General features: G+C 37.8%; 1 protein-coding gene across 6 annotated transcripts; it reads left to right on the forward strand.

Moving 5' to 3' along the window:
- Positions 1-7,273: 7,273 nt before the first annotated feature.
- pax3b (paired box 3b) lies at positions 7,274-96,640 on the forward strand. Of its 6 annotated transcripts, none has more exons than XM_072572786.1 (9): positions 7,280-8,336; positions 9,182-9,414; positions 10,969-11,098; positions 11,733-11,867; positions 59,935-60,134; positions 63,913-64,078; positions 68,601-68,815; positions 92,645-92,891; positions 93,097-96,640. In XM_072572786.1, exons 1-9 carry the CDS (start codon positions 8,249-8,251, stop codon positions 93,288-93,290), a joined length of 1,608 nt encoding a protein of 535 aa, XP_072428887.1. In that variant the 5' UTR covers positions 7,280-8,248; the 3' UTR covers positions 93,291-96,640. The 6 variants fall into 6 exon arrangements, 5 of the variants coding, with proteins under 5 accessions (XP_072428887.1, XP_072428891.1, XP_072428889.1 ...); XM_072572788.1 differs by having other exon boundaries at positions 7,287-8,336; positions 94,713-96,640; XM_072572787.1 differs by lacking the exon at positions 7,280-8,336 and adding an exon at positions 8,379-8,580.
- The last annotated feature ends 47,539 nt before the right edge of the window (positions 96,641-144,179 follow it).

The following is a 144,179-nucleotide window of genomic DNA, read 5'->3' on the forward strand; positions in this document are numbered from 1 at the left end:
GTCATTTTTATTCAATTGGTTTATTCACGGTTTTACAGAGACAATTTTAAAGTAAACTGATAAATTAATTTATTGAAATAATAGACTCAAGAACTTTATATAATTTGTACTTATGTGGCATTTTTAACACAATAAAACATCCCAAGGTCCTTCTCAGAAGCGTTCTCAAATAAAAATGTCCACCAAACCACAATTAGGGTGGATGAGCAAAGGACATAAGTATTAAGGAGCTTCTTAAAAGAGGAATGAGAGATGACAGAAGAAAAATGTCTAGGGAGAGAATTCCAGAGGCAGCTGAAAGTGTGCCTATCAAAGTGGACAAGCAAAAGCCTGGAAGAACACAGCAAGCCAGGCAGCATCATGAGGTGGAGAAGTCAACATTGTGGGTGTAACCCTTCTTCAGGGTTAGGGGGATGGGAGTAAGGGGACCTGCTCAAAGTGAAGGCAAGAATGAAAGATCCAGAAAGGATAATCATAGAAAGAAAAAACGGAGAGGAAAAATAGAAATGAAAGTGATATGATAAAATTCAGATTTAATATTGTTACAGCATAATTTTTAGTGCTATGACCTGAAGTGAAGAAATGCAAGAAGGGCTAAAGTGTATGGTTGAGAGTGGGAGTAAATGAGAACAGAGTTTAGAAAACAGAGATAAGGTATCTAAATATAATTTGAATACTTTAAAGAGATACTGGTAATTGGAACCTTCACTACCATGTTCCTTTAGACTAAATAATTCATTAAAGTTGGTGGTAAAGTGAATTATAATACTCATGTGACAAATAGCATCTTTCTCTCTACACTACAGTTATTCTGCTAACAGTCGCTTCATATTTGCAAATCTCTTTTTGGTTGCACTGTTCAGGATTCCACTTTGGAGTCTCAATTGAAAATAGATTAAAGGGAGATGTGATCCAGTTAAGATTGTACATGGAGACAATGCAAATGTTTGGAGAAACAGCACAGAAGGAGAACATTTGGCTCATTGTGTCTATAACAGCTCTTAATTGGAGTAATCTAATACTAATCCTATTGCTTTAATACTGCAGGTCTGTATCTTCCTCCGCTTCAAATATTTATCTACTAATCTTGTAAACGCTTCAACCATTCCCTATGGCAGAGAATTCCATGCTTCAATAATCTTCTAAGAAATTTCTCCTCACAATTCTAATGACAATTCCATACTGATGACTCTTCAACACTCAACCTTCAATCAGGGAAAAACTTTCTCTAATCATATAATCCAAAGCTTAATGAAGCTTTAACAAATGTTCTTGTCGCCTGATCTCTGCATCAGTGGAAAAGAAAACTCCACATAACTGCATTTATTTATTCATTCATGGCATTTGGGCTTCATTGGTCAGACAAGCATTTATTGTCCATTCTGAATGCCCTTGAGAAGGTGATGGTAGGCTGTTTTCTTGAACTGCTACAGAGCACATTGCGAATTTGCACCCCTCATTCTTTTTGAGAGGGAATTCCAAGGTTTTTTACTTGGTGCCAGTAAAAGAATAGTGATATAGTTCCACATCAGAATAGTCAGTAACTGGAAGGGAACTTGCAGGTGATGGAGTTCTCTTTCATCTGCTACCCATGTCCCTTGAGATGATAGCAGTGATATGTTTGGAAGATGGTGACCAAGGAGAATTGGTGAGTTTTTACAGTGCATCTTGTAGAAGATACACACAGCTGTGACTGTGCATTGGTGGTAAAGTGAGTGATTCTGGAAGGTAGAGAATATGATGCCAATCAAGTGGGCTGGCCTGCCTTGAATGATATTGAGCTTCTTGATTGTTGTTGGAGCTGTACTTAATCAGGCAAAGGGAGAGTATTTTGCACCTGACTTTTCTCTTGTAGAAGTTAGACAGACACTGGGGAGTCAAGAAGTGAGTTATCTGCCACAAAATTCCTAGCCTCTGACCTGCTCTTGCAGTCACAGTATTTTCATTCCCAGTATCACCCCGATCAGTATATATTGCACTGTCTCCAGAGCTTTAATTTCCTTTCAATAGTAAAATGCTCAAAACTATACAAAGAATGATAACTGTGCCCTAACCACAACCTTGTACAGGTTTTTAAAAATTACTTCTTTACTCTTGCACTGTTTTGTTACTTTTAAAAGTATACATGACTTTTTGTCCATTATGTCTTTGGCTCATTCATGTTCATCCTTTGGTGTTCCTCCTTCAGAAGCCTACTTGCATTCCTTTTTGTTCCTCCAAGAATAAATAATTGAACATGTCTTCACAATAAATTTGACTTGCCACCTCTAAGTTCATTCTGCTAACCTGTCTATTCCCTCTTGAAACCTCTATCAGTTCTTCCTGTTGTTTTAAAAATCTCTATTTTTATAGCATTGCTAAATTTGAAATCATGCTCCCTGTGCATAAATCGAAATTATCTAAATGTACCAAGATGAAAATAGACATAGCACTGAAACTTAAGGGTGCATGTCTTCCATGTTTTTTTAAATAGAAGCAATACACGTTTCGTGTCCATAGGCTAAATTTATATCCATGTAGCTCATCTTTTATACAATGCACCAGTATTTTTCTGATAAGACTCCCTTGAGACATTTTATTGAGTTCTCTCAAAAACGTATCTAAAACCTACTGCATCTCCTATATCAATTAACAAAATTAATTTGCCAAATATGACCTCACTGTTGCTATCCTTGTTTATCGTATAGTTCTGCAAATATAAATTGATATCACAGTAAAACTTTTAAGCACTTACCTACACATATTACGTTAACAACTGTTCTATAATTACCCATCATATCTTTTTCTCCCTTCTTGAACCGGGGTCTACCCTTCAGGACATCTGCACTATTTATATATCTATGGATAATTTTATAAAGTGGTCAGAACTTTTCTATTCCATCTCAACTCCCTTCTACTGCTCTATGTAATTAGAGCCCAGTGAATTAACCATTTGAGATATTCTCAGTTCTGAATTCTTTCTCATTCATGATGTTCCACCTCAGTCTCTAATACACCAATAGTCTCTATTTACTATTGCTAAAGTTGTCTCGCAGTTAGTTTTCATTATGTTGATACAATATTTCTAGCCACTACAAGTACATTTGTCCATTTATTTCTCAGCAGCCCTATATTCTTTTCCAATGTTCCTTTACTCCCATTATATTTATAAGAATCTTTTTAATTTCCTTTTTCTATAATCAAAGAGCCCTTTATAGTTTTCATAATTTGGCAATGTGAACCTTAGTTTTATCATCTGGCTTTTTATAATAGTTTGAACTTGTAATTTTCTTCTTTACCTTAATATCCTACAATATGGCTTTCTGTTTTTATCATATAACCATGTTGTATTCTTATCACTTCATATTTGAAGATTCTCCACTGCTCATCAGTTGTTGCATTTGCTAATTTACCTGTTCAGTGAATTTGGACAATACTCATTTTATCTCATTTCTCGACCAGTCCTGCACCCTTTCTAAATGCTGCATATTCCTTTCTGTTTTCACATTGAATATCATGGTGCTGTATTTGCTATTTCTCACATGTTCTGCTGGCTATCCAGTTACTTATTTTACTTTAAATGTTGACATGGTAATGGGAAATGTTTTCTTATTGTGTTAGAAATATAATTAGATTGGACAGCAACATGTACATGTATGTTTAAACGTGAAATCAAATTGATAAACTAACCACTGATACAATTAGTAATATTTTATGATACTTGTTGCAAACCACAAAATGTTTTGTATCCACATAAATAGTATCCAAGTATTCAATATATTTTTTATTAGCAATATACAATAAAGACAATATTTTTAATACTTGGATGAACCATCCAGCTAGTTAGATGATATGGATTCTTATTGAATCCAACAGTTGTCTGCTTTCTTGAAGCCAATGCTGATAATTGCTGCTGAATGACTTGATGTCACATTGTACTCCATTATGCAGGGAGAACCTCCCTAGCACTTCATGGTATCTCCACCAGAGATTCACACATTACCAAAAACTGGAGTTGGCCTAGACCCTGATTTGAGATTCGTAGTCTGGCGTATTGCAATTATAATATAATCAAACTATAGACACACCTTTCTTTGTCAGAAACTGATGTTCATAATTCATTGCTACAATGTTTACTTGACGATAATACCTAGGGGCTCACTTGATTTTCTTATCAGAAGGGGGTACTTGAAGAGAGGGAATCAAATTAGCTGAGTAAACCCTTGAAGGTAAAATGAATGGGATGAAAATCTTGAAAGAAAGAATTGTATATGGTCTATAGAAACAATGGACATGAATCAAATGAGACTTCCTTGTTTCATACATTATTTTATTCTTAGTTTACCTTGCTACAAAAGCTTTCATCCATTTGGTTTTGAAATTTGCAGAGCCAATTCCCGAAACTAAATTGGATCTACACACAATTGCATTGTTAATTTGCATTAGAAATTCATTTTAGTAAAACTGGATACAACAGCACATAAAGACTAGCCTTTCCCAAATGGAGTTTCTTTCAACGCACACTGTTGGAATAAATATATTTTCTGCCTCCTGGTTGGTAGTATCCTTAATCCAGTTGCAAAAGAGCATTGATTTATTGACAGAAAACTATCCCTAGTTTAATTTTAATTGACAAACTCAACAAGGGAGCCCCAAAAATGATTGCAGTGGGAAACTGATATAGTGCCTTCCCGGTAGAATAACGAACACTATCTGAGTTTGGAATTAAGGTATATTCTCAAAGCAGAGTAGAGGGAGTTTTATTCTGCATTTGGCTGCACTCTATATACTCTCGGGTAGTGTGTTGCTGTCATTGGATTTTTCGAGATAGATCAAGTTTCATTTTGTGACACCGAAACCCCTTACCTTGTTGAATATAAACATTGTCCATAATCCCCAATTCACTCTCAGATAGAAATATACAATCACAACAATATGGTAAAGTTTGCTGTCTTTATTTTTCTACCATGCTGAGTGGGGGAACACATTAGGAATCTGTTGGGATGGAAATATACAGTGTCAAAAATAGCCTAGGAACTTTAAAAGAAATGCTGTCTTAAGGTTCTGGTGACAGCATCATTAAAACATATTGATTGAACTGTTAATATGTTATCATTTGCTATCAATAGTGGTAATCATTTTCTTTTCGTTTATAAATAAAATTCCATAATAAAAAAGTTAATCTTGAGTTCCAAAAGATTCAATATGCTAAGTCTGTTAATATTTATTATCTATTATTTTGATGGAGTTTTTAAAAAAAATGCTATTTGTGAATTTTGTCTCAAATTGATTTCTTGAATTCCATAAAATTGCTGTTTGTCTATATTAGTTTTCAAGTGATTATTCCTTTATTGCTATTATTGCACAAATATATTACATAAATATGAATTTAAAATACTCATACTGTATCATGTATTAATTGGTAATTAATAAATTATTCTGATTATTCATAGCAATGACGCATGAATGGTTTCATAATAGTTTCGAGGGTTAGAATTCTGAGTAATTGTAATAATTTCTTACAATCTAAACTTAATAGAGTTTTAAAAGATCATCGTGCATTTTGCATAACAATAGTTTGGATCATAATTGGATGACAGCGAATAATTATAATTATGCTCGAAATTAATCGTTAATGGGTAACTGAGACAATTGCTATGTTAAACGAAAACAAGGCAAAGGCGTTTGTAAAATGCGACTAAAGGGACAAATTGCTAATATTTCCAAGGGTTAAGATAAATGAACTATAACAGTTCCAACGTTTTATTTTTAAATTAAAATTATAATCCTACATTAGAACGGATGGATAGCTAAACTAGATATTCGATTTATTTGTAACCCTCTATTGGAAGAGGCAAAAGCATCTTATTCATGAACTGTTCCCCCTTCCAAACCCAAAACATCCATATAACAATCAAATATCGCGAAATGCACTGAACATCGAAGATTTGCTTAACTTCAAGTACAACTCCTAAAATTCCGGCAATTCACATTTGAGACTGACTTTGTTTTAAAATATTTCAGTTTTAACTAATCGTCACATATTTGCGACAAAGTATCCTGAATGGAACGAAAAACATAATGTTATTTCAAGTTCTACTTAAAGACCCCATTTGCTTGATTGGTATAACTCGCAAGGTTCGTATTTACGCCAGTTCCAGCACCAGTTAAAGGGTACCTGGCCTGGAAGGTCTCCTTAATTATTGAGATTTATTCCGCTGTCAGTTTTATAATTCATATTTTCCTGTTCACATTAATGATATTTCTGGCATTCGTTTTTGCTTAAATTCCTAAACGTTTTCTATATCATTGATTTCAGCCCCTAAACTTAACGCGTTTATTATATGCAAAAACCGTCGTATGATTTATGGATACAACTTTCCATTCTTGAATATTTTGCGAACTCATGCAGATAAAGATCCACACCCTGACCGTGTACAATCAAACCTCTGATTTTGCCTCCGATGTACTTTTGTAAAGTTAAGGATAGGCAGCGTGCACATTCATGTAATCCACTTACGGAGTCAAAAACAGCTAATTTAAGAGAAAAAAAATCTAATTGCTTGCCATGAAATGAAGAATTGAGAACATTTTCTTAGTAAAATGTGGTTACAGTAATAGGTTTCTGATTCAATCTCCCAACTGCAGGGACCATTCTTTATCTGCACTGCGGGTTAACTCTGGTCCTGGCCAGGGTGATCACTAAACAGGATGATGCTGCTTCAAGTGCTTTTTTTAACAACGTAAAAAGGGAGAATTAATATAATAGCCAGTGACTCTTTTAAATCTTTTATGTTACGTCACTTGATAATCATTGTGTCCTGGTATAAGAGAACAATTGTTGAGATTAAGAATCACTAAATGAAAGCGATGACTTTTTGGCAAAAGGAGGTTGTTGTAACCGCCTGCCAAACAAAGCCTAGTCTTAACTATCTCATCGTTTGATTGATTAAGGCTTTGGATAAAGTTCCGCGCCAGACTGACAGGGTTTTTTTGAATAGCCACTTCCAAATAAAGCCCACTTGGATGGCTGTGCTTGAAGATCAGAGTGTAAAGGATGAGTTTACCGGCAGTTACCAAGTGATAAATAGAGGACTCAGACAATAGTACCTTCTCTGAGGACAGACGGGCTTTACAACAGTCCTGGCGTCATATCCTGCTGTGGCGCTTCTGCTCTCAGCCAGAGCACTTCTTTCTCTTTTTTTTGCTTCTTAATAGTACATATATAAACCCCAGAATATGTGAAGGCTTGATTAGTCTGTGATCATCACAGTGTCCTGCCTTTTACCTGAGAGCCTTTTGTTTTGCAGCCCTCATCCTGCAGTGGGACTGTCCCACAACGCGCCCCCATACAGCAACTTGATCCTGCCAAAGTCCAGCTTGGTTTTAAGAGACCTGTAAGCAAATAATTGTTGGTGAATTGCATTACTAATAATCACTTAGGATATCTAGGAATGATGTGCTGCCTTCAGAGGCGTTCTTCATTTGACTCCGAACGCAGAGTTTAGCCCTGAAGGCATCCTACTTTATTTCATACAGAACAGTTAAAGGACGCATTTGTAGATCTGTGGCCGATAATGAATGAAAGCTGTCGTGTGTTAGAAAGGCAACAGGACAGATTGCTCTAACTGCGGCAGGCGCACGTTCACTTTTGTATTTAAAAACCATATTTTTCCAGTGATGGGGAAGGAAGATTGCGGGGATTGGCCAATGAAAACACACGTCTCCACAGAGAAGACTCTCGCCTATTCGCCAATCAGAAAGCAGGGGACTCGATGGAGCCAGGGGTGGAAGAACTGATAAATTCTCCAGGTCACCGTCCCAGCGACTCCTGGCTGTGACTCCAACTCCTAACCCTTGGAGCACAGTAGAACCTGTCACACATACGCAGAGCAACAAAAACCAACCATCAGCACCGACTTCCGAAACTTCAGGAGAAAAAACTCAGCCAACTTTCTTCAACACCCACCTCCCCCCCCCCCCCTTCCTCCCCTTCCCTCACTTCCGTCGGAGTGTTTGGGGTATCACATCTGCTCAGAAACAACTGTACAACTTGCCTGAAGTCGGCTGGCCTACGTGGATTTACCTAGAAGTGGTCACACATTTTCTTTTTAAAAAATAGATTTTGATTTCCCCCTCCTCTTCCTCCCATCCCCTCCGCCCCCCCCCCCCACTCACACACACACACACATCCCCCTACCCTTTCCCTCGCACCCCCGCCCCGGTCGGCAAACCCACAGAAAAATCTGGGAGTTGAACGCCTTTAAAAATGAGCACGTTGGCTGGACCCGTCCCAAGGATGATGCGGCCAGCCCCAGGACAGAATTACCCTCGCAGCAGCGGGTTCCCATTGGAAGGTGAGCCGCACATGCTTTAACTGACTGAGCACATTCTGGGCTTTCTTAGTCCAGTTCTAAAGACGCCGTGAATCGCGCAACCGCAGAACCTTAACTCTGCAAAGGGCGATATGAGGCATTGCCCTCTCAAGATTGTTGTAGATGTAGCTGTAATTGTCTTGGCCTTTTTCCGGGAGAAACCCTTTCTAAAGTTTCTCAGTACTCGATAAAGGACGTTCTCCGATGATCATGTTCAATGTATCCCGTGAGTAGAATCCGACTGCGATTTGAACTCTCCGTTAGCGCAATCACGCAATAGGTGCACCTTAAAGTTAACGGAGGCGATCTGAAATCAATCGGAAACAAAACTCCTTCGTCGTTTCAAGTATCTTTAAAGTTTTCTTTTTAAAACTTGATCACATGTACGAAGCGCTGGGTCCAATTCCTGGGCTAGACAGTTCATTGTAAACACGGACTGCGCCCGATTAGTGAATCTTCAAACCAGATTTTTGCAAAAGTGTTGAGATTTTCGGTTCCTTCATAAAAGGGGTGTGTGGGATGGGGGAGGTAGTTAAATATATATTTTAACTATTGCCCTGATAGAGGTTGAAGAGCGTCCGCTCAAAATCATATGATGCCATTTAATGTTAAAGATTATTGCAAAGTGACATCCAGGAACAGGGACAAATTCTACACCAAGAATCTACCTTGTTCTAGCATGTCTCGAGTAAGGTTTATAAATCCATCTGTCGACTGGTGTGCTCTTAACAACGTTGTGATGTATTTTGATTTCCTCTCCACTTCTCTGTGTGTGTTCGGTAACATTTCAACGCATCTATTAATGCTGCCGTTTTCACTGCAAATAGTGTCAACGCCTTTAGGTCAAGGGAGAGTGAACCAGCTCGGAGGAGTTTTTATAAATGGCCGGCCTCTGCCAAATCACATCAGGCACAAGATAGTAGAAATGGCCCATCACGGCATCAGACCGTGTGTCATCTCCCGGCAGTTGAGGGTCTCCCACGGTTGTGTCTCTAAAATCCTCTGCAGATACCAGGAGACGGGCTCCATCAGGCCGGGGGCCACTGGGAGCAAACCCAGGGTAAGTCAGTTCTAAACTCTTCAGTTATTTGATCAAATGCTTGATGAAGTATTGGAATTCCAGTTGGTGTGAAAAGCGCTGTGTTGGTTCACCTACAAAGGTGTGTCCGAATGGCGCTGCTGTCTCTGCCAACGTTTTGAAGGCGCTTTAAACACAGACAAGCGAGACCCACTGAAACCACCTGAGGAGTGGTGTATCATCTTTAGAACTGAAAATCAAATCCCGCATTTTGCAGAGCGCGCCCTAAACGATAGCACTGCTAATGTGTGTAAGTGTACCATTCGTGAGCGACTGTCATTATCAAGGCGGTGCAAATAACATGAGATGTATTAATCCAAATGTCGCTGTTTCAATATAGCTGGACGTTCCTGCAAAAAAATGATTTGACAGACCTGTACTTAAGGCCCACATCGTTAAAACCCATTTATTCAACGTGGTTTGTTGAAAGATGCAATAACATTTGATCATCTGAAACTGGAAACACATTAGGCAATCTGAGGGACCAAAAAACACAAAACCTCTTTAAAACAAACGGAAAGCACGTGTAGCAATGAAAATGCCATAACTAAGGCGGTGGGATTGCAAGGATGTTTTCTTTTTAATTACTGGATACACAAAAAAGACTAACTCTCAAGTCAAGGTTCATTACTGTAATGTACTTAGCCTGGATTTATTACATATCAGAACATCCAGTCTTTTTTTCATTCTCGCTTGATATATAATAGAAACGTGCAAGTCGTTTAATATCTTCGTTGTGAATGTCCATTAAATTAAAATTTCACTTAACCCTTTGAATGAAAATGTTATATTAGATCACATGAAATTAAGGGAACTCGAATAATTTAAATGTCTTTCAGCATTTTCCTTATAGGGTAAACCATGCTTGTTCACAGTCCAGTGGGATGGTCAGACTGTTCAGTGCTTGTTTATAATGCCAAAAAAAGCACACACGTTATTACTTGATTCGTAGTTTAATTCATAATATGGATGGTTTTGTCACAGACAATTAAGCACGCAGGTTGTAATGACCAACGATTATCATAATATAGCCCATTAAACACAGAACTTGTACAACAGCTAACCGCATTTTCAATAACGCGCCTGCAAAGTTCAAGTGCTGACCTACAGTTGTTAACAATCAGTAAAGCGTTTGTGCCTAATTTTGTTTGTCCTTTTTGCCTTTTCGTTCATTGCAAGCCAACTATGTTAAATAAATAGCTCTAGATCAGCAACCAAATGCCTGAGAGAGGGGAACTGCGTCCAATAAAAGCAACTGATGTGAACGCTCAAAAGTTTATTGTGATTTTAGCTTTGTTTTAAATCATGTTGCGTGCAACATAATTTTTTCTAGGGCTTGAATGAGAAATTATTAGAGCAGTAACTTTTTGTCGGGGATTATTGGAACTTGAAAATACAGTACATTGCTGCTGATTTCACATTTGCATATCCCTATAATCCCATACAAGAACCAGGCCATCTTTCCCAACTGCTCATGAAACCCAATTGTAAATCACGTTTTATTTCTTTCTTTGCAAAAAAACATAATTCATAAAGCAAATGGCAATACCAGACGTGGAAAAAAAGATCGAGGAGTACAAGAAAGAGAATCCTGGAATGTTTAGTTGGGAAATCCGGGATAAGTTATTGAAAGACGGCATGTGTGATCGGAACACCATTCCCTCAGGTTGGTATAATATTTGTGATTTTTTTCCGATGGGGGGGGGGGGGGAGCGGGTAGAAGGAATCTAATACGAATTTAACTAACATAGAGAAATAACTCTTCTGGCTTCATCTAAGTCTGGAACTGACCGTAAAACATGTAAAATGTGTCCAGCTGCGCAGGCCAATAAAGAAAGCTTAAATTGCTCATGGTCTTAACGAATTGCTTCAAATAGGTTCCGGACTTCTAATGCCTCCAATTTAAAAGAAATACTTTACGAATTCATTTCAAGTGAAATGTTATTATTTGTCAGGATTACCAGAGAGCAATGCTATACAGTTGTGATAAGTTGCCATTTTGCAGACTGGAATTATAGTCTACATATGCAGAGAGAGAAAAAAAATCATGGCAAGAAACTGAATGTACCATAGAAGTTGACGCTGAAATGTTAAGAAATCTTTCTATCTTAAGTTCATCCTTTTAAGAATAATATTGTCGAAAATTATAAAATAGAACAGTTCAATTCGAAATTCTAAACCAATGACTGAATCCTAAATTATCTGACGTTTAACTATATAAATGTAATATTGCGTCACCCTTTTAAATTGAGAATAAATTTGATGGCTTTTAACAAAAACAAAAATTTCTTCCAAACAAGTGAGTTCAATAAGCCGCATTCTGAGGAGTAGATTCGGAAAGAAAGAGGAGGAAGAGGAAGACTGTGAAAGGAAGGAATATGAAGACAGCGATAAAAAGACCAAACACAGTATAGACGGCATTCTGGCAAGCAAGGGTAAGAGGTGGAATACGTCTAATTACTGGTGCACTTTAGCAATTCACAAGTATTAATTAATTAAATATTTATTATCAGTTTTATTTTTATGGAGATGCATGAGGGAATCCCAGGACGATTATTGCTTCACATGTTTTGCTGGGTGGGTGGGGGGCGGGGGAGGGGAGAGTGTTAGTATCTTTTAGTTTAACATTGCACCAAAAGGGAAAGGCTTTAACTAATGCGAAATACATGGATGAAAGTTCATACACCCCTGACTGGGGTAGTAGCAATCACGCTGCCCCCGAGACGGATGCGACAGAATGACCACGAGCACAGTTGCCTTCTATAGTAAATGCCTTGATGCCCTTAGCTTTGTTTTGTTGTTCTGGTATTTTCCGAAATCAGAGAAAATGGACGGAAGTACTGCTTTCGTTCTGTCTTGTGAGTTTTATTGAGCTGGTTTCGAGTGATAAAGTTTACGCCAAGGTGTTAAAACAATTTAACAAGTTTAGCAAAGGGCGGCGATATCAAAGTTGGATACACAGCCTGGACAAGCCTTATCAGCACTGCAACCTGTTGAGAGTTTGCCGCTTCACTTGTGCGCCAAGATAAAGAGACCATTTGTAACCTTTATCATCTGACTGTAATTTCATTTACAGTTCGGGAATGTTGTCAGGAGAGATGGGTTCATTTCTGTACGGTCAGTTTTCAGTGATTATTTGAAAGCAGTAGAACTATTTACAGTGAGTAAACGGGACCGAGAATGTTAGCAGTTCGCCAGTGCGTGTTTTATTGTTACCGATTTCTTGTTAAATTCGAAGATATTTTCAGTATCAGACCGCAGGTATCGTATGTTTACTTTGTGTGACCAGCCTGTAGATAGACTCTGTTAAATAACGATATTAATAACGACCATATGTAATTCTGAAGAATGGAAAATGATTTCAGTATCAACTTCAAAAGTCTAATAATTAACTTTTGAAACAACTCTTTAAACTTCAGCTATCATAACATTTTGTGAAATCCGCGGTTTTAAAACTTCCGTCCGATTTTGAATTCGATTACCAGCTTTTAAAGTCCCGCACCGATAATGAACATAGATACAAACATCACAGAACCTTTATCAAAATGTAAATGAACCTGTCCTAGCTTCTATTATTTGAAGTGGACAATCATGTCGGTTTTATGTTACTGCATGATTCCAGAAGGTTACAAGAAGTGCGTCAGGTCCTCACTGATTTGCCATCCACGAATTGGGTTACTGTCATCGCTCCCTTGCAGTAAGAGTTTTGAGCAGATCAGATCTGGGTCAAATTAATTGATTCCGTTTTGACTAAACCTTATCAAGTCAAGTTGATCCAGTACAACTGGAATCGAATGGTGTCTTTAATGTTGTAATGTTAGGAAAACATAAAATTATAAATTGTGACAAAAGGGTTTCCGATAGTAAATCGCACTCTAAAGATGAATTATGCTTTAAATGCATCTGTTATAAACAGTCGCCCGAAAGGAAGAAACCTTCTGATGTAATTACGTAAATCTATCAATCCATTAAAAATTACCTGAAATATTCTATTCAGCTAACATGCAATTGAAATTGGAAATTCACAGCGTTTGGGTCGTTTCCATAGATTGAATTTCATGGTGATCTGTTGAGTCCACCAACCTTCTGTTTATCTTTCGACATCGATCTCATTGAGAAGTACCAGAGGTACTTTACGAAACAAGGGACACTGCCAACTAAACTCAGAATTTTGTTTTGTGGGAAGTTAGGGGGTTAACCGTTTGCGAACTAACTGTTCTGTCAAATTCTTCACCACATCTCTGGGGAACTCCGGGCTGTGTTTAATATGATGCCACAAGCAATAAAAAGGGACATCTGTGGATATAAAACGTGACTGTATCTAATAAAAACGAAAAGATGGCTCAGTTCTCTAAGGTTAACGAATATACGTCGGCGATATACATGTGTTTTAGCTGCCTTTAAAGTCCAACATTCCTTTTAACGGTTTCAACTTTAATTGTAGTTGAAGGGTTGTCAAAAGATGTCTAACACTTGAAAGTCAATGACATTTCGCAGATTTGACTGTGGGCCTTTTGCCTAAGCAACAGTGCAAGCCTAAGTTGCTAACATCAAACAGAATCCAACATACTTCACAAATCCTCCAGTTATATATTTGTAACAAACTTAGAGTATCAAATATCAGGCATTAACCACTATTTAAGAAAGCAAACTGTCCCTTAGTTTTTAAAAATATAATAATAATTCCCTGCGTATCCCCTGGATGTCGTCAGGAAAGTGGCTCCGAATGAATGGCGCAGTCTGCTTAGCCTGGTACGGAACTGGAAGTGAAGCAGCGTGTGAGCAGGTTCATGAAGCGTGAGAGCTAGTTTGTAGTCCGCACTGTTTATTGATCTGATTAATATGCCATATTTGCCAGTTGAATTGTCCGGGTGTGTATTGAGTGAGCCCCTTTCTGGATCTAACACCAAGAAAAAAGTATCCCAGCGTCTCGTTTTAACTTGTTGGGCATTGTTGTGATTTGATTATCTTCTTTTCCCCGCTAACAAAGTACCTTTTCGCAAAGACATGTTTTGTTAATCAAAACATCGAATCTGTTTAAAAAAAAAGGCTGGAAAACTCTTGGAAAGAGTGTATAAATTTAAGTCCCTTTTAACGAAAGCTTGCGCACAAGCTTTGACACAAAGTGTCTCTTGTTGCTGGAGTCCATAGACCTGCCCGAATTTCGCTGCAAATAGGATCTTGAGTAGACAAAAACGACCAAATGAGCTGGTCAAACATTTGTACAACTTTTCCAGCTATACAAAGAGGTCCTTGAATACACAATCCACACTTGGAGATGAACTTGGAAAACAAAGAACCCTGAGTCCATTGAAAGTTACACTTTAGGCTTGGCGGGACAAAGCCTATGCCAGTGACAGCTTGGTCGCCACAAAAGAAGGAAACCTTTTTGTAATTCAAGGAAAAAAAAAGAACAGAAACCGTCCAAACAAAAGGCTGAGAAAAGACATTATGGGCTTGCAATGAGGGATGAATTATTCAGTGATCGCCAGTAGCAGCCAGTCCTTACAGTTTTATGGACTCTCTCTTCACCGTGGATAAACTAGCCATTTTCACCTACAAAATGTTTCTTTTGCCATCTTTTAGACGGCGTAAGATGCCGACTGTCATTCAAAAAAATACAATTGGCATCATTCGATTGAGCGAAGGCTTTGATTTAGGGGCTGGCGTTAGGTTGGAAGGCGGGGGGGGGGGGTGGGGGGGAGGTGGTGGTGGCAGTGCTCAGAAAGGCGGCGATTTCCTGCAGCAAATAGGCGAGAACTCAACCTTTACAAACGGCTATATTTTATGTGAGCGGCGCATTGCGGATCGGGGATGTGTAAAAGAGCAGTGTTTTTATTCTAAGGTAGTCTCTTCATCACAGTGTCATTAGTTTAAAGGGGGAGAAAACGGGGGTGGGGTGGTGGTGGAGGGAGAATGTCACCCTTCCACTCTAATCATTTCAGCAAACAGTTTATGCTGTAATTAACCCTAACCTAAACACGTTGTCCACCTTCTGGAGGGTTCCGTCTCTCGCCACCGCCTCGCGAACATTGCACCGTGTGGAGTGCCGTTTGGGACACTCACTTATGGGCCGCGCCAATTAATGGTCACAACTTCGAAATAGTTCGAGGAGGAACATAAACACAATGTCTTGTACCGACGTAAAGTGGCTGACACATCACTCAAAAGATCGGGACGAAAGATATTTCATTAAAAAGGCATTTACACATCAACGTTGTAAAGACTTGCCCATATCTACGAGAGTTGGGTGAATGTTGCAAAGTGTCCAAAGCCAAGATTTAGCTGCGTTGTGAAATCTATAAAATTGTATCTTTTGAAGTTTTTATTTCTTAAAAGAGAGTGACCATTTAAGAAGTATTTACGAACAAGACATTCTTGCTGGAAGTGGTAGTTTTATTTTTGGAAAATTATAGATGGGGCGCTATAAATGTTTCTGTTATATTGAGTGATTGAAGTGTCCGAGGCTGCGCGGCAGCTTGGTTTGAATGGGACGCAGTGTTTGCGAGGAGCTCCAGGCGTGGTCAGGCTCGATTTATCCGCAATCATGCGCAGGTCCAAAATTCAATCAGAAACCCGGACCGAAGCCCTTTCAAGCTGATTAAATCGAGCCTTTTATTTCTTCTCACTTTCATCTTTTCCCGACCCGCCCCCAATTCGCCCGGGGCACAAATTCGTGAAATTTCTGTCCCCTCTTTCTCTCTCTGGCTGGGACGGCGGTTCGGTTCAGCTAACAAGCAAAGCTGTGAGAGGGGACCAGATGAAATAAGTTTTGCGGAATGTGGGAAGTTTTGAACGCGCCGAAGCCTTTTCGCTTCGTGCAGTAATGGAATTCCTGACAGCTCAGAACTGTGTCCTGCAGACACGCGACTCCCGCGCCCTATCTTAATATTTAGATGTAAAGTTTACAATTACAGTTGTGTTCATTGACTCTGGCTGGTTGCGAGAGGCGCATGGGAGAGGGCAATTAGATCGAAAGTGTGATAGCGTGCAGATAAGGCATTTTCTTGTAAGAGTATATTCTAGATGACGAGACAAGCTAAGTGTGGCGAGTTACGTGTTTTGAGGAGCGATAATCGGTGATTTGGACCGATGTGGAGACAGGCGTTTGTGACTATCGCTTCTCCTAACACAAGATATAACGTGCAGCACTTTAATGACTCATATCGGACAATTCGTGAAACACAAGCTGACCAGAGTTGCAAACCGGCTTATTAATAATCGGAGGATCCCATATGCATTTGGGCTTTACTAACTGAAGTCCTGCGCTGACCCTGTTCTCCACTGTACACAATTCTAATTTTCATCCGCAACTTCTTCCAAACAAACGGGGTCTATTTTTTGAAAGTAAAGTCGATTTCATCGACGACAAACGACACCTGGGGGCAGTTTTCCTTCCGGTCAATCACATCTGGCTGCTGATCAGTTAATCACAAAAATCACAGCATTAATCAAACGAACCATTTCTGTCGTGGTAAGATAAAATATATATAAACAACCCCAACACCTTCTCATTTAATTCTCTTCCCTAAATGTCCCCAGCATCCTGATGGCATTTTTACGAAAAAAAAACGTGCTGCAAAACCACAAGTGCATGGACATTAAACTTCTTTTTGACAGAAACGTTGACTGTTTAAAGCAGTCACGATAATGGCACTGGTGATATACACTTTCCCCCTTAAGACCTTACTCTGGGAGATTGTTGCAAAGTCAGGGAGGGAACAGCGGAAGAGTTGATTCCGTTCTGGCTGCGTAACTCGGTTGCAGTGCCGGGGCAGCGCTTCATTGCTGCAGTTGCTGTCTTTCACGGAGATGCTTCGCAATGAGCCAGTTGCATTTGTCATTTCGGAGAAAAATTATCGGAATCGGTCGGCGGAATCCCCGGGGAGATTGTTAGTTTCTTGGGTACACAACCAAACCTCAAAACTAGATGGCCATTTCTCACCTTGTACTGAGCAAGTTGGCTGTTTGTCTTATTCCCCCCACCCCCGACAAGCAAACGCTATATAAATGCAGGCTTTCAATAGAAATGAGGATTCATTTTAATCAATAACTGCTCCGTGCACCACCTAGTTTCAGGATCATTGGAACTATAGGAGAAAGGAAAATTGGGCTGCTTGTTGTCAAACTAAGACGTTGAAATTATTTATAATATTGAAGGAGAAAATCACGAAGATCCAGCCCAGCCAATAAGAATAAAACAAGGTTTATTGATGATTCAGTGGAGAAAAGGGGGCTTGTGACGTGTTTAAGAACAGGTTTCAGCGGCCCGGTTTTATATAGCGAGCTCGCGTTCCCCACCTTGGTGGCTTATCAGAAGCAATAGACAATAGGCGATAGGTGCAGGAGTAGGCCATTCAGCCCTTCGAGCCTGTACCGCCATTCAGTATGATCATGTCTAATCATTCCTAATCAGTATCCTCTTCCTGCCTTATCTCCATAACCCTTGATTCCACTATCTTTGAGAGCTCTATCCAACTCTTTCTTAAATGAATCCAGAGACTGGGCCTCCACTGCCCTCTGGGGCAGAGCATTCCACACAGCCACCACTCTCTGGGTGAAGAAGTTTCTCCTCATCTCTGTCCTAAATGGTCTACCCTGTATTTTTAAGCTGTGTCCTCTGGTTCGGCACTCACCCATCAGCGGAAACATGTTTCCTGCTGCCAGAGTGTATCTTATATGTCTCAATCAGATCCCCTCTCAGTCTCCTAAACTCAAGGGTATACAAGCCCAGTTGCTTCAGTCTTTCAGTGTAAGGTAATCCCGCCATTGACCTCGTGAACCTACGCTGCACTCCCTCAATAGCCAGAATGTCTTTCCTCCAATTTGGAGACCAGAACTTAATGCAGAGTCAATAAGGCTAGCCTTGAATGAAATGGTCCAGACAGTTGCCAACATTCATTGTCTCCCCTCCCACATAACGGTCTTGTGGTACAGCAGTACTGTCCCGATCTCTAGTCCACGAGGTGCTGACTCAAATCCCACCTTCACCAGAGAATAGATAGATTAAAAAAAAGCTCGGCATAAATGACAAAAGGACACGTGCGTGAGTTGTAGTTGGGGATCAAAACTCATGTAGAAATTCACATTTTCAGGAGAGGTAGATATTAAGTAGGGGTGAATGTGCATCAATTTGTTCCAGGCCCTAGTTTGACTGCTGGAAAGGATTCCTCTCCACGCTAGATTTTGAAAGTAGATTTAATTTGAGTTTTGACTGTCCATTCATGTACACAAGGAACTGAAACATTTTCGTGAAGATTCTGGCACAATGATAATTTATCAAATATTCTGAAATTGTCGGGGGGAAGAAAACCCTCCAGCAATTGTTTTGCTTGTCCACATCAAGTAGGACAGGACCTGATGTCGATTCTGTTCTGGAGTGCAATTGTCTTAATTACCAGCGTGAAATCTCACCCCTCCACAGGTAGATTTCATGATACTATAATTCAAGAGGCACCACAGTGTAATGCCACATTGTGATGGCATCAGTATCCTGATGCCAGAGGGTATTTAAACTGCTAGAGAACATTAGTAGGCAAGGCTTTGTAAACCAGCTTCTGTAGCTCAGAATACCATGTTTCAAATCAGATATTTTGAATGCACAAAATGTATATTCAACTTCCTTACCTATTTATTGCAGTTGAAATAAAAACTTTGAAAGAAGGAAAGGTATTATATACATGTGCTTTAAAATAAATTTTGAAACAGTGCCATTTGTGTAAATTTCTTTAAAGTAACAGTTTTAATAGATTACAAATCTTTAATAATGACACACAAACCTTGTAACAAAGCAACACATTATGTTAAATCTTGATTTTCTTCACCTAAATCAACGCAAGATACAAAATTTTCCTTTTAAATTTCATGAATGTTACATGCAACATTTAAATATTACAATGTTTGGCTTACTGAAGTGAATGGCATATGCATATAAATTGATACATTACACCTGCAGCTAGACTTATCATTAAAGGCATCGACCAATTGCAAGAAGCAATAAATCAAATATTTTATTTTCAGGTGGAGACATAAGGACATGCAAAATGACAATTATTGAGGGATTATAGTATTGAAAAGAAAATTATGTTAATGGGTTTACTGTTTAGAGTTACAGCCAGACATGTTGTAGAGACCGAAGGATTTAGAATATTTTACAGGGTAGAGATAAATTAATTGTCAGCTTTTGCTACCTTTTAAATGTTGCACCATTGATAAATAAGCCAGTAGTAATTATTTTCTTGAGATATTTTAGCAAAACAATGAATATCATCAAAACCAACTAAATTGAGATGATTCCAAAGAACATACAATACTACCTCAATGCTAAGACCACTTTTGTATAGGACCATGAGTTACACACTGAAATGTAGCAAACTAAGTTACTTAGAAGGAATAACAGTTTATGCTATGCCTGTTCAATAAGATACAGCATTAAGACAGCAAGTTTTGATTGGAAAGGATAGAGTTATAGTATTGCACATGCTGGAAATCTGAAATCTGAATGCTGGAGAAACTCAGCAGGTCTGGCAGAATCTGCAGAGATACAAACAGAGTTAAAGTTTGAATCTGATGTGACTTTGCTTCAGAATCTGAAGAAGCATCATATAAGATTTGTGACTTTAATTATATTTCTCTTTCCACAGATGCCTCCAAATATCCTGGGTTTCTCCAGCATTTTCTGTGTTTGATTAGAAAGGAACCTTGAACTAAAAATATCAATATTTCTCTGATCTACAATATACCTTGATTCTTATCATAAATATTGAATAAATGCATTGAATCTCATTAAGATATTAAATGCAAAAGTTTATTCATTGATTTAAACTTGATTTAGCGTAATTATATTCACTTTACCAACCACAAGTTCACTTCAGTTGAATTTGAGTAAATGAATGACAACAAGAGGTAAGATTTTATCTGAAAGAACAACTCTTGAACATAAATCCAATTAACAATGTACCATGATGGAAAGCCTTGTTGCTTTCATTTGCAGTACTCATAGAATATGGTATGGTTTTGATAAAGTGACTCATTGAAAAATGTTAATTCTTTTTGTCAAACCACACTATATTTATGAAATTTGCATGAATAGGGACAATGTGCAATAAAATGCAGAAGTATGGTCACTGGTTATGCTCTCAGTGACTTCCTGCAGAGCAGAATATGCTGATGATGGCTGTGGTCATGCAACTAGTCCATGCAGATATTTACAGCTAAGGAGGCATGAAAGGTGCTTCACAACTGAATTCATTGGAGTTTTATGTCCCTCTTTGCCTTAGAGCTGTTTTACAACCTGGAATTAAAATCTGAAAGGAAACTTTTCAGTTGCCCTGGCCAAATATTGATCAAGTACTTGTTTGTTGTTGCTATTGTTGTATGACGAGGGGCCAGCAGCTCTGCCCCTTCTTGCACAACTTCTATTGTCATCGTCTTTTAACAACAGGGATCAAAGCTCTCTTTTTGGCTTACTTGATTACTGAGAAGGAATCTTTATTGTGGCTAATGTAAGATATTTTAAATGGAAAACATTATTAACATAAGTCTTCTCAATTTAATAATTAACTTAATTGAACAGTGAAATAGTTGAGTGAAAATAGCAAAATAGAAATAAATACATTGCATGAAGTATTTCATTAATTTCTTACTGTGATCATAACTGTATTTGAATAGTAACTTCAAAAATAGTACAATTTATAGTTTCCTATGATTTTGTTTCATTTAACTTCATTATTGAAATGCTTTGTTTATATTTTAAAGTAAATCTCTGATTCAAACTTGTTCTCAACAAATTCATCGTGATCTAAATTGTTTTGCATAAATACCATCTGTGGGGCACTTTCTCTTTCTTCGCTTTTTCTAAACCTTCTACCTTAAATCAACACCAGATTTGGGAAATTACTAAGAAGGCTTTCACGACCATGCATTTAAACCATTCCTGAACTGTCTTTGAACCAAGAGAAAATCCAGAAAATAATTATAAAGGAGCAAGAAGCCTTTTCAGCTTTAATTATTCTCATGATTCCCCTTGTAAAATGATATGGTAAAAGGGTAAAGGGAATGAAAGATCAATGTACTTAAGTACACTATACACTAATAACAAGTTAGGCGAATGATTGGGATAAATCACCAGTTTAACGTAAAGGTAGGTTGTTGTGTTCTAGTTTGAATAACTTCACACCACAACAAATGACTTCTTCTGGACTTTTTGACTATTACTCCTTCTTGGTAATATTCACTACCAATTGTTCTCTCAATTCAAAATGGCCCATTGCAAAAGTGTCTGGAAAAATCTGCCAATTATGCTCTATGACATGTAAGCAACTTTGCTTTAGATTTCACATGAAATAACACTGTGGTTCAATTTTTTATGTATGGGTTTGATTATTTTCTCATGGAACTTGAGAGATTTTTTTTGTGATAAGTAAAACTTACTGCCACAACCATCAAAACTTTCACCTTTCTAATTTTGGAATGCATGTCTAGTTTCCAAAAGCATGTAGCCCTACTGTACTGTTTGTCATAGTTTTGTTAATGTAAAACTTATAGTTACAATTGTTTTTCCACTATATTCATTAAAAAAAACAATTATTACAAGTGTATAATTGCCCAACATAACTTCTGGAAGTAATTTAGTTCCTTTGTGTGATTTTCAAAGCCTTCAATGGCTATTGATCATCATTTTTTGAGAAAAATAGTTGCATTTCTTAATTTTCATGAATTGAGTGGAAAAGCAGATATATTTAATGACTTCAGTATTGAGACTTTACTAATACTTGAGATTTGTTGTTATTCTTGTAAAGGAGCTGTCATTCACTTCAGGTTCTTGTTTTCTATGGTTATGTTTTCTTTGATTCATCGTGCAGGGTTATAGGTTGCTTGCTGAGATTTGACGTTAATGTAGATTTAGTTCAGGAAGACAGCAGAATATCCATGACAAAATGCATAAAATCTGTTATATTTTGATAACCATTTCCTTATGTTTTATATTCAGTAGATATGAAAAAATACCATGCAACAGAGTATCAGAACAACCAATTTTAAGTATGAATCAATAACATATCACAAAGCATTTTACAAAGTTAAAATATAAAAGTAGTACACTAATCAATGTTCAGTAGTGATGTGGCGAAACAAAAGTTTTAATTGCTAGAATATTTCATATATATTACGGTATATGTTTTGATAAGTAGTGAATCTAGCATCTGAAGGAGTAACATAGAAATAATTTGTTGTGCTATGAATTTGGATGGGTGTAGGTTTGCTGCTGGATTCTACTTTAGCTTATTTATCAAAAGTTAAAAGCATAACTTTTGTTCCATTTTCTATGATAGATTACAGCTACACGCAACACTTTAGCATCTGACTGCAGCAAATATAAACTTACAATTTACATAGCAGGGCTAATTAGTCCACCAGAACAGTGTGCAATTTTGAAAACATCTATAGAAGTCAGTTTAAATTGTGTTTACAGAGCAAAATTTTGAAAGCAGGTCCTTGCATTTTCAATTTGGTTTTCAGTGGCTCATATACTTTAATTAGCTTTGCAATAATTGTCTATTTCATAGTGACTTATTCCATATTTTGGAAATGATTGCACTAGAGGATGGTTTTAGATTCTAATTAAATAACTACTGAAGACAGTGGCACTTGAGGTGAAGTAACAGTTTGCACCATGTGTTATTGCACAATGAGCTAAAGTTTTGTTGTAGGGCACAGGTGCTTCTTATAAATATCAAGTGCATGGTGTTTCTGCTTAATGTAGACCATTATAGGTTAACCCTTTGCCTAGAAATTAAGCTATGCCCAGCCAGAATTCAGAAAAATAAAAAGGATTAGTCATTCCCAATGAATGAGATCACCAGTCCTGGTTAAATGGTAATATTTTTGTATTACCATTTATATTTAAGAATTATATTTTATGAGCAATTTTAAAGTTGATAATCCATGGAAAAATCAGGATTGAAATACTTGTTTGGGCAGTTATAACGTACTAAGTTAAATAGTATGAAACTGCTTTTACCAGAATAATGTAAGGCCTTAACATCAAAATACAATAGTGGCATGCAGTTTTGCAAAAAAAAAGTCTCCCTGATGATTTTCAAATGGTTAACCTTTCTCCTCCCTGATACTTGAATTCAGATTAATTTGTCTAAAATTTACAAGCTTCTTTTAAAAGAAGGAGTCAGAGGAATGTTATACAATTGCAATAAATAGATTTCATAATGTTTGCAAAGCATGATTTTAAGGTCAATGTTTCTTCTGCCATTAAAGAACTTCTTAAACATTCTGTCGCTAAATTCCTCCCCAACTCCCGTAAGTGCAATGTGCTGAGAAGATGAGCAAGTGTCTTTTTTCTGGCCTTTTCACATTTAATCATTCGAAGGATGTATGCCTCAGATTGACTTTGCGTCAGGTTTCCTGTGGAGATTTTGTTCCATCTCTGGTTGCCATCATTGTCACAACAATAATAATGAGTATTGATATAATACTTTGCAGTGGATTAAAAATGATGGAGGCGAATATACTTCAGCCAAGTTTGCAGTCAAAACAAAAATAGGTGGGAATGCAAGTATGGAGGATGACACAAGGAGTCCACAAATCTGTATGGACAGGTTAAAAACCTGACAGATGAATGATAATGAGGGAACACGCAAGACTGTGCATTTTGGCAGGAAGAGTAGAAGAGCTGAATATTATTTAAATGGGGAAAGACTGCAGAAAGCTACAGCAGAGAGACATGAATCACAAGAACTAGCATCTAAGTTCAGTGGGCAACAAGGAGAACAAATGGAATGTTGACCTCTAATTTGAAGGGAATGGAGTATAAAAATAAGGAGGACTTGTTAAAATTATAGAAGGCACTAATCAGACCACAGTTGGAATACTGTGAACACTTTTTGCTCCCCTTATCTAAGGAAATATATAACAACATTTGTTGCAGTCCAGAGAAGGATCACTAGGTTGATGCTGAGTATAGAGGAATTCTCTGATGAAGAGAAGTTGAGAAGTTTGGGCTTGTACCTGTTTCAGTTTTAAAAAATGAGAGGAGGTTTTATTGAAATATATAAGATTCTCCAGGGGCTTGCCATGGATATATGTGAAAGGCTATTTTTCTTTGTAGGCGAGTCTAGGAACAGAGGGCATAAACGCAGAGTAAGTGGCCACTCATTTAATTCAGAAATGTGGAGAATATTTTTCTTTGAGGGTCATGAATCTGGGGAATTCTTTACTGCAGAGGGCTGTGGAAGTTGGATCGTAAAGTATATTCAGTGCTGAGATAGACAGATTTTGAATCAATAAAGGCTTCAAGGATTATGGGGACAAGGCAAAAAAAATGGAGTTGAGAATTCTTAAATGAGCTATGATCTCATTGAATGATAGAGCAGATTCTATGGACTAATTGCCCAACCTCTGCTCCTCAGTCTTATTTTCCATGATCTGAAAATTCAATCGTTGTTCAAAATTTGACACTGAGCTACCTAAGGTAATGTTTGGTCAAAGAAATGGGCTTAAGGAATGTTTTAAAGAAGGAAAGAGAGATAGAGAGGTAGAAAGGGAGGGAACTGCACAGGTTAAGGCTTAACCAGCTCTAGATTTATTTCCAAATCCTGGAAGCAATTAAAATAAGGGTGAATCCAGAATTGAAGAGCACAGAAATTTTGGAAAGTGTTTGTGACTGGAGAAGAGTACAGATAGGGAAGGACAAGGCAATGGAGGGACTTGAAAACAATGATGTAAACATCATTGAATAGAGGTGTCGCTCAATTGGGAATCAACAGAGGTTAGTGAGCACAGGAGTATCGAGCAAATAGAATTAGCTACAAGTAGGGATCTGAGTTTAGGTGCCCTCAGGTTTGTGAAATGCAGAAGATGAAAACCTTGCAGAATAGTAGTCAGCAGGGTTGTCAGTCTTTAGAAATCCCATCCACTAAAGGCAATGGATGCAGAATCTTGAATTATTTTTATGGCAAGAGAGATAGATTTTTGATTACCAAGGGGATGAAAGATTATCAATACTGTGCAGGGATGTAGAGTTGAGGTTAAAATCTGATCAGGCTGATCTTATTGAATGGTAGAGCAGGTTTGAAAGACTGAGTGGTCTTATTTGAAAATGAAACTAAAAACAAGAAGCAAGTAGAAGGCTAAGGCAAGGTCAGAGGAAATTTGACCAAGAAGACTGGGGAAACAAAGAAATGGCAGGCAGCTGATGTCTCATCCTTAGCCAATTTGTGGTCGAGAACTCATTGGATGGGCACTGGAGAACAGATCATGGTTGAATCAAACCTTCCAGGATTTCTTCTTTTCTGCATTTCTGCCGCAGGCATTACTTCTGCACCATATGTTGGACAAAGCAAGGTTGATGGTGTCTGTTGAAGGCTGCCTGCAGGTGTTGAAGGGAATGGGAAGGAGGTTAGCGGTGTTGTTTTGCCATGTGGATCCGAAGGGCAATGGCCATCAACCCTCCTTCTTTGCTTTCAAGTTTATCAGCACCTGCTCCAAAACTCCTGCCAGCACCACCAGCCCCAGCCTATCCTGCTCCCAAGGTCTCACCAGTATTCCTGCTGTGGTGAAGTGTATCTTTGTCACTCTGCATCCCTTGAATGTATACATTCTGATTCCATGTCACCATATCCCTACATTTATTCAGATAAGTAATTCAGAATTTTTACCCTCAAAAAATCACAAACCTGTTCTTGATAAAATAAATAGTTTTAAATGAAAGAAACCCAAGAAGAGTAATATGACAACACATTCTGATGGGACACTCTTTCTATCACAGGTAAAATATCACTGTGATGTGTTTTTTTTTCTTGTTAGCTGCAGTCCTGTATTTTAGAAACTGAGAGTCTTTTCAGTTGCCAATTTCTGAAGCATAATACTTCTGCTTTTCTGTGACACGGTCTGCATTTTCATTTGCTGAAAGGTGGCAGCAATTATGAAATGCTGGTACAAATTTAGAAATATCCTAAACAAACAAACTACAACTCTCAAGTAGTGGATGACTGTTGGAGCCTCACTGGAGGCTTTCCATGACATTTGGATGCTGGGTGCGGGGGAAGGGCAAGAGGTAATGAGAGGATGTGAAGCACTGCCTCATTGTGCAGTGAACATTTTCAGAGGGTTAGTTAACCTGGACCAATTTTACATACTTCTTACTAGGCGGCAAAAGAACAGTCCTGCAAGAGACCTGGGAAAAGACCAACTCCATTGTCTGAATTGGATGGTGGTGATGGTGCATGGGACTTGAGGGAGGAGTGAATATGAGTGTGAATAAAAAGTATTCAGCATTGCAAGATGACATGGAATTTCCAAGCAACATTAAGATTTATGTGCAAATCATTAAGTGTCTCAATTAGTTTCCCAAGTTCGTAAGTACTCATCTTTTCAGAACTTCTATGACTAAGATGTTTTTGCTTTCTTTCATTTGCCCCTATTCTAATGTACTCTCGCTGAGCAGCTGCTGTTAGTTGGCATCTGCAAAACCCACACTATGATCGTCAGGCGTTACAAGTCCAGTGTTCACCTAACTGTCAATGCTTGTTGTGATTAGCAACATGAAACGTAATGTGTTTTATTCCAACATGAAGTGAGCTTTCAAAAAAAATCAACCCTTAGTATCATGGCCCTTGATTTGCACCACATCATAAGGAGAGAACTACAAAATATCACAGTTGCTATAAAAATACAAGGAGAAAAAAAATCTTTTACTTCAGCACTAAGCCTTTCAAACAAAATTATGTCTTCAATATCCCATTGGTGTTTACTTAATTTGGAAATGGGTATAATAACGGTAACAATACGGTCCCTCACAGATCAGGGGATTGTGCTTGCAGATTGAACATAAATGCACTTCAGAAATACAAACACTCAAAAGGATAAAATATTTCTCAAAGGGAAATCTGGAAAGGGTAATTGAATAAGCTTGGATCTCTGAAATATGTCATGGTGAGTGCAGTCAACATGTCATAATTAGTTTCACTGAAGACCATTCCAACAATCTGCTTCTATTCTTCCTGCATCATTGTCCGCAGCTAGGCAAATAGCCAGAGGACAAAAGGAATCAAGTTCTGACAAAACATGAAAGAGTAAAAAGATTTAACTGCTTTTATCAAAGAAACTGAGAAGGACTTTGTGTAAATAAAGTGAATAACTTGCTATCAATATTTCAGCAATTCCTGTTTTTCATACAACATGCCATTGACAAATTAAAAACTCAATAAAACTTTGTGCAATACTAACCAACTGTCTTTTCAAAAAAGAAGCTAAATACTTAACCAATCAGCAGATCAGTACAAACAATGTAGCATCTTTACAACTTTAGCTTATCAGATCACAGGATGTGAGGCTGCAGTTGTATGATGTTATAAAAACTGCTTGCATTAAACCCACAGGTATTTGACCGAACATACTGTTCAAAGTTTCTGTATACAATATATTTGTGACAGAGGAAATGAAAAATAAATTGAGTCATTGAAATTAACATTTTCAAGAGATGTTAAATTATTTTATGATTACAGTTTTCATACTAGGGAAAACAAATAACTGAGTAAAGGATGGATAGAGTTGGAAATAAAAAGCAGGTAGCAAGTATGAGAGGAAAAAATCTAAGTACATATGAAGTTGTAAGAAGGAAATAGTAATTTAAAATGCAACCTTTGTCACTTTATTGGTAGAATCAGTAACATTTAATTAAGTTAGAAATGGTAACGCTTCTGGGTTGTGCTGAATTGCCAAGACAATAAAGATGATACTGTACAATCACATTTCTTAAGATAAGATATTAATTAAAACAAGGTACAATACTTTAAAAAACTCCTAACTTAAGCTATTCCATTGTTCTTCTGCACCTCATAGTGACAGAAAGTTGTTGTGCTATTGTGACTTGAACTGAATAGCACTATTTCCTCGTAGTATATTTATGTTGGTTTTCCCTTGTTTGTTTACAGTACAAATTACCATTAGAGCAAAGCTTCTTCAACTCTTACTGCCTCCCCCTTCATGAGGCCTTCAGCATGGTGACCATCCAAGCATAAAAACATGCTTATCTGCAAATGAATGGCAGCTCTATGCTTCATTAAAGCTTCTTTCTCTTTTGGCACTCGCATTGTGACCCTTTGATATTAATTCAAAGGGCAATTAATGAATGCGGCTTGTCTTTGAAGTGAGGTATTCAGGGCAGGGAATAGGATGAACCTGAGGCTGCAATGGACTATATTCATTCAGTAGCCCTTCATAAGGGGTACATCCAGTTCAGGGAGTTTTGTTTCAGCTTGTGGTTAATGTAGCGCAGCTGATTCTGTGTTTGTTAATTGCGTTATATTGGCGTTGAGTGCTGGCAGTGTTGCTTGCAGCCAGTTGCATCCAGAGATTTATTTTAATGTTTTTGCTTATTTACAGATTTATGGTCCAGGATGAAAAGTGATTAATTTATATCTTGTAACTTATTGCACTGAATTGATTATGTGTAAATTGCCTTAAGCATTGGGAGTTGTTGAATTGGTGTTGCACTAAGTTGACTAAGCACTAATTTGGCTGCACTCCGTTAACTATATGCACTGAATTGGGATTCACTCTACTGTGACCAAATCCTTCATAAGGCAATTTGAATTGACTAAAAGAAAATGGACAAGAGAAGGTCAAGGAGAAAGGGCTAAAGAAGCACTCTATTTGTTAGAAGTATTAGCCAAGCAAAACTCCAAATAGCAACAATATGACCACAGTTAATAGACAAGCCAGACAGAGGCATGTCAATCACTAATCTTGGAAAGCAATAGACTGTAGCCCACTGTTTTATCCAATTAGCTTGGTAAACTCAGCATCTGTGATGATAATGTGTTCATTCCAGATTGCTGAGTTTGTTAATTAATTACAAGGATAATATCTAGTGAGCTAGGAACATCTTCCTACGAATATATAAACATTTTTTTTCATTTTTTTCAGGTTTAAGTGAAGCAGTAAATGAAGTGTTCAACTTTGTGAAGTACATGAACTTTTTTTGCATGATAAAATACATATTGTTTTAAGAGTTTTAATCTCAGTTGTTTATAATAATGAAAGTGGCACGGATCCTCTTTTCCATGAAGTTGGTAGTTTAAGTCTTAGGAATGTAGCAATACCAGCAAAGAACAGGATTAAAACTCACTACCAGGTTTATGAGCTTCATACTCCCTTCACACCATTATCTCTTGGGAGTAAAACACTCTGAGAAACTGCTGTAGAATCTGACCAGCCTTTGTGGTTACCCTGGCAACCATACAAAAAAAGTAAAATTACTTCTATGTGCATAGAACTACATACAAGCCCATGCATGTATGCTGTTATGTATTAATTTTGCTGTATTACACCAAAAAAACCTGGTCATACAGACATACATCCAAGGCACAATTAGTTCCATTTTGGTTTGCTAATCTTTTTTCAGTCATAGCCACTGAGTGTTTAAGATGATGAATTGAATCTTGTGATCATGCTCCATAAATGACAAGAGGAAAATTGGTACCACTGAAGCAGTCATTACAGAATGAGTTTTCCGTATGCTTTAAACAAATACACACATGTACGAACAATTCAACAGCATGACATTTTTCTGTTTATACCTGAAACTGGAGTATTTAATCTTTTAAAGCAAAAAAACTGGATTTGGATCTAACAATTAGGTAACATTCATGAGTTGCTTCAATGCATCAAAAGTTGATTTGGTAGAAATGGCATCAGAATGTTGAATTGTTTTAGCTGGATCAATATTGAAGGATTCAAAGTGATCGTACTTAGACCAGTGTATATAGAAGTTGTCAGCACTGTGAGGTGATATTTTTGAGTTCATTGTAAACAAGCAGAATAAATGCATTAAAAGACACTTATATTAGCTATAAGCATGCATAGTGTTATTGTAGTCAAAACTGAGCAATGTGCCTCAAAATAATTTAAGGGAATAGTCAAGAACTGTCATGTCATGTGGTTAATGATATTTGATGATGTAAAGCACAATTTAAAAAAAAATTGTGCTCCATTAACATCTTCAATCTGATTTATTTTATAAAATAATATTTTGTGATAGCCTATGAATTTTAATATTGTATTAGCCCTTCAGAAAACAAATGTATATCCAACAAGAAGATTCTCATTTTTGAGCACGTATCTGTGATATCACTTGATGAAAGTTACAGTGTTATAATAGGACAATGCTGAACCAACATCATGTCCTTGGAGTTTGATGTGCCTGTTAATTTGTTGTAGAAAGAATCCCAAGATTTGTGACCTGTCCTTTTACCCCATTACTGAAATATGGATATTAAATGAACTATGTAGGGTTGTAAAAGTGCTTTAACATAAACTGTGAACCTCGATGTCTGAATGAGTTCTTTGTTTATAGTCAGTGATTGTTGACCTGTTCAAGTGTATGAGAAAAGAAGCACTAAGTCAGTGAAAGAAGGCTCTTGACCATTGCCCTCTTGTGGTCATGTGATGTGGTTACTTCAGCTTGTTCACCTTTGAGAATGTGTTGGAAGCAGGTTCTGCAACATATATGTATTGATAGGTGCACAGAAGATTTAAAAAACCTTCCAAATAAATCCTCTGTCTGAAAGTGAGAATTCAGGGTCTGAAATGTTTATCACATGGAAGTCAGAGGTGAAGAAATTGGGTGAAAGGGTCAAATGTTTCTCCTGTTTATATTCCCTTTCAAGTAAAGTAAACAAAAGCAAAGAAAAAAGATAAAAAGACATGACATTATAAAGAACTTCATTCAACAGCTTTTATCTTCTGACACTCGTATGCTGAGAGTTATGTTCTCAATACAAACTTGCTGAAAGAGAAGAAATGGCATTAAAATATAAAGTTTGATTTTATTTCTGGGTGTGAAGTAAAAACAACTTTCTCATCCAAACTGAAGACTGGAAATCTTTCACCGCAACTTTTGGAAGGCATGTTGGTAACATACTGCCAGGTCAAAGTTTATCATAAGGTCAATGTCTACCAGTGTTGCCCTGTATGAGTTTTAATTAGGTGATCATCATTTAGTTTTAATTGACAGTGAAAATAAGGGTCTGCCAGAATTTAATCCTTGGAATATACTGACTCATTTTGTAATCACAATAAACAGTTATAACACTGGCAATAAGCAGGTTCTTTGTGAGAAAAGTGTGGATAACAACACTTCTACCATTATAGCGTACAATCTGTGGGGAGGCTGTTTTTGATCTTAGCACCCCAGGCCAGCATACAGAACTTTCATGGTAGATTTGCAGTTTCCACAGCAAGAGAAATATTGAGTGTCCCTACATTTAAAAAGTAAATGTTTTCACGCTTCATTAATTCACATCAGAATACAAAATCAAAGAACAAGGGAAAAGTTTGGAATCAGTGTCAGAATGAAACAAAATTCTATGGTGTCATTAGCGGGATCAGTTTTGCATGTTTTAAGTAATTAAAATTCAACTTTCATATGGCCCCTAGTGGCCATAAAAGTGTCTATTTTATGCTTTTCAACATTGCTTTTTCTAATTGTCCTGTTTTCTGGCATGACAAAAACAAACTTTCCTGTGGTGATGCCAATTGGAAATTTGTTCCTGGTTTCACACCAGTGAAACGTGTGTCCCAACTCCACATGTGACGATGATTATGCTGTGATTGTATCCATTAGGAATCATTCTTACCAACTACTTTATTTTAAAAGATGTAAGTAGAAAGTAACCGTTAGATCTAATTATTTAAACTTTATAGTACTATTTAATTTAAAACACTATCTTTTACATTTTGACAACAATGGCTGAATATTTCAAAAGTAAATCTGTTCTTAATGGAAAGGAATGACTTGGTAAGGAAAGAAGGCCAAAAATAAATTCCTTTCTTTCCACTTTAGGCATGAACTTGCAAACCTCCCTATCTTAAATTGTGAAATGCAACTCACTTGTGCAATATGCTACAGAAATAATTTAAATTTAGTCATGGATGCAATTGTATGAATGGCTTACATTTGGAAAGCTTAATCAAAAACAATATATTCAAGACAATAGTATTGAACTTTTACATTTGTACTTCACTGGTTATTTTTTAAAAGTATCATTTTTGTAACTTTTGAGGACACTGTGTAGAGTTTCTTACAGTGGTGGAGGGGTTAAAAAGTGACAAGCTTTATCCTTGGTCAGTGTGCACAGTTGTTCTTCTCCAGATGTTTGTTTAGACCTGAAGTAATCTTAATGAGTTTCACTCTAAACTAAACATATTATTAGTTACTGGATCCAGGACGTAGGTCCTATTTTAATAGTTTCTTTTGCATATTGGACAGCGGATGAAATAGATCTTCAGTAAATAGTTGTTTCTTAACCATGGTATATGTAAAGTAGTTTTGCTAATAATTTATCTATTTTATAGACAATTTAGGCAGGTGTAAAATTAATCTCTTTAGTAGATCACGTAGTCACACCAGCAGAACGATAGGCACAGATGGGCCAGAAGCTGTCATCCCATCATTGCCATGAGTGCATCTGCTTTACTTCAATGTACTGTTATATGTACTCAGTCAATCACTTTGTCCCATTTGCTGAGAAGCTAAACTGGTCTGATCTGCAAATAAATTGTTCATTTGTCTTTTTTCCCTTTTGTTTTGATTTGGTAACACATGTCGACAGCTCAATTACCCAGTTCATTAACAGCTCCCAAAAGACTCAGTGGTCTGCCTATGATAGGAACTCTGCTTGGAGCACATATGGTCTGTAAAGGCCCTTCGCTTGATAGTTATATAAACGAAAATGACTGCAGCCTTTATCTTGAATGTTTCCTTTGCTAGGGCTACACCTCTCTCAGTGCAAGCAACTGTTTCTAATTGTATTGATTGGGCTAGATTTTATTCACAAAGATGCTCTTGCTTACAGTGCCATATCCTAAGCGTACTTGTTTAACAAGTTTGTATGATACTATATTTGCTAAAAGTGATTTTAAACATTTTCTGATGTATTACATTCTTATTTACCTATATATAACGAGAAACTTTCTCATTTGACAAACTTTGGAGTGCTGATTATTTTCCTTCCTAAATTTTTCTTTGAAAAGTCGTTATAGCTCAAGCAACTTAAGTTACTATATCGAAATATAATAAAATCAGCTAAGTAAGGTAAACCTAAAATAGTTTTTGGTATCTTTTTGCATTTGCACAATTGGATACCCTTTTAAATAAACGGAACACCTTTCAAAATACAGTAGCAAAGACATCCTGTGTGATTATGCAATTTTTTTAGTTTCCATAATAAAATGTAACTGAGCTGTAAAGTAATTCATTCAACTGGAAACTAACTTTTCTCAATAAAATATGTTGGTGCATTTAATCATTTACACTTGTAAGTAGCAGTCAGAATGTAACAGACAGCACAGTAATGGTCTTTCAGAGACATAGGTTAAAGATGAATGTATTCTTTTGTAACATCCACTTGGATTTAATCAGCAAAATTGTTTTAAACAATGTTTGTTCTGAGTTAGCCATCAACCTGTATGCAGTAATAATGGAAAAAGCTTGAGGGGAGCTCCTGACTGACTTTAGACCTTCTGAACTTGTCTCCTGCTGTTTACTATATTCATATTTAATCTGTATTCTCCACCCACAGCAAAACCACTGTGGGAGTTGTTGCATGTCAGAGTTTATTTGTACCATTTTGGTTAGTACAGAGCTGTCAGGGGCTTATTTTGTTATCAATGACCCCTTGCTGTGGAGCTGAGAGGCAGGAAAATGGAGGAGGGGAAGGTTGGTTTGGGGGAATGGCAGGAATTAAATGCATCTTCATGGAAGAGAAATTTGCTTAAAAAAGCTTGAAAGCACACAAATACATTTTATCAAGCTGCTACTTTCTCTCGCAGAGGGCTAAATTCTAGATAATAGTTAAACCCCTGCCATATTATAAGTTATAAAGATTATTTCAGTTTCTTAAAAGAAGTAATTTTCATTGTGCTAGATGTTGTTTCCAACTTACTAAATCAGAATTTACTGTTCACTTTAATAGAAAATGTTGCTTAATCAATGTATAGAAACATTGTATGAAGAGTGCCTCCAGGTGCTACAAGCTCCTAAAACAGAGAGCTGGATTAACCCCTGCTGAGTTTACTTCTCCAGCTCTGAACTGCTCTACTCAGTTCCTCTTAAGTGTCTCTTTGTGCCAGGCAGGTGTCAGAATGCTGACTGTGAGGAAGGGCCTGTTGATGTATACCACAGATGGAGCGTAGAAATTGGCAGAATAGGCTTCTGCCATAGGCCACTTCTTAGGCCCGAACAAAAGGAGCCAAATATGTCAACAAAAAATCCTGAGAACCACAAAGAAGGAAGTGTCATTTGTCATTAACTCTGATCCACTGATGGGGTATCAGAGCTACTAAAGCATGTCTAGTTTTCAAACAAGTAAAAATGATAGTTCTGATTCTTTCGAAGGAGAAGTTTTGTTTCATTTAGGGAACAGGTAGCTGTTGACACTCTGCACTTTATTTGCAACATATTTGAAGCTGGAAAGACAATACTTTTTAAAAAATTATTAATTTTGATTAAATTTATTCTTAGTGAGAAAAGCCTTTTCTTAAAATCTTTTTTGATAATCACTCACAGGTAACAGAAACGTGATTAAAAAGACCCATGAACAACAATGAATAAGATGAGATTGACAGCCAAATTTGAAAGTGGAAGAATCAGGCTCATAAGTAAAATTAGATCATATTTCACTAGGAGGCGCCGAATATCTCATTTGATGATTGTTTTGTCATTTTAAGAAAGCCACAATCTGCTGAAAGCTGTAGCAGCTGTGGAAGTACGGAAGATGTTGCTTTTTTTCATCTTCATCCGCTTGTCTTAGACAATAGTGTGCAGTAATGGAAGGATTTGCAAGCTCATTAATAATCAGTCCGTCAAGCCACAAACCATAATGTGAATGCTCTTTGCAAGGCCAGAGCTCATCTTTATATCAGTAGATAGTAGCTGGGGTACCATCCGGTGGAAAGTTGTGGGGAGTCACCTCCACCCAATGGAAGGCATATTCCACTGAATTGCAATCCAGAATTCAGAAGCTACACTCCAGGCTGGAATAGATTTCAAACCCCTTATGTTCTGACTCAAAACAAAAATAGGCCAAAGGCGCTCTCCGAATGTTTTTTTTTCTGCAACATCAAACATGAGTGGTGTGGTGGAAACATTTAAAATATAATAGCTCAGAACTTTCTGGAACGGCATGATCACAATGTACATGATTAATTTTGTACTTTGAATGTCTAACTTCCCATTGAGGACTTATGCTGAAATTTCCTGGAAAAATAATGTAAGTGGAGGGCATAATGGTGAAACAGTGACCTGAGGTATGACTTATTTGAGCAATGTCAATGAACTATTTCACAGATCAATATTGGCATGACTTGAGCCATAACTTTGAGTTTCACGTTCTTTTACTATGCTGATCTTGACCAATTGTACACAATTGTATGAATTATGGACAAATCAGATGCTGTTCTTAAATTTCAGGAATGCTCTAAATTAGAGATTTTTAAAATTTTGACCATTTATTCATAAAATGACTTTTAGCAATTTAAATTAGCCAAAATGTCCCAAATTAAAAATAATTCCTTAGTTTAATCAAAGCATGCATGGATCATCAACAGGAGTGTTAATATTTACTAAAGCCAGCAGGTAGTGACAAAGTGGTTGGATGACTTTTAGCTCAGAATTAAATAAAGGAAGGTAGATCAACTATTTTGTATTCAAATTTAAGTACAATCACTGGTCAATAAGTTCAATGTATCACTGTGTTCTTAGCTTACAAAATTTTACTTCTGAATTAATACAATGACCACATTTTTATAATGAATGCAAAACTCCATTCAGATGATTTCAGACTGTGGAGATGAAGTTCTACAGTTTCTATTGTCTTTCTGTGAGAATCTCAGCATGTGAATCACAAAACACTTAAATACCAGGTGACCAAGGGCTCACCTTCACCATTATTGTTCAGTTTAAGTGTGACAAGAAAAGTAATGCCAACACAGGCTGTTTGTAATTTTTTTTACCTGAATGGGAACATAGTTATGATCTTCAACACCTGAAAATTTCAACAAGTGATTTTATCATGGGATTATTGTCTAATATTGCTGTTGTTTCTATTAATAGATTAATGTACTTTCAGACAGTTTAACAGTGGAGAATTGTAAGTAGATGATGAAATAGCTAGACTGTGCATTCCTTGTTTTATTTACTCTGCCTTTAGCAGTGAAAATTTGCAACAAGTAGAACTCAGTGCTTTGTTATTTTCATTTTTTTAGACAAATATTCTGAAGTAATATTTAGAGATTAAATCACTGCAAATACCATCATCTCCAAAATGGGTGTAGAAAAAATAGTTTGAGGTGGACAAAGTAGGTTCCCTGGTTATCAGCTTTAAAGTGCAAAGGATGACATTTTCCTTCGGAATTTAAAAAAAACACTCTAAACATTCAAAATTTGAGGCAACTCATGAATTATAATTCTAAACCCCATTGTTTATGCATTTCTCAGCTCATACTTGTTGTCATATCAGCAACTGCAGTTCCATAATCAGCCAATTTGTATGAAATGAAAGAAATCTCGATGAAATGCCATGTCCCAGAAAGCTGCACTGTGTTCAGTTCTCTATGAAATTGGCCTGAAGTGTTCATATATCACGGTCCTAACAAAGGCAAATATTTCCTGAAGTCACAGTAAAGGTCAGAGTAGAAAGAACTGCTTCTAATTCTATAATTCCTTGTTTAATTAAACTTCACGGTTTGTCCGGTGGTGGTACTTATGGTTTCCCTCCCTTTTTTACTTGTTCCTATAGTGAAGAATTTGTAATCCCATAGAGTGTTATTACTTCCCTGTTCTTGATCCCTTTGCTAATTGCTGTCTTTCCTACTTTCTCCCAGTTTCGTTAGTCCTAGGCAGGGTTCTTCCCAGACAAAAGCAGCTACAGCTGCACCACACGCTGCTGAGGAAGAATCTCATGGATATATAAATGGGCTTTTTCCTTTGATGGTATCTTCATAAATTTGAAAAAAAAATACTGCTAGTACTTCCATATTTATAAACTTCTTGTTAATAATAGTCTGTGATAACTCCTAAAAAACGCAACAATTACCATAGGAATTTTACAATGCATGTTTAAGGAGGTTTAACTTATTTTCTTAAGCTGAGTAGAAGTGATTATTATATTTATCTTTTACAACTGACTTCTTCATTTAATCAATTTATATTCAGAAGAAATGTATTTATTTTTCTAATTTGTAGACTGTGCCATGAATATGCAGGGATATGTCAAGTAGCCTGATCTTAATGTCTATGTGTTGTATTATTGCAAATCAGTCTGGGTTCAGTACTGTGTGCAACTGAGAATGCATGTCACAGCACTATACATTATTTCATTCTTATGTTTGTAGTTGATTATTTTATAGTGATCCATAACTTTGCTGTAACTTTCTAAATGATTTCATAAGATTAGTCTTCCATCAGAACTTTCACAATCTATTTCTTTTTAGCCTCAAACAGAAACAACTCAAGAAAAGAAATTCCAGAATTAATATAATTTGGATATTCATTACTGAAATGTATTGCTGTTAGCCCAGGTGGTATACCTGTTTGTATTAGGATTCAGTTGCAAAGGAATGATAAGAAAATAATGATTGCTATCTATGGTAAATGGTTGCATTGAAAATTAGAATATCTAAACTGCCATAATTTGTTTTCATTTTAAAATATTTCTAGGCATGGTTGCAGTGTGAATACAGTAATAAGCAGAAAACCCAGTTGTTAAATATAGCATGTTATTATATCAATTTTTGTTGTTTTTTATGGTTTATTTTATGTTCTGAAGTGTTGATACAACATTAGGAAAGATGACTTGAAGGAACTGAACTTGACAGCATGAGGAATATTTGTGAACAAAATCATGTTTTATTCAATGATCCTTGCTGTAAGAGATGTCTGCAGCTGACATTTCATTCAGCTAGGATCGTCTTCGGGTAGATTTGTTGCCACTAACTTTCTATTAATACTGAGCTACAGGACTTATTACAATTAAGTAGTGAACCATGAATTACAGACAAGTCTTCTGCAGAGGAGGCACATACTTGATTAACAAGGGAAAACTTTGATATACTGGTACTATCACTTGACTAACGAACCAGAACCTCAGGCTAAGGTGCTGGGGATATAAATTCAAATATTACTGGATAGTGAAATTTTAATTCAGTCAGAAGTTGGTTTAATAGCAACTATGTGACCACTGTTGATTGTTGTTTTTTTTGAAAGCCCCCATCTTGTTCACCAATGCCCTTTAGGGAAGGAAATCTGCTGTCATTACCTGGTCTGGCCTACATGTGACTCCAGATCCACAGCAATATTGTTAACTCTGGGCAGTTATGGATGGACAATAAATGCTAGCTTAACCAGTGCTGCCTTCATACATAGACACAAAGAAAGCACTTTATTACAGAATAATAAGATAACAAATTATGTTAGTTTAAGACTGGTTAACTACTTTTAACACTAAGTTAAAAATCACACAACACCAGGTTATAGTCCAGCAGGTTTAATTGGAAGCACACTAGCTTTCGGAGCGACGCTCCTTCATCAGGTGATTGCCATCAGATGAAGGAGCTTTGCTCCAAAAGCTAGTGTGCTTCCAATTAAACCTGTTGGACTATAACCTGGTGTTGTGTGATTTTTAACTTTGTACACCCCAGTCCAACACCGGCATCTCCAAATCATTAACACTAAGTGTGTGACATGGTGCTGGAATTTACCAAAAACTGGCTGAGTGTCAATTTTGGGAAGTTTCAGGGAGGGTTTCTCTTCATGAGCCCTGGTGGGTTACTATGCACCAGGCCTGTATGGTGTTATGCTTACACTATCTTATGCTCATCAGTGATGAATACTTTCTGGAATTTGCAACACTATAGAAATCCTTCTGAGGGCACATCCATAGGATAGATGACACTTTATTGCAAATAGAAACTCACAATCAAGATTGTTGACATCAGCACCTGTCTGATTGACTGTCATTGTAACTGCAATTACAAGAATCAAGCTCCACAGGCCTTCATGTTCTTTAATGCCAAACCGTCTTACAAGGTAAAAACAATGACTGCAGATGCTGGAAACCAGATTCTGGATTAGTGGTGCTGGAAGAGCGCAGCAGTTCAGCCAGCATCCGAGGAGCAGTAAAATCGGGCTTTTGCCCGAAACGCCGATTTTACTGCTCCTCGGATGCTGCCTGAACGGCTGTGCTCTTCCAGCACCACTAATCCAGAAACCGTCTTACAACCCTGCCTAAGACAGTGTTACTTTTTGCCTAATCTTCGCGTAACATAATATCATGTCATTGTTCAGTGTAGGAGCATCACATGCTGGAAAATGTTCTCTTTTAATCAGCACCAATAAAAACAAAGAAAACCAGACAAGAAGAACCATCTGGGAGCAAATAAACAGGGGCTGCATCATTTACGAACAACGACAAATGTAAAGTCAAAGAATAATTACTGTGTACAATTCATATCTTTTGGAAACTAGTGTCAATGAATTCGTGTTTGGCTTGTTTACTCTGATGCTACACCATTCTATCAAGTGGGAGGTGCTGCTCCTTCTGTGCAGTGTCCTCACCTTCACAACATATGCACAGTCTACAGAACCCTGCACTTGGGAGAAGCTAGCAATGTTGGCAAAGCTGCAGCACTGTCCTCCTCACAGGGAATCAATATGTAGCAGTGTGATGTGGCATAAGTTGCATCAGTAACAGCTCTGCTACATTTGTGGGCTAAAGATTGAGAAATTCCACACAGATCACCAATAGATCTTTGGAAGCAGACGGTTGCATGAATAGTGTAACTTTCTCAGCAGCCAATGGAATAGGATTACCGCCATCACTTCAGATCACAAGGCCTTTCTTCAGCAGTTGGCAGAGTTCTGTGACAGTGCCCCGGAAACTTCTACGTCTCAGCAATACTGGGCCTCACTTATCTGGAGAAAATAGCACCAAGAATGATAGTGTTGGGTGTCATGTACCTTACTGGCATCCTGAGGGGACCTTCAGCTGTCATCATTCAAGTGAAGGATATTCGGCAGGCACTGGAGGTTGTTGCTGTTGTTGCTGCTTGGCTTACTGGTACATCTGTTCCTCTATTTCTTTGCGCTTTCATTGCACATGGCCACAGCAACCATGATCCTGGTTTGTTTCCATTGGTCAATATTGCAGTGAACTAGTGTCAGAAATTGTAAATATGATAGGATTGCTGAAATCTTGCTCCCATGCTCACGTAACCCATGAAGGGCAGTATTGAATATAAGAACATACTGGTGACTACTTAACAATTGAAGGTGAGAGGAAATCAGTTGTGTGCTGTTGTGCAGCCTATGAGATCTTGCATTGTCCTTTGAGAAGGGGCAACATGGCAGCTCAGTGGCTAGCAATGCTGTCTCACAGCACCGGGAACCCAAGCTCAATCCTTGGGTGACTGTGTGGAGTTTGAACATTCTCCCAGTGTCTGTGTGGGTGTCTGCTGGGTGCTCTGGTTTCCTCCCACAGTCTAAAGGTGTGTATGTTCAGTGGATTGGCCATGCTAAATTGTCATAGTATCCAGTGATGTACAGGTTGGGTGAGTTAGCCATGGTGAATGCAGAATTGTGAGGATTGAGGACTGGGTCTGGGTTGGATGCTTTTGGAGGGTTGGTACAGAATTGATGGGCTGAGTGGTCTCTTTCTGTATGTAGGGAATCTATGATTCTAATGTGGCTTGCAGGTGAGACTTTTATGCCATCTTTTGCTTCATTGAGTTGACAATGATGAATTTATCATGACCAATGACATGATCAAAATTACGTGTGACCTGGATTTGTATCCCATGCAACTGGATACAGCATGCAACATGGTGCTTTGATTATAGATATTTTCAGCCTGTACTTTGCAAGTGCCTGGTAGCCCAACTGCATCTTGTTTGGCACCTCATTGTTCACAGGTACAGCATGTGTGTTTAGGCATAAAAAGAAATACTGATTCCACCTGCTCCAGGTCTGGTTACTGCCATTTCCCATTTCCATTGAACATTTGCAATTTGGAAGACAGACTGTGTCACAAGTTCTGTCTGGTAATCCCTGCACCGCATCTCCCCCCACCCCTTAAGAAGCATCTCCCCCACCACACCCCCCCCCACCCACAATCTTTGTATTAATTTCTTCCTCGCTTTCCCTGTTGTTTCCATCAATTCTGAGCTCCTTCACATTTCCACAAACTATTTCATTTATGTTTTTATCTTCCAACATGACGCTTGAACCTGACTCGATAGGATTGCCATGCCAACCGTTATGTTGTACTAACCCCCTTTTGAAACCAGGATGGTGGTGATCATCGATGACCCCTCCCTTCCATAGTAATCCATGCCCTCCAAAGTACCATCATTTCCTACTCTTATGTGTTTAGTTTTCTCCCTTCACAATTGTCCTCTCAAGCGTGCTGCCTCCAATTCCCACAATTGATTTCCCCAAGCTCCCTTCTATATCTCTGGCCCCTGATAAAATTGCAAATTCCAGTGAGCAGATTTCCAGGATTGAACATTCATCCACCTGACTGATGTGTAAAGACTTATGTGTGACCAGTCCCTTGAATGCTATCTCTGTAGCTCCCTTGCTGACTTACCACTAATCCATGGACTGCCTGCACTGGATTGCTCATTATCCACTCATTGCACTGTAGTGATATGGAACCCCTGACTATGACCATCTGAGGTGGTTGACTGACTGTGTCCAAGTCCCTGGACTGAGATTGGATGATGCAATTTAGTAACTACGGCATGACCTCGTGAAGGGCGAAAGTCCCACTTGACTTGACCGAGGACTCCTCTCCTTAGACTTTGAGTGATGGCCATGAGTCTGAAGCACATGCAATGTGTTTGCTATGTAAGGTACTGGTATAGCATGGCGCTGTAAATCAACATGACCTTTGTCCCCATACCTTTTAATGATTACAGATGTCAACCTGACCTTGTATCTGTACTAAATGACAAGGCAAGACAGACCTACAGTGAACTATTAAGTTTTGAATGAGGCAGCAATGCACATAAAAGACAAGGCAAGACAACTCAGTGGTGCTGTGAGCATCCAAGTATGTGTGGGCTTGTGATTGCTATCACAGTGAGCGAAGAGCCATGAGGTACATCATGCTGGGATGTATGAGAAATGTGACTGTCCCTAAGTGCTAAAAGGTCTGGCAGTTGCAATGAATATTGTCAGTGTAGTATTGAAAAGCTGTATTCTAAATGGATCCGAGATATACAATCAACGTGTAGTGAGATTGATGTGGATCGAGGCAGTCATTGTCTTGAAATGTTAGAGACTGCCAGCCAGGTTAAGGGCCCGGAGGAACAAATGGTGAGCCAGGTACCTGTTCTGATTTTCATGTTATGAATTATCACTGTCTGATGTATCTCTGCCACATGGGAGAACCGGAAATTGCATTTTGATGAGGTGAGAATAGATAATACCAGATGTAGATGCATACATAAGAGGCCTTTCACAAGAAGAATTCTCATCTTGTTGTTCAAATCTTGGGCGGAAAATTGAACATTTTTTCTTCAACTTTGAGAATTTCATTTTTCATGTCTTGCCTTTACTTCCAACTGACTTGTCATTGCCCACATTGTTTAGCGACTGGGAAAATTCAGCCCCTGGCTAACTTCTAAGAGATAGTGACTAGTTCTCCGCGACATGGCTGTAGACTGTACAACTGATCAGCAACAAACTAGAACAACTACATTAAGAGCAACAGAGCAACTAGTGAGAGAGTAGTGCTTCTTAAAAATCAAAGAGGTCATCTTTGTGTTGAACTTCAGGAAATGGGAGAGACATTAAATAAATAATTTGCATCAGTGTTTACTGTGGACAAAGAAATGGAGGCTAGAGAACTCAGGGAAATAAATATTGATGCTTTGAAAACAGTACACATTGCAGAAGAGGAAATGCTGGAGGCCCTAGAAAATATAAAGGTAGATAAATCTCCAGGACCTGATCTAGTGTGCCTCAAGACATTGTAGGAGGTTAGGGAGGAAATTGCGTGGCCCCTTGCAAAAATATTTGTATCATCTATAAATACAGGTGAGGTGCCGAATGACTAGAGAGTGGATAATGTTGTGCTTTTGTTTAAGAAGGGATGTAAGGAGAAGTCTTGGAACTAAAAATCTGTGAGTGTGACTTTGGTGGTGGGTAAGTTGTTGGATGTGATTTTGAAAGAGAGGATTTACGCAGGAACCTCGATTATTTGGAGGACACGGACGGGGAGTATTTCGTTTGGTTAATCGAATTCTGGACAAGTAAATGCCAGATAACATAGTTTAGCCAAGCATCGGGACCTTGTGATCTTGCCGGATAATCTGATATTTGGATAATCGAACACCGAATAATCAAGGTTCCTCTGTATATGCATTTGGAGAGGCAAGGAATGATTAGGGATCGTCAGCATGGTTTTGTGTGAGGGAAATTGTGTCTCACAGACTTGATTGAATATTTTGAGGAAATACAAAGAAGATTGATGAGGGCGGAGCGGGCGGCATTGTTTACTTGGACATCATTCAAGCCTTTGACAAGGTTTTGCATGGTAGACTAATTAGTAAAGTTAGATCACATTTAAGTATCAGTGGGTGGAGCTATTTTAAAGTTTCTGGGTTAACCCTTTCAGGTCAAGTATTGGAGCAATATGATGTCTCACCTGAGAGGTTAATAGGGGTTCAATGCTTACCTAGAAACCTGCCAGGATAAATCATGGTGCTGAGTCAGATGATAGCAGATGATACAAATATCCTGACATATGAATTGAGTGTAAACTCAACATGCAAACATTTCTCACATTGGTAAACCAGATCATCACATCAGTAACTTGTTTAAACAGGACATTAATGCTTCTGTAGCTGTAGACTTATTAACTTGAACCCCAGGAATATTGCTTCATCTTTTTGCATTGAATTCTCAAAAATGTACAGTCACTTATGTATAGATAAGGACATTTCCCAATAATACAGCTTTGCAGATTAGAAAATTGAATCTCACTGATTGCAAATCAAAGAATTTAACGGTGATTTAACAAATACTTTTCCTGTTATGTAATACCTTCACAAAACAGGTTTTGCAACCAGAGCAGAGAGGATTTGCAGCTGTATAAACAGACTGGAAGAAGCAGGTTTGGATGAGTACAAGGTGTAAATCCCCAAAATGTGACTTTTGGTTGGGATCCGATATGTTTTACATTGGCAGGTTTCTTGATGAGCATGGCATCTTTCTGCAGCTCTAAGGTAGGGCATCTTATTGTCCTAATAGATAATTAAGATATGTAGCTTTAACCAAGGAATTTTGACTACATAAGCCAGGGGTCCTATTTGTCAAACAGTTTTCCATTTGACTGTAGAGAGAGCATAGTGGGGACCACTACAGTGAAATTGATGAAAGGCTAGCCAGTCTGTCAATGACACTGAAGAGCTCTGGCCCTCACAGCATTCCTCCTTAAAGAGAGGGATTTCACTCCAGGGCAGTTGATTGTCAACTTGTCAAAAGTTAGTTCACCTATCTTGAACTTCAGTCATCTTCAGCTGCGCCTCCCTGTTCTGAAGCTTTACCATGGCACAACTGCAGCTTGTACAGCTGTACCCTTGCACTTCTGCTGAGAAATGAGAGGAACAGCTGTACCAACATCAACAGTACCAATAGCAACTGTATCAGCTCCATTCTCCTCAGTCATATGCTGCTTCACAGGATACAGGCTGTGGATACAGTGACCCAGCTTGAAGGAGGTGAGAATCGAAGACAAGTTCAATAAGCAGAGGATCAGCTCTTATGATGTGTGTATGTACCAGTGGCGTAGAGGCTCAGATTCCACTGCAAGTTGTTGTGAACATTTGGACCCTCCTGAAACAAGATCTGCTTTGATGCTGTCTTCCCCTTTATGGATAGAGTAGACAGAATTGAGAGTGTTGGGAATGTCCTGTGCGAATAGGAGGGAATATGAACGCTTGTGAAGGTTAACTATGAGGTGTGAATGTGAGAGGAGAATAGGGTGGAGTAAATCATCTGTTGACTGCTCAGATCAGAATGAGAGACAAGTAATGTATTATCCTGAGGGAACTGCTGCACAGGGGGATCCGAGAAAAGTCAGTGTGCATCTTGGAACCTGCTCCATGACTCAATTTCTCTATTCTGGAAATCCTTGACCTCTTGATGCATTTTCTTCAAGTTGGGGTGTGCTGACTTTCTTAACCACTTCCATCTGCATGGATGGCAAGTTTTCCTCTTCTTCCTAACTTTGGAAGAGCTGCAGCAGGTCATCAAGGTAAGAATGAGAGACTTAGGGGTAAGGCTCCAGGTCTCCTGTTTATTCTATGAAAGCTGCAGTCCCAGAATTCAATGTGCAGTTCAGCCATTGTTATTCGAATCAAATAGAAATCCTTCCTTTCACACATTTGACACATCATCCCATATTCCCTCTTTGATTAGTGGGGAACCCAAAGGCTGGATGGTAATTTTATCGTTCAGTGAAGAAACCATGATGCAGAAAGCTGAACCTGGGAGTAGGTTCCTGACTCCTCAATGATCTGACCATTTTCACAGGGACCATCAGTTGAAAATTTTACCCATAGTTTAACTTTGTTCTTATTTTCTTATTCTGCCCCACGAAGTGGGGAGCAGGATCATTAAGTACTTTCAAGGCAGAGGTAGATGGATTTTCTTACCTAACAAGAATCTAAGATTGTTGTGGATAGAGAGGAATGCAAAGTTTGAAATACAGGCAGATCTGCTGTGATCTTGCTGAATGGCGGAGTGGGCTTAAGACATCAAATGGCCTACTTTGTTCCTGTTTTGTATATTCATTTTTGTGGGGCGAGAGATTAAAATGGAGATTCCATTGAAGGATTGTTGTTTCTTTTGAAAAATGAGAATTGAGATGCAATAAATGAATATTGCAACCATCTGAGAACATAGGCATATACAGCAATATGTAGTCCATCTGATTGATCCCAAAAATGAATAATTTTCAATTATTGACTCTCTCGCCTATTTTTCTAATACCCCCTTAAACATTTCTGTGTTTTTCTCCAGCAACAAACCTCCTCAACATGTTCACCATCTAAACTATTTCCCTCCTCATGATTCATCCTATTTCTCTGGTTCTAAGTTTATGGCAATGTCAATTGTCCTGGAGATGACTTTCTTTCTCAGTGAGGTAGGAGAACCAGGTAATTTTTTAGCTATTCATTATACGCTTCCCTGATTTGCATTTAGATTCATAGAGATGTACAGACCCTTCAGTCCAACTCATCCATGCCAACCAGTTATCCTAATTTAATCTAGACCCATTTGCCAGCACTTGGTCCATAGCCCTCTAAGCCCTTCCTATTTATGTACCTATCCAGATGCCATTTAAATGTTGTAGTTTTACCAGCCACCACCACTTCCTCTGGCAGCTCATTCCATACACGCACTACCCTTTTCATGAAAGTGTTGCCCCTTCGGGCCCTTTTAAATCTTTCCCCTCTTACCCTAAACCTATCCCCTCTAGTTCTAGAATCTCACACCCCAGGGAAATGACCTTGACTACTTACCCTATACATGCCCCTCATGATTTTATAAACCTCAGCCTCCGACTTTCCTCGGAAAAGAGTCCCAGCCTAATTAGCCCTTACCTGTAGTTCAAAACCTCCAACCCTGGCAACATCCTTGTAACTGAACCCTTTCTGAACCCTTTCAAGTTTCACAACATCCTTCCTATAGAAATTCCTATAGACCAGAATTGCTCACAATATTCCAAAATGGCCTAACCAATGTCCTGTACAGCCGCAACATGACCTCCCAACTTCTGTACTCAATGCTCTGACCAATAAAGGAAAACATTCTAAACACTTTCTTTCCTATCCTATCTACTTGAGACTCCACTTTTAAGGAATGCACTTTATTGGGAAGAAAAAGGCAGTGAGTAGGTTAGATAATCTACTTCTAAAAAGAATCATGTCTCTGTGAATGTTGAAAATTTCCCATGTTATTTAACCCCTAATAGAATCCTGAATTAAATGGAGTTACTACAAAATGAAGTGAAAATTTGACCTGTAATTTAGGGAAGAATTTTACCAGAAACTAGCTAAGTGCCAATTCTGGCTGAGTTCCATGGAATCTTTCTCTCCGAGAATCCTAGCAGGCTTTTCTACACTATCTTTTCAACTCAGCTTAATATCCATGCACTTCAACCCTATGGTGTCCTAGTCATGTTTTGTATTTACCAAGGTCAGGTCATCCTGGGACCCATGGTACCAGTGCCACTTTTGAGGCCAGTCATTTACTTGGTCAAGTGCTGGCAGCCCAAAGTTGCCTTTCATTGTACTGAAGGTGCCAGTGCAACTTCTCTGGGCACAGAGGCAGCATGCTGACACTTCAAGTGCAAATGTATACATCTATAGCTGTTTTAAGAGCCAAGCCATCCACCCTGCGCCTCATACCATCTTACAATCTAGTCTATGTCAATGTCACTCTTTCTCCAGTGCCCATCTTCTTATTGTCCAATGAGAGATCATCACATACTGAAAAGCCTTTAAACAGTTCAAAACTTTCACTTTTATTCAGCAACAGCAAAAGCAAACAAAAATAAAACAAACAGAAGGTTTGTCAACCTCTGGGAACAGAAACAGAGTGCTTGCCTCTTGGACACCAAGACATTTATAATCAATGAGTCATCATTCCATCCAGTTCTTATCTACTGGAACCAGAAGTCAATTAGGTTCAGCCTGGCTTGTTGAGTCTGACACTGTTGACCTCTATCTGGTAGAAAGTGATATTTTTCCTTCTCAATGTCCTCACCTTCATCTTGTGAAGACTGCTTCCAATATCCGAGCTGTTCAGCATCCATCACATCCCCTCTGCCTTCTCCAGTTATGCGGAGTATGTTACTGCACTTAGCACACTGACAACACTCTGTCTGGAGTGCTTCCACATGGAATTCTGACATAGAGATCTTGTTGCAATTGATGCAGCACAAGTCATGTTGTAAAGAGACAATAAGGGTTTGTAAGTTCTGTATGAATACTGAGGTCTTCTTCTCCCAGATCAACGTCACCAAAGAAAGACACCTTTGCATATAAAAGCATGTTGACAAGTTTAAGGTGAGAGTGAACCAGTCCCTTGATGTGAATTGTGAATTGTGCTCTACAGTTGCCAAGCTTAAGGTTGATTGCAATTCTGTTTCACAGAGATGCCTATCTACAATATGCAGTAACAAATCACATAGTCAAGATTGTTTATGACCAAGACTTGTGTCCTATGCAGTTCGACACTGCTGGCATTTCACACACGCAATGCTATAATTACAGCTGACTTCACCTTTGATCGTGAAAATGCCTGATTAATGCATTTGCCTCTTGCCCCTCACATTGCTCACAGGTAGAGGCTGCATGCTGAGAGAGAAAAGAGAGTTACACCAGCTCTGGGCCCAGCCATTTTCCATTTACAGTGCGCATTTATGAGTCCCGTGAGTATTGAAAGGCAACACTGTCAGCAGTGGCACAATATATCTCAGGTGCTTCAGACACAATCTGGTCATCAAGTCTGCCACTCCCCACCATCACATTCCTGGTACTTCCTTTTGAGTCCATTAATACTGATCCACCACATTCCAAACAACTGGAATGACACCTCCATCACTCAAATTCCCCTCGAGACATGGCCCTTTAGCTGAGTCATGATATACAGCTCCCTCCATCAAGGCTTTGCAAGTTATGACCAATAACCCCACTTCCCGACGGTATTCCTTGTCCTCATGCTTATGTCTTGACTTTCACATCTTCATAACCGTTGCCCCCTCTGTATCCCAACATGCTGCCTCTGTCCTCAGAATTAAGTTTCTCACTTGCATACCATAGCCCTGATGATAATCTGTGACTTTCCATGAAGGGGACCCCAGACAAATTGTGACCCACCCGTTCATCACCTGATTTCCCACAAATTCCCTCACTGTTTGCACTGGACTTGAAAGACTGACCCTGGCCCTGGACAGTAGAGATTTGCACCCAGGACTTTGACCACCCTAAGGGAATTGACTGACTTGTCCAAGCCCTTGGACTAAGATTGGACATGCTGTTCATTTGCTGTACCAGGATCCCCTGTCTGATGACAGTTTCCTTTGAGTTAGAGTTTGGGACATGGCAATTTTCTTGAAACGCATGCTTTGTGTTTGCAGCATAGGCTGCTGGTACATGCCACAAGTATAAAATTGACATAGCACACTGTTGTAGCGTACAGTTGACGAATCATAGTTGACAACCGTGAGAGACTGACTGGTTTTATGTCGGTGTTCAAAAGACAGAAGCACTGTGCGCTTTCTGTACCTGTGGCTGAGGGGGCAAAGTGTAAAAAGGAAAAGCAGGATAGAGGTGTTGTGAGCATTAAAGTAAGCAGAAAGTTAGCACCAAGAGAGCAAATGAGCAGCCTTCAGATGCTCTCTGCTCAAATCTGTGAGATTTGTATCAGTCTCCTAGTGCAAAATGTCCCAGCAGCAGCATTACAAGGAAAAGTGTCAGTGCACTCCAAAGTACAGCATTGAAGAGCAGAACCATATTGTTAGTGACTTGGAGATGAGCCATGATGACGTGGTGAGTTTGGCTTGAGATGCATGTCAGCCTCTGTGGAGTGCATATGGTCACTGCCCTTAGATCGTGCCCAAAGATGTTGGTGACTGGTATCCAAGATGGAGGTGAGGAGGAACATATGGAGAGCTGAAGTTGCCAGATACCTGCTCTGATTTTCAGGTTGGGAATTTTTGTCATCTTGCTGTCCTTGGTTTGCTGCAGTATTCTAGTGAAGCTCAACACCAGCTAAAGGAACAGCACTGTATGGTTTGAGCAATTTACAGCCTTCTCGACTCAACAATAATTTTGATTATATTAGAATATAATTTCTCCACCCATTGTACTTCAGTTTTCTTCAGTTTGTTTTCTGTTTGCTTCTTCTCTTTTTTCCTTTACCTTCAGTCAGGGTCCTGTCATTCACCTCACCTCTGGAGGAAGTTTTGCCACCATCTTTGTACTTGCATCGTGAAACATTTTGTCATTGAATTGCTCCTATCCTTCAACCTATCATTGACCTTCCCTTTTTTCCTTCTTCCCACCTGTTCTCCTTTCACTGTCCCAGAATCTATTACATTTCTAACTGCTCCCAGTTCTGCTGAGAGGCCACTGACCACTGAAACATTCTCTGTTCTCTCTCCATCAATGCTGCCAGACCTGATAAGTACTTCCAGCATTTTCTGTTTTAAATCCAATATAAAATTGTTTGTGGGTGGTGCATCTTCCTCTACAAATCATCCATTTGGAATAAATCTTGTATAAAGGAGACTTTTTCAATTAATATTATCTATTTAGTAAAATCTGTCAATTTGCACTGAGCTCTCCCCTATAAAAAGAGGACCATCCAAACATTCTGTCTTATTAGATTACCCCACTTTTCTCAACTATGTGTAAAAATGGCAATATTACGACCTTTGACAGATGGCAGGAAACCTGGGGTCACAATTGCAGACTGAACAGAGGAGATGTTTTGGCTGATGCAAAGCCATTGTCCTAACTGATCATCTTCACTAAATTAAACACTTGTGTAGTTAAGTAAATCCATAGAAGTATACGTTAAGTTAAGACTCTGACCTAAATTTGATTATGCTGTGGGTATGTTGAAATATAGAAAAATGTCCTTTATCAATTTAAGCTGCTGAATTTCATAGGACTGCTAAATACATTGTTTCATTTTTATATTTTAATGCTGCAGGTTCTTTTTAGTTTAAATCTGGCAGATCTGGCATTTCAGAATCTCCAGTCTCTTCAAATTCAAACAACATCATACAATTTCTAACTAGAAACAGAATTGTGTGGCTATATGTGGGGGAGACAAGTTAATGATAATTACAAGTTTGTTTGCTGATGTTCAGATGCATAGCTATACCATAGTCCATTATTTAAACAGCTGAATTACAATAATTCCTTCTGCATTAAGTGTTTCCCAACAGTGAGTCCTTTCAATGCTGTGTATGTTTATATGAACTAAACCTGCTGCAAAACATTCTGTTATGTAAAGCTTTCATATAAATGATTGTAAATGTCTTATGTAGAGTCTATTCATGGTAAATTGCTCCTTATGTGGTATATCAGTTCAGTGAATCTGCCTCTTATATAATGAATCCATTTACAATAAACCACTCCTCTTTCTCCTACATAAGTAATTAAAGAAATCTTCCACTACTGTCCTCTACAGTCAATTCCTTGTGGTGTCTAATTATACTGAATCAAAATGATGTCAAACAATATGATTCACCTTGAAACTTTTACCAACAAAGTGTTAATTTGAATCCCCTACATCAGTGTGCATTCGCAGTGAATTTCCCTGCTATATTTGTTTATGTAAATTTCCAAGGATTTAATGTCTGGATACAGTGAATCTTTGGAGTGCTGGTTTACTTTAAAATCCCTGTATAAAGGTTTGCTGACTGCAATTCCCAATAGGAAATTTAGAATCATCAAATCTCCTTGTAAGGTTCTCACTGACCAGTAATTTGCTATGCATTATTTATCTACAGTGAATCTCCCCTTGATGAAACATTTTCTTAAAGTTTTCTCATTTAATTAAAATAAATCCTCAATATAGATAACCTAGAAAATTGCCTTGCATAAATAATATGATTATATTGGGCCTCCCAGCTCAAATCGGATAAAGTATCTTCAACAAGTGTATTTTCATGGTGTAGTCTCTGTAGGGTTTAGTGAATTAGGGAATTTCTGTGCCATATGAAGTGGTGGTCTACCTGCAGTGAGTTCACTTTATGTTGAGAAAGTCAACTTAAAGTGGTCCTATCAACATCACCATCCCTCTCCCGCCATTAAATATTCCATTCAAGTGAATCTCTCCTGCATATATGGTTTATTTACGTGGAAATTGTCAATTTGCACTGAAATTACCTGTGTATCTTCTCCACTTCCAATGGATTCTGCAATGGGCTCTGTGCCAGGAGATTCACTCAAAATTGACATTGGATTGTTTCTCTATTAATGAAAGGTTATGTTGAGAAGTTTTATAATAAACATATGTGTTAGCCAGAACAAGGAAACTGTAAGTAAAGTGCACACTCTGGTGAAACTCCCCTTTGGTACAGTTACTACTCACAATGAATTTAGCTGCTACTTTTACATTTGTAGAGAAGAGCATATCCAGAAGACATCAAAATAGGGTAGTCACCAAGAAATCCAATTGTGAATTCAAAAGAAAGTTCTTCACCCAGAGTGGTAAGAATGTGGATCTGCTACCACAGGGAGTGATTGAAGTTGAATAGTAGAGATGTGTATAAAGGGAAGCTAAAGGTGACTAACGAAGAATGGAATAGATGACAATGATGGTAGATTTGGACAAGAAAAGATATGCAGAGATTCAAATGGAATACATTGGTGTGAACCGTTAGACCGAATGTCCTGTTTCTGTGTCATGTATCAAGGGTTGCAGAGAGAAAGCAAGAGAATGGGGTTGAGCAACAAACATATCAGCTATGATCAAATGGGTAGAGCAGACTCAGTGGGCCAAATGTCTAGTTGTGCTCCTTGGTCTTATGGTAATGAAATCTCCATTTTCTTATGTTAATCACAATGAATCCTCCACATTGAATATTCTTTTCTCATGAACTCCTTTTGCATACTGTTGATTTGCAATGAGTTCCAATGTGTAAAATATCCTCTACAACAAATATGTATTTTCTTCATTTCTAAGTTCATTTGCTGTATTTTAAAATTGCAAACTATGAGTTTGCTACGCATTCAATAAAGTTACAGACTGAAAATCCCCAGGATGAATTATATTGTTGCATCACTTGAAGGCAAACATTGTGATCACTGATCCTCTCCAGCACTGACCTGCTGTAAATTGTGGGGTCAGTTCATTTAACTATCCATTTGTAGTTCATTAGTGGAACCTGTGGGAAGAGACATATAAATTATTAGGAATACCATTTTTAAAAAGGAAAGCTGAAGAATTTAACAGCTGGCTTGAGGAGCAGCAGATAAGTAGGAACATGTTTGACACAGCAGCATGACCTTCAGGTAGCTTTCATGGATGGTTCCTGTGCAATTCTATGGCATTCCTAAAGCATGTTTTTAAGTGAGGATATGGAAGTCTGTCAAAGAAGGGAATTGATCATTTTCAAGAGGCAGAAATGACAATGCTAGCTTTCTCTCAGTGGTAGTACTGTCTCCTACAGAAGAATAAAAAAAAAGATTTGCATTAACATATAGCACCTTTCATATAGAGTCATAGAGTCATAGAGATGTACAGCACGGAAACAAACCCTCCAGTCCAACTCATCCATGCTAACCAGATATCCTAACCTAATCTAGCCCCATTTGCCAACAGTTAGCCCATTTCCGTGTAAACGCTTCCTATTCATATACCTGTTCAGATGCCTTTTAAATGATGTATTTGAACCACCCTCCACCACTTCCTTTGGCAGCTCATTCTATTCATGCACCATCCTCTGTGTGGAAAAGGTTGCCCCTTAGGTCCCTTTTATATCTTTCCTCTCTCACCCCGAACCTATGCCCTCTAGTTCTGGACTCCCCCACCCCAGGGAAAAGACCATACTTACAACTTAAGTCAGTAGGTTGCTGGTTTGAACCTTGAACATTTTAACCCTAATTTACTGATTCTTCATCATGGTTTTGAGGAAGCTATATATCCTTATCACTAAAATAGTTTATCAAATTAATTATATTTTGGTACAAAGTTAAAAATCACACAACACCAAGTTATAGTCCAACAGGTTTATTTGGAAGCACTAGCTTTTGGAGTGCTGCTCCTTCATTAAATGATTGTGGAGAATAAGATTGTAAGACACAGAAGTTATAGCAAAATCTTACAGTGTGATGTACTTCATCTCCTTTGTGCAATGTGGATTACCCAGTGCCAAATTCTCCAAAACACTGAATCATAGGGTGAAAATTATTAAGTTGCCGCATGGAAATAAAAGTGCATGGCAAACATAAGAGATGGAGACAGGGAAACATGGGTCACTGACGTGTAAATATGAAACCTTGAAAAGGCCTTAGCATTTTCTCCCATGTAAATTTGTGCAACAGATGTGTTTACTTGTGAAGAGTGAAATAGAATTTGTAGAATGGGTATTATAGTAGAGGTAAAATGAAGCTGCTGTGTTGGAGCAAAGCCACTGTTGTGGCTTAAACTTAATATTGCATGGGTTCTTTTGAGGTTTCATTGGAATGATGTATTTCCACTATTCACACAAATATTACTCTGCATTTTTGACTAATGAAGTGGAAAATATATCTATAATATGTGATTGAAATTATATCTTTTTTTTATAGTCTCTACATAAAACTAAAGTGTTGTGCTATACTGCACCTAGACCAAATGAATATAAAATTATCTCCTAATACTGTCCATTATAAAGCTATTCAATTTTCACTGCAGAGGTCAATACTATGCACAACTTAATTTGTGATCTTATTCCACTAAGACCACAGTCCCAGAGCTCAGGGTTAAAAAGTAGAGGTCAGTTGACAAGAGTCTCAGGTCACACCTTCCTTGAGGAATACAGAATCTGGTTTAACAAGTCAAATGAGGTTTGGTCTGCTCAGCTCCTATTTAGATTTAGAGGACAAATTTTTACCCAATGGATAGTTCAAAGGGAACAAAATAAACTAAGTCCTTTAAAGCAAGTTTTCTAAAACGTGCTGCGATTAAATTGTTATTAACACCTCATTTTTAACAGTTTCAGAAGTCCGTGAATCAAACTACATAACAAGTATGGAGTCAATCTTTCTCCTATGATCATCAGGAAATAGATATCAGCAACCACATTATTGCCTCAATTATTATATTCAAGGCCTTGCCAAACATTAGATCACATATCCAAGTTTGCCTCTTGTGCAATATGGATAGCTCCCATTCAAAACAAGTTGAGGAACTTTCATGAATAGTGCTGCCAGTTGCACTTCAAATTCTATTTATTGCTGTTACTGCACATGCATAAAGAAGTGTGCACAGTCAGTCATAATTGTGCATATTTCTGATTTCACTACTGTGTCCAGAGTCATGGTCGTGTTGTCATATTTAAATTGCACCTTGGGAGAGTGTATTATGGTAAAGATAGGCTTTACTTGAGTCAAACTCTATAATTTTAGCCTGCTTCCCATGTAGTTTCCTTGATGTTGGTCTTCTGATGAGAGGTCCAAACCTGGATCCTGAGACAGCATGAGTTCTGCCAGTCCACCCTTTCTAATGTCAGGGGTCATTCTTGGAATGGACAAACTTTACGCTTGCCTAGGCTATGATGCACATTGAAGGTGCATAGTAATTTGGGTGAAGACCCAGAATTTCTTGGCTCTGTCGGAAATCTCACTTCTGCAGATTTCTTGGGATTCAACTTCCACCCCAGGGCTTCGTCGTAGCTTTAGGATTTTCATCTCAGTAGTTAGGCAAGTGATTTGACATGTTACAGCTTTGTAACTAATCTTCGGGTTTCTACATGGTAAGTCATTACTCGTTCATGTGTTTGCTTTTAATTAATACTTAAAATTGCAGTGAAATGTTGCAATCACCACAGAAACTAATATATTTTAAACAGAGATTTGAACTTGATTTTAGTCAGCTTATACTTTCAGCTGCAGAGAGAAACATTGCCTATTTATACTTTTCACACGTTGCACTCTGGACAGAATTACGGTTCTTTTAGCAAACGATTCACAGTTGCTCTCAGCTTCCAACAGATTTCCATATCACTGTCTTATCAAACAGTAACCTCGAGTCACCATGTCAAGATGCTTTCCTCAGTTTTTTGCAGAGTTCCCCAAGACCACCACCATCGGTAAAGACTAGTCTGATAGTTCTCCTGGCAATGCCAGAACAAATCTCTTTGAATCCATAGAAGGCTGCAACGTGCATCTTTTCAATGAGAGACCATTTTTCTCTAGCATCCAGTATGTTATCTCACAAAGTCAAGCAGTTTCTGGTCTCTGCTATATGTCTGTAGTTCCCTTCCCCCACCTCACCCTAGTTCTAAACTTCCAGCTTAGCACTGTCTCCTTGACTTGTCCGGACTTGTCCGACCTGCCTATCTCCTTTTCCACCTATCCACTTCACCCTCTCCTCCTTGACCTATCACCTTCATCTCCTCCCCCACTCACCCATTGTACTCTATGCTACTCTCTCCCCACCCCCACCCTCCTCTAGTTTATCTCTCCATGCTTCAGGCTCACTGCCTTTATTCCTGATGAAGGGCTTTTGCCTGAAACGTCGATTTCGCTGCTCGTTGGATGCTGCCTGAACTGCTGTGCTCTTCCAGCACCACTAATCCAGTATATGTCTGTAGTGTTTACTGATTCATAACAAAAGCGTGTAATCAGCTTGAAATTCAAACTCGAAACTAGCTTAAATATCTTCTCTCCTCTACTTGAATTTACATTCAGGTAGAAATGCTAACTTGCTCTCCTTGAACACAAAACCCTTTAATTTTAAAAGTTGATTGTTTAAGGCACAAAAGTTTACGAACTGTTACAGACAGCCGGCATACATAAAGATGAGGTGTCTATTTAGTGAAGCTGCCAAACTACTTGCCTGCCAAACAGCATAAAAGCAGCAAGTGATAGAAGAGCTAAGTGATCTCACAAGCAACAGATCAGATCTAAGCTCTGTAGTCTTGCCATGTCTAGTAGTGAATGGAGATGGGTAGTTAAACAAATCTTTAGAGGAGGAGGTTCCATAAGTATCCCCATCCTCAATGATGAAGTGCCCAGCACATCAGTGCACAAGATAAGGCTGAAGTATTTGTAGCAATCTTCAGCCAAAATCATTGAGTGGATAATTCATCTTGGCCTCTTCCGGTAGTCCCCAGCATCACTAATGCCAATCCTCATGCCAATTTTAATTCACTCCATGTGTTATCAAGGAACATTCTACCAACATTCCTGACAACATTCTAGCAATAGTACTGTAGACTTGTGCTCCAGAACTTGCTGCTCCTCTAGCCAAACTCTTCCATACAGTTACAACACTGGCATCTACCTGACAATGTGGAAAATTGCCCACGTATATCCTGCACACAAAAAGCAGACAAATCTAATGAAGTCAACTATCATTGCATCAGTCTACACTTGATAATTAGTAAAATGCTGGAAGGAGTCATTAACAGTGCTATCAATTAGCACCTGCTCAGCAATAACCTGCTCAGTGACACTAGTTTGGGTTGTGCCAGGGCTACTCAGCTTCTGACCTCATTACAGCCTTGGTTCAAATATGGACAAAAAAGCTGAATTCCTTAGGGGAGGGACAGTCCTTGACATCAAAGCCACATTTGACAGAGCGTGACATCAGAGAGCTCTAGCAAAACTGGAATTAATGGGTATTGGGGGCAAACTCTCTGCTGATTGGAGTCATACCTGGCACATGGGAAGATATTGTGATTGTTGGTGGTCAGTCAATTCAGTTCAGGACACATGTTTAGGTGTTCCTCAGGGTTGTATCTTAGACCCAACCATTTTCAGCTGCTGCATCAATAACCTTACCTCCATCATAAGGTCAGAAGTGGGGATGTTCACCAATGATTGCACAATATTCAGCAATATTCTGAACTCCCCAGATACTAAAGCAGTCCATGTTCAAATGCAACAAGATCTAGACAAAGTGACAAGTAACATTTGCACCATACAAATGCCAAGCAATGACTATCTTCAAAAAGAGACAATCTAACCACTGCCCCTTTACACTCAACAGCGGTATCATCACTGAATCCCCCACTATCAATGTCCTGGGAATTACCATGAATCAGAAACTCAACTGGACTTGCCATATAACTATTGTGGCTACAAGATTAAATCAGAGGCTAGGAATACTGTGGTGAGTACCTCACCTCTTCACTCCCCAAAACCTATCCATCATCTGCAAGGCACAAGTCAGGAGTATGATGGAGTGCTCCCCAATTGCCTAGATGGTGCAACTCCAACAACACTGAAGAGGTTTGACACTGTCCAGCACAAAGCAACCCATTTGATTGGCACCAAATCCACTAACATCCACTCCCTCCACTGCTATTGTTCTGTAGCTTCAGTGTGTACAATCTACAAGATGCGCTGCAGAAATTCACCAAACATCTTTAGACAGCTTTAGGTTCCTGAAGAAGGGCTTATGCCCAAAACATCGATTCTCCTGCTCCTTGGATGCTGCCTGACCTGCTGCACTTTTCCAGCAACACATTTTTCATCTTTAGACAGCACACTCCAAACTCATGACAACTTCTAATTAGGGCAGGAGATACATGGAAACACCACCATGTTCAAATTCCCCTCTAAGCCACTCACTATCCTAACTTGGAAGTATAGCACTATTCCTTTAGTGTCACTTGGTATTAATTCGTGGAATTCCCTCCCTAAGGGCATTTTGGGTCTACCTACAGAGATTCAGGAAGGCAGCTCACCACCACCAAGGGCAACAAGGGATAGGCAATAAATGCTGGCCAGACAGTGACACTCACATCCCAGAAGTGAATAAAAACAATCTGGCACCTGCATTACTTTTCTGGAACTATGGGAAATGTATACATTGCAAACTCAGAAACTGCTGCCACAGTTTCCAAGCATAACTACATTGCACCTCTTTTTTTATCAGTAAAACAGTCTAAGGCTTCTTAAGCTCTTTTTTAGATCTCTCACATTCATACCACTTAGCCTTCCAGCCAACCAGACTTCAGAGCTGGTCACATCAGCTCCTTCATGACCTTAAATTTAAAATATGGTTTCAAAATATTGCAATCTTGCAAATTCATAATCATAATAAAGTTCAAGGTGCATTAAATCAATCAAACAGGGTTCAAAATCTAAAAATTAAAGGTGTATAATCTTGCCTGATTACAAATTTTTGTGAGAAAGCTGTTTTGATTTAGTACATTTTCATGTAGCTCATTGTTCTTCCGGAACACGTTAGGCTAGAAATTAGAAATAGATATACTGAGACAGTGCTGCATAGTCAAAAGTGCCATCTTTCAGATTGAGACTAAATCAACATTTCATCAGCTGTCTCAGGAGGATGTAAAGAATCCCATGGCATTATTTATTTCCAATGTCCTGAGACATATTCATTCCTCAATCAATACCAAAAGGCAGGATGATCTGACCAATAGCTTGTTTTGGTGAGCTTGCTGTACATAAATTGCTTGTGTTTTCTCAATTAAAGCAATGACTACATTACATCATTGGCTGTAAAGCACTTTATGGTGTACTCAGATTATTAGCGATATAATATGAATGCAATTCTTTCTTTTCCTGTGGTTGCAATCAACAGATACCTGAATTAAAATACGCGGAGATTCAAATTTTATGATGAGTGGCACATTCCTTTCTGTTGTAACTTTGTGAATTAAACCAAAGCTGGTATTATATTTTTCTGTAATACTCATCATTAATTTAACTTGCTTCCCGCAGCAAATAATTCAGATGAAGCATCAGATATTGACTCAGAGCCAGACCTGCCTCTGAAGAGGAAACAGCGTCGCAGTCGCACAACATTTACAGCAGAACAATTAGAGGAATTAGAAAGAGCATTTGAGAGAACTCATTATCCAGATATCTACACTCGAGAGGAACTTGCACAAAGAGCTAAGCTTACAGAGGCACGAGTGCAGGTAAAACAGCCTACACCTAACAAATCAATCAGTGTATAATGTTCTAAATACTCCTATTCTAAACACTGTCTGAAATTTCACAGAATATATATTATTCAAAATGAATTTTGATTTGTTCATTAAATTACTAAATTACTTGAAAAATCCACTAAGCCAGTTTGTTTTATTGACTGCATTTGAGGCACGTTGTTGGAGCACCATATCTCATGCTGAAAGAATGTCTTTAATAAATAAATCTACTGCATTGCTGAAAACAGTGCCCCATAATAAACCAATCTATTTATTAAAGATTTTTGGGTGCAATTAATATTTTGGATGATTTCAAGTATACTTAAAGCAGATTGATCTATATCAATATCTTATATTGATCCATACCTGAATCTTATGTATATATGACTTCTGTCTTATGCTGGGATTTCACCTGTCTTAAGTTGCATATAGTACTCAAAACCAAGTGATGTTATGCTTGTAACTTTGTTTAGATGAGGACTGTAGTCGAATAGAGTCCTTTCTTTTGCTGATAAATGTATTTTACATTAGGTCTTATGGACTACGTAAAGAAAGTACTTAATACCTGGATTTTTGTTTATGCCAATGATATGGTTTAAACCCTGAACTGGAGAAAGTGCCACACATTAATGCACACCGGTTAAAGCTTGCTCACAGTCATTATTTTCCTTAACTATCCATTTACACAAGGAAATGTTTTGAAGAATCATGACAATATGTCACAATATATATCATCATAGATTTAAAGAAGTATGGATATTATCATCAAAACTCCTGGGTTTGGGGTGTGGGAGTGGGGGATAGCATTTTCAAGTTACATTTTGAACATGAAACTAATCTTCAGAGTTGAAAGTCCATTGTTGAAATCATCCAACTTTCCTTTCCACAACAGTGCAGCAGGGATTTGAAATTCCTGCCATTACAATCAAAACTTTTATACAATAGGAAAACAGTCAATCCATGGTGGCTCCACCCATGTTAATTTTCTCTTCCAAAGCCATTTGCTTCATTTCCATGCATCTGATTTTCCCTGAAAGTATACAGATTTTCCTGTTCTCCGTACACAGGGAAGAGAAACTGGAAGCAGAGACTTTTGGTTCACTTCTTTGTTCCCATTCCGCTTGGATTTTTAGTTCTCCCTGAATTCATCATCACAGCATTTGCAGTGAACAAAGCACAGGCCCAGAGTTAGTTTCTGAATGAGGTGGGAGGACATTTCTGGCCTCCTGTTTTATTTTCCTCTTGATACACACATGTGGGTTACCTGAATGGAGGGACTGCATAAGAAAGTTAGAAGTGGGGATGTGCTGGAATGCTTCTCAAAGCAGTATGTCTGCAGAAGCAGTATGTCTGCAGGGAGTTGTTCTTAGAAGAGACCAGACAGTCTGTAAGCATATTTCCCTTTCAAATCATGATTTTAAGTCTTGGGACCATCTTGCAAATTGGGATCTTAATATGCACACAAAAAGCAGCTACAATTTTGAAGGGTAATTATGTAATACCTACACTGCATAATCTCCATCCATTGCAAGTTTAGGAATGCAGCTAAACTAGTAGCCTCTAATGGGATTTCTGGGAATCACTGAAGAAATGGCTGTTGCATGCTTTCAGTTTAATGGCCAGCAAAGCATAATAGCATTTAGCTACACAACATAAAATTTTATTGCCTGTTTATTTACTCATCTTCCATCAATCCTTGCCCTCTTCAATTCAACCTCGATCTCTGATATTGCAGAATTCTTGGTTCAGCTTTCTGGTGACTGGCCTGATGGATTCCCTGTGTCTCACTGCTGGAAAGGCATGGTCATTTCCGCTTTCAAATTTAAGTGAAGCCTAACAATCAAGTGCTTTCCACTCACCGCTTGCTCAATGTATGCACCACATTAAAACCCTGATGAAGATCTCAAGAATTAAGAAAGTTAACCATAATGAACAAGAGTCAATGATTAGTTTCTCCATAGAACAGTGCATATGCCACACCAATACGTTAAGCGTATTATTGATTCAATAATAAATTTTGTGTAGCTACCTTTGTGGCTTATCATGCACTATCTAATAATGTCCCAAATAATCTGGACCAAAGTAGTATAAGATTTGATCCCCATTTTCAGGGTGAAATTAACTGGCCTTTCACTCTTGCTGTTACCTCGACAGTCAGTTAGACAGTGTGCATGAATGTCTGTCAGGTAGGAACACCATCAGAGAAAACTATGATGTCCACAGGTTGAATGATTCACCAGTTCCAAACCTAAACTCTGCTTTGCTGCAGTACTAGCGAGCTGCAGGCATCTATGGGACTCTAGCATGTTTCAATTCATTCATGTGATGAGGAAAGAAAAGTTCTGGGAACAGTAATTTATCAATGGTAGTTATCGCTTTCTTTATGCATTACTCCATATGGAATAGGAGCATTTGTTTGACATCATCAAAAGTGCTGGAAAATATCAAAGCTGCAAGGCAATTGTCATTCATGATCAAAATGTCCAATATCTACACAAACAATTCACTCATCAGACTTAAAGAACGTTTGTGAGTGAAGTTTGAGCACTAACACTTTCTAAGTGCTTGCCCTTCAGTGCATGCAGGAGCCATATTAATGCAGCAGCTGCCACAGTGTAGCTTTAACCCTGTGACTTCTCTGCATTCCTCACAGCTTCATTTGGTCTCATGAGGCCTATCATCTTTTATGTGGCTTGCTGTGATCTACTTCCCTGCTAAATTCCCCAGAACAACTAACATATGGATCTTTTACGAAAGCCAGCATGAATGACAGATTTAAGTCAATCAGTGACTTCTTCATGACGGTTCAGCGATGGGAATTTAACTTTTCTCAGACAGTAGGAATACTGAATCTAACTTTTATTTCTTGTAATAAATTTTCACATTTTTAAATGACAGTTATACAAAGATTCTTCACTCCTTTTAAACCTCTAGAATGCTATTTCAAAACATCTGCACCACAGCACCAATGCTGAAGAACCTCAATAATTTTAATTTGACATACATTATAATTCATACAGAAATTAATCAGGGATATTATAGAGAAAAATAAACACTTAGCTCATAGAATAATACATCTTTGACTGATTCAGAAAGTAACTAATTATGCCTTGCCACTTGCATGCCAATGGAACATGCTCACAGACTTATGCCAGATTATTGAAAGCTTTTCTTCCACTGAAATTCCCAGTTTAATGTAAATTTAAATTTAAAAAAAAATTCTTATTAATTGCATTTTATCTGTGCATGGACTAGTGAATTAGATGAAAGAACTATGATTTTAGAGACAGCTCAGATCCGCAGTTGCAAAATTTGGATAAAGACGGTTAGAGGAGAGAACACTTTGCAGGAACTATTTGCTATGTTCTTTGGTGTGATCGTAGAGAGTCAATTTCGATCATTTTTTTAATATCGTAATTTAAGTATTCTTGCTGTCAAACAGCTGCAAATAATTGCCGAGGAAAATAAATCTTTAAATAATGCACTATCAATAACGATACAAATACATTTTTGAATCATTTAGAGTACCTTGCATTATACCATGCTAATTTTCAATAGTCCCAATTAAGTAAATATAATTCATAATTTCAAGATCTTATTGCAAAATTTCACTGCTTATCTATTGGGATTTTTGTGCATGAGCTATGCATTAGTTTGTTCTCTCTCATTTATTTTCATTTTATTATGCATACTTTAATTATTGTGGTAATTGTACTAAAAATAAATTCAATTCAAACTGTCCTGGAAGTGATCCTGTTTAATTTATTAGGTTTGGTTCAGCAATCGTCGAGCTCGTTGGAGAAAACAAGCAGGAGCCAATCAACTATTGGCATTTAATCATTTGATTCCTGGAGGATTCCCACCTACAGCAATGCCAGCGCTGTCTCCTTATCAGCTGTCTGATGCCAGTTATCCTCCTACATCCATACCACAGGGTAAAACACATCCTCATATTTTAAACCACGTGAACATTTGGTGTCTGTTAGAATGGTCAATTAACAGCAACTGTCTATTCACTCAGAGTAAAGGAAGAAACTTTAAAAGAAACACAGAATTTATCATTTTTGCTGCTTACATTAGAATGGTAGACAAAAAGAAAAGAAAAATAGTACATTTTCAATGGTTACACCATTTCATATGATATTTCTGTCAGTTGCAGTCTGTGTTTCTCTCGGTTGGAAGAATAAAGACAGTGGTAGAAACTTTCCTTGAGAAAAAGTATTGAATGCTCATTACACAGTGGGCCACCTGTTTTACTCCCAGCCTAATAGTCTAATCCATTGTCCTCAGCAGAATTAAATATCAAGTGACGCACATAATAAACAGCTGATTTTATAATGCCCGCCTAATTCTATTACCCCCAAGACACATTTTTTCTCATACTATTTAAATACTGGATGTCTATGATTCTGGTGATACAGTGGCTATTCTGCAAATTTATCGAAGAATATCTCAAGCGTTTTTAAAATTGTGGAGAGATTGAATCGAGTTTAAATGATTATTAATTTGTTTTTGATCCCCAGTAATACAAAGTTTTTTCCATTTGTCTTGATCTTTGTGCCCAAGAGGCTTCTCTGCATGGTTCCCAAAGGCAGTTTGAAGTTTCTACTGCAGTCATTTTTTCCAGATGTTTCATGGCATTGAAATAACTTTTAGTTATGCTAAATAGCTATCAAGCGACTTTAATGTGTACATTTAAGAAAACATTTTTGGATAACTTTTTGTACTCTAGATGTTGGCATTAGGAAATGGAACACTTGCCATTTTGGGACCCAGTGTCACTGTTAAACTCATTTTATAGTGGCCCACAATAATGGAAGATTGCCTCGGCACACCATGTATAACAAAATCAAAAATGTTTGTTTTCAAAGAATGCTAAGCATTTCATTATGACACAGTTAATAGAGAAAACTTTTCCACTCATAGATGCCTTACTAAATTGCACACCGACTGCTCTCATGTTAACTTTTCCATTTTACATAAGGAATGAAAGATGGGATGAGATTATTCTTTGGCTGTACTGTAAATTCGGTGAAAATGAATTGACAGCCTGTTTTACACTATGCTCAATTTTCTCTTCTATTGAAGTTGTTCATTCTGAACTACCACCAAAGATCTATTTCATACCTGAGATGTTGAATTTGATTCAAATTACTTCGATGGATTTACATTCAGTCAGGACTGAGTTCAGAGAGGCCAAATACATTTGTACGGAACACTTGCAACCAGCAGACATTTGAACCTTTCATCTTAGTTGTGTGAACAGGTTTTTAAATCAGGTCTCAGAAGGAAAAGAACAGAGCTAACACTTTAGAGTAGGGGGTCCCCAACCTATAGCCTGTGGGCCACCAGAATATTTCTTATAGCCTGATGTCTGCTGCACTGGTAGATACATTTACAACTCATTCATAGAGTTCCCATATTTAATACTTACCATCCATAATTAAAATGCATAATTAATAATTGAAGAAAAGAACCTTACATGAGAAGGATCATAAACTAAGTAACAATGATGTAAAGAGAACTTTTTAAAAAATATATGGTATTTGTGTTTTATTTAATCTGAATGTTCAAATATATATAAGTATGAGTGGAAAGGTTTGCAAGGGATTCCTCCTCCAATCAGAGGTCATACAGTCATAGAGATGTACAACACGGAAACAGACCCTTCAATCTAACTTGTCAACGCCGACCAGATACCCCAACCCAATCCATTCCCAACTGCCAGCACCTGGCCCCTATCCCTCGAAACTCTTCCTATTCTTTTACCCATCCAGATGCCGTTTAAATGTTGCAATTGTACCAGCCTCCACCACTTCCTCTGGCAGCTCATTCCATACACGTATCACTCTCTGAGTGAAAAAGTTGCTTTTTGGTCTCTTTTATATCTTTCCCATCTCACCCTATGCCCTCTAGTTCTGGACTCCCCCACCCCAGGGAAAATACTTTTGTCTATTTATCCTATTCGTGCCCCTCATGATTTTGTAAACGTCTATAAGGTCACCCCTCAGCCTCTGACGCTCCAGGGAAAACAGCCCTAGCCTATTCAACTTCTCCCTGTAACTCAACTCCTCCAACTCTGCCAATATCCTTGTAAATCTTTTCTGAACACTTTCAAATTTCACAACATCTTTCCGATAGGAAGATTAGAATTGCATGCAATATTCTAACAATTGCCGAACCAATGTCCTGTATAGCTGCAACATGACCTCCCGATTCCTGTACTCAATACTCTGACCAGTAAAGGAAAGCATACCAAACGCCTTCTTCACTATCCTATCTACCTGTGACTCCTCTTTCAAGGAGCTATGAACCTGCACTCCAAAGTCTCTTTGTTCAGCAACACTTCCTCGGACCTTACCATTAAGTGTATAAGTTCTGCTAAGATTTACTTTCCCAAAATGCAGCACCTCACATTTATTTAAATTAAACACCATCTGCCAATTCTCAGTCCATTGACCCATCTGATCAAGATCCTATTGTAATCTGAGGTAACCTTCTTCGCTGCCTACTACACCTCCAATTTTGCTGTCATCAGCAAACTTACTAACTATACCTCTTATGCTCACATCCCTTTCACTCTTATGTGTGCTGCTGCAGTAGGGGAACCTATTAGCTGAAAACATGGGGTGGTGGGGGTGGGGGGAGGGGGAGCAGAATCCAGCCTGTGATTGGAGGAGCAGTGACTAATTCAAACAATTGCAGCAACCTCTATCTTTCTGAAACTTCTCCCCCACCTTTCCACACCGAGAAAAGAAACACTGCAAGTTTTTCACAATTTCCATCTACACTATGCAAAAAGGTTGACCATCCCTATGTTAAAGGAATGGATATTAAGCTACTCAAGAATGCACCATGGTGGAAAGTAGCAAAATTGTCCTCCAAATTTACAAAATTTCCAAGTAGGCATGGAACTTAGACTTGATTTAATCTCTATGTAAGGGAATAGGTTTTGAATAGTCAAAAATCTTGCTTTTTGAAACTTTCCAATACCTACACTCTTTATGCAAATACAAAATGACCTGGGGATGACAAGCAAGTCATACATTTCTCAGTGCAAGTGAAGTTCAATGTTATTCTGTCACTAGCTACATATTTAGTTGTGTGAAAATACAACATTTAACTACATGTTTATTGTGCTCAATACCATTTATACAGTATGGTGTATTTTATCCAGCAGTACTGTATATAACACAAAACTACCCAGCTATCCTCATGTAAATCACACTAAGGCAACTTTTTACATAACTTTAATTGGTGTTGACATGAAATGCAATTGCTATTGTAACAAAAAATAGAATGAAATTGTCTTTTTAAAGGCCACGTCTTTCCAAAAAAGCATTTGGCAATCAGTTTGCTCAAAAAAGGAAGAAAAAGCATAAAAATATGCAGATCATTCGGCTTACAATATGGATCGTTGCTTGATGAAAGATGAATTGTAGATTTGGGAATGGAAAAGAATGGTAGACTATTAGATAGGGGGCTTGTTAAAATATTAAGGGGCCAAAATGTGATGGTTCCCCACTGCCAGGCTTTATTACCTATGGTGGAACCAGAGGCATAGTGGCTCACCACTTACTGGAGCTATCTAGTGAATGTAAATAATCAGTGACCTAAGGGGCCACCTGAAAATTTCCAGAGGTGAAGGGGCCACATTACGTGGGGAGTTGCATAGAGGCAGTTTCCTTGCGGGATCTGGGGAGAGTGGGGAGATGGAAATCAGAGCCAGTGGTTCCATGACCCTGGAGGAGCCTGTCAACAGGGCAGACCACCTCGGTGAACCATTGAGAAGACCCTTCTCATCATTGAGACCTAGTACCTGGCCCTGACAGTGAAAGAAAGAAAGAGTCCACTCCAGTGAGGACTCCTCAAAATATTCTTGACAATGGTGATCTCTCTCACTGGCACCGGACGATTGCTGCTGCTGTCCTGCTGCCCAGCTACATATGGTCCCAAAATTACAATGTAATGTGCTCAGAGAAAATCCAGGCCAGCGTGTCCAATGCATTTTACTTCAGTTTCTCACATGTTAAAGTCAATCACTAGAAAGTTGGAAGGCTCCTAATCAGGTACATTAATATGTACCTGATTCTCTGACATGTGTTCCTGTCTGGTGATGCACTGTGTCAACATTATGACCCAAGATAATTTGCCTCTGAATCATTATGTTCACCATACAACACATGCTAGAGACAAAATGGTACATTTTGATGTAATTTACATAACTTCAGCCTGCATTTACAAACAAGTCCCTTTTTTTTTCTGAAGACCTTGCAATATTAAACTGTAATATTTTGAAGTATAAAATAAAAGCATTGATGAATGTGAAAAATTGTCAAAAATAATTTAACTCTTAACAGTGACATGAGATATCACCTTTGGACCTAGTTTAGTCATTCCTTAAGAAACGAAAAAGATGCAGCACTAATGATACAATAAATGTTATTGTGCTTTCAGCAATCTCAGATCCAAGCAACACAGTTCACAGGCCACAGCCTCTGCCTCCAACATCAGTTCACCAGAGCAGCCTCCCTTCGACTCCAGACAGCAGTTCTGCTTATTGCTTATCCACCAGCAGGCATGGATTTTCAGGGTACACAGACAGCTTTGTGTCTCCTGCAGGGTCTGCCAATCCCATGAATCCAACGGTTAGCAACGGCCTCTCACCTCAGGTCAGTTTTGTGATTCAAAACAGGGTGTCTACTGTATCTGTGAACCAAATAGTTTACTACCCAAGGCAAAACTAAAGAAGCATTTCTGGACTTAAATCATTACAAAAATCTGTCTGTGCAGCTCATGTGACTGCTGGTTTGTAGCTATTCATTGTTCAAACTAATCTTTCAGACACTTAATTTTCCCAACGCTTCATGCGACAAACATTTGCTGCATCTATCATCTTTAAGAGTATTGGAAAATAAAATAAGATCACAAAGTGAAAAGTTATAGAGAAAATGAAGCAAAAATTATTGACGACATTTACAAAGACACATTTGAAATGAAGCTGAAACCATTTCCAATGTGAAATTCAATGAAAATTTTGAAGTTACTGTAACAACCTAATTTATAAATGTTCATTATCTTTCAATTCACTAATTTATACTTTTTTTTAAGTTGGTTTAATGCACGTTTTAATTTTTTTCTGCTATCATGCCTAATAGGTATATTTTATCATATTGTCTGCATTATAATCTAGACACTTACTGATATCAATGAAATACAGCATATTGTGTTTAAAATATGACTCAGTTATGTCACTTCATGTATTGTAAATCTACAAACTGAACAAAGAATTTCAAAGGGGAATTTTTAAAGAGAGAAGTACCTCAAAACGAAGTGATGTGTTACTATAACAAGCTCTTTCGATGTGTGATTGAAGTGAATCCATATGATTATTAGCCACTTTATTTGCTGAAAGTGGTTCAGGAAATGATATTAGGTGCATAAATGGGAACTGTCAGCATCAACTTGCCCTTTGATTAAAATGTATGCTTTATCTTTCAATGCTTTGTTAAGCAATTTTAATATATTAATATCATAATGTTACTACCCTGCAGAAGATTCACATTGCTATCAGAGGATCAGTAAATTATCCTCAGATAGAATAATTGCAGATAGCATTGGGAGAGCCTTAAAGTTTTTAAATGTATGACCAGCTGGTGGAAAGTTGACATTATTATTTTATTAAAATATACTGTCTCCATTTGTTAGCATAAGTTGGACACAGGTGTCATCTGATATGTACACCAGTTAATTTTTAATATTGGTCACAAGGGACTGGAACCTATAATTAAAAGTGAGTCATTTCAAAGTGACGATATGGATTGTTAAAGGTATGATTTTCTTGAAAATCTTGCTATAAATTGAAGAACAGAAGGAAGCACAGAATGATATAAATGAAAAGTGAAAAGACAATTATAGTCAATTACACACCAATCATTGGCTACTGCTACTGCCTGAACAGTAAGGGACATTTTAATAGGCAGAAAATTAGATTCTAATGGCACAAAGGGTGGCCAAAATGACTCCTTGCATCTGTGGCTTTTTATTCTTTATTTAATGTGCAGTCGCATCGTGAAATGTTGTTTCTGCTTTCTGCAGCACACTGATAACTCACAGATCCAACAGTTCAGAGTATTGTAAAACTATAAAGATGGAATAAGCAAATTTCCCCTTTGGGCAAATAGGAACCTTCTTGGTTTCTGTGCACATTGAGCACACAATTAATTGACACCCTATTTTCCTTTTCCACAAGAAATTGATTAAGGATATAGCAGTATCAAACAGATTGCTTTTGGAATGGAATGAGAAATTTTGTCTTGTATGTCAAATACTCAAATGCTGTTCATTGTTAGTTTTATTGTCATGAATGTTGTGTCCTCTGAGTATGAGAAATGTATCATTGAAATGGAGGTACATTGCACCGGCCAGTCTTAACTCTCTACATGTTTGTTAGTTTTGAATGGGTTAAAACTAGGCCCACAAGTTATATATAACTAAAATATAGGTCTAGCAGTGGGCTAGTCAGACTCTTAATCACATCTGTCATTCAATTAAACCATGGCTGATATGCCACATCCTCCTTATTTATTCATCTTTGTCTTATATTCCCTGATAATCATACCGAGCAAAGATCTAACTGATATTAAGTGTATGTCCTCTTATTCTGGTTTCCCCAACAAGAATAAAATATTATTGTTTTATCTGTCCTATCAAAGTCTTTAATCATATTTCACACCTCAATTAGATTACAACACATCTCCATCCCACATTTTCCATACTAAAAGAGATATAAACCAAGTTTATGCAGCATGTACTCATAAGTAAGCCCTTTACTATAACTCTGTAAAATTTGCATTGCACCCTTTCCATAGCTGATATACCCTTTTTGAGATTATGGACAGAAATGAATACAGTCCTCCAGATGTGTTCTTGCCAAGACTATAATGGTAGCTAATAACCACTTTGGTGCTTCAGCTCCTTTGAGAAAATGCACAAAATTGATGGAAAATGCTTGAGATAGTCCAGTCCTAACAGCTATTCTTTACTGTTTCTTTCACATGTTGTGCCTTGTTTAGCTCCCCCATAGGTTTAGATTTTTTGGGAATTGCAGGATGAGATACACATAACTGAGATCAGGAATCCAGCATATAAGTAATGTGGCAAGGCCAAAGTCAGGTGTGGTAGGGATATTGAATCATATAACACAGTAGAAAAAGATATAAATTTCAAATTTTAGAGAGTTTCTAGGTCTCCATTTCAATTATACCAATATGATTCTGGTAATTCCACAAGTCTTGTGAAACAAAGTCATCTTCTTTCAAAAGAGCTCCACGTAATCACAGATATCGCCAGTGAATTGGTTAAAAGAAACACTCCTGCAAACAAGCTGCTTTTTCGGTTCTTACTGATAAGAATGTTGAAGAGCATAAAACGAAAGAAGGCTTTTTGGCTTGTTGTCTTGCATTCAAGATCCAGGCACTTGAAGCGTATTTTTCTCTGACATTTTATTCACCATTCATCACAGCATCTGTGTCAAAGTCAATAAAGGTTAGTGCACTCTTATTTGGAGAATAAATAAATAAAGAATTAATTTGCAGTTCCACATCTGTAGATGTTATCAGCCGGTGTCTGCTTAAAGGTGACAGGCTGGAACTCTCTGATCTACTTTCATCTGTATAGCCTCTGAAGGAGAACCTTTGTTTTTATGACCCTGAGCTTCAGAACACAGGAAGGATGAGTTGAACTGGGATTGTTGTGTCATCACTGACTCATGGGACATATATTGTACATAAAATGTGTAATTGCAGTAGGCCTTATCCTTCACTTTTAATCTTCTATTTGCATATGCTAGTCATTTCTTTTCTCCCCCAAATTATGCTTTCTTGGAATGTAATTTGTAGAAACTGTTGAACAGTACTGTTGAAGAGATTTTGTCAAAAACCATGTATGCTTATTTCAGATCACTAAATTGTTATTTGATATTTTCAACACATCCCAATATTTCAGTTTTTTGAACAAAGGTCTTTTCACAAGATGTTGAAATACATCTACTTTTCAAAGTGAGTCTTTTACTTTTGAATAACTTTCCACAAACTGCATTTCCTCATTGATAGTAATATAGGAGTTGTTAAAATATATACACTGTAGTAATATCGCATAAGCCTTTGATCAGAATCCTCTTCTGGTATGTAATCCATCATGTTTAGTTTTATTACTGTATGGATTAAATGTCTTTTACTGTTTTGAAACCATGAAGGAATCTAGAATTTATGTCCATATTGGTGTGGGAACTAAGTGCCCTTTCACTTCTAAGCAATGATATTATAGGTAATAAGATCTAGTTCAACTCCATGTGATACACAGAGAATCATGGATACATAGGCATGAGTTACAAAGCACGCACAGTATCAAGGCATTTCGATCATGTCATAAACCACAAGACCAAAGCTGGAACAATTTATCTGGATAATCTGAAATATAAAGTTATGGTAATATCTTTATTTTGGGCCTTTTTAAAATATTTTAAAAACTGGTTAAAATATATGTTACTATATACTTATAATGAGCTCTAAAATCATTACTTCTGTTATAACACACAGCTTACGACTCTCAATATAAAAAGACAAAGTAAAATAACTTCTTTGTACTTCATCCCTGACTAACATACTTTTTGTGTAGCTTCCAAAGACAGCCTTATTGAGTGTCATGTGAAAGCAGTTTTTATGTGTGAAAGGTTAAGACTCTCAATGACTTCCCAGTCTTAGAGTCCCTGGAGTTTGTTGTTGATGGTCTGTTGCCTTCTGATCTGTTTTTTGAAAGAATGCATATATTCAACTTATTGTGACAAAAATATTACAACACATGATACCCAAATTACAATACTTGGTAGAAGAAGACTATATATTTGCTTTTGTAGTGAACCAGTTACAAATTATTCAGAATATACTTACAAACAAAATACAGCATGGAAAATCTCAGTAGCGTCTCTCTGAAAATAATACTAAAATTCTTACATCTGAATTCTATGCATCCAAAATATAATTTGAAGTGAAAGAAAACCAATCATTTCTTACTATTTCTTTTGACCAGATATCCTGCTTTATCCCCACAATAGGTGTTGCCAATCTTCAGAAACTGCCTTCTAATTGAGCTCAGAATGTGCCTATTTAGGCTACAGAGAATATCCACCTTGTCTACCCCTCCACCAGTTCCAGAAGTGTGCGTCATAATGCACCTGAACATATAGATTAAAAATACCTGCGTTGGGAATATCTCAGACTACCACTTTCAATATGATAATTTAAATACAACTCCACCTTATCAACTAAGTATTAAAATCATACTGGAGACTACATTGACTAGCATCATAGGAGACTGGCTGGCAATTAAATTACATCTGATGCATATCCTTACTGTAATGTAAAAGGACCTTATAATTGATTTTCGGAGACGAATAAACCCAATCTTAAAGATTTTTCAATGGGTCTCTTTTTTTTTAACTAGTACATCTCCTGATGGTGCAGCAAGTATTGAAAAATCCTATGGATCCTTTGTGCCACCGTGTTTTGAAACATAAATTTAGCTCTATAATTTTTGATTCTGTTGTTAAAAAATTGTTAATTCTGAAACATTTCAGATAATAACTTTGTCTATTTTATTCTGGCTGTCAATCAGTAACATGAAAGCAATGTTCTTTAAATATAAAAAAAATGATGGCAGCTTGAAGCTTCCAATGGTTAAGCAGGAGGAGGTATAAATTAGGTTTTTGACTACTTATGGTCTGAAATCAAACAGAAATTTTCTCAACAGGTAGGAAAAATAAAACTTAAACTCTGTTTTTGCAGGGTTATTGAATTTATCCTTTCCTGACTTATTCAGAACTTGTTTTGTACATTTTAATTCCAGGTTCAATATAGAGTTCTGATATTATTGACCAAATAATATCAGGCAACGGACAAATCCATTTTTTTTTCCCCTGCTGTTTGAGTGATTAGTTAATTGAAATATAAATGATCATTTTATGGAATTTGCTGTAACTTGTGTATCATTTGACCATGTGTCAGTGAATAAGGAAGAGATCCATTGATGTTTTAAAATAAAATGTCTGTCAGAAGCAAAATGCAGCACAGACTGAATTTGCACGAGTAATGAGCAAATTGCAAACTTTTGAAAATTTGTCCTATTTTTCAATTTTTTGCATCTGTTTCTGAATTTCTTAATGTTTCCTCTGCGCCTGCAAAAGCATTACTGTAATGGCAACTGCAAAAGCTTAAAGAATTTATATATAACATCAGTAACGCAATATAGATTTTTTCAGAAAATATAAGTAAGTCACACAAATGGTAATTTATTTTATTTGGTTCTGCAGAATTCTTGGCAAGTGATGTGTCATTTAATCTGATGGGATAACATAAATGGTCAGACTGAGGATGTAAAATAAGCAGTGGAACCAGGAGGCTAAATTTATTGACACACTCTGAAAGGGAGCACTGACCAGAGAATCAGTGGCATATATTGCAGCTCAAAAATCTTATCCAAAGGTGGGGACATTAAACTTACCTGACAAGCTAAAAGAGAGTAATCAACATAAAACATTTAACAATTGTTTTGGAGGTACACATAGCTAACTAGCTGAAGCCATTAGAAAAGTATGCGGCAGTCTTAAAAAGAAATCTTGAAATGCATTTCTGGAGGGTTGAGTTTAAAAGTCTGAGAAAGTGGCTTTGAACTTATTCAAAACAAGGTCTGATCTCCTTTCAGTACAGAAATCATGCAAAGTGCAGATCACTGTTAATTTTGTGGAAATCAGGTACAGCAAAGGAAAACAAAATTGACCCTTGGATTAGTCACTAGAGTTATCTGGTAAAGCTATGAAAAGAGGAAATGTGTACACCAGAGACCCTGGCTGAGACTTTCAACAGACCACAGAAAAATTAATTCCAAAAATATCTTGGTTGTAATCACACGATCCATTAAAAAATAACTAAGAAAGAATGACAAAGCAAGCAATTGATAATGTCTTGAAGGAACCCAGACAGAAAGCAGCATTATAAGAGGGAACCAGAAAGGCTTTATAAGTGGGAGATCATGCCTGACAAATCTGTTTGAGTTCTTTGAGGAGATAACAAATTCTGTGGATGGAGGAACACAGTGGATGTTGTTTAATCAGCTTGCAGCAAAGCTTTTGATACAGTGCCACATTGATGACTAGTCCATAAGGACACCCACAGAAAGTAAAGACTCTCTTGGGATATTTTTAACCCACCTCCAGAAACAACAAATGGACCAGTTTGGATCTGTTGCCTGTTTTGTATGCTGTCTGGTTTTACTTTCCACTGACTTTGGTGGAAGTAGTGAGATTATATAAGGTGAGGAAAGCAAGATAAAAGTCAAAGTATTGGAAGATATTACAGTTCCTTGAAGTGGGAGAACCTCACACCTATGGAAAATGCAGCTTTAGAAATGAATTGTTATATTTTTATCTATGATTTTGACCTGTCAAAGTTTACCCTGGCATTAGCAGCTTGTAAAGCAATAAAAATATGAAACCATCAGTGTTGGTGATTAATCCAGGGTGATGGAGAAACACACTCCTGTCAGAAATAGTAAATGAAAGGGTTAATTGCTTTTGACCATCAATGATCTAGCAGTAGCTTGACCCTCTTCTTGATGATGAATGGAGGGTTACTGACCCGCATGTGTTTCGCATTAAGGCCGAGCTTTGCTGTGACATCTTCAAGAGCATTTATCAGGATTCCACTGACAGCATGTTCTGTAAATGACAGAAAGCAAATGTGTAAGGGTCAGAAAGGAGTATGTCATCAGCTCCTGTGTAATACATTTCTGAATCTAAAAACTGTCAGTCGAGTTTGAAACAAGAATGTTAATTCGCTGCAAGAAAATATATTATGTATGAGAAAGATCTTATTTAGCCTGAAAATAATGAAATACAGTATAGCTTTTGCTAGCAATTTGATTCTTGAGATGATGCACCCCAGTGGAAGTAGATCGATTATTAATCTGTGAATAAAATATATTTTTTAATGCGGTGCAGTTTTCTGGTTCAGAGAAAAGAGAAATGAAATATAATCGTCCATCAGAAAATTTGATTCACTTAACATGGTCCGTGGTTTTCACAGATGGGCTTTGGTATTAAAGGGAGCATTTTTTCACTGACTCGACCAGTTCCAAGGACTTCTTATATGCTACCTAGCTGTGAGATATTTTACTGTTTATTCACATCAAATTACTCTTAACGGCTGAGATTTTAATGATGTCAGGAGCAATTTAATTCAACACTTCCTCACAGAATCTGTGTGGGCATTGCAATACTGTTTCATTTACTTCAAATTAGAACTTGATTTCACAAATTTTATGCTAACAGCCCTTTGTTTCTCTGTCACTATTAAAATGCTGCTCAGTCTCAACCCTGAATATTGTAAAATTGGCACCACTAGAAATGAATTATGTGATGATTGTAAGCCTTACTTAGATATATATCTGGACACCATATCTAAATATAAAAACGTACCTCAATCTTCCAAACTTCAAAATCTTTTCTGTAATTCACCAACATGCAAAATATTAGCAGTAGAAAGATAGCATTTTGTTAGAATTAAATAATAGTGATTAATTCTCAACACTTTGCAAATTAGCGTACAATTTCTCAAATAAATGTTTTTAATTTACTTGTTTAATACTGATTCTAATTGTAGATTTATAATTGCCAACATATAAAAAAGTTATGAAATTGGCTTCAATAGAAAAGATAATCAGGCAACATGTAAAATGTACTGAGAATGCAAAACAGGTGATTGAGAATTATCACCAAAGACCAATTTGACACTCTTCATTACTTCTGACAAATTCTCTGATTCATGATATTTTATAAGTACTAAATATTTTTGTTCCAAGCTATCAACCAAACACAAGATGTTATTTTTAAATGAGTTAAGCCAAGTGAACAGTGCAGAAGAAATGCTTTATGTGTTTTCAAGGGCAAGAACCAAAAATTTCCTTTTTTTTTCCCTTTAACTAAGTTTATAACAGGTACATCTATCTCTCATGCCTGCCTATTCAGATCAATGCCAACTTATTTACAATTGAACGATTTGAATTTTCTAGTTTTCAAATGTAAATGCAAGGGAATCTAACTTAGCTTGGAGAAAATGAGTGAGAATTTTCTATTTTTACTCTATTTATATGGAAAAAACTAATATATTTGTTATTGAAAATCAACTTTTTGGATCTATTGAATACCAGTACATTGCAACCTCTCCAATCCCAGAGGTTGTGTGATATTTCTTTCCCTGCTCTTTTAATCCATGCATTTTAACTGAGTTAGTGACTGTGCTAAAATAGCAGCTGGTATGTTTCAGAGGATTGCATAAAGTAGCCATGTCTCAGTATATTCCAGCATAGTTTAAGGGAAAAATTTTATAACATATTTGCTGCCCAGATTTAGAAAATGATCATCGATTCAAAATAAAGTTAATTTTTTTTCTCAAATAATGTTAATAGTTTTTAAAAAAGGCATGCAACTTGCTAAATTAAAGTCATATGCTGCTTTGTTATAGGTTTACTTATTACAATACAGTTAAAGCCAAGAGCAACATTGATAGAGCTGTTGCCTTATCTAGTTTCCTGTTTTTCAAAGATGAAAAATTGTCACTGACTACTAAGTAATCATTTCAATTTATAAGCAATAAAAACCGTTCTCAAGTCTGCACTAGATATTTCCAATCCACCAAAAAAACAAATACCTTGCAACCTTACTGAAAAATGAGATTTTATATAACCTTTTAATTATTTAACTCCACCAAACATTTCAATGAAGAAAATAAAATCTCAGCGAATAAAATCTTCCAATAATTAGAAATTTAAGTTGTTTGAATAAAATTAAAATGTTCTGCACCTGTTAGAAAGTATTGCTGTGATATTATAATATTCTTAAAATAATTCACATGTCTCTGGAGGATGTCCAAATTCGAGTTTTCATTTAAATCTACAATCATTTTGTTATAGTATTGAACTGTTACTGAGCCACTTATCATTGGCCAGTTGAATGACACAGATCTGATAGGCACATCGTATTCATGATTAATTTTAACATTTGGAGGCAAGTTGTGTAGTTGTTGATTACATTTTCCACGGAGTTGAAGTCATTCAAGGCAGGTTTGTTGATGATGTTTAACATAAGCTTTAAATGTTGGAAAATGTGTCAGAGCAATTGTTGCAGAGTGTGGTGACTTCAAACAAGATATTTGATTTTGATAGAAATTTCAACACAGAAAGAGGCCATTTGTTCCTTCATGTTCTGCCAGTTTGCCCTCTTCAACTAGCTCTCACTGTTCCAAGTCCATTATCCTTCTGTCTTATTCTATCCTTTCAAAATATTTACACAAATTACTTTTAAGTCATAAAAGACAGGTATTATGGGTAAAGTCCAAAAAGTGATGTTGGGTCAGGAATAACATAGGTTTAACCTGGTTGGAGGTGAGGGAGAATTATCTGTGCAACTGTGGAGTAAATAATTCCAATGTTCAGCGAGTCATTCAGTTGTGAATTTAACTTAATATAATTCCATTACTGACCAACTCATAGGTTTCCTGAACTAAGGACTAAGAAGTGAAACTGAAATTTTGGGAAGCCTTCAAACAGTAAAACCTACTATCCGTAGTTGTGCTTAGGAAAATGGCTACTGCATCAACAGTACTTCTGAAAGTGTGCTGCTTACATTTGACAGGTGTCTTAATTTCTTGGAAGTCAGTTCATTTGTCAAGGACTTCAAATCATTCAAATTACCAATTACCTGCTATCACCTTTCACATTGAGGTGACCATTAAGTAGTTGCACGTTATTTCACAGGGCAGTGGGGTTGGGTGCTCAGAGGCAGCTACAAGGAAACAGGACCTTCAACACAGAATCTAAAGGCAAAGCAAGATCTGTTTCAGAATGCATAAAACCAGATTCTTACTGCAGGTTAATGGTGGCATCTCCAGTTTCCTGGAACAAAACCAGTTTCCTGATGGACAAGGTGAGAAATTGGCTGCCATGATGGTCATCACCAGAGGATCACACATACCCTCAGTTTTTGACTTTCTCCAAAGCTTTGTGGTCCCTTCTCCTCCAAGTAACAGCTTGTGTAGATGGAGGGAAGAACAATATTAGTGGAGTGTGACTGTGAGGCAGATGTAGCTGAGCATGACGTGAGTGTTAGCTGCTCAGACGAGAATATAAAGGGATACCTAGAAAAAGAAGAATGAGTGTATCTGCTAGAAGCACTAGATTTGATGAGTACTGTGCAAGGGATTGTTGGAAAAAAAATATGAGTATGGAGCTTAGCAGCTAAAAAAAAGTGTTACTTTACTCATCTTTCAAACCCTTCCAAGGTCCTGCATTCTCTTAGTGCCTTGTCTTCAGGTTGGAAGGACCACAATTGCACTGCTTATTTCCATAGCTGCTTTCATTCTTACCTGTTTGGTTGGACAGGCTTGCTCTTTCCAACCCTGTCAAACATGTGCTAACGTCAATTCCTCAGACTCTGCAGCAGGAACTCTAGGTAAGAGTGAAAGACAGGATTGTGGACTTCCTAGATCTCTTTTTGTTGCAGACAGAAATGATCTGTTCTCTTTAGTGCCAGTGAAGTATTTTTGTCCATAAGAGGTATTTGTTTCTTTACTCTGAGTGTGAATGCCAAATTAATTATTTAAAGCAGTAAGCTTTTACAAGTTTAAAACAGCAAAAGTTATTTATTTATCTCATACTTATTCTGAAAATAGTGCAACATTTTCCTTACTAATTTCGCACATCATCTTTCATGCACAAAGATTATACACAGATATAAGTAATTATTATTGTTATAACTATTTTAACTCTTTCATGTCAGGCCTCTGGCTTCACAGATAAGGTTGAAGTTTGAAAGTTGAAATGTGGGTCTTGTAAAGTGAAAGATTCTCAGCAGTCTGTGAAGTCTCTTGTCAGGTATGTAGCAGGTTTGTTCTCAGGTGAAGTCTAAATTGGAACAGACTGAGGAGTTCTTCTCTCTGATAGGATCTCCCACAATGAAACTAATGTTAGTAATTACCTTGACTGCTTTGATGACTTGCAACTCATTGAAACGTTTTTCTGGTGGATCTCTATCTATAAAGAGTCCTTGCTGTATTCAAAAGTGGGCAGAAAACATGGTGGTCTCATCATTTTACAAATTCAAAGTCCTTTTTCAAATAAGTCATTGTAATATCGATTCTACATCCTATGATGTTGTTTAACACTTAAAGAATTTGAGATATTCAATGTCTTTGTGTTTAATCAATGCATTCAATTTAATGATTTGGAGGTGCTGGTGTTGGACTAGGGTGGACAAGGTCAGAAATCACGTGGCACCAGATTATAGGCCAACAGGTTTATTTGAAATCACAAACTTTCAGAGTGCAGCCTCTCAGTCACCACCTGTTGGATTATAACCTGGTGTTGTATGACTTCTGACCTTCAATTTAATGAGTATATTCTTTAGATTGGTTTCAGGTACATAATTGATTCATATTAGTCTAGAACATATATTTTGTTCTCTTTGGAGACTGGTTTAATTGAGTTATTGGTCAACTGGCCATCATTTGGAGATTTTTGAGTCCAGTTTGAAAGATAAAATCACCGAATATTTCATGCCCAAGGAATTAAAATGTCATTTAACCATTCTGACCTATCATGGATACCTTTAACTATAGAAAATAGTTTTTGACAGATTTAGTGAGTCACCCTAATTTTGTTGTCTGGTTGAGACACCCTGAAATAGAATGCTAAGCTGTGGTTGAGTTAGGGAGCCATGCCAAAGCAGACGCAGCAGTACAAACTGGCTCCTAGCTCACAACTGAGCCCTGGCCCTTTATGTATGGGTTTGTTTCAATCAAATATGACATACTGGGTTGAAATTTCCTCCCTGGTGTGGCATGGATAATGGCAAAAAAAAAAGGAAAAAATCCAGTGTGATTGAAACATTTATTCTCACTGGGAAAAATGCTCCTGATGCCCCTCAAGCCCGTGAATGGTGAACTCAGATTCTTACTGTAGAGTGTTTAACACCTTATTTCCATGCACTTGCATCTCATTAAAATCCCAGCTTGCCTTGTTTATGTGCCACTTCCATTTCCCTTCTTCATCACAGAGAAACTATGATGCAAATTTCTGATTCTCCAAAAGCTTGTGCCATCAATGACTACTTCAGAACAACATTCTCCTCTACCTTTTGAAATTGGCAACCCCACCTAACCATATCATGCTTGTTCTCGGACGAACTCAGACACAACTTCACCCCTTCAACATTATACTTCAGAGCTCAGGGACACTTACAACATGAGAGCTTCTGTCAGGTCCCTTTCCATAGCTCTCAGAAACATAACTGTTCATTTGGAGGCTGCCAGTCTCTGTATACTTTTCATTGCTTTCTTAGCACCAATTACTGACTTCAGGATGGACTCAGAGGCTGCCAGGCTCTGTGTGGCTAGCATTTTTTCTTACCAAATGTTCAGTTACAGGCAGCCAGTTTCTGTGGAGGCAGGCAGCTTGTGACAGTGGGCGGCTCTGAACAGTCAATGTATCAGTCAGATAGAGGGTATTGCTCTGTGGCTCCATGCTACATGAGCATCAAACCTGCCAGCAGTTTATGTGGCAAAAAACATTGGCATGTGCTTCAAGCGAATGGAGGTATGACCAAGTCAAGCAAGTGTAGGGTGAACAGGCACTAAAGTCAGTCATGGGGTGCTGGCAAAGTCAATTACAGGACTTGTCAGATTGCGTCCAGTCAGGCACTTTGTGCCACTGGAATTTGGGGATCTATGTCCTTGTCAATCCTAGACTTTTTGCCATGGTCAGCTTGCTGCACTACAAAGTGTTCCTTTTCACGCTCACAACACTGATTTGGGCCACAATCTATGTCCAGGTTGGCAGGGTTGAGGTGTGACCTTCTGCAGTGATCAGCTGGTCAGAGGACTGCCCTCCTCTCCAGCAGCACCTCTAAATCCCTGTCCATGAAGTAGGGGAGTAGGCCTCCTTTTCCTCTGAAACGTGGGTTTGGCGTCTACGGTCAAGCACCGCAGCATAAGAACCAGTCCCTGGCTTATGCATCTAAAATGATATGCAGTTGGGCTTTAACTGTGGGGTCAGAGGCTTGAAAGCTGGAGGATCCCTGAACCGATGAGTGTTTCTGCACAAATCCCTGAAAGAGCCACCCAATAGCCTAGCTGTATAACTAATGAGGTGAAGAGTGGAAGATTAGGTGAAAAAAGTCACTTTGAGCGATGGCAGCCCATGTGCCATAAATTTCTCTCAATTAAACACTTTAACTGGAAAATGGGAAAATTCTATCCACTGTCTCTGCCTGATAGTGTGCGATAAAACGTTCCATGCTCTATTAACATTCTTTGTGAAAAAATAGTACTTTTAACTTCTGTCTTCATGCTTCAAGGAAGCATCCAGCCTGTACTCATTTATGAATTAACCAGCTAGTTAAAACTGTCAGTTAGTAAGTCATTGTTGACATTTTTCAAACAGTTTATTATTTTGAAAACCTTGAATGAATTCCCTTGGAAGTTCACTATTCTAGTGAAAATAGATCTTTACTCTTTGTATCTGTCCCCATAAATATAGTTTCTCATTCCTGGTCTACTTTTTATAAATTATTGCTGTAACCTTTCCATTGCTCTTATAGTCTTCCTATATGCTGGGGTCCCCATAAATGAAAGCAGTATACCAACTATGGTTAAATTAAATTTTGTGAAAATTCAATATAATTTTATGCTTTTATGTTAACTGCTCCTACATATAAAACCTAGAAGATCATTAGCCTTTTTTAATAATCTGTTTATGTTTGCATTACTGTCTTTAAATTTCAGCACTCATGTATTTTTCTGTTCTTCCTCTATGTTAAAAATGTCATTTTAAATACACTTCCTTCCACTATACTGTTTCCCTAAATGTATTGTTAAAGATTACATTGCATTGAAATGGATCTGTTGTTTCTCTGGCCAGTTTGCTAATTTGTACTTATTCTCCTGTATTTTCCTCACAATTTGCCACACTGTTACGTTGATGTAAATCACAAACTTTAATATCATTTCTCCTTTTTCCAATTCATTTATATAAATGGAAAACAGAGAGATTCTATTGCAGAGCCCTGAGGCATAGACCTACCAGTCCAACTTAAAAGTCAATATTCCCCTAATCTCTTGTTTCTTTTCCCAATGGCTACAGTCTCTATATTATGATTTACCTTAATTTTGACACCAAGTATCTTATGTTATGTTTTAAGTGGTGTTTAGTTCTTAGTGTCTCCATGTTGAATATAACCGGTGTAGAAAAGCTCCCGTACAACATACAGAATCGCTCTCATTTTCATTGCATGAGCACATTACCTGCTGCTATCATCTGTATTAACATCTAGAAGTCGATCCGTGACCACATCCTTCCTTCTTTCATGCATGATATAGTGATTAGGGTAACAATCTTGTATTCCAAGACTGTCTCTCTATTTTGGCCAAAAACTTGTATTATTTCAGCCTATCATGATAACTAAAATCTAATTTGTTCAAACATCCATATCTGTTTTAGTTATTTATCAATACACCATATTTACCAATCAGACAATTTGTTTTATACTAAATAAAAACCCTATGATGCAGAAGACAAAACTAATGATTAATTAGCTATTTAAATTAAGAATGTATTTCGGAACTATAAAGGATGGAAAATAAAATCCAATGTGTAATATACATTTTTTTAAGATTATTGAGTATGAACATTAGTTTTCAAATTTTTACTTATGTAATTCTATTTCATGATGAACTGGAAATGATTGTCTACAATGATCTATATTTCATGCTAACTACCTTTCTCTTTAGCTTTATTTGATGTAGGGTTGACACATATCCCGTTTATTTGTATAGATGTATTTTGACTTATTCCAAACAGGTACACATCCAAGCTATGTAACAACCATAATGGATATATTAGAAATGTAAAATAATACAATGCTTAAAAAAACCCTTTTCCTGCTATGTTGTACAGTCATTGTTCATTGTGATTTCTAAATATGAAAATATTATGGAAGTTGAAGATTGAGACCATATGAGCAGAAGACAGCAAAATATTTAAATGTCACTGATAAGAAAATGGAAAATCCTTTAATTTTCTAGGAACACAATTTGATGCACTGGTACACCATCAGATTCATAAATTCTAAATTTGAAGTCACAGAGCAAATTACATTTCATTCTTTAGATTTACACAGGTCTCAAGCCCTTAGAAGTTCTGTTACAAATTGGAGACAAAATAATGTGGCATCAGGTACTTAAAAAAATCCACAAAGACTTAAAATTTGATAAAATCACAGACTGTAAAGAACTGTATGCATGTGAGTCTATAGTAAATATACCTAAGGTGGTGTTAACATCAAAAGTATTTTACTGTTCTGTCAGAGATGATGAGAATTATATATGGGGTCCAGTGATAATAGATCTGTGTCAGTCAACTGCACTTTAAGGTTGTATTTGTTGTACTGACTAAGATTCTTTAAGTTTCATATGGTAATCTTTGTTTGACTTACATAATTTGAAAGTGGACTTTTTTTTTCTAATTATTGACCTAGCCAGTAGCAGCTGGAATAAGTTTGCATAGATGATCAATTTTGTGAACCATGACGACAATATTAAAGTTCATGCGCTGGGAGCAGTTCGTGATGTTTTCAAGTTTGTTTGCTTATTTACTTTAAGCCAGCTGTAGGACCAGTTGAAAATATTGCCCAGGAAAAGAGAAACTGTATAATTCAGCTTTGGTGTTATCAGGCTTACAATGGTTTTAGGTCGATTGTACATTAGGAACAAGTTATAATGCTCATTGCAAGAACTGCATAGTTCAGTTTTCAGGTGTTTCCTCTTGTTATAATGCAGATTTGAACATAATTAAGTCAAACGTTTAAATGTAGTGCTTATACTGCTTTACCTTCTAGCATTCAGTGCGGATGTAGCATTAAGACCTCTGTGGTGAAACCTGCAGAAAGTGAACTTGATACAGTGAAGTTCTATTTAAAATGAAACAATTCCAGTCTTTCTTACTATTTAAATAAATTTGGAGATACATCTGGAATTACAACAAAATGATTATTTACAATAGTAGAGCTAAATCTCTGTTGTTAGCCAATAAAGTATCTCACAGATCAATAGAAACTAGTGCCTTTAATCTTATATAATCTTTACTCTCATTCAGTTTTATGCTATATGTTGAAGACATACTGTGGCTCCATATTTTTTCAATTTCAAACAATAATGTGTTCAGGGCGGTAAAGTTATGTTGCACTGTTCTACAGTGGTATAATAGAGGAAATACCATGAATATATGAACACATGCACAAATTTCTATGTGCTGGCTCTCATATCAGTAAAATTTCCAATGATTCAAAAAATTGACAAGATAGTGAACTTTAGATATGATGTTATAATGGGAAGCTAGTTGGTATCTTTTACAAGCATTTTTGAGTTAAAAGCATCTTTCACAAGCACAAATTAAAAGTAAAACTAAATACAACTGTAGATTGCTAGAATAATAGTACCTATCTGCATAGGTATGATCTATTGTGATTTAAATATAGTTAAAGCATTTACAGACACATTTTGTGAACATTCATTCCAGTTCATCCATAGGGAACTGGTTTCTTGGTCTATATGTGTGCTACATGCGGTGAATTTTAGTTTAAGCTTAGTATCTAAAATAGATATTGATTCAAAGTTGTAAAAGGCTGCAATCCTCGCAGATACTCCTGGATGGCAGTTATGTTATACTCAGAATTGCTGAGTCAGTTGATGAGCACCAATTAACAGTGGGCTAGCATGTAGGAGGCACAGCATCTCTGTGTGCTTTGTTTGATGCCAGACACTTTGCACATTGATAATTGGGCCATTTCCGAAAATCTGCAGGGAAAGCTGTGGCATATTGTTTCCAAGCACTGGTGTATTATTGGTTATTTTTGCTGATCTTAAAGTGAAGTTAGGTTGGAGAAAACCTGTAAATTTTGAGAGCCAATGTTCTAAGATGCTGTGATTTAGAACAATTGTGGAGTGATGTGAGCAGTGACCCACAATTAGACTAGCTCTTAACTGCTCATGAGATTGTTACTTATTAAGATAATCTCATCATGGTTTCATTTTTCAAATATTAAAAAGAATGGAGGCTCTCATCGTATTAACTTTTCTATTAGCATGCTAAAGTTCTCGATAAGTTACCGTTCTCAAAGTTTGTATATAATGATACTGTCTAGATCAATCTCATGTGGAGATGTTCATTGTAACTGAACCTGAATTGGTTACTGCCTTCAGTTTGTTAAGGGTCAGTAAGCAGTGTTCAGTTGCTTCCTGATTTGAAACGCTGTAGAGATTAATATAAACAATAGTTCTTTGGAAGCAAAACCCCTAGCATTTCTGTAGAAGATACATTCTGTGTGACAACTTAGATAAACTAATAGTTAACTCTAAGCTTTTCATAACAGCTAAAGTTCTGCCTGTATTTCTCTTGTACACTATTTACAGAACTTACTAAAAAGGAAGATTGGTTTTGTTAATGCTTTCTAGTGTCCAGCTCTTTGTACCCATGTCGCCACAGGTAAACAATAATGAAGGGGCTCAAATATGGCAAGAATTTTTTTAATATAAAAGGCAAAATATAAGTTATTTATGTCAGAAATATGATTACTTTTGCAACTGCAATATATGTTCAGAGTGCATTGACCAAAGGTCATCTCCACTCATAAATGTTCCATTTCATTATTTTCTCAGTGATATGACTTAACAAGTACGTAATACGTTTCCAGGATTTCAGTCAGAATGTTATATAAGATCATAGAAATGCTTGTGTTTTAAAAAAGATCTGTGGTTAAATTGCCATATAATTGAAAAGTAATGCAGTCTTTCAACTTTTGAGAAGGGTTTAGTATCATTCCCATTCATTATAATTTTCACTATGAATTTATGAATTCATCTCAGTGTTTAATACCAAGTTAAATTAATTTTTGTCGTCTTAGCTTTGTTCCCTGTGGACATTAATGTACGGAATAAAATGGTGCTTTTTTAGTAATCTCATCTGAGAGAGGCCAGAGGTTGAAAATGTTGGAAAGGTTCTTTTTCAGAGAGAACTGGTAATGACTGCACTGTTGATTGAATGCCAATTCACATAGATACTTATTTTGTCTGTACCCTGCCTCATAAGGCTTGCAAAATTCAAAACTAAAAATTGTCGATTCTCCAGAAAATTCATCTTTTACTCTTGGGCATTCCGAGAATCATCTGTTTATGGATGGAACAACCCTGGTACCACAGGCAGGGGGTGGATGCTATAGACTAGTCTTGCTTTCATTCAGTTCTTGCAGTATGATTTGCTGCAGACTAGTTCTGCCCTTCCTGTAACTCCATGCTTTAAGTGAGAAGGTCACATTGAAATACCTTAACTGACACACTGTGCCTTGAGGCTACTTTCTTTTTCTTGTTCTCAAAGAACCATGCAGAAATTACTAAAATCTAATTATTTTGCTGTTAATCAACTGCAGGTTGATTCCTGGAGCATTCTTATCAGCAGTAAACCACTCAAGGGCTGAAAACGTTACTCAACGGACATGCAGGGGTTTATCACAAACATTTGTAAAAAAAATTGATTTCACTGAATTTTTATGGTGAAATATTATTGGAAATCCATGTATGTGGTTAATTGGTTCCGTAATCAACATGTATTTGAAATGGCTATTATTGCTTGACGGTTAACCAGTGATAAGACTGCAGCAGTTGGACCACTATCTAAAACTCACAAAGAGTGCATTTAATCCTAATTTTATTTTATGATTGGATTGGATAAGATTCTGCTTGAAATCACAGATATGAATTTTCAAAATAATCCAAGTTAATCTTTCAGAAATAAAAGTCTTGTGACATCTCAACAAGTGAATCTTCCAAATGTATTCAAGCAAATCCAGACATAAGACATGTTATTCAGTTCCAGAACATTTAAAGTGATTTCTACCTCTCACATCCAAAAGGAGCTGCCTCAAACTCCACTGTAGCTTCACAGGATCCACCACCCTTCAGTATCGTCTCCAAATTGTCATTCTGTACTTGTGAACATAGACTGTGAATGCTAACATGTTTTAAACTTTTGATTACATCAGAGCTGAATTTCATCTTGTGCTATTTTGGTGGACACACCTTTTCCAAGTATATTCATGCAGCGCAGGAGTCAGGCAATGACTATCTCAACAGAGAATCTCATCTCCCCTTTTAACATTCAGTATTAGTGATATTGGCTAACCCCCCCAACCTCAACAATCTGAGGGTCATCATTGACCACCAACTTAACTGGATCTACTATATGTATACATGCAGTGGTTACAACAGCAGGTCAAAGGCTACGAATTTTGCAACAAGTGACTCACTTCCAGATTCCCATCACTCTCCAACTTCTACAAGACACAAGTTGGAAAGGTAATGAAGCAGTTTTTACTTGCAAGGACAATTGCATTTCCAACAGCACTCAATAAGCTTGGCACTATTTATGATAAAGCAGACAGTTTGAATGGTACCCCATCCATCATTTCAAACATTTCACTGAGTCTGCCATATCTGCCAAGTATGTCACCTACAAGATGCACAGCAGCAAATAACCAAGGCCACTGAGAAGAACATCATATGTGTGGGAACACCACTACTTCCAAGATTCCTATCATCTTACATACAATCGAAACTTGGAATTATATCACTATTCCTGCATTGTTGTTGAATCAAAATTCTGGAACTTGCTGTCAAACAAGATTTTGGGTAGCTTTACCACACCAAATGAGGTGGTTTAAGATGACAGCTCATCTCAATAAATGGAAATAAATCCTCATCTTCCTCCTATGCTCAAATCCCATGATTGAATATAAAGAATGGATCAATGAATAATGATAGTATCAAGGTACCAGGTTAAAATTTATTGGAATCCTGACCAGTCCTGCACCCCCTTCTATCCTGTCTATCTCATCTCACAGTAGATAATTATAGCGCATAGTTTCTCTGCTGAGATCTGTTAATAAAACAAACAGCAATGATCAAATCTGCAGGACTCAGTACTGTGCTGGGCAGTGCATTTATCTAATGAGCCTCGGGCAACACTAAAGCATCAACCACTAAAATAATTAAAATTTAAGAGTACTAAATCAACTTTAGGTGCTGCCATCCTATGTTATGAGTAAAATCCTCATTGAGCATTGAATTTCAACATATAAAGTCAACCACCATTGACTGCTAATTTGGCATCTAGACTCCAATGTGACACTTAAATATACAATCTTTCTCTGAACATCAAAGTTTTCAATTTATTTCTCTCATTTTAATCCCCTTCAAACTAAATATGGTTAATCCAATATCAAAACTGTGCCTAGAGGGAGTGGTGCAATTTAAAAGTTCAATCAATTTTGTCCAAATATGTAATTTTACTCAATATCCTTGTCACATTTGCTTTGATTGAGCAATTTGATTATACAAAGAGTTTGATTTAAAAAATAGTCTATAGTTCTCAAAAAGTCAAATGCACATATTTTGGTCTGACTGAGCTTATTTGGAATCAGACCAGTTTAAAATTTAATCTGTTGATTTTACAGCAAGTCACCTAAATGTCCAAGTTGTTTTTTTACACTGGAACATTAAGAAACAACTTACACAAAGTGGAGATTGTGTTGCAAAATTTTCCTTACAACTTTTCTTTGTTCTGACAATGTCGAAGAATGATTAGCACTTATACATTGCATTAGTGGACATTCAGGGTCACAGAGTGACTTTTTAAGCAACAGGAAGCTTTAAAATATTTAATCCTTTCACTGGCATTCCTCCAAATATATTAAGATTTTGCCTGTGGATAGATCCATACAATTGAAAGAATACCACAACGCCTTGGGTCATAGTAGAGTGTATCGAGTTCCTCTTCAGAAAAAGTCGAATTGTTCCTTATGAAGCTTAAAAAAAACTTACTTTCAATTAAAATTATTCTTATGAGGATTTCACCTTTTCACTGTTATTTGATCCTAAAATTGGTCCATAGATGTAAATTGCCTTTGACAGGAAATTACTCTTCAGTAGACTGCCCTGTACCTGTGTGTAAACTGACAGAAAGTTTACTTTTGTGTGCTGCTTTTTATGTTTGTGGAAGGTGATACTGCACAAATTTAAAGCAAAGAAACACTCCATTGTAACCTTTCAAAAATTGACTGGAATCTGTAGGAGCCCATTTAGTTTTGTGTCTAAAGTTGTACCTCAAGCTAAGGAATTTTTTTAAAAAGGAAAATTTAAACCAATGCTTTCAAAAATCAGCAATTTGAATGACAGAAGTTGACCTTAAATACAAACCAATCAGATATTTTCCAGCAATCTTTTTTAAGTTATCAACATCTGGAAAATATAGAAACATTCGGTTGGTTCAAGTGGAGATTTTCCCTTGTTCTCATGAGTTGGGATGGGGGTGGGGAGAAAAGCTGATAAGGTGATGCTGTGCAGAAGTCAAACCCAGAAGTTTGATATGCCAGCTAGTCTTTTCCTGACCTGAACTTTTGTGTGTGTTTGTGTTTACTCCTATATCCTGGCACAGTGACATGGAATCCTGCCAAAACTCTTTAAGTCGCTCATTGGCAACCATTCTCATTTTTCTACATGATCCATATGCAAATATAAAGAAGTCTAGAAATGAAAAAAGAATTGCTGTGGTTGTGGGTATGTTTGCCGAGCTAGGAAGTTGATTTGCAAATGTTTCGCCCCCTGTCTAAGTGACATCTTTGGTGCTTTGGGGCCTCTTGTGAAGCGCTACTGTACTGTGTCTTCTGGAATTTATTTGGTTCCCTTTCTGCTGCTTCAGCCACAATCAGCTGTCCCTCGTAGCTATTCACACAGTTGACAAGGAAAGACAAATTCAACTGGGACAATGCAGCAATCATAGGACAAGCTAAGCAGAGGACAGCAAGAGAATTTCTAGAACATGGCATTCATCCATGGACTCCATCAACAAACACATTAACCTAGACCCAATATATTAGACACTACAACAAACAATCAGAACTGGCAACCAGAAGCAGCTAGAACAGAACCAAATAAATTCCAGAAGACAGTACAGCAGCACTTCACAGGAGGCTCCAAAGCATTGAGCATGTCACCTTGACAGGGGACAAAACATCTGCAAATCAACTTCCCAGCTCAGCGAACGTACCCACAATGATGGCAGCCAGTATGCAAGCTACAAATCCTTACTGAGTGCACGAAAAGAAAAATTGGAGGATCCAGTTCATTCTTTTTGATTTTATTCAATTTCTGTCATTGTTTGAATACAGTTAGCTGAATTTTCTTAAGTCTACTACTATAGGATTTGGGTCACATGGCTGTGAAGAATGTGCCAACTCACTCACTGAAGACCTTTATGGATATGGGATTAGGCCAATGTGGAGGGCTAACATACCATTACAAGTTTTTGCAGCATTCACTATAGAACTGTAAAAACCGTTACCAGGTTTCAAATGGAGGTGTGGGGCAGTAGTGGCAAGAATGGTAAGCAAAAGTAACCTGCCTGGGTTCTAGGATGATCTCCATTGACTTTTATATACAAGGTGCAGGGAAAGGGCATTCAGCCATTGTCTCGGTGAAGGTTGGTACTGGAGGGAATTCATGTTGGAGCAACTTAATACCAATTTTTGTCTCACTGTTTCAATCAATTGTCTACCTGATATGAGACTGTACACTGTAGGATAATCAATCATAATGTTAGGCTTCATCAGTCCCTTAATCAAATCAACTAAATAACAACACAAGAACTCAGAATAGGCAATAGAGCCTCTCAGGCCTGCTCCACCTTTTGGTATGATCATGGCTGATCTCACCTCAGCCTCAACCTTGCTTACTTGTCCACTCTCCATTTCCCTTTAACCCACTAGTAATTAAAAATCTATCTATCAATCTCTTCAATTTTACTCAATAGCCCAGCTTCCACCACACTCTGAGATAATAAACACCACAGATTCATGACCCTTTGAGGGAAATAATTTCTCCTCATCTCTGTCTCACATTTGCTACCCCTTATCCTAAAGCTTGACTTTCACAAATAATGCCACAGGTTATGTTTACCTCATAAGTTCCTTATATTAGATATTGTATATCATTGTCCTGTTCTCACAATTTGAACTAAAAGTAGAGTGACTTGAACTAAGATAGGATGAACCCTACCTTTGGATTACTGCAATATGTTCTGTAGTTTGTATTGTGCTCGTGTTATGGAATCCACAGAGAGTGCTAAACAAGATTGCAACTTTAACCTTCGGGGTCATAAACTTGATGCGTTATGATCTGCAAGAGTGGTTTCCAAAATACTCTACAGTTATTAAACCATTATGCATATGCAAATAAAACATATGTTTGACATTGGTATATTATTAACAGTGCTGTTTTTCATTGCTGCAGGTAATGGGTCTCCTGGCAAATCCTGGTGGTGTTCCGCATCAACCACAAACTGACTATGCTCTATCACCACTAACTGGAGGTCTGGAACCTTCCACTTCAGTATCTGCCAGCTGCAGTCAGCGGCTGGACCCTATGAAACCTCTTGACAGCTTACCCACCACTCAATCATATTGCCCATCAACTTATAGCTCCTCAGGTTACAGCATGGATGCAGTCGCAGGATACCAGTATGGACAATATGGGCAAAGTAAGTGCCATGTAAATCTAAGCAATACATTTACGTATAAAAATGCTTACCCACCCCATCCTTCATCGATTTGTATAAAAATGTGTGACTCAGTGTACAAACTTTGATGCATGTAAAATTCAGTATGACTTAATAGTCTTGTATACAAATATGTTTTGAAATAATTACAAAATAAATTGTTCATTTAGTATGTTTTGGCACATAGTGCAACATCCTAGCCACATGCACAAGGAGAACATGTGGATGTTAAGAGGAGCATGTTCGTCTTTGGTCAACATTTTAAAGTTGATTCAGCGGAACCATGACAAGGGGAAGGATCAATATCACCTTCAAGAAATTTCAGAATTAAATTATATTAAATTTGAGAAAAAAAAGTTGACATTTTTCTATACTGTGTAGTTGTATTATCCGAAAACATAATCCCTTACCCTGCATTAGGATAGCATTTTAGACATTGGAAGTTACTATATTTTGGCTGGATTTCATTCAAACGTTTTCTCCTTTAATTCTAATAGGCTGCCAAACATCTGTTACTGTAGAAATACTCAATCTTATGGCTGTAAATGTCTGCTTTCATAGCATGCAGCCAGATGATTCTATATTTTTTACACTAGCTGGACTATAGCTTTAATTAATAAATAAAGAACATTGCTGTTTAATTATTGAAAGGCTGTCCTTTAATAGTTTCAAATCAATTATTTTTTAAAAAAGAAATGTTTGCTTTTAACTATCGTAACAAAATCTTAGTCAACATTGCTGTTGTATTATTGTCTACATACATGACACAATATTTATTTCTCCCAAATTGTGCCACACAAAATTTCACCCCATTATTCTCAATCTCAGTTTTCAATGGAACAGAAATTTGGTAAGTCGCATCATAATTTACTTCAGAAGCACACATTTTATGCACAATTCAATGCAGAGAATGAAACCTCTCTGATTCTTTACTAATGCACTATTTAATGCATTAAGTCAAATTCTATGTATGTTATTTGGCCAGCAACTAACCCCTTTAACATCGACAGGTCTAAAATGCCATTAAACTAAACTGCAGAAGAAAGTTACAAGACCACATTAGCCAGTGAGCAGAGTAGAATTTCAACCTGTGAATAGTTTTGCACATCATATTTATTCTATACTTGTGAAGGCTTAAAGATGTTGAAAATTATAAGATCACATTAATTGAAAATTTTCTTCTCTGCAACTGAGAAACCAAATAAATTGGTTATTGTGATCACAATGCCATTGTTGGTTTAAAAAGAAAGTTAGGACAGCAGAAATAAAAGTTTATTTTGGGAAAAAGAAACTTCATCATATTGAGCTCACTGGAAAGGCAACAAATTGGGCTATATTGTTCAGATAATGTTTACTCAATATCCTCAAAAATATATTACTATGCACTTAAAAGTTTTGCCTATTTTTAATGAAACAGTTTTGTTGACAGGCTGAGTTAAAGCACTATGTATAATTATCTTCAGTGCAGTCAGCAGCATCTTGATATGATTAATTGCTGAGACCTAATATATGCTTGCCATTTATGTAGAACCTAAGGCCAAGGTCTGTCAAAAAATAAAACAGCCACTGGAATGTCACTATTAAAAACACATGTTCCGATAAAACCCAAATCAGGCATCATCTTGGACAATATTCCTGGATCCGTGTGGTACTGTCAAACTTGTCCTAATATAAACAAAGTAACCCACATAGTTTTGGCAGGTCATGATTAGCCCTGACAACATTGTACCTGCATTTGACATGGCCCCTTGCAACGATGTTGTCACAAGAAGAATTCCTAAGTTTCTTTTACTTCCATTACAGGTGCCTTTCATTATCTGAAGCCAGATATAGCATGAGTGAAAATTTCCATAAAAAGTTGAAACGACCCTTGTTCTGGACCCACAAACATAATGGGACTATGGTACCCACAACGGTTGGATTCCCCAGAAACAAGCCAAATCTTGTCTTTTTTTGATAATGGTTTTCATTTGTGATCAAAGGAAGAGTCCCTTGTTCTAAGTTTTGGTATAAATATTACTTCTGTTGCCTTAGACGTTGGGTCTTCCGTTTAGAGAAGAAGGAGAAAATTAATTCCCACTCGTGGCCCACACAGATGATTCAGGATTTGGGGCAAGCATTCAGTAAATGACGAGTAAGAATTATTTCCAACTTATTGCCACTATAATGAAATAGAGTGAATTTCTCAAGCATTCAATATTATATATATATATTTGTGTAATTTGATCAGAATTATAGTGAAATACTAATTTATAATTTTATTGGTGACCATTAATTCTTGCAAGTCTTCCACAAGACCATTCTCAGACAATAAAAGCAATTCTGCTTTAAAACATTGTATTCTTTTAAATGTGAATGGCATGGCTTGTGAAATCAAATCCAAAATATAGTAGCCATCTATTGCATTAACTTATATTGACTGGTTACCTGTGTATCAAAATGTACTTGTTTGTTCAACAATGGCTTATTGACTCTCATTAAATTGTGATACACTCATTTTGGCTTATGTCCAAAAGTAACTTTAAGGACACACTTCCTTGATCATTTAAAAGATTGTTTGCCATGTTTATAGATGAAATGATTACAACAGAAGTATTTTGAAACAGCAGTCAATGACAAAACATCTAAACAAGCATATCTTCCTTCCTTTTAAATCTAAATGTTTACCACGATAGGCATTCTGTTTTCTGTCTCGGCTAATGATAGATCAAAATGATTAGAATAATAGACCAAGGTAACATAAAGGAAGGCTTTTGTTTAGTCAGAAATAAATGGAGCTGTTTAAAGTTCCATAATTAGGTAAATTACCAAAATGCATTCAACACAGAAAGAACAAAAGCAACAAACTAACTCCACCTTTAGTGATGAAACAGCAATGTGCAATATTATGTACTTCTGTCTACCATGGTACTTCTTGGAAGTATTGTACTGTATTCAATTTTTCTTGACATCATTGTAATTTTATTGGTTGACTATATAAGATGTTTACTGGCAGATACTTTGTGCGTCACTTTGGATGTACAAGAGCTGAGCAAAATATACATTTCGTTGATATTGTACATAAATTCTTACATGTAAAATTGGTGTAGAAGAACAATATTGTAAGGTTTATATCATGGACTGAAAACCATATCCTATTTTAGTAAGGCTAGAGAAATGGTATGTGTAGATAGTGGGAAGTTCAGGAATTGTTCATGATGGGCTTTCTGCTAAGTGCTTAAAATATAGTGGCAATTTGGACATGACCATACAATCTGTTACAATATGATTCCAGAATCATGCAAAAAGATTGGTAGCTTGATGTTTCTATCCTGGTAGGAGTTTGTGGAAACATTTCCCAGGACCTCGTCCATAAACGTAATTATAATAATCAAATCAACCTGATAAGTTGTTGCATTGCAACATAGATATTCATAGAGAGGTTATTATTTATTCCTATATATTCAACTATCTTAGAAGTTAGCATGTATCTCATGATATGTACATTTTTGCTTAGCATGTAGTAACAAAATAGATAATTACTGCCATTGAGTACAATGATCTAGATAATATGACCTCTTCTGTCACATGCTGGTTTTAAAGGGTGATGGAACTGAATGTTTTGCAGTGTCTGTCATCCAACCTTCTGTTTGACATTTGACTGCAAAATACAGCCTTGATGTAAAGATTCTCTTTCCTGTACAAACACAGTGAATATTTACTATTTATAATAAAAACGCTAAGAAAATCAACCAATTGAAAATGAGTCCTATTTATGAGTCTTTTTGTTGTGCATGGTGCAATGGATATTGAATGTTTGACTTTTTTTTTGGTTTGTGAGTGAATCGACCACAGGTGGGCTTTTTTACAGAAGAGTGGGGAATTTGGTCAGATATTTGGTGGGAAAGGGGAAGGACATTTGTGCTTTTGGGGCTATACAGAGACTACTGCCACCACTATAAAATATTGGTAAAATAGGAAATTAGACTTCCACAAAGACTCATTAGGTAAGTTCACTGTTTACTTTCAAAGTGACCAGGAAGATTTCAAGTTCAATTTCTATTTCACAAAGAGAGCTGATCTGAATTTGGGAGTTGTGACATTGGATTATAATTTGTTACAGCACACCAGGTCTTGATTTGCTTAAATCTAAACTGGTATACTCGAGTAAATTATAATCTGACATGTTGGGAAACTCTATGAGCAATTAAAATCAGCCAAATACTTAACAGTGAATGTTCTGCTTGAATGTTACTGCTTTTGGTCTGAACCTGTTCTTCTGAAAAAGTAACAATAGAATAGCTGCAGCCCACAAAGTCTTATTATGTCACAATTGGAAATCTCGCAATGACTGTCAGAGGCCTGCAGTCAGATAAAATACCAGCTCTACTATTTTGGCCTAAATGGACGAAGGTAGAGGGCTAGCGAAAGAGTATTGTCTGTAATTTATCATTTTACTGAAAGTAGACATCAATTAGAGTGCATTCCATCACATTGTGAGCTCTATATTATTTTTGTTCTCTCTGTTAAGGGAGTGTTATATTCTGATTCCATCTCTCCTGTTTCTTTCCTTTTTCTCATCATAACCCTGATATGACTGTAATATAAAGTTGGTTCTCAATCTTCTGACCTTCTATTCTTCTGTCATCTACTAGAAGTGACCAAAAAAGATGAGTTATGATTGTTTATTCTCCATATTAGTTGCCAATTTTACAACTGTAAAGGCTTGATATGAAATGTAATGGAAGTATAAATAAAGTGTCAATTTAATAAGCGGTAACAGATCTTATACCAAGACATTAATCATATTGCTTTGGAGAAAACAGCCTGTCAAATAAATGAAGATTGATTGTAAATCTGATATTGATGTTGACAAGTATTTTGTTCCTGTAATGGACATCTGACCTACAGTGCAAGTTTTATGTTCAAGCTGCAAATTGAACATCTATCCAATTGTATTGGATAGAAATAAATTTCATACAGCTAATGAACATCAATGAATAGCAAGGAATCATAGGCAAATGTTTTCCAAAGCAAAACATTGTCTCACTTTAACAAACATGTCCTGTCCTGACATATTCTTTCCATGTCCTTGGAGAAATAATATAGCTGAATATACCATAATTATCATCGTTGGCAATTTTTTGCATTTTTGGTGCAACATACAAATGCAAGTTAGTCTTTTCAACCATGAATTACTTCCTTTAAGTCCTCTCCCCTGCCAAATTTGTTTTTATAAAAGATGCAAAAAGAATTGTATAGCGAGATAGGCATATAATTGTGTAGTGATGACATATTCTAGAATTATGAAAAGTAAGGGGAAACTGGGGATGGAACAGTGGTTTTCCAGAACAAGGAAGAGAAGGCTTTTTTCATGCAGGAGAAAATGAGGACTGCAGATGCTGGAGATCAGAGCTGAAAAATGTGTTGCTGGAAAAGTGCAACAGATCAGGCAGCATCCAAGGAGCAGGAGAATCGACGTTTCGGGCATAAGCCTGAGAAGGGCTAATGCCTGAAATGTCGATTCTCCTGCTCCTTGGATGCTGCCGGACCTGCTGCGCTTTTCCAGCAACACATTTTTCAGCTTTTTTCATGCAGACACAGTAAGAGGGGAATAAATATCTGAAGGATGGAAATTGACCAAAGCAACACTCAATAGTTAAATAGTTAAGAGTTGAATTGTCAGAGGTTTAAGAAAGTAACAAATGTAAAAATGGAGATACATCTGGTGAGAAGTGAGATAGGAATGGACTAATACCCATTAAGAATTGTGAAAAATTGTGGCCCAATTCAAACCTGACCCCTGACACTCCCAAATTTGACACTGCACCCCATCTACCAGGCCTGACAATTAATCTCTGAGTAGATAAGAATGAGTTAGGATAGAGCATACTACTAAGAAAAAGATTATGCACTTCCCAAAGCGCCAGAAATTTTAGTAGATGCCTACTATTTATTAAAACTAAATACTCAATGAATTTGCTCTCATAACCTCGCTGGACTTTTATGAATACTCATTGTCTAAGGAAAAGAATGATGACTTTATAAATTGCTCTTTTAATCACAAAACATTGTTACAGAGAAAAAGAAAGCATGAACATAAGGTATAGATATAGTTAATGGTAGTCATTGTTTCCCTAGGATGGGGGATTTCAAGATTGGGGGCACATTTTTAAGGTGAGAGGAGAGAGATTTTAAAAAAAGCCATGATTGGCAAATTTTTTACCCAGAGAGTGGAATGAACTTCCTGAGGAAGTGATGGATGTGTACAATTACAATGTTTAAAAGACCTTTGGATAGGTACATGAACAGAAAAGGTTTGGAGGGATATGGGCAAGGAGTAGGCAGGTGGGACTAGTTTAGTTTGGGATTATATTTGGCATGGAATAGTTGGACCCAAGGGTCTGTTTTGATGCTGTATGACTCTATGACATAAATTGTCTAATAGGAAAATTTGTCCCTGGACCAGTAGATACTGAAAATATGGCTCAGGTTCTGTTTTGCTATATTACATGCAGACACAGTAAGAGGGGAATAAATATCTGAAGGATGGAAATATGGAAAGATGGGCTATATTACATTTATGCACAAGTGTATAAATATATTGATGCAAGGTAACTCGCAAATATTTTGCAGTCAGTGGTGAAATAAAGACCAGGGAGGTGGGAGTAGAATGGATGGCTGGATGTTTTTCCATTTTATAGCACAATGAGATGAATAGCCTCTTTCTGCACCATAACTTCTCTGTGGTTCTCTGGTAAGAGAAATGCCAGTGACTTTGAACAAACCACCCACAAAAATGTACCAATTCCTGCAGTGGGGCTTTCTCCGTTTCTCACTGAAGTTTAAATCTAATGACAAGTCTAGGGCATACCTTGGCATTGAACAGTTGTGATGTCAGCAAGACTTCTTTGAAGCATTCTCTCAGACACTAAACAAGAATTTAAAAACACCACAGTCTTTTTGCTTTCAATTTAAAGATTCAGATATTGAAATTAGATTAAAGCAGAAGTTCAAGTAAAGGCAGACAAATTTCTCACTGGAAAAAATGTGGAAATGTTTTTCATCATTATGGAGGAATTCATAATTCCACAAATATGAAATTGCTTCTCACTGAGACATAGTGTGTTTAGCCGTAGTTATGAAGTTGGTATGCCATTAAAAGCCCAGTTATACACTATCTCATTCAACAAGGTGTAACCTTTTTAAGTGATTTTAAAATCAGTCTAACATATAGAATAGGTGATTGCAATGGAGTTTACAGTCTGTGGCAGCTACTGCAGTGATTAGATTAGGATTCCCTACAGTATGGAAACAAGCTCATTGGCCCAACCAGTCCATACCGACTCTCCAAAGAGTAACTTACCCAGACCCATTCCCCTGACTATGGGCAATTTAGCATGACCAATTCACCTAACCTGCACACCTTTGGATTGTGGGAGGAAACCGGAGCATCCAGAGGAAACCCACGTAGACACGGGGAGAATGTGCAAACTCCACACAGTCAGTTACCCAAGGAAGGAATCAAACCTGGGGCCCTGGCACTGTGAGGCAGCCGTGCTAACCACTGAGCCACTCTGAGAAAGAATAAAGTCAGTAATGCACAGGGCAGTCCAGTAATCCTTCAAAAGATTAGTGCAAGCCCAATTCGGAAATGGCCTTTTTTTTGGTGTCATTCTTCTAGGGTCAGAAGGGGCTGATTCCTCTAGAAAGTCTTGGTCACTGCTCTTACCTGCACAGCCCCCACTCTAATGTTGTCTTTCCCCAAAGATCTGTATGGTGATGTCCCAGACATCTTCATGTGGCAGGTTGCATGATTACAATGCCCACTGGTCAGTCAATTACCACATAAACCAAAATCTGCCTCATAAATAGATGCTCAGATGGGCAAAAGAAGAACTACAAAAACAAGCCTGAAGAAGATGTAATGGCAAAATTCCCTGTCAGTGATAGAATAGTAAGTTTGTGGTCAGAGATTAAGCAATAAATTTTCAATCCTGGTTTCGGTACTCAACATTGGAACAATTTTCACCTCCCAACCTGTTATGTATGTAGTTGCTGCTTAAAGAGACTGGGAGAGGTCACCTGGAGCAGGAGCTAAGGGAGGCAATCTAAGAACATTTGTGGAGTTGAGAGGACCCACATTAAAGTATGTCCTGTTCAAGTTTACCCTCTTTCTAGTGAATCACAAACATAATACAATCCTGAACTACAGAACAAAAGTTTCAATAAGAAAGACAGCATTAATCATGAAAGCAAATTTCGAGCGCAATTAAGAGCAGGGGTGCAGGGAGGAAGTTTGTCTAGTTCTGAGGGATGATTTAAAAGCCAAATAGCTGCAATGGTTTGCCATTACATGGACAGTTGAATTGGCAAGACAGCAGAGGCCAAGAAAGATCATGGTCCTCACAAATGCCAAATGCTCATTTCTCAAGTAGTGAAAGCTTACTACTCAAGTGATGGAAGCTTCTTGTCACTGTATGATTGCCTCAGTCTATGTCTTTTTCATACTAGATGTTTCATCATGAGCAATGGTTCCCTGCTGTACTCTGAATTGCTGTGCACTAACATGCCACAGACTGTTCACCCTTGGATACAAACATATAATGTAGTAAAAAGAGCCCTTTGGCCCCCTGAGTCTGACTGGCCATTCAATTCGATTTCGCATAATTAACATTTAAACTTTAATTCTTCCTTTTCCTGTCTCTTAGCAAGCTTGTCAATGTGCTGAACAGCAAATAAAGATGTGCAGATTGTTCATTCTCCCACCTCCCATGCTCTCTGTCAAAACTAAAGCACTTGAAGGAGGTAGTGGAAGATGGACACACCATCCAACAGTAGTATGTTCGGAGTTCACATGTACCTGACCTTGGCGCTATGATCAAAAATCCTGTTCTTTGTGAGAATAATCAAGCAAGTAGGCATAAGCACAAAGAAGCAAATACTCTGAATGATCACTTCCTCCAAGTATTCTCTTGGGAAGATCTGAATGACACATCCTTCCTGACAAGTAGTTATCCAAAAACAAAATTTATTGCTTAATATAACCTAAATGGAAAGTCTTGACAGGCTAATGGGGCTCAAAAACCTTCCTGGGGCAGATGATATTTATCCCAGTGTTGAGAGAGACACGGCAGGAATATTACTAATAGTTACGAGAGAGTTACTGGGCATTGGGGAAATGTTAGATTGGAAACAGGCTAAGGTGATATCCATGTTTAACTAAGGTGACAAAACAGACATAGCTAGCCACAAATTAGTTAGCCTTTCTTAAATTCCATGCAGAAAGATGTAATTGATTATCAATAGTACATTTTGGGGATTATCCATACAGGAACAATCCAACAAATAGCAACTACAAGGCAGCAAGACCTTGTATGATCAATCTCCTTGACATCTGAGCAAATGTACTCAAAAGTCCTATGATTTAAGTTTGTCTGAACTTCCAGAAGACACTTGACAAAGATTCACAAGCAAGATTAGTTAAATTCACAATGTTAAAATGTCATGATAAACCCTGGGAATGGATACAAATTTAGCTGATATAGAAAAACCAAGTATAATCAGATCAGGGTGTGGTGAATAGTGAGTGAAATATTGGATGACTCATTAAGTTATATCAATGACTTGCATTCAGAAACTAATGTAATTAATTTTTTCAGAGGATGCTAATCTAAGAAGGGAAGTTACATTCATAGATGCGGCTATGAAATTCTGAAATGAATTGGACTATTTATGTATCAGGCAGAAAACTTGCAGGAGAAATTTATTACAGGTAACTATAAAATACCACACATGAAAGGGAAATGGACAAGTACTCAATGAATGATATTCAAATGGCTAAAGGATGAAATTGCAAAACTGTAGATGAGTCTGAATTGACCTGATTCTTCACATATGCAACTAATACAGAGCAACAATTATGAAACCAAGTTAGAGGACATTATGAACAAACAGTGAGGAATTCTGGTGTAAACTTTGCACTGAATCTAATTCCAGTTATCAAGAAGTTAAAGACAGACACTCTACAATTGGAGGAGAGCCAAAAGCTGCTCCCCAGTGATAAAGGTTTGTGATATGACATACATTGGGAGAAAATGGGATTCTCTCAGAATCTCGTAGGTTTCCAATAGTGGCAGTGGTGACCACAGTAATTCACAATTATGCATGTCTTACAAAACCTTAATGCAAATCGGTAAAAAGAATTTGTAAACAATTTCATAGAAGGTATTCAAGACAGATTTCCAAAACAACATGTTGAGGAAACAACTGTGCAACAAGTTACTTTATTTCAAGTAATTTGTAATTAGGGTTCATTAGTAAGCTTTTAGTAGATCCACTTGGGAATAGTGATCACAGAGTTAGAGCATTAGCCCATCAACGTCATACCAGTGCTCAGCAGAGTATGTGAATTGTTCCCATTGCACTGCTCTATTCCGTCTAGGCTACAAATGTATTTTCCTAAAACAGTCATTCAGTTTCTTTTTGATATAGTTTTTCATCTTTGCTTCCGCTAACTTCGTGGGTGAGAATTTCTAGCTCATTACCACTTGCTTTGAACGAAAGTTCTTCCTTTATTCCTCCACTCTATCTCTTCTCATAACCTTAAACCTGTGTCCCCTAGTCCTTGTACTATCAACTAATAGGAACAACTTTTCTGTGTCCACCTTATCTAAGCTTGCCATAATCTTGTATGTCTCTTTCAAAACTGTTTCAAGCTTCTTTACTTCAAAGTAGAATAATGTAAGGTCCTCCAACCTACAATTGTAGCTAAAATCCATTATCCTTGGGAACCATTCTGGTATTGTCTGCATCTTCTGAAGGACAATTCTACCCTTCCTAAAATGTGGCAATCAGAACAGGATGTAATACAATAGCTGGGGCCTAACTAGAACTTTGTAAAAACTGAAAGAACTGTTCATGCTATAAATCAGAAATGAAACAGAAATTTCTGGAAAAGTTCAGCAGGTCTGGCAGCAGCTGTGGAGAAAAATCAAAGCTAACGTTTCAGGTTGGTGACCCTTCCTCAACTGATGGTGTTGGAAAGTATTGGTTTATGTGCAGAAGATAGAGCTTTATAATTGTTCAGCATAGCTTCTCTGCTATTGCATTCAAAAATCTCTATTTATGAATTCTAGCATACATAAGGTTTGATAACTGTTTCTCCATATATCCTGTCACCTTTAAAGATCTATGCACTAGTATCCCCAAGATTCTCTATACCTATGTACTCTTAGAACTATGCCATTTATTTCATATTAAAAATATAAGTAATTCATAAAATATTAAAAAGTAAACATTTAAAATAGATTTAAAAGTATGGGGTCATCCATTTAAGACAAAAATGAGGTAAAATAGTTTCTCTCAGAGGATTGCAAGTCTTTCGAACTCTCAAAGCCATGGAAGCAGGGTCTTTGCATATTTTTATGGCAAACGTGGCTAGATTCTTACTGAGCTAGAGGATGATAGGCTATTGGAGTAGGAGTTCGAATTAGCAATCAGTTTAGCCAGAGTCTTGTTACATAGTCGTTCAGGATTGAGGAGCTAGTGGCACTACTCTTGCTCCTAATCCATATCCTCACATGTATGTTCAAGTGTATTGCCTTTCTTAAACCCTTTTGTCAAAATGTATCACCTTGCACTTCTCCACATGATATTTCATCTGCCACTTATCAGCCATTTTGCTGGCATACATACATCCTGTTGTAAACATATCATACTTCTGATGACCAATTCTTCAAATTTGGTATTATCAGGAAATTTTAAAATCTTGATCTATATTCCAATATCCAAGTCATTTATATACATATTATTTTTTAAAAAACAATGTGTCCTAGCCTTTATTCTTTGCAAATACCCCTGTTTATCATTCTCCAGTCTCAAAAACAACCAACTCACATTTTCTGTTCTAGAGCCAGTTCTTTTTTTATCCAACCTGTGATTGACCTTCCAATTAAATGAAGCTCAGTTTTGTTAATTAGCCTTTTATACAGTCCCCAGTGTGATAAAATTTCACATGGAGTTTGAGAGTGATGTGGTTATGCTGAAACTAAGGGCCTACTTTCAAACCAAGGTCATGTATGTGGTATAAGTAGTGGGTTGGCTAAGGTAGATTGAAAAATTAGATTGAAAGTATGATAGAAGATAAGCTATGGAGAACAATTAAATAAATAATTCATAATTCCTGACAAATAAACATTCTCTGCGGAATAAATATCCATAGGAAAGTGATCTAATTGTGGCTAACTCGAGATATTAAGGATAGTATGATTAAAAGCAGAGGTTCATACTGTTGTCAAATAGACTGATAAGCCTGAAAACTGGGTGAATTTTAGAAATCAGCCAAACATGATTGAGAGTAAATTGGCAAAAATTGTCCGAATAAATTGTAAAAGCTTTTATTAGTAGATACAAAGGAAGCGACTAAAAAAAAATTCTGAGTTCTTTTGGAAGCAAAGACAGGAAAAGTGTGGGGAATAAGGAAATGATAGGAATGTCAAAAAAGTATTTGAGGGAATCTTTAACATCTGACCAGTTGGGAGTAGGTGTCTAGTGGCATGTGAGAAGCCAAAGTTCTCCTCCCCACTGTGGCATTTTAACGCCACAGCATGTGTTGATAGGTGCCCATCCAGAGGTTAGACTGATTGACATGCTTGTCTTCAAGTTGGATAGGAAGTACTGGGAAGAAGTCACAGAACTACAGATCCAGGGATGGAGGAGGCTTCAATTCCTGGGAGGGTCCAAACCCTAACTGGAGTAGGGTGATTGTTGGAGAAGATGATCTGATGATTTAATGGCTGTCATCAATCTGAGGTTAGAGATTTTGTGGGAGGTCAGAAGGATGTTCAGATTGTTTGAGTGCTGGGGCTGTGGGGAACACAGCATCATTGTACTATTTGAATAACCAACCTGCCTCCCTGGGCTGGGCAGGCTACCTGTTGTCATCATGTGCCAGTTATAAGCGGTATGCAGACCTCCCCCATAGAATGGTGCTCGATTGTCTCCCCCAGAAGTCCTGACCTGATTCCCCATGGGACATATGAATGCACTAGACCATGGCTTCTTACCCGGTACAAACAATGATTGCAGATGCTGGAAACCAGATTCTGGATTAGTGGTGCTGGAAGAGCACAGCAGTTCAGGCAGCATCCAACGAGCAGCGAAATCGACGTTTCGGGCAAAAGCCCTTCATCAGGAATAAAGGCAGTGAGCCTGAAGCATGGAGAGATAAGCTAGAGGAGGGTTGGGGTGGGGAGAAAGTAGCATAGAGTACAATGGGTGAGTGGGGGAGGGGATGAAGGTGATAGGTCAGGGAGGAGAGGGTGGAGTGGATAGGTGGAAAAGGAGATAGGCAGGTAGGACAAGTCCAGACAAGTCATGGGGACAGTGCTAAGCTGGAAGTTTAGAACTTGGGTGAGGTGGGGGAAGGGGAAATGAGGAAACTGTTGAAGTCCACATTGATGCCCTGGGGTTGAAGTGTTCCGAGGCGGAAGATGAGGCGTTCTTCCTCCAGGCGTCAGGTGGTGAGGGAGCAGTGGTGAAGGAGGCCCAGGACCTCCATGTCCTCAGCACCTTTCCCTCCCAACCATTTGGCTGCCATGTGAGTTCTCTCGTCCACTTACCTCTCTACCAGTCTACCACTCTAAGCCCTCACCAACAATGGCATCACTGCCTCACTAACTTGGCAGACTGCACCCCCACCAACTATCACTCCAGTCCCTTAATCACCTGTCACCCAAAACCTTTCACCCACCTGGCAGTCTTTCCCCAGACCATCTGCAACCCCATCTCCTCACCCACATGTCACCAACCACACCCCCATCCATCTGTCAATCTACCCTGTCACCCAGCCAGATATATAACTTTACCTCACCCCTTATTTATCTTACACACTCATCTTCTGTTAGTCACTGTCAAAGGGTTTTTAGGAATCTGCAAATAAATCTGTCCTCGAAAGGCATTTGGGCATTTTTTTGCCTAATTCAAGTCAAAAATAGTGATTTTGACTTGAGTTGGATGTTTCGGGCCTTAGATCTAGCCTCCATCAAAGTATGCTTCTTAAAATAAAATTCTGCCTTTTCTGTGATTTTATAAACACTCTTCCCTACAGTTGTGCTTTGATGTTACGCTGACATACTTTTTTCTTTTTTAATGAATAAATGGCATTGTACATCTGTTCAAGATGAACGTGTTGTATATCAAGATGGACTGCATGAGCTTCTTTAAAATATAGAAGGAAGAGAAAGGTGAAAGTGGACAGATGTCCTCCCAGAAATGATGATGAGGAAAATAATAATGGGGAGCCAGGGCATTGCTGAGGAGTTGAATAAATGGCTGAATAAATACTTTGCATCAGTCTTCACTATACAAGACCCTGAAAGCATCCCAAAAATGTTAAATAATCAAAGTGCCAAAAGGAGGAGAGAAAATAAATACAATAACTAACCAATAAATCCCCTCGAACTGATGGAATACACCCTAAGATAGTAAAAGAAGTAGCTACAGAAATAATGGATGCACTGGTAGTGATCTTCCAAGAATATTTAGATTTTGGAAACGGTTGGAATACTGCCAATGGAACACCTTTATTGATAAAGAGAAGGAGATTTTAAAAAAGGCAATTATAGACCAGTTCGCTCAATGCTTATAATTGGGAAAATATTAGAGCCTATTACTAAGGATATAATAGCAGAGCATTTAAAAATATATAATGACAATTCTTTGGGAAGGTAACAAACAGGATAAATGGGATGCAGGAGATGCAATAGTTTTGGATTTTCAGAAGGTGTTTGTTCAGGTTGAATATAGTAGGCTACTTCAAGAGATAAGAGCCCATTGTGTTGGAGGTATTATCTGCGCATGGATAGAGGATTGGCTCACTAAGTAGAGGGTTTGGACTAAGGGGACATTTTCAGGAATGACGACCTGCAACTAGTGAAGTTCCGCAGTGATGGGGCCAAAATAATTTTCAATATATATTATTGACTTGAATGAGGAAAATGAATGTATTGCTGCCAGGTAGCAAGTGACACAAAAGTAGGTGGTAAGGCAAAGAGTGAGGAATAACAAGTGCATGCAGAGCAATAAAGACAGGTTAAGCGACTGGGCAAAAACTTCACAGATGAAGTATAGTATGGGAAAATGTGAGGTTATGTTCTTTAGCAGGATGGATAGAGGAGCTGAATATTATTTAAACCATGAAAGACTGTATAAAACTACAGAATAGAGGCATTTGGGATGCCTCATGTGTGAATCAGCATAAGTTGGCACTCAAGTTCACCAGAAAATAGATAATAGGAAGGTTTTGCTAAAACTATACAAGTCACTCGTCAGACAACAGTTAGAATACTGTGAGCACTTTTGGGCACCTTAACTCAGACAAGATATACTAGCATTGGAGGCAGCCTAAAGAAGGATTACCAGGCTGATTCTAGGTATGGAGGGACTATTTTATGAGGACAGGTATGAGTAGGTTGGGCCTGTACTAATTGGATTTTAAAAGAATGAGAGGCAATCTTATTGAAACATACAAGATTCTTAAGGGACTTGACAAGGTGGATGTGGACAAGTTGTTTCTCCTTGTGCAAGCGTCTAGGAACAGAAGACATAATTTCAAAGTAAGGGATAGTATATTTAAGACAGAGATGAAGAAGAATTTATTTTCTTAGAAGGCAGTGAATCTGTGGAATTCTTTTAACTGCAGAAAGCTGCCAAGATTATTAAGGAAATTCAAGGCTGAGGTAGACAGGTTTTAGTCAGTAACTAAAGTCAGTAACTAAATCAAGAGTTATCAGCAAAAGCCGAAAAGTAGAGCTGAGAAATAGCAAATCAGCTATGATCTCATGAATGGCGGAGCGGACTCAGTGGGTTAAATGGCTTATTTCTGCTCCTATATCTTACAGCTATTCCATCTCACAATCAAGTTAGGTAGATCCAATGGAATTCACTGCTTTTCCAATATATCCCTTCCCATAGGATCAACCAATTTGTGTTTATGCTTTGAAATTACATGCTAAATGCCTGTAATCATTTGCCTATTGGATTTTTGCAATTCTGTCTGAAATATTGGCATTAAGCAGTAGCTAGCCAGATATTTTAATTTGTCAATGAAAGAGCTAGTTATATTTCATTTAATTAATGCCACTTAACATATTTCATGTTTAATCATCTAATAGCATTGGATTGGAGCCCTACAGTTCTTCCTTTTTTCTTGGGAATATTCTATATCTCGATATGAAACAAATTTGGTGACCTTTCAAAGTTTAAAAAAAAGTTGGATCTTTTGAGCCCCCTGCAGTTACCATAGTAACAAAGCTACTCATCCAAATATGTTGAAAGATTTAAAGCAGCATCACACAATATATTTTTCACTATATACAGCACAACAAACACCTCAATTGACAAATACAACAGGCAAGATAACTGTATGCCGTGGTGAGCACTGAGTCATGTTAAATCAGAAAAAAAGTGACGATTTTAGCAGAAAAGTTGCATTTCAAAATCTTCTGCTCTGGGGAAATGGGTACAGTTCCCATCACAACAACTAATGGAAATTGAATTCAATTAATAAATCTAGAATTAAAAGCTAATCTTAGTAATAGTGACCATTAAAGCATCATTGATTTTTCTTAAAAGCCCACCTAGTTCACTAATGTCCTTTAGGGAGGGAAATCTGCTATCCTCCTGTGAATATGTTCAATGAATCACTGCAACAGTACAAAAATAAATCTTAAGGTCCATCAAGCCAGGTTTCACTCTATTCTGACTTGTCTGATATTGCCATCAGCTTGGATCATAACACCTCTGAAATGGTTTAACAATCTACACAGTTGTTTCAATTGTATTGTGGATATTCCCTGTGCTGCAGGTCATTTGGATTAGAATCCTTTTTCAAGTTAGGCCTGAGAATACAAGTGCACAGTCATATATTATACACAGCAGCCATGTGGGACTAGTTAGGCAAACAAGGAATTGATAAATTGTGTAAATAAAAGACACAAGTTTCACTTGAGGCAATAGCGAGTGTGGACCTGTGGGGATAGCATCAGGCTGAGCCCAAATCACCAATGATCACCATTTTAACTTCGGGCCATATTTAATTATGCATGATGGGTTATCTGCTCATGCAGTTGTGATTCTGACAGTCTGGTTTTCTTCTTTTTTTTAGTTTCAAAGCCACCTTCCACTGTAAACCAAGTATCATGATATCACAGCTCCTGTTGGATAAATGAATCTATCTCATTGAATGAATCATCAGGATAAGTGTTACTGTTAAGATGTTGGACGTTCCATAGATGCTTCAATAAAACACTAAATATTGCAAGACAGCAGATAATCAGTAACCAGGATCGTGATCATTACTTTATGTAAGTCACAGCACAGGAAACAGTGTTTCCATTACACTTCAGGCATCAGAAACACCAATTGAAAAAATACTCTCACGAGGTCCAATTCTGCAATGTACATGTTAAACTCATCAGTGATGTCCCATAATTTAAAAATCTTAGTCCAAGGTTTTTATAAATTTCTGTACAGGTTTAAAATCATGCAAAAGATGCTGAATTAAAAGATCCCATTTTCCAATATTAGGATGTAAACAGAGTGAATAATTGACTGATAGGGTCTCTTAATAATCTTACCTATACCCTTAATTTAAATTAAAGATAATGCCAGTGCTCCTTCTGAGCCTCATGAAGGCCTTTTATTTTTGAGGACTAGAGTTTTATCAAGTGATGTTATAAAGTGAAATGTATTAAAATGACTTAGGGTCCTAATGGATCTCATCAGACCCAGACTTCAGCAATTCTTTTCGGCCTTTGCTAACTTAGGGTGGGGATTTTGGATGGTGTAAATGATGAACAGTGTGAAGTCAGAACAGGAGCAATGAGTATTGCCATGGGTTTTACCTCATGTGTATTCTATGCTTATCAGATTCATGAGTTAAAATTCAATTAAAATGTCTATTACACTGCCTGTACACTTTTCATGATTTATAATTTGATCAAACTTGGTTGAACATTAGGGTGTTGCCTCTAGAGTCATGGAGTCACACAGTTATACAGCATGGAAACAGATCCTTCAGTCCAACTAATTTGTGTTGCCAAGAAACCCCAATTTGACCGAGTCCCATTTGCCAGCATTTGGCTCATATCCTTCTAAACCCTTCCAATTCACATACCCATCCAGATGCCTTTCAAAAGTTGTACTTGTACCAGCCTCCACCATTTCCTCTGGTAGCTCGATCCACATCACCCTCTGAGTGAAAAAGTTATCCCCTCGGATCCTTTTTAATTTTTTCCGCACTCACCTTAAACACATGTCCTCTAGTTTTGGTTTCCCCTGCCCTAGGATAAAGATCTTGGCTATTCACCTTACCTGTGCCCCTCATGATTTTATAAATCTCTATAGAGTCTCCCCTCAGCCTCCAACACTCCAGTGAAAAAAGCATCAGCAAATTCAGCCTTTCTGTATAGCTCAAGCCCTCCAACCCTGACAACATGCTTGTAAATCTTTTCTGCACCATCTCAATTTTAATAACATCCTTCAAATATAATGCAACTAGATATCTATGCATACTACAAAAGTGGCCTCACCAATGTCCTGTACAGTCGCAACATGACCTCCCAACTCATATACTTAACGTTCTGACCAATGAAGTCAAGCATACCAAATGCCTTTTTCACCTTGTTTACCTGCAACTCCACTTTCTAAGAACTATACACCCGCATTCCTAAGTCTCTTTGTTCAGCAACACTCCCCAGGGCTCTATCATTAACTGTATAAGTCCTGCCCTGATTTGCCATACCAAAATGCAACATCTTATGTTGATCTAAATTAAACTCCATCCACCACTCCTTTGCCCATTAGCCTATCTGATCAAGGTCCAATGTACTCTGAGATAATCTTCTACACTTCACTAACTATGAGATAAGTGGAGCCAGCACTGATCCTTGTGGCACACCATTGATCACAGACCTCCGGCCTGAAATGCAACCCTCTCTATCACCACACTGTGATTCCTACCTTTAAGGCAATTTTGTATTCAATTGGCTAGCTCACCCTGGGATCCCATGTGATTTAACCTCATTAACCTTTTGAATCAGTCTAACATATGCTTCTATCTGCACGGTCAAAATAACAACCGATATTAGATATAATTTCAATCTTCAAACTTTCCTTTAAATATTCTGAATTTCAGGATAAATGCTGTTAAATTCTTTCGCAGAATCCTTACTGTGTGATTCCATTTTCTCTCATTTCTTTGCATTTAGTGAAGTCCCTAATGCCTCTCAATTTTTTTTTAGAAACTGTTTTATTCCCTTTTTCACCTTGTCCAGGGATGGTAACTGATACTCAGGTACAGTTCACAGATGCTGGATCTTTTTCCTGCCTGGTAACTTTTTTTTAATCTATAAGCCTTTAAAGTGAAGGTTTCAGCAAGGATTTGGCAAAGCAGAGTCTGATCTCTTCTTGTCCAATGTCTATGTGCACACTTATCTTCAAAGGTTATTGAATAGAGACATTATTTTGTCCAAGAAATTCTGTGGCTAATATCAATCTAATTAGTATCACCAAAAAATGAATGGTCAGCCAAACCCTGGATCCAATGTAGAGAAGTGCCTTGACATGAAACCCTAGTATCAGTAACCTGAATTATACAGAGAGGATGGGAAAAGCTTGTTGGACTTAGAAGGAGACAACTTTGAGAGAAATTTGGGTCCAGACAGAGTATATGCAGAGAAGCTGTTTGTGCTTGTAATAGAATTGACAGTTTGAGGGCACAGATTTAAAGCAACTGAAAAAGAAGGAAACACAATATAAGAAATAGCTTTTTCACACAATGGGTACTTAGGGGTTCAACTGCACTGTTGAGACTGTGTAGAGGCTGGTTCAATTGATGCATTCAAGCTGGAATTAGACTGTTACTTGAAAAGGAATGTTTTAAAGAGTTCGGTGTGGGAGGGGCTGTGGGGTGGACGGGGGGAGGGGAGGTAGGAGAATGACACGATGAAAAGTTCATTTGGAGCAGTGCAGACATGAGGGGCTAAATGGTCTCCAGCTGTGCTATAATAATTCTGTGATTCTGTAAATAGTAATATCAGTTCAATATAAACTGTGATGAAAGAACAAAGGTGATACAAGATCAAACCAGACAGCACTGGCTGTATTGAATAGACATCATCATTTGTATCTATCGCATAATCTGAGTAAATGTACCATCTATTTGAAAACTAGTGAATTGTAAACAGCAAACCTTCAAATATTCTGTATTAATATTGTAAATACAGTTCACATACAAAAGTTAGCTCTTGAAGAATGATTATACATTTACAACTAATACAAATTTCTCATTTAGCAAAACCTGGAGAGTAAACAGAACCACATTTGTGATTCAATATAATTAAGTCAAATACTCCAAAACATAAACAAGGCAATTTCAATTTTCAATGTACTTTGATACTGTAAATGAAACAGCTTTCTTTTTAATGTATCACTGACTGTCACACTTACATCTTATTAGGTCATGTTAGGTAAAATACCATAGTTATTGTTCCATTTATTGATCCATTAACTATTTCACTTTTTATAATTAGAAGGTTATTTTTCAAAGGAATTTCAGGGAAAAGGTATGGATATTAGACTGCTTATTAGCAAAATGTTTATTTCAATAGTTAGGTATTAGGACAAATATCCTTCACAAATCAATACTTGGTGGTATCACTTCTGTTTCAGATAACCTTCTGCAGCTGTTTCTTCATAGGTCTCACCAAATCCATGTGAAGAACTCAGGAATGGCTTCCCATGGCTCCTTTAGATTCTGTTTCAGTTTAGCTAGGTTCATTGTCTTTTATTTTAGTTTAGATGCTGATTTAATTGGAAACAGGCCACTATTTGGTTCAGGGCTGAAGAATCACCAACCAATTGTAAAAAAAATCATGCATTAAATGCCTTTAAGGAGATTCAGATATGGTTTGAATAACTGGTGAACCACAGAGAATAAACCTGAGCAGTGAGGGCATGAGAAATTTTCTTTAACATTTATTTCCCCCTCATTTTTTTGTAAGGTGCCTCAGCTTAATGTTGACAATGGAGGCTGAGATGCTTTCTGAAGGGAGATATGATTGCATAAGGATCTTTTGAATAAATAGGTGCAGTATTTATTTTTAAAAAGTGCAATTTACCCCTTTTCTCATTTACTGTTATTATGATTGCTACATCAGAAATGTCTGGACTCTCACTGATCATAATGGAGGTTTATTGTACAATGATTGTGTAATGACTAAATAGTTCATGATGAGGTTAGATAATACTTTCTTGAACATGACTAAATTTGAGTGCCCCACATCAAAACAGTTGCATACCCATTGTTGAGGATGTACAACCTGAAGATTTATAGCAGTTTGTTTTTAGGCACAGCCTTGAGTAATGTTCAGGATTGACTCATTTTCTTTTCAATATCTATAGAGTACCTCTATTGCTTTTTATTTGGTGACCCGTTTACCATAATAGGTTAGACCATTTTGTTATTACAATTACTCTGATACTTGTCATGATGTCTGTGGAGACCAATAAACCAAAAGAACCAAGCTAACCACACAACCCCGATGAGAAAACCAATGAACAATTTTATATGTTTATAACTTGTACCTTAACTATCACACCAAAATTAACATATATTAAACACGAATTTACAGACAAATTGTGGTCACCATGAATTATAAATTGTACATTATATGTCAAAGACAAATCTCATGGATTTGGTAGGCGTTCCATTTAGCATATATGCTTCCAAATCTGGCCACAAAATCTTTCAAAGATCTTAATTCCCCAGAAAGAATTTCAGCTGTGTTTTTTCAAGGATTTAGGGCCGAATCTTGTAGGAGTCTGAATGATATGGGAAATAGTGATAAATCTGGTATAATTGCGTGATAAATCCAATGTGGCCTTTCTTGAAATCAGGAGCAATTCGTTACATTTTTTAATAAGTTCCAGACCTCAAGGTGAGATTCGCACTAGGCAGCTGCAAATTGTCTACTAAGAGTGATTATAACTTATTAACAATCTTATCAACTGCAAATCTCACCTAATTAGTGTGCAGATTTCTTTCCTACCATCCTCTATAAGCAATCCAGATGTTGACAATTCTCGTCATTGAAGTCAGAGTGGATACCTGGTGACTTCGGCTTGCTGCTTGCTCCAAAAGACCTTCATATTGGACAGCACGCATCAACTACTCAGATGACAGTCCATAGGCACCAACCATACTCCACATCCATAGACATTGATATCTGACATATGCCAGCCTGTACGAACCCTTGTGGCACATTTCTGATCTTCTTCTAGTACAATTCTGCCCTTCAATGTTACACTTTGAAGAGCAATGGCAACTATCATTGTATGCTGCAACTAGAACACTTTGCGTTCAGGGATATTCATTCAGCTCATGGACTGGATCAGAGTGTATCTCCAGTATAAGCCTTGCATTTTGAATCTTGCCCCAGACATATCAGAATCAGAGTGCTGCTCTATTGTTGTGTTGTCTAATGCAGATACAAAGCCAGGAAACCTGTCATGGTTGTCAGCAGTTCTCATTCAAGTCAAGGAAGATAGCCATTTGTGCAGGGAGTGGTGGCACGGTAAGTCAAGGATGGCCTCAGATATCAGCTGCTTGGGGTGGTCAGAGTCAGAATCCTTCCCTCATAAGGAGTGAGAAGCCAGATGTCAGATAACCCTTGATATTTCTTGCTCTGTTGGGGTTTGTTTCCCCCTTGAATGAAAGAGGAGCAGGTATTAAGAGAGCTGAAAGTGGGAGACATTGCTGATACTATTGGTGCAGGAGGGGAGGTGTTCCGATTGAGTGAATAGGCAAGAGAGACAGAGTATGCTCTGCTCAGAGATGTTGTAACCTAGCCTGTTACCTCAGACCAGACTGGCATAGTCTGGTGTCATGGCCTCCTCAGCTGGCACTGGGGGCAGAGCATGTCCCACATTGCATCACTCCATCTAGAGAGGTCTCCAGGTCCCTGCCTACAAAGCTGAGTGCCAACATTGCCTTTTCTGCCATGAACCATGAAGAGGTGAGTTACGCTTTCATTCATGCTTTCATCTTGTGCATTTAAATTAATTCCTATGCACTCGTTTTCCTCCATTTTGCCACATTTATATTATTGACTATTTTGACAGAATCTTATGTTTTCTTGATTAAGTGCTAGTTGCATTGAGTATTTTGCAGGGTCTTTGCTATGGGGTCAAGTATGACACTTGTTGCCACATCTTATCAGAATGTCCTCAGTAATGATCTGCCGTGTCTGAATGGTGACTCTCTCACCAGATTCCATCCCAATCCTAAAACACACATTGCTGAAATAATTCACCACTCAGCGAATATCTACTCCATGCCTGTGCCATGTTTAAAACACCACTGTGCATCCCAATCTGATGTACAGAAGGAGAACATCATACATAGGCAAGCAATTCAAAAAATTCAAATATGAGCTTTTGTTTACAGCCAGGAAAGGTGAACTCAAAACAAAACCATTAAAGGCTGTAGTTTATCTTCCAAATGCTGGCATGATGAACAATAATCATTCTCCAAATCCATGATGGTTTGGTCATCTACCAGAACTGGGAGTCACTCAGTGTACTACTTGATGCGGTTGAGCTCTGTTATGCACAAGGAGGGCTTCCTCCTTCCCGGTGCCCTCATCATTCTACTTGGAAGACTGCACTTGTTCTCCCACTTCTCAAAATCTATCAGTAGGTCAGTACAGGAGGAATCCCCCAGATCAGTCTGAATAGCATCTTCTATAGCCACAATGTCTACTCCACCAATGCTTTGGCTGCAGCATGTGTACCATCTTGGTGAAGGTGCCAAACTGGCAGAGTGACCAACACATTTCGTCAAAAAGGGAGTGCTCGCTGGACTCTGACCTCCTACCCACTCCAGACCCACCCCAACCATTCTATTTTCCATTGAAATCATTAGAGGCCACTATCACACTTACATCACCTAGGACGATAAGACATTGTCCTTATTACATGGCGCTTGGAAGTTTCACAAGTGATGGGGCACTTTTGATCAGCATTCACCTATTTTACATTACTGCTGTGAACTTCTGCATAATGGGAGGGAAATGTTGGAGTGATCAGGTGGCCCCCAAGTCTAATTTTCTCTGTGTGCATTTTGTTGTTTGAGTCGTTGTGAATCTCCACTGGACCTGCATGACTGACCATGACCCGTTCTCGAAACTGTAGTGATGGAGAACACCATCACCCACCACGTCCCCTCCACCCCTCCCCCGCCCCCCCCCCCCCCCCCCCGCAACCCCACTACATCTGTCCCAGTGGTCAACTGACCACGTCAAAGTGCTCAGACTGAGATTGGAGTTTGGCCCTTGACTTACTATACTGGGATCGTCTAACTGACTATAAACCCTTTGATGTGACTGAGGATTATTCCCCTTAGACTTTGAGACATTTTCTATTTTATTGATGCAGTGTGTACATGCAGTGTGTTTGCTGTGAGGGATACTGACCCATGCTGTAGGTGTGAGATTGATATAGTATTGTGCTGATCATTAACAAGTCCATCCCTTGACCTATCATCACTGACAACCAAGACAAGCTGCCTGGTTTTCTGTCTGCACTTATCAACAAGATCAAGACTGAAGTACTTTAAATCTTTATGGTCTGAATTAGTTGGCAAAGCCTAAAAGAGCAAGGCAAGGAAAGGAAAGGCCTGGATGCTGTGAACATTGAAGAAGATACAAAATGAATGAGTGTTAAGAGAGCGGGGCCTAGCTCTGAGAATTACCCTGGTCCAATCAATGAGCTGGATACCTCTCCCTGCGGGCAAAGTGCCCTGGTAACAATACTCCAGTGGCAGGTGCCAATGCATGCCAAAATGCAGTATTGAAATACAGAAATGCATTGTATGTACAACAGAGATGCACTATAATGATACGCTAGGCATCAGGTGCCAAAGTCTGTGAATGGGGTGCTCATGCGGTCACTGCTCGTGGAACGTACTTGACATATTGGTGCCTGAAGCCCAAAATCGAGATCTGATGGGACAAGCAGTGAGCTAGATTTGGGTGTGTAACTGTTTTATCTTTCATGCAGGGAATTGTCGCTATCTAGTTTCTATCCATTGGGTGGGAAAACTGCAAATTACTATGGTAATATTCAGTAAGAAAAGGGGTGTTAATGCATGCTAGTCCAATGAAATAGGACCTGGTGCACACAAACAAGAATCTTGTCACATTGTTCAACATTTGGTTGGAAAGTGGGACTTTTTGTTTTTCACATTGAGAAACTCCTCACTGACAACCTCGCATGATTTGCTCAAATATCTCGCCCTGGTTCAGGTTGTTCAGGGGCTGGGAAGATATTTCCATTGTATCTAATAAGAAAACTGTATAAAGGATATGTTCTATGTTTGGATGATTTTTGATATCCTCAGATCTCTTTCAAAAGTTACAGTATTTTGTGATAGATGAAAATGTATAAAACAAAGCTTGTTAAAATGAGTTAGGCTTTCATGCTCCCTCTCCTCTTCCCTGGGTACTGAGTTATTTATTTATCTTTACTCTTTTGGGGTATATGGGCATTGATGGCATAGCCATTGACCTTCACATAGTGTCCTCGAACTGAATGATTTGCTGGGCCATTTCAGAGGGTTGTAGGAGTTACTCATATTCGGTCTGGAATCACATTTAGGCCAGATCAGATAGGGAAAGCAGATTTGCTTCTGTAAAGGACATCAGTGAACCCAATGGGTCTTTGTAACAATCAATGATAGTTTCATGGTCATCCCACTGTTACACTAGATTTATTAACTGAATTTTGAATCCTTTCAATATCTGTGATGGGATTTAAACCCATATTTCTTGTGGATGAACCTGGACCCTTGATCCTTAATTCAGAGGAATTACCAGTATTGCCCTGATTTATTTTTATTTGATCACAAGATGTGGCATTGTTGGGGAGGCCTGAATTTGTTGCTGAGCCCAAACTGTGCGTGAGAAAATGCTTGTGGTAAACTGTTGCTATTCATGGGGTGTCAGTGCAGGAAGCAGATTCAGGATTTTCACCCAGCAATAACAAAGTAATGGTGATGTAGTGGATTAGTGGTGCTGGAAGAGCACAGCAGTTCAGGCAGCATCCTGCTCGTTGGATGCTGCCTGAACTGCTGTGCTCTTCCAGCACCACTAATCCAGTATTTGATTTTCAGCATCTGCAGTCATTGTTTTTACCCAATGGTGATGTAGTGCCTAGTCAGGATTGTATGTGGTGAAGAGGGAACCTTTTAGGTAGTGGTGTTCCTGTGCATCTGCTGCCCTTATCCTTCCAAATGGTAGAGGTCACGGTTAAAGGATCTTGGTGAGTTATTTCAGTGCATCTTGTAGGTGGTACACACTGTTGCCACTCTGTATCAGCGGTGGAGGAATGAATGTTGAAGCTGGTAGATGGGGTGCCAATCCAGTGAGCTGCTTTGTGCTGGACTGTAATAAGCTTCTTACGTGTTGGTGTTGCTCTCACTCAGGCTAGTGGAGAATATGCCATCAAGCTCCTGCTTTGTGTTTTGTGCTTTCTAGATGGTTGGCAAGGTTTCAGGAGTTAGGAAATGAATTGCTAGCCACAGCATTCCTAGCCTCCGACATGTTCCTGGAGCTGCAGTATTTATGTGGCTAGTCTTTTTCAGTTTCTGGTCAATAGTAATGTCCACAATGTTGTCAGTGGGGGTGTCATTGATTGTAATACAATTGAATGTCAGGGGGAAATGATTTGATTCTCACTTTTCTGAGATGGTCATTGCCTGACACTGTGCTGTCTGAATGTTACCACCATGTATTAGCCCAAGCCTGCATATTGTCTAGATCTTGCTACATGTGCATATGGGCTCTTTCAGTATCTGAGCAGTCAGAAATGGAGCTAACATTGCATAATTGAACATTCTCACTTCTGACCTTATAGTGGAAGGAAGGTATTTGATGAAGTTGTTGAAGTTGATTGAGCCTAGGATATTATCCTGAGGAACACCTGATTGTTTTGACACAGAACCAAGATGATTGACCACAACATCTACAATGATCTTTCATTGTGTTGGGCATGCTTCCAATCAGTAGGAGGTTTTCCCTAATTCTGATATGCTTCAGTTTTGCCAGGGTTCCTTGATCCGATATTCGGTCAAAAACTGTCTTGATGTCAAGAGCAGTCATTCTCACCTCACTGGGGCACACTTTCAGAGATGAAAATTGGTGAGACTATGATCAGGCACAGCATAAAGCTATCATGTCAGTGAATTACTGCTGTTGTTTTTTAATGTCTCCATGGAGTCAATTTCATTCAACCTGCCCCAAATATCAAACTGCAACTAATTACAAATATGTGTTATACCCTCAGTTAGACTGAAAGTATTTTGATTGCTGTGATTGGGATAGATTATTCTTTTTCCCACCTTTATTTCAAGAATTTCTATTATTTTTTAAAAATTCAGCTTAGATACTGAGTTGGATAGGGTTAAAAACTTTATCTATCGGAAACCATGATACAATTGAACATCTGGGCAACAACTGTTAATAAGCTCACATCCTTAGCCCATATTGCCATGTCAATAGACTGTAGCTGACATTTACCAGAAATAAGTCACAAAGACAAGACTGCAGAATGAATGAATTCCTGCTATTAGTCATGTATGCTCAGGAATACTTACACTGATATTTTCCTTAATGCTGACACTACATGCAATGGGCATTGGTTTTCTGCTCTATTTTTTAGTTTGTTTCTTTCATTGGTTATTGCAGGCAGAATGGTTGGATTTTCATGAGTTTTGGGACCTCGACATTGGGATCAAAATCGGGTGCCAAGTCCAGAACTGTGGACAGCGAGACCCATATCACAATCTTTGCAAAGTGAGTCTCCTTGTCGGCCAACTTTGTATTCGCTACCCTTTAATGGACAATGGGTGGGCACCTGATCCTGCAGGCCTGACCAGAAAGCTGCCGGCTCTGGAGCCTTGACAGCTCCAGTGGGAGAGGTGGGTGTAGATAAGGTAGATCAAAGATCATGAGGTTGCTTCAAATCAGAGACGTTCCCACTTGCCCATATAGAAGGGTTGCCCTGAAGAGTGGCAAAGATGGTAGGACAGTAGGATAGAGGGAAAAACCCTCTGCAGGTTTAGAGTGGACTGTATTTCTGGTAGCCTGTTATTGTGAACTAGAACCTGTTGCACTGATGGACAATGCCTCAATTGAACTCCTGGCCTCTGCAAATGTCAGGAAACTGGTAAAATACCAGCACTGGCTGAAAATGGTCCTTGACTGGGGCCTTCATTAAACTCACTGGCTGTCTGATTTGATGTAGCAATCAGCCTCCTGGGAAAGTCCTTCCTCAATCTCTAACCCTTCGAAAAGCTTAGACTGCATTCTCCAGACTGCAACAAACATTCAACTTTACCTCTTATTCAAAACCAAGTTTATATATGATGATGTAGGCATTTACTGAAACAATTTCAGCTCATTTGTATAAATCTGTATTCACAATTGGCCAAATATTCCTCTTGGAACATTGGATGTCCCTTATTTAGTTTGCAATCTCCTTCATTTTCTCGATCAGTGATAATACACATCTTTTCAATTAAATGTAAGCCAGTCAGGATCTCTCACTGATATCGCTTGCCTACTGCTCCTTGGAATATGTTACATTTGCCCGGGGCTTGCCTAACACAGATTACTGCAAGTAAATAATCCACTAAATCAATCTCGGATAAATTAATATAGGCTCTGAAATGTTATCAGCAAAATAATTCACAGCACTATGCTTTAGGGCCCAAAATTACAGAATGTGAGGAAATTCATATTCTGTTTTCATAGTCCCAGGACTTCAAAGTTGCCACATATATATAATTGCTGCAGGGCGTTTTAGAACTAATTTGGGATAAGAGTTCATCAACCTTTTATATTACAAAAACTAAATGGAAAGCATACCCAATATTATAGTGTAATAATACTGCAGGAGAAAATAGAGACTCACTGACACAATGATGCAAGCAAAAAGCCACATCCACATCCCTAAACCAAAAGGCAGGTCCCTAATATTCCATCTTTAAAGAATGGAATAAAAGTATGCTAATTTCTTAAATCTTTGTGGCAATATGAAAAATTGTCTAAGTTGCTTCTTACAGCAGGGCATTTAGCAGCAAATGCTAAGGGGATAGTTAGTTTATTAATGAAGCATTCATTATGGGCTGCAGCCAGAAAGTAGATTATGATGACATATTTACGTTTGAACCTTCTGATCTTCAGGCCATTTTGAAAAAAAATGTTTAACAATGGTTGTGCCAAAATACAACACGGACTTAGTTTGATTTTTTAAAAAAGTTATCAGAAGCACTATGTATAATTTATAATTTCTCTAAGGATGGTATCCTGATGGGAGAGGTGGCCTACACTAGGGTAGACCTGATGTGATTTTCACAGTCTTCATTTTAGATGAATGACATTAGGTATGTTCCAAATCAGATAATTTGCTCTTCCAGACTTCCATCTACATTATGACTGCATAATATGATTTTTTATGCACAAAATAAAACACAGGATGAAGATTTCAAAAGTTACTTGCATAGATTAATGGAATAATAAATTAAGTATGCAATTGGCATGATGAGTAAAGGTCACTCAGCTTGGACTTATGTGATCTGTGGGTGGTATTAGGTATATTGTTAATGTTGCTTTACCATTTTAAGTAGCTTGCTAGATTCAGACATGACAAATAGTAATTTAGATCAATTACCAGGAACCAACCCATAGCTGTAATACTGTAAGTCAAATAAATATTGTCAAACTAAAAGAAAATTGGAATCAAAGGGAGACTAAAGGGAGAATTCAAGAAAATGTGAAGCTGTTGTACCATCAGGGTAGACAATACAAGAGTATAACATAGACATTGTTTCAGGCTAGAACTGATCACAGCAATGAATTGCATAAATTGGCCACTAGGTTTTTTTGGATCACATGCAAAACATATCCGATTTTCACAAAACAGCTTATGTCTTTTGCGGCTGTTCTCATGAGACATAAGCTATTCCTTCCAAACTTTTGTATGTTCCAGACTGACCAACAATTGGAACTTAGTTTAGAAACTGCTGCTTGATGTTTTAAAAAGTACGATTTTAAAATGATAATCACAAGCTTCTAAATCATGCCTAAATTAGGTACAGGTTAGAATTCTAAACTATATTAGCATTAAAAAAAAACAAATGGGGTTCAACTGCCTTTTGCTATTCCTGAAAATATAAGTGAGGCTGAATAATGCACACTGATAGCATCAGAGGAAAAATGCCAAGAAAGATGGTTGCGATAGTTGAAGTATCCAAGTGTAGAAATATTTATCTGCTGCAGTGAGCCAGGTTTAAGTTGCTGAAAATTGTTGCTATTCAGTATATTATCAGATATTGGAAATAAACTTTAATAATAGTAACTGTTCAGTGATATTTACTGCAAAACAAAAGGATATCTACACTGTCCCTCATGGATTATTTTGTTTGTTGCTGTGTCCCAGTAACTTGGTGGCCTGTTGCTAAAACCTGCCACCATGTGGTCTGTAATTGTATTGCTAATATTTTTGAGTGAACGCGTAAAGCAAGATGTTATTAACAACAGCACTTTGTTTAAAGCCTTTAACATTGTGGAATGTTCCAAAAGTGGAGACATAAAGGTAGAAGATCAAAAGATTCATCAAAGAGATAGTGTCTTAAAGGGGAACAAGTAGATGCAGAGGTTAAAAGAAATAATAACAGAGGTTAAGGCATAGACAATTGAGGACATAGTAATTAATAGTGAAATAATCAAATTGGCAGTTTTCCACCACCTTCTCAAAAGTAACTAGGGAAAGCGATACATGTTAACCTAGCCAGTTACACCTACTTCCAACAAGTGAATAAATACACATAAAAATAATTGCAGTTAATCAAGAGGACAGAACATGTAATGTGTGCAGATGCCTTGGAGGCCTGTGGGGTTGGAAGAAATTACACAGACAGAAAGAGATCAGACAAAAGAGGGATTTGAATACAAGGGATTTGAAAACTTTAAAACTGGTGCTTTGCTGAATCAGGAACCAAAGTAGGTCAGTGAGTACAAGTATGGTGGGACACGGGTGTTAGTATGGGTGGACAGGGGCAGCAGTCAGAAGGATGATTTTACATTTATGAACAATAAAATATGGGAGATAGGCAAAATGTGCATCAGTATAATCTAGTCTGGATGACCATTTCAGCAGCATTGAGCTGAGACAGTGGCTGGGCTGTGTAATTGAGATGGAAATAGGCAGTATTAGTGATGGGGTGAATATGTGCTTGAAAGCTCTTGTTAAACTTACTAACAATAAATAATTTCATTGTAAAAGTTAGCATGAATACTAAATCTTTAACACTAAATCTGTTATATATTTAATTCCATTTATGATTATATTTGTAACAGGTATGTAGGAACTGAGTGGGTTCTGAAGGGAATACAACTCATTTCGAAAATGAACTGGTTACATTGATCTTTTAAAAAGAAACTGGTTACCTCTGCAAAGTAGTTGAAGTTTGGAAATTGGCCACAAAGGGTTTTCACTGATATTTATAAAAAAGTGTTAGCCTTACAATTTATATAAATCTCAGTGAACCAAATTTTTTAGGGGCTGAATGCTATGGGCAATGGGCTATGGTGAGAAGTGTGGCAGAATCAGATGAGCACTCCAGCAAAACCTCTCGACATTGAGATGTTCTCACAAATGGCGTGGCGAGATCCTCACTCAGCAGCAGTGAGATTTCATTGTTGATTGTTAAGTGTTTTGTTAATGTCACAACTTGCCTCATTCATATTCTGACTCACGTCTTACCAAACTCGTCAGATAGGCTTGATGTCAGGAAAACTTAGTCAGACCCAAGCGTGTACCTGGTGAATTCAACGCACCTCTTATTGTGATCCAGATCCACATTGGACCCTGGGAAGCAATTGCTCAGAATGTAATCTATGGACACCAATCTCATGCAACTCTCACCCAAGAAGTGGCACCTAGCACCTATCCATGACCATTATGGCACCTCCTTGATATATTGACAGGCTACTCACCAGGGACAGCAGCAACCAGCATTGAGAAACCTGCAGCAGTGACAATTTGTGTGCACGGACTTGGTCCCAGCTGGTGGAATAGTTAGGGTCTGTAGTCACATGTAGGCCAGGCCAGGTAAGGATAGCAGTTTCCTTCCCTAAAGGGCATTAGAGAACCAGATGGGTTTTTCCAGCAATCGACTATGGACCCATGGGCATCATTAGACTCTTAATTCCAGGCTTTTAAATTGAGTTCACATTCTACCATTTGCTGTGGCAGGATTTGAACCTGGGTCCCCAGAACATTACGTGGGTCGTTGCTTTAACAATCTAGTGATAATATCACTAGGCCATTGCCTCCTTGTCTTATTTAATGGCAGAACAGGCTGAAAGGATTGAGTGGCCGATTTTTATTCCTTGTTCGCTTGTGCTGACATGGAATGGGATGTCCAGTGCAGCCTGTTATCCACATCCAACATGTCACACTGGGTGGTGAGGTGCACTCAAATCTCAACTGAAGTTCTGTTTTGAAATTTAAGACCTCTTTTGTCACCTTTGTGTCCAGATTAGGTCCAACCCACTGAGAGCAATGGGCTCTGTTGCTGGTGGCATGTGGTTGCCCATCTGAGGAGGTAAAGGTGGATGCAGGAGGAGCATGACCAATAGTAAAGCAGGAGCAGCAAAAGGCCTCTGCACAGAATGAACAGCATCTAGCTCAGGGGAGATCACAGCCACAGGCCCCCTCGGGATGTGTGGGAGGCCAGGGTTTTCTGCCTGCATCTCCATCTCCTGGCCATAAGCTAGGCTCAGTGCCGACACAGGCTTTGTATGGCCCGGGAAACTATAACAGAATTATGCCAAATGTTGGAGTGGGACCCTAGACCAGCAGGAGTGGGAGACCATTCTCTCCCAGTGGCTCTGAGGGTCACTGAGGTGCTGAACTTCGATGTAACTGGCTCCATCCGGGGAGTGATGGGTGACCTGTACAGGATCTCTCAGTCATGCATCAGGACAATGAGCAGTGATGTCTGTGCAAGGTCACACCAGTTCATTGTGATCCGCCAGCAGGGGGTGAGTGCTGCAGCCTGGGCAGATGGATTCAGAAGGATAGCTAGGTCTCCCCATACTTCAGAGACAGGGTGCCATCAACTGTACACACAGGGCAATGAGAGGGCTGTCCTACCACATTGGGGAATTCATCAGAAAGGGCTTCCATTTGATCAATGTTTCAGTGATCAGTGATCACTGTTATCACTTCTTAGTGATGTGTGACCCCTATCATGGCAGTTGCCAGCATTTGTATATTTTGGAGCTTTCTCATGTGCCTGATGCATTTGAGTGTCGGGGATTGTTACAACTCTCATTACAGGGGATGTCGCCTATCCACTGTCACTTTGACTCATGACACCATTATGAATAGGTTAATAAACTTCACAAGACTGGCAGAGAGACTAGGGAGAGATGGGAGGAGAGTGAAAAGAGAGTTCTCAGAATGAGCAGCATGAGTTGACTCCATGAACTACAGCTACAAGGAACAAAGTGAGGTTTGGATGATTTTGTAGAGATAGAAGAGATTTATTATGATCGTGAGGTTTGCAGAAATGAAATGACGTGATAAGGAGGGTAGTAGTGACAGGATGGCGTACAGTGATAGCGAGGAGCTAGAAGAGGTTACTGCGATAATGAGGTTTGTGGCAATGGCTTTTGCGATTAGATGGTTAGTAGTACAGAGGGGTGTAGACACTGGACAGAAGGAGGTTATACCAGTGCTGCAGGATTGGAAAGTCCACCCACTTTATTCACGACCATAAAAGGGAACATTTAGAAGAGTTGAACAGAAGAAGAAGGTTTGAACAAGGTTAAAATATTTTTATAAGCTTGAGATATAGAGGATTTAAACTGCAAGTGTTAGTTGGGAGATTTATTTTAGCCACAGCTCAGGAACTTTATTTTAAAAATTATACAAAGAGATTTGTTTTGTATCTTAGAATGGGAAAGTTGGGAGAACATTGATTTCATCAGGAAGAAGGAGGTAACCATCTATCTTTGCTGAAAAAATGTGGGGAGAAGTTCCAGAAGGTGAAATTGCCATGATAATTGTTTTAAAAAGCTGGAATAATGTCAGCAAGTAGTACAGTATGGCTACTTAATACAATTTGAAACTTGAAAGATTTAGCACCATACATCATTGCGAGTTTATGAAATGTAAAGCTTCATAAAAAGGATATTCTATGGAGTTTAAAAGTTTGATGCAACTTTAAGAGAACAGAATTTAACTTAGCACTGGTTTTAAAATGTAAAGACTGTATCTTTTTATTTTTTGTATCTTCTTATTTTCCTCCATTCTTTATTGTGGATTAAAATGGGGAAAATAGTCAAACTCAAAACCAAGGATGTTGAAGAATGGTTATACTTTTTAAAAGCAAATAATCTGACATGTATTGTAAATGTTGCTTCCATGGCTGCTTCTTTAAGCAGCAGTGGAACACTAGTTTGCAGACTAGCTGGATCTAAGGGGCCTCTATGAATCAAGATTAAGCTGGCAACATGTAGTTGATTGGTCTGTGCACCAGTAACCGGTAGTCAATGACAAAGGCCTCCAGCTTCTGACAGGACTGGCTCCCAGGTAGCTGAACACATTGGGATGTGGACGTTTGGGCAAAAGTCATTGGATCTCTGCCAAAACAGGAGCCGTCTCTTTTCTCGGGACGTTTGTTTTCCCTTTCTTGCTGTGTTATGCTATGACTGTTAATTGATAAATGAAAAACCTGGACATGAGTGAGCCAGTTATCCAGCACTTCCTGCAAACTAGTGAAAGTCAGGACAAGGAAGATCAAGCAGCAGGGTTTGATCAGCACAAGAATTCTCTCAGCAAACAATGGAAATAAGGATCACTGAACTGTCTTCCCAGTCTTTTCCTCATAATACCCATGTTTTTGTTGTCACTGAATGTGTCTGTCTGCATGTGTGTGCAGTTTATAAAGGGATTAGAGTTTTAACTCGTAGAGTTATATGTGAACAGTTCATAATTGTTTTTCCTTCATTATGATCTATTAATTTGTAATGAACAGTCATTTCTGTTGAACACAGAAACCTAATCTGTGGTTTCTGTCAATCTGGGACTAAGAGACAGGTAAATATGATAACTTTGCACACTTTTATAAAACTTTAACTCTTGTGATAACTCAAAGAATAGCAGGGCTTGATTTCCAGTTGCTACCCTGGTGACGTGTAACAAATGCAAGAATGGCAGTCTGAAGACAACAGATTAGAATTATATCTAGGAAGATAGCTGTGGTTGTGAGAGGTCAGTCATCTTAGGTCCAGGACATCTCTGTAGGAGTTCCTCATGGTAGCGTCCTAAGTCTAACCATCTTCAGCTGCTTCATCAATGGCCTTCCCTCCATCAGAATGGGGATGTTCACCAATGATTGCATAATATTCAGTACCATTTGTGACTCCTGAGATACTAAAGCAGCCCACGTTAAAATGTAACAATATCCAGGCTTGGACTGCCAAGAGGCAAGCAACATTTGTGCCAAGTAAATGTCACACAAATGCCAGGCAATGACCATTTCCAATAAGAGACAACTTAATTATCAACTTTTGACATTCAATAGTGTTACAATCAACATCCTGGAGGTTACCGTTGGCCAGAGTCTCAACCGACTTGCAATATAAATGTAATCACTACAACAGCAGGTCAGAGGCTAGGAATACTGCAATGAGTCACCTACTGACTCCCCACAGCCTAATCCATGCTCTACAAGGAACAAGTCAGGAGTCTGATGGAATACTCCTCATCTGCCTGAATGGGTGCAGCTCTAACACTACTCAAGAAGCTTGATATCATCCATGTCAAAGAAGCCTGTTTGATTGCTACTTCCCTTGATCAGGAACAGAAGTGCATACTATCTACAAGATGCAAAGCAGAAATTTACAAACGATCCTTAAACAGCACCTTCTATCCCACAAACACTTACCCCAAAAAGTACAAACCAGCAGATACATGGGAACACCACCAATGTCCAAGATCACTCACCATCTCAACTTGGAAATATATCACCATTCCTTCACTGTTACTGGATCAAAATCCTGGAATTCACTCCCTCATGGCATTGTGGGTCTTCCTACAGCACATAGACTGTAGCAGTTCAAGAAGGCAGTTCATCACCACCTTCTCAATGGCAACTAAGGATGGGCAATAAATGCTGGCCAATCAGTGAAACCAATGTCTCATGAGAGAATAGAAAAATGAGTAAGTCAACATTGAAATGCTACAGATTTAAAATAGCTTTACAATATAAGAATTAGAAAATAAGAGAAATAAGAAATATTACAATATACAAATGACAATATAATCATATTGAGAAGAAATGGAAGAGCAATGACATTTCCAGAATGATTTGAGAGATGAACTATCAAAATACAAGATTGGACATCTTGGAGAAGATGATTCCGAAGAGATAGAACTGTTTCAGAATTAAACACTAGGTCTGAAGCTGAACAGATTTATACACTCTGGTACTTTATTGGTTGTATACCAGATGATGTGATAAATCACCAAAGTATAAAAGAAAGTGCAGATACTTTTGATGAAGTTTTCGAAGCTTTTGATGATTACTTCAGTCTGACAATGAACAAATTCCTTGAAAAGGCAAAATTTGATAGAAGAGTTCAGCTTCTAGAAGAAACTGTAGTTCATTTCAAAAATGACCTTAACATATTAGTGTAAAGATATGACTATAGATCTTTAAAATCAGAATACATAAGGAATAGACTTGCAGTACATCTTTAATCAAAACAGTAGTTTGCCAATTTGACTGAGAACACAAAAAAGTCTAGTTCACCAGAATGACAACCACTGAGCACAAATGAAGATGTTCAACTGAATCAATAAGCTAAAGAAGAGGACTTCAATGATTCAACCCAGATATAATAGCATTTCAGAGTAAAGATTAGTTTGAACAAAATGAAATTCATTGCATATGGCTTTATAAAGACCAGACCAATGTCTGCAGGTTCAGGATACATTCAAAAACAAGAAATTGCCAGGTCTGGATATCAAAGATACTGTGATAAAGGAATACCTTTTCAAATACCCAGCAACATTCTGTGGGTTACCATTGACCAGAAACTGAACTAAATTGAACTGGCCACATAAACACTGTGGTTATAAGGTCACAGATAAAGCTAACAACAGATAATAAGAGTTAGTAGCAGTGTTGTGAAGATGAAAATCTCACAGGCCCAGGCAATGTCAAGAAATGACAAAAAAAAGCTAATTCAAAAAACAAACTGTCAGACGATACGTAGAACTAGAACAAAGTTGCAGAGCAGTATAATATCAAATGCTTACTCTTCACAAAGAGATTAATATGGTTGTGCACCTCTATTAGAAAATATATTAAACATATTCTCAGGAAAATTACTGTTTTAAATGAAAATAGTGATTCAACTGACTCAACTTTAAGAGCTCATTTATGTCAATGGACATCTTGTGAAATATAAGCTTGACAGGGGGATGAGTGACCCTATCAGGTTAAATACCATGACTGAAGAAATAGAGGTTATATGTACAAAAAAGTACATGTAACTACATGTGCAGGTGGAAGAACTCCTAAGATTAAAGTTATCTTTTAAGTAACACTGTGCACAACAGTGTAAAAGAGTTAATAAAGTGTATGTCGTTCAGAATCAACACTTCTCACTTCTGAGCCCACCTGCATATCTTCAGTTTAAGATTTTTTGCAAAAGGAGGTGGAGTGCAAATAATTCCAAGAGAATAACTGATTCAAAATCAAATTGTTGCCAACTAACTGGTAAATGAGCTACTAATAGAAGAAATCATTGGTCTTCCTGAATGTTAATTGTACCTATTGCTACCATGCAAAATAAAGATACCTTGTTTGCAAGGTAAGTGCCTCTTCTTGTTTGGATTTTAGAGTGATTTATCATCCAGCATTGATAATTAGACTGAAAGGTTTAGAAAGGAGGTTAAAAGTGTCTCCTCTGAGTCAGGGGATTTTAATTCATATCTGCTCCAGAAGTGCAAAATAACACCCTTGAATAGGTTGATTAGAAGATATCAAGAATGAAGGAATGGTGGCAGCAAGTACATGGCATACCTGGGCAGTTGTTTTTATTTCCTGGTGGATGCCTGCTTTGTAGCAGCGTTAGAACAGTTTGACTATTTCTGGAGTATGAACCTTCATCATAACTGCAGTTAGAGTCTATTGCCTTTGTTGTCTCTATTGTCTTCAATTGTTTCTCACTAGCAGAAGGAATGAATTGAATTATCTGATAGCTGGTATCTATGACCATGAGGCCTCAGGAGACTGCCCAGTTGTACCATCCAGTCAGAACTTCTGACTGCAAATGGGTGCAAATACTTCAGTCTTGTCTTTTGCACCGATGTGTTGGGCTTTCCCTCCAGTTAGACGTTGATGTGTGCAGCATCATTCATGATTGAATACGAGAGAACTGCAGTGTTTTTACCTTATCCATTAATTGTGGGAACACAACCTCCATCTATAACAGTTTGTATCCGCAGTTTACCATATCTATATTGTTATTCCATCAGGTTGGTTCCTCATTTTTCGGTCCAAGCCCGGAAGGGACTACTGTCTCATTGACGATGATTGGTATGGTTTCAAAGTGTGACATCCCCAGCAGCTCAATGATAACATTAATAAATGTGGCCTCTGCTGAGGCATCTGAAAGAAGAGGGCTTCCTCACGTTGAGACACCTTCAAAAGCAAGTTTAGTTCATTCATCAAATATGCCATGGCTAGACAGGTAGGTGCTAGTGATTGGAAAGGGGATATGATCCAATTATGGTGCCAGAACCACAGAACCATGTGAAATCAGTCTGTGTGCCATGGGTCATTCATAATGGAAGGCCCTACCTTACCACATCAACCTAATGGGGTGCTGTCACAGTTCTGCTGTTTAATAGAATCAGATATCTCAATGGTGGATATCCCTTATTGGCAGGAAAATGGCAGACATCATCCCAAAACTCTGTCACAATTAAATGGGGCTTCACACTTCCTAGCCCTAAAAATTATTACTGTGCTTTTAGTTATAGTTTTTTTATCATATCTTCTTTTAGCTTAGCTCATAAGTAGCACCGTAGTCAGTTAATTCATGAATTTATGTTCCAATCCAGGACCTGAACATACAATTCAAACAGATTCTTAAATGAGGTATGCCACGTAAAATGTTTTTTGTTAAACCAAACCCCTCTTTCCCGATTTGGGTAGATGCAGAAAATCTGATCGAACCCTTTGAAATGTTAGTGTTTTCCAAATGTTCTAGCTAATTATACAAACTGTCAACCAGTTCTACTGCAAGAGGTTCACTTATTTTATGTTTACATATTTACTAATAACTTTGCTGACAAAACACACGGCATACCATCTTCCAAAGCAATTCAAAGGCAAAATACTGTAAATGCTGGAAATTTGAACTACTTTAGAACGGTCTCTGTATCAAGGAACCTATAGTGATGTGCCCAGTTTTTCAAGCATTGAAGCCTATAATCATTAATGCAATTTGACTACAATTCTGGAAAATAGTGGGAGAGTCTGCATTGCTGGCCAAAAAAAGCTTCCACATTGATTTATTGCTCAAGATATGCCAAAAACACAGTGTAGCCCCAATGGAAAATCATTTTCATCGTTTCTTTTACTAAAACTTTGAGTCGTTATAATAACACAAAATGATCAAGATGCATCAGGAGCACTTAATGAAGATAGTTTGGCATGAAGAGACATTAGGATAGACTTCCAAATGCTTGGCCAGAGGTAAGGGTTCAAGAGTGTTTTAAAGGTGCAAAATGAGGCAGAAAAACAGAGAGGTTTAGTGAATTTGAGAGGTGAAGGCCATGGCATCAGTAATAGAACGATTCTGGTCTCCCTGCTATAGGAAGGTTGTTGTGAAACTTGAAAGAGTTCAGAAAAGATTTACAAGAATGTTGCCAGGGTTGGAGGGTCTGAGCTATAGGGAGAGGCTGAAGAGACTGGGGCTATTTTCCCTGAATCATCATAGATTGAGGGGTGATCGCACTGAGGTTTATAAAATTATGAGGGACATGGATAGGGTAAATAGACAAGGCCTTTTCCCCACGGTAGGAGAGTCCAAAACTATAGGGCATAGGGTTAAGGTGAGCAGGGAAAGATTTAAAATGGACCTAACAGGCAACTTTTTCACACTGAGGGTAGTGCATGTATGGAATGTGCTGCCAGACAAATTGGTGGAGGCTGGTACAATTATAACATTTAAAACGCATCTGGATGAGTACATGACTAGGAAGGATTTAGAGGTATATGGGCCAAATGCTGGAAAATGGGACTAGATTTACTTAGGATATCTGGTCAGCATGGATGAGTTGGACCTAAGTGTCTGTTCCCATGCTGTATGTTTCTATGACTCTGTGTCTTTGAGTAAAGCCATGGCTGTGCAAGAGGCCAGAGTTGGAGGAATTGAAGTGTGTTGGGATGTAGCAATGTAACAGTGATAGGGAAGGTCAAAAACAGGGAATGATTTTAAAATAAGATTGCAAGTTGTGAAGTTGAGACTTTGTTTAATCAAGAACCTTTGTAAATTTATGTGCACAGGCATGTTTGCAGAACACGAATTGATGCAACTTTGGACATATGCAGCAAGGTTCTTGGCTACTTCAAGTTAGTGGAGGTAGATTGTGGAAGATCAGCCAGGCACATGTTGGAATTGTTGCCAGTCACACCAATTTTTCACAAAACGTTGAACTTCCTTACCGCAGCACATCTATCTGTTGAGTGTTCGCTAGAAAGTAGCTTCATACTTCATTTTTTTGCTGGAGGTCAAATTTCTGTTCATTACTCACTACACCAAGGCCAATCTATTCTCTGTGGGCACTTCTTAAACAATCGTCTTCACAAGACAGCTTGTATTGCCTGCTTGACAGCAAGAGCTGACATACATTAAAATGTGAAAAAAACGTATTTGTTTGGGATTAAACATCGAGGCTGCAAGTATGGTATTTTATAGTTGAAAATGGGGTTTAACTGGTGCAAAGGCATGCTTTTTGGTCTCCAAAAATTGGGGCTGTTTTACATTAGGGATTAAGGGTTACAGTTATATGGACAGGGACTTGAAATTTTCTTTTTCCAAATCAAGTGGAAAAGATTGAGAGGTAATGTAGAGGTCTTCATAATTACGAAGGGTTACAATAAAGTAGCAATAAGAATTAATTGCTTCTGTTTTTTTAAGAAGAAGCAAAAATCATTGAAGCAAAACACTTTTTGAAAAAGGAATTTGATAACTGCTTGGAAAAGGGGATTATCAAGATAGAATGGGATTGGATGAGCAGAGAAAGTACTTGGCTTGAAGAGTTAACTGGCCTACTTGTTGTAATACACAACGTTGACTCTATAACATAACAATAATTTAAAGTTGGAGCAGCAAAACTGCAACATTTAATAACAAAATGTTAGGTCAAAGAATATGATAGTTTCTAGACCTCAGAACCCCAATTTTCAGGTTTGGGCATTTTTTGCTTACAGTTAAAGTATCTAAACTTCTCCACCCGCAGCATAGCAATCTTTCTGGGGACTGAATGTTGATAGGTGCTTCAGAATATATGAAAGCATTGCATATTTATCACCAAACAGGAAAACAAAAACACTGCATGTGCCGCAAATAGGAAATAAAACAGATAGAGCATAGAACATAGAACATTACAGCGCAGTACAGGCCCTTCGGCCCTCGATGTTGCGCCGACCTGTCATATCAATCTGAAGCCCATCTAACCTACACTATTCCGTGTACGTCCATATATGTGCAATTTGTGAACTAAAATTTAGTGACACTGTATTGTTACACCACTCTTATTCAAATTTTAAAAAGATATAGAGACAATCATTGATATAATTATACAATTCTAAATTCTTTCCAAATAGCACCAAAAGGTGCGAAGATTGATTGTGAATCAACTCTTGAGTGGCTGGATGAGGCAGAATTAGGTGTGTAAAGCTGACTGCACCTTTATGATAAAATTACTAATTTCTGTAAGTTGTATTTGATTTGTCAACTTTAACAGTTACGTACATTGTGTTAGTTTTCATGATATTTTGGAAATCAGAAGGTTTCACCTCAAGAGGGCTTTATTACCTTGTACATTTGGCATGTCAACAGGGTTCTTGCCAAAATAAACTAAGTCACCATGTTGTTTCACAGACAATTAAATCTGAGCAGACTGTTGGCACACACTGTTATTGTCAGCTCTTTAGTGACATTATAAAGACACTTGAAATAAACCACATTACTCCTTGCTGTTCCAATGTTCTCATAAGGACTTCCAATAACCTATCAGACAAAAACAACCATTAAAGAAAATAAAGGTACTATATGAATGGAAACTTTTAAAAACACAATCATTTAGGAAAAAGTTAGTTGTGATCTGGTTGAAGTATGGGTGTGGTCCTTATGAAGCAATGGGAGCATGGAAACATCTCTTTTAAGGATGATCTTTGCATGATTATGGATTCAAGATTGTTATGAAACATTTTGCAGTGTATTGCATATTTTCCATTAGCCCAGCTAATTTAACACCAATGCCAAATGTACATTATAAATGATGTAGAAGGCATCATATTAACTTCTGACTCCTTTCAGTCTCAAACATAAAAGCACAGTACGTGATCATAGAAAGATAAAGAAAGGAACTCTGATATTTTCCATATTAGAAAATTAATATTTAATAGTTCAAATTTCATATCATGCCTGCATTTTACAAATCCTGCACAAAGAATGCAGTGAAATATTTTAGTAGGGCAATCTTAAAATTAGAAGAACTCTTCAGCTTGGAAAAAAACAGAATCAGGCCTTCACTTTAGATCTTTTAGAATAGACAGGCTAATTGGTTTAGAAATGCTAATTCAGATCCAGCATCCATCTAACAATAGCCTCAACATTTTTAGTACTGCTCTCACAATTTCTCTGATGAACTAAATAGACCAGTTTTCATGCAGTAAGTTGTAGGGCTTTTTCAGAAAGTGACACAATTTGCATCATCCATGTTCTTTAAAGGATCATAGAAAAAAAGCATATCATATAAAAACATGTACTAATTAATAGGCTACTTGGAAGAACTGCAGCTTTGAATAGACTATCGAATGCAGCTTAAAATGGAGAAAAAAGCTGCTGCTGCCAAAATCTTGCCCACCATCCTCCAATGCCCAGAATCTTGTATTAAATTTTGCCTTGATATTCTGTTATTGATATTTCAAATTGCATTAAGCAATTCCATTGTTAGTACAGGGGAATAATATGAAGCTACCAAAGACGATAACCAGTCAAATGATAATTTTGCAGTAACTTAACAGATTTACATCATTTGTGTTTAATTCTATAGGGTTAATTTTATAGATGGTTTATTCTGAGGTAACTGATCATTAAGTATTCAGAGAAATATATTAAAAACAAAGTTCTGCAGATGCTGGATATGAAATGCAAACAGAAATTGCTGAAGAAACTCAGCAGGTCTGACAGAAAATGTGATGAGAGAAACAGAGTTAACATTTTGAGTTCCAAACAAGAGTCAAATTGGGCCTGAAATGTTAATTCAGTTTCTCTTTTCACAGACGCTACCAGTCCTATTGAATTCCTCCAGAACTTTCTTTTTTTATTTCAGAATCATATTAGTCCATACCTGGATAAGTAATTTACAATTCATTGGAAAAACTAGCAATAATATTAAAGTCCTGAACTGTATAGCTTTATTTTATTATTGAGTTACACTCAGTTTAATCACTGCAATTACCCATTGGGATTAGTCCAGATTACTAACATTAGCTTTTTTTAATGTTCTTTCAAGTGTTTTATAGCTGAATCCTAATGGCATATTCAGGGACCCTATAGTGGTACAGATATAACATAATATGTGCATGTGTAACAGTCATCAGAAAATCAGTTCAGAGGTCACCCTTAAAGAAACAGCACTAAGCTCACAAAATATTGTGTTTTTTTAAAGTGCATGCTACTTCAAAGCAGCTTTGTATTTTCTCCCTGATAGCACAGTGGCAAGATCACCAAAGCAGCTGTTACTGTCGTTTAGGGAAGTAGCTTCGATGCAGAGAGATAATGTTTCACTCTTTGGTAAAACAACAATTTACTTTGGTGCGACATAACCTGTAAAACATAATACTGAGTGAATGGGTTCCGACTACTCTACCTTTATTGTGTGAGTAAGCACATCTAAAGGTAATGCATCTTGGGGACAAATTAACCCTTGCCCCCTTGCTTCTTTGACATGGTCTTTCATTTCAGTTGCTACTGGCAATCAAAGAATTAGACCACAGAAAATACAGTTGGTCAAAACTGGTATATCATTGACCACAAAATTCACATGTTAAGCAACAAGTGTCAGCAACTTAAGGTACAATGCAGATGGTTTCTAGTTATTATTCTACAAAAGATGAATATATAAAAAGCAATTTTTAACTGAATCTAATCTTTTCATTAAATCCAAGAGAATTGTATTTCCAAACTTTGTGATAATGTTGTGTGCAATGCTGATAGTTCAACATGCCTGCTGTATTCAAGAAGGCTAATCTTCCTAAACTTGTTATTTTATTGACTAATATTAGCTTTGGGACCAAATTTCTGTCTGTTACTTACAGAGAGAATCACCAGCTGAGAAATACAAATCACAATAGTAAGATTTATACAGAGAGCCATCATGAAATTGTGGAATGTAGAGCAGATAAAAATATAGTCAATCCACTGATACTATGCCAAGGTTTTACTTGTCTGATCAAAGTGTACTCTTCACTTTGCTGCTTCTACCCTTTAAATAATTATTTTCTGTTCAAAGAATTTCTGAAGCAACTTGAATGTGTCTGAGAGTGAATTTCATGTTCTGACCAACTTCAATTACTTTCTAATTAATTTGTGATCTTTTAAAATTATACCATCCTGTTACTATCTTGTCAATTTGTAGAAACAAATTATCACTGTTTACACTATTATAACATAGAAACCACAATGAGGGTCCCCCGTGTAAACTTCTTCAATATTACTTTAAAAAACACTCTGCTCTCTCAATCTCTCTTTACAACTGTTGCCCTTCATTCAGAATTAACTTTCTTATGTAAGTTTGAAATTCAGTCTGAATGGAGTCTCGACAATCAGAAGAGATGAAGAACATTGACATTCACTGTTTTGAGACTAAGAAATTATATTATGGTGCAATAGCAATGGCAAGACAACAAAAGCAAACTTGCCATTAAGAGTTCATTCAAGTCATGCTTGAAGGGACAACAAGTTAAGCATAGGTTTACAGCTCTGTAGGCCAAACTTCCTGACCCACACTTCTCTGAACAGAGCTACAGAAATAGTCTTTGCATTCCAACATGATGAAAGTGCAACTATGAGATTATTGACAAAAGGAACACTTCATAAGTTGCAATTTCAAAGACATATTTGATAACTAAAATAATTGTCATTATTTTATGTAGTTAGGACATCTGAGTAGTATTCCCTTTATTCACTTCAGGTATTTAAAATAAGACATCTTTAACATAACTTAGATTCTATTGAAGGAAACATATCAAGTGTAATCCGGGGAAGCAACAAGATGATGTTTTTCTTCTAATGTCACTCAAAAGGCCAGAGATAATGACAGAAGTATACCAGCACCACTTTGGAATGCAGTCTGTGAATGTAATTTTTCCAACAGTGTACTGGATATTGAACATTTACCTGTTGCATCATTACATGATACTTAAGCAAGACTGATATACGACCGTATTATCCGCAATTGATTTATACTAAACAATCCCATATCCAATAATTTCAAATATGAATCTTATGATGGTACTAATCTTGATACAGTAGTTGATTTTAAATGAACCAGTTCCCAGATGTAATGTTACAAGTTGTTAAGTTGTTGTGGTTCTGTTCGCCGAGCTGGGAATTTGTCTTGCAAACGTTTTGTCCCCTGTCTAGACAGGGGACGAAACGTTTGCAAGACAAATTCCCAGCTCGGCGAACAGAACCAAAACAACGAGCACCCGAGCTACAAATCTTCTACCAAACTTTGAAGTTGTTAAGTGCCCAGGTGAGGAGAAATGAACTGGGCCCTCTTCCTCATTCACTCAGTTGGTTACAATAAAATTAATTTAAAAAGAATTCCTTATGTTGTAGATACCTTTCTCCCAGAGCAAATAAATTTATGCTTTAAAAGGAACCAATTTAACAGGCTTTCCCAAGTTAACTTAAGAGTGAGGTTATTTCTTACTAAATGTGAGAAAAATTAACAAAGCAGCACACATACACATAGATTAGGAGTAGGAAATGAGTCCAATAGAAGATAAAAGTTTTTATGAAATATGGATCAATCTCTGAATTGTTTACAAAGATTAGAGCCTCCTTCACCGCCGCTCCCTCACCACCAGACGCCTGGAGGAAGAACACCTCATCTTCTGCCTTGGAACACTTCAACCCCAGGGCATCAATGTGGACTTCAACAGTTTCCTCATTTCCCTTTCCCCCACCTCACCGCAATTCCCAACTTCCAGCTCAGGACTGTCCCCATGACTTGTCCTACCTGCCTATCTTCTTTTCCACCTATCCACTCCACCCTCCTCCCCACCGACCTATCACCTTCATCCCCTCCCCCACTCACCTATTGTACTCTATGCTACTTTCTCCCCACCCCCACCCTCCTCTCACTTATCTCTCCACGCTTCAGGCTCTCTGCCTATACTCCCGATGAAGGGTTTTTGCCCGAAACGTCGATTTTACTGCTCCTCGGATGCTGTCTGAACTGCTGTGATCTTCCAGCACCACTAATCCAGAATATGGCAGCTATTACACGAGATACTACCTGTAAAGCTGATATTGGGGGTCAATTTTGAGATTATTTCTTTGCAAGATGATTGAATTTCTTTTGTCATATTTGCTTTTGATGGTGACTGGGTGGCACAGTGTGGGAGTATTTTTGTCTTTCTTAACCTGCAGTGCAGGAGTGTTTACCAGCTGTTCCCAAACTGTGATCTTCACAGTACATTAGTCCAGATGTTGGATATCAGTTTATTAATACACCAAGACCAGCAGTTGTAGTTGTTCTTGTAAACTTTTATTGTTTATCCCTGAAGGGTGAACTACAAATATGTCTGAAGGAGAAGATTTACTGCAGAGAGAGGTGATTAGTCAGCATCTCATTGTCTCTTCCTTGTTAAACTTTTTTTAAAGTTTCGCTGACACTGTACAGGCATGACATGTCATGGGTCTGCACAAGACTTAGTCAGACAGTCACTTTACTTTACATGAAGGTACATCCACAGTTATCTTTTGGCTGTAGCAATCCTCTGATAAAACAAACACGATGGAATTAAAAGTTCGATATGTTCATCAGTCCCTCAAGGTTCTGATGCATCATCTATGACATTAGCACCTTTCAGTTTAGTCCCTGAAATCATATACCATGTTTGAGTGTGAATTTGCTTTTGATGAGGTTAATTAGTATGTTCTCAAATTGATTTAGTTTGGGCCATTAAAAGTGAGCTAATGCAAGGATCATACAGGAAATACTAGGATGACAAATTCCCAATTATGTTTCCAAATACTTTCTGTAATGTCTATTCTGTTAGCAACAATTGAGCTGATAATCCTCTTTAAAATCCAATGTATATATAAACAAATGAGCTTTCATTAAATCCATTTAAATGTTTAGTTGTACTGATCAATAATTTAGTTTTTTTATATAGTCACATGAATGTTGGGATATCATTAAATCTCTGCGAAATGTACTTCGAATGTAAGTTTTTAGTTTTGTTGAATTGAAATTGGCACAGTATTGTTAGTTTGCACTATACTATTGGATTACAGGGTATGAGCTTGTTGTGTCAATGCAAACAGAACCAAACTCCACAAATACAGCATAGTAAAAGGTTAATGGCTTCCCATCAGGAAGCAAGATCAAAGGGCAAGCTGCTGGAAGCTCAGCTCCCACACTCCCTGCTACCAACTGTAAATTGACAAGACCAGTGAGTTTGTCATTCTGCCAGCTTTTCATGCTCACTTTGGAATTTTGCACAGAAGTAGTTAAAGTAAAGGAACACAACAGGTGGAATATGTAGGCAACATGTGTCTCAGCCATTGGTTGTAGACCTTTGAAAAGACCATAAGTCAAAAAGATATAGGAGCAGAATTGGGCCATTTCGACCATCAAATCTGCTCCGCCATTTGATCATGGCCAATATGTTTCTCAACCCCATTCTCCTGCCTTCTCTCTGTAATACTTTGGTGGATTTGGTGGATTAGCTAAGGGAAATGCAGGATTAAAGGGAAAGGTTGGGGGTGCGGTCTGGGTAGGATGCTCTTTGGAGGGTTGGTGTGGACTCACTGAGATGAATGGTCTGCTTCCACACTATCGGGGTTCTATGATTGTACGATTATACAGCCTCAGCAGTAAATCTTTGCTCTTCTTTTCTTGCTCTCTTGAAATGAATGACAACATTGCATTTGCTTTCCTAAATGCCAACTGAACCTATATGTTAACTTTAAGAGAAATCTAAACTAGGACTCCCAAGAACCTTTGATTTCAGATTTCTAAAACTTTTCCTGTTTAGAAATAGTCCAGGACTCTAGTCTTCCCACCAAAATGTATTATCTCATACCATGTCACACTTTTACCATCTGCCATTTCTTTGCCCGCTCACCTAGCATGTCTAAGTCCTTACACAGCCTCTCTGCTTCCTCAACACTACCTGTCCCTCCAACCATATTTGTGTCATCTGCAAACTTACCAACAATGCCCTCGGTTCTTTAATCTAGATCATTAGTGTATAATGTGAATACTTGTGGTTCCAACAATGACTCCTGCGGAATTCCACTAGCCACTGGTTGCATTTTCCAGTCCTCTAGGATCCTTCTTGACTCCAGTGATTCCTGAAACATCACCACCATGAAACCACCTCACCTTTTTTTGGATAGTTCCACTAAATCAAATGCCAAGGATTTAAATGTTGGTGGGCTTTCCCCAGGATCAAGGAATCCAGTGAGAGCTCCCAGCCAAAGGCCAACAGCACCATCAGGAGGGCAGTTGTTGCTGCTGGTAATGCATCTAGCTGAGGCCACGGATAATGAGAAACCAAATCAATAAGTGAGGCAATATTGTATCGTTGCAGTTGAAAGACAATTTACATTTAAGACAGTTAGATGACATCATGAGATTTGATGTTCCAGTAAAATGTTCTTGACTCACCTTCAGAAGTGAGTGTAATGGAGTCTGTGCAGTGTCACAGTCATGTAATGTAGTCATACATCAGTAAGCATAGAGCCCAGACTATGTATAAGACTGAGATCTTCTAACAGTCTAGATAATTAGTGTTATTAATAAATCTCAAGATGCCTGTCTAAACAAGATACAAATCTTCATGGGATATATTACATAGGCTAACATGTAGAGAAGCATTTAGACCCTATGACACTTGCAGTGTTATTTATACAAAGAAATCACATCATGATGACAGGAAGTGGACACCAAAAGCTAGTGGCCACCATATTGTACTAACACTAAAGGTATGATGATGTGGAGATGCTGGTGTTGGAATGGGGTGGACAAGGTTAAAAATCACACACCAGGTTATAGTCCAACAGGTTTATTTGGAAGTACAAGCTTTTGGAGCGCCGCTCCTTCATCAGGTAGACAGTGGGGCAGGATCATAAGACACAGAATGTATAGCAAAAGATCAAAGTGATGCGATTGCAACAGGTATATGACACTTTGATCTTTTACGATAAATTCTGTGTCCTATGATCCTACCTGACTAGCTACCTGACAAAGGAGCAGTGTTTCAAAAGCTTGCACTTCCAAATAAACCTTTTGGACTATAACCTGGTGTTGTGTGATTTTTAACTTTGAAAATAAGATGACAGCAGTGGCTATTGGGAAGAGTTCTTTTTCCTGACTGTTACTCATCATCTGCCTAAATTCAGAGCTGATGTTTACAGCTCCCCTGCAAGAGAGATGTGTAATTGAACGTTCATTCTCTTTTGAGGTTAAAATGCTTCAGAATGCTTCTGAAATGGATTAACCTCAATAGTGGAGGAACATTTGTGAGTATGCGCGCTTTCTTTAAAGCAAGAATTTGTGCTAGGTCCAATTCAAGAAATGGCATTGTTGCAAGACACCCAGGCACAGTGATTCTGGCATAACGTACAGATAAAAATGCTGAAAGAAAAAATATTTCATGTGCTATTAAGGCTTTACCTGTGCCAGATATAAGTTGATCATGTCATTTTTGTTTATTTGGAAATGGCAAACTGGCAGCAAAAAGGCACAGAAGACATCACTCCCAAAGCTGTTTTGTCACAAATAGTCATGCTCAGCAGTTGCTCAGTCTTTTTGAAAGGAACAACTTTTAAAACAGCAACAAGAAGGAAGGGACAAATAAAGAGCTAGCAACAGAAACAAAAAGGAAAAGGAAAACATGTCAGTACAGATCACTTGTGCACGAGCATTTTTGTAGACCATGAAACAGGGTAGTGTACCATTAAAATAATTAGATGACATTACAACCTATGACATTCCAATATGAAATCTTTCCTTCAGCAGTTGCAGTGCAGTCATTGCAGGCAGCATTGTATAGCATTTCAGCCATGTATTGTAACTGTAATATTTGTAGACATAGAATCCAGACTTTGTGTACGTCTGCAAACCTATTGCAGTGTGAATACTTAATGCAGTGAAAAAACTCCAAGTGGCATCTGTCTCAAGAGGGACCCAGTTTTTTGTGATATAGATTAAATTGATTAAAACATAAGGGAGCATCACATCATATGGCAAGAAACCACATAAAGTAATGGCAGGAGGCATTTGTGAGGTGGAAGTCATGAGGGAGAGTCAATGGTTTTCGGTGAGCAAACCGCCTTCCTGATACTGCGTACCTTGATCAGATACTGAGGGCCTCTGAATGAGTAACTTCCTTGGAAACTTGCAAGATACCCCAGCAAAGATTTTCCTGACTTCCTGTATGGCAAATACCGTTGGTGATAGGTGAAATAACTCCACAGAGGCTGGTATCCTGTCACCAAGTCACCCTTTATTTACGCATGCATTGTATTTCATTTTGGTCCAGCTTCCTCAAAGTCAGCTCTTGGGGTGAACAGAACCTCTGACACTCCTGTTTATATCTGTCAG

The sequence above is a fragment of the Chiloscyllium punctatum genome, chromosome 6, assembly GCF_047496795.1.
Source record: "Chiloscyllium punctatum isolate Juve2018m chromosome 6, sChiPun1.3, whole genome shotgun sequence".
NCBI classification, from domain to species: domain Eukaryota; kingdom Metazoa; phylum Chordata; class Chondrichthyes; order Orectolobiformes; family Hemiscylliidae; genus Chiloscyllium; species Chiloscyllium punctatum.

What these genes read in the sequence shown, in the direction of transcription:
- pax3b (XM_072572786.1), top strand. Translation starts at nt 8,249, where the DNA reads ATGAGCACGTTGGCTGGACCCGTCCCAAGGATGATGCGGCCAGCCCCA. An exon ending in CAGCGGGTTCCCATTGGAAG is followed by an intron (nt 8,337 to 9,181) that starts GTGAGCCGCACA and finishes CACTGCAAATAG; the next exon opens with TGTCAACGCCTTTAGGTCAA. An exon ending in GCAACGGCCTCTCACCTCAG is followed by an intron (nt 68,816 to 92,644) that starts GTCAGTTTTGTG and finishes TCATTGCTGCAG; the next exon opens with GTAATGGGTCTCCTGGCAAA.